Raw genomic sequence first — 131,559 nt, forward strand, 5'->3', positions numbered from 1 at the left:
TTTTTAGGGTGTGCTGCCTATGCTGCATAATCATATCACCTGACTCTGCCCCTCTTGATAGCACCCCATTCCCGCTTCCTAGGGCCATGATGATGATACAATAATTGAATAACAAAAGTAACAATAACAAATATATGTAAACTTTATTTTTCATTAAATTTTTGTCATCAAGCCTTTCTTCTCATTCTCTTATCATTCAAGGTGAGCCTTAGGTCTCATAAATAATTAAGCATGTTGACTGTCTGTACAGTGTCTTGTTCTGAAGAGAGAGGGAAAAAAGGAACTATCGAACTGACCGGATGAACCGAAGGACTGGGTTTAATTAACAACCATTATCATCAATAAAAGTCTGATACAGCAAGCGTAAGGTGATAATTGCTTTTAATCCATACTATTTTCACCTCTTTGTTCGAATACCTTTTTAGAGAGATAAACCTTCAACCAACTGACATTGTTTCACAGGTGACTTTTATAAACTGAACTGGAGAGGAAACGGCTTCCTTTGACAGATTGGCTACTGTGGTAAAAGAGACAGGTAGCCAGAGAAGGATCCTGCTTCAGAGACAGTCACACCAATGGAACCGTTTCCAAATTGACCGATGATCTGATGATATGCCATTCGAAATAACGTAATAACTTGATCGGTCTGTGGTTGATTTCTTTGGTGTGACCTGCGATCAATTTTAAGGAAAAGGCTCTTATTGTTGAATTATGGCACAGAATGAATATACGGCAAATTGTTATTCATCCGTTTTGTATGAAGTGGAGCCAATAAATTTTGGATAGAGTAGGCCATAAAATTACATAAAAATATATAATATAAATGTTCATCCAATCAGGTAGACAGTCAAATACGAATTATTATTTCCATCTTCTGGTATATACCGGAGATCTTGTGTTTACGTGCTATCCTCGGCGTTCAATCGGCTGGTCTGAGTTGATCGCGGGAAACATTCGTCTTATTAGATGATGTTTGATATTTTTTATCCCAATTTATGAGGATCAATCCAAATATTTTCTGACCAAGCTTAACAAATGTACACTTTTTAGTTGATTGCATGGACTTAAGCGAGCTGGCGACCTCGATGTGGTACAAAGATGTGTGTAGGACCCATACGAGAACCCGGCAGAAAAACAAATAAGCACAATTCCGCATCATTTGTGATTCCCAGGCATGCCAGGTGGACGTTTCAATGAGTTCGTCTCATGATTAATTTTAATTATACCGAGGTTTTTTTTACCTGACTGCTAAGAAAGCACGAGTGCCAGTGAGCAAGTAACCAGGGGACCAACGGCTTAAGGTCCTATCCGAGGGACCTGGTAATGAGGATAAATGCCAAAGGGCACTAGCGCACCACTTTGGAATCGAACCCGGGTCACCGGAATCCGAAACCCCCGCTCTACCGACTGAGCTATCGCGCCTCCTGAGAGAGACATCGATTAATTCATCGACGCCTCACGGATATAATCAGTAGACTATACATAGTATTCACGAATATGATTTTCATAAATCTAATCAATGTAATCGTTCCATCTTTCCTTTCAATCACCACCCCCCCCCCCCCCCATTCCCAAGTTCCTCGCCGAAATTCCACTCAGGTTATTGGAATAAAATAGCGTCCTTGACGTTGCAAGTTTGGCGAGAAATAAATCAATGTAAAAATCATAGCTAAATCATAAAGCACTTTATCTACTGCAGTACAAGGTCGTTACCACGTTCATTGTTATTGTTAAGAGAGTCCCATTGTCCATAATCGTGTTAGGTTTATTGTCCATGGGAGCTTTGCAAATAATGCACGTTCTTTTCTTGAAGGTCTTCATGTCTTTGGGTGACGATCTATCCTAGTAATAAAGATACTGAACTCTTAGAATAGACAGAATTCAGTGATTCATTAGAGGTTAAGTTATCAAAATCAGGATCACACCATGCGTGTAACTACATAACTTGGTGGCTCCAATATGTCCATATTAAACATTTCTATTTCATATGCTCATATGGGCAGGACAGAAAGCAGCAATCCATTGTTCATGGTGCTTCGTTTTATCTTGTAAATCTTCAAGCTTATTCGATTCTTCCTCTTTATCACCTTTCCCCTTGCTAGTTCCAACCTGACCACATCTTTATAGTAGGGAGCTTTTGTTACGGGACGAACGATGGATTCAAGAACAAAGTAAAAGTATCAAAAATGCCCATCAAACGACAAAGAACAGCTGGTACGTCTTTGTCGAAAATTGGTGAACCTGAACAGCAGTTTCGTCCTAAGTTTAAGGAAATTACGAAAAATAGCAAAAATGTCGTTTGTCCAGAGTCCAGGACGAAGCTGCAGTTGTGATTTACTAAATGTTCTCCAAAGACTTCTTGGTTCATCGTGGTCGGTCTTTGTTATGAAGGACATTGACCATATATTTTTTATGTTCTTGAATCCGTCGTGCGCTGTGGAGCGAAAATTTCCTAATGGGACCTTATGCTTCTCTGTTTTTCTCTTTTCTTTCAGACAACTTTCCGATTGTCTCGGATTCCCCTTTTAATCTCATCATCGTAGACATGCTTGAAGAAGTCCATTGCAGCAGGTCCGCTTATTTATTGTTTTGTTGGCTTTGAGTTTCTCTTTCTTATTTTGGCTTTGAATTTTTAAGGAATGCTGTTGTTTCGTGTATTTTTTTTTTCATTTTCTTTCAGAGGTATACTCCTCGTTTCGCTAAGTTTAATAGATTTCAGTGCTTGGCAATATATTCGACTTACGGTTGTTTTAATGATTAGGTCAGTGTTAAAACAAAATATACAAAAAGCAATTTAAAGCTAAATTTGAAACGGAAAACCTTTCGATTTTATTGGAATAGAGGTTTAATGAAAGCGATAATTTGCGTACTGGTTTTGGTTCAGGTCTGACGCCCCCCCCCCCCCTTTCCACCCCAAAGAAAAATCACAAATTAATTCATAACTAATTTTCTATAATTTGAAAACATACGGCTACATATTATTTAGGACTTACCAATTTACGACAAAATGATTCACCCAGTATTTATATATATATATTATCTTAAATCGCTCTTTCAATTTAAATTTCTGCACCCTTAAAATATTTGCCTCATGACGTCACTGATAACGATAGTTACGATAACGTTGTGAAAGAAACACTAAAGTTTGCCTTTCAAGATATCGCGATTATACGAGTCAAAGAGCTATCTGCATCTGAATCGAACTTATATCCTCCCCTTCCCACCCTCTTTCCCTCCCCTTTCCTCTTGGTTTCAATCCTTTCCCTTCCTCTCCTCTCCCCTTTCCAATCCTCAGGCAAAGTTCTCAGTCCAAACCTTGTCTTATCTTTAAACCACTTTCATTTTCTAGCTCCCTTATCTGCGCCAATCCTCCCTTTCTCCCGCCCTATTTTTAGCTGAGCCGTGCGCGCAGGGCCCCGGGTGTGATGAATCGGTAGTTTTTTGATACAGCGAAACGATTAGAAGCTAAAGAGGTATTTCCTGATGTATGCAGACCCCATGAGACGGGAAGGTCTCTCAAGTGATGTGTCTCTCAAGACCTCCATCGTGATCTATGATAAAAACATTCAACATGTTCAAAGCTCACCATCGTCTAAAGCTGTGCCTACAGCATTTTGCTCATGATAAAAGTCGATTTAACAGCAATGTATTATCATGGATTTGGTGTGAAATCAGTGAGATAGCTATGAGCATGGACCTATTTATACAAAGTATCATAATTTTGCTACGACATATTCTGTATTATTTCAGTTTTATTCAAATGGGCATTCTTTCCGATTTTTTAGTTTTACATATTTTTTTCAACTGGGTTTCATCCCTTGTTATAACGTCTTATCTAGTTCAACTGCGACACTCATTCCTTGATAATCGTAATAATCAAGGTATTTTTTTCTTACCGTTTAAGTTTTAGTTCAATTTAGGGGTTTTGCTAAAATTTGACCGCGCTTCAACCTTCTTTAACCCTAAAAGGACTGGGCTATTTGAGACGTATTGAGGAATAGGGGGGGGCATGATGCCCCCCCCCCTTCTGATCTCGGCCGCCGTTCGCGGGATCGCGCCGACATTCGGCACGCACATTCTTTACCACATAAACTGCAATTTAGTACCAAAAAAATCTGAAAATAATTATTTTTCATTTATTATGAATAAAATATGCAAATCTATTCATGAAAAACATGTTTTGCGTATTTAAAACCCAATTTCACTTCAAAATTTCTTCCTTTTTTGCAGATTTCATCTTTGTAATCTAATTTGAAGGTTTCCACAAAGAAAAATTGCGAAAGCCATTTCTATTTTTTCTATTTCAAAGCTATTTCTTTGTTTTTAAAATTTCTTATGTATTTCTTTGTTTTTTCATCTTTTGTTTTTCATTGTGTTTTCGATGGAAATTATTACAGACCATTTAACAACTAATTAAACCCTAAATTAATTCAGCAGACCAATTAGAACAAAAAAATAATAGACTTTGTACTAAAAGTATAAAAATTAGCCATTTTCGGCATGACATTGTCTCGTAAAAAGTCACGTGACGTCGCGATGCAATACCCGTATTTCGCGAATTTTGTCTCAAAAGTTGCGCGAGACTTCAAAGAAAAAGTCAAAAAAAATTGTGGCGCTATCTTTTTGCGTTTCGGAAATATCGCGTGAATCGTTGAGGGGGGCATCATGGCCCCCAGTCCTTTAAGGGTTATAGGGGGTAATGCTCTCTTGCGATCAGTAGCACAGTATGAATAAGCAGGCGCATTAGAAGGACTTCTTGATATAATTATACTACGCAGAATTTATGAAGAATTGTTGCCGAACAAAGCAAGCGAGCTACAATTCGCCTTTCCACTTCCATGAGTAAAAGAGGTAATCCAAGTAAAATGACAGTAAAAAAATTGCCAACCAAAGATATGATACCATACTTTCTCATCCATAATTTTGACAAATGAGCTTATTGGTATTATTATTCATCTAATGTATATCCATACAACAAGCAATGGTTTTTAACAGCTGTTTAATATATCTATGACTGTCGTTCTTTTTCTGATGTTATAAAATCTTTGAAAATCAATACAAATTTCGAAAGTAAAAAAAATGTATTGGTAATACAGAATAGAAACTAAGGATATACTTTATGTTTTCCAGCATGAATAGGGATTAGCAATCCGTATTTTGAAGTACTTTTTATCATTACATTTATTCTACTTTGTTTGTATTCCCATTTGGCAAGAAACGTGCATTTTTGACTGATTTGTTTCCTTGTATACAAAGGAAATTGTCTTTCAACGAAGGGGGGGGGGGAATTAAAGAAGGGAAAGCAAAAGAGAAATGAAAAAGTATAATTGTAACATGTTACAATTGATAAGACAGTATGCAAGAATTATACTAAAGTCTGGTTTATATTTATGACAAGTTTCATAACCCATAATCACTCGTATTATCACGTGTGCCAGGGATGTGCGTCAACCTGCAGCATCCCGATAATATACCGCTTCCCGTTACTAGCGTAGCTCCAAGGGGGTAAGGGGTGACCCCCTCCCCTCTCCTCCCCTGCTTCCATGCATGTTTTTCACCTGTACATTGAACACTCTCTCCGCATACTACCCAAGATGAAAAGCAATATCATATTTCGCGTTTTAACCTTGCCCTAATTAAGTCTCATATTAAGCCATGAAATTGGCTGGGTCTATTAATTTCCCGACAACCGCCCCCTCCCCCTCTCCTTCCGAGATGCCAGATTTTACATCTTGCGCTCTTACATATGTATTGTGTGTTGCAGGAAAAGACGTCCACGACTCGACGGGCATTTAAGTTACGATAGTTTCGTCTAATTATGCGATCCAAATTTAAATTGCAGAAGATTACGTCACCCGACTGTGTGAGCTACATCAAATATTATTTCACGAATTTGAATTGATGCCGCTGCGCTATGAGAGATAACCTTGCAACAATTTTTGAGAATTGTCGCATTAAAATGAGTACACTCTAAAACAATTGTGCTGAAAACATCCCCACCCTTCCTAAATTGTTGGAAATCTTGAACTGTGTAGAATGGGCTCAGGTTTGCAAAATATATTATAATGTATTGCCTTATTATGGATTTTTGTTTGTTTTCTAGCTTGCTATGCTCGCTTGTAAAAATGTCATTTCAAGAAGGTTCCAGGAAGCAGTTTATCTTATAATAGCAACGAGATTGTAATTCAAAATTCATCTGTTGTAAAATAATATAGAAATATGAAAGGAGAATGAAACCCTTGAAACCAGCTGAATCCATATCAAAGAGAAAAATCAAAGAAACATATTGTTGAAAGTTTGAGGAAGATTGAATGAATAATAAGAAAGTTAAGAGCATTTGAATATTGAGATCACTAATGCCATGTAGATCTTCCCATTGGCAATGCGACCAAGATCTATGATGTCACACACGTACAACTCCCTCATTACTTTAGTACTTATTTCACTTATATTCTCACTTTTATAGAGTCTATCACAAGGTGAGATGTTCTCTTTATGAGAGGACAAGTACAGAGGTTTCACAACATTATATTATTGATGAATCGTTTGTCATATGATTAGAATGAACAAAAAGAGATGTTTTGGGGTATATTTTCAGTGTCCAAAAGGGGAGAGTTGTTCATCTGTGACATCATAGATCTTGGTCGCATTGCCAATGGGAGGATCTCCATAGCATTAGTGATCTCGACATTCAAATGCTCATAACTCTTCTATTGCTAGTCCTATTTTACTCAAACTTTTGTTGATCTTATTCTTTGATTTTTATGCTATCACAAAAGCTAACTTGCTCCAAGAGTTTCATTCTCCTTTAATAATAAAAATAAAATACTCCTTTGCCCTCTCGTATTATCTCACAAGGTGAACCTGATTACACATACTTTATTTAGGATGGATTATAATTATTTGTGATTATTGGACCATATTACAAACCATTTCATCCAGTTGTAGAAACGAATTACAGTTTACGGGTGTAATTAAGATATATAATAAAGAATATAATGTTGTGATTTCATATCATTCCCGTCTAGAGTGCCATTCCCGATCTTTCGCTGGAGAACGCGAACGCTTATTTATGACGGTAGTTGATTTTTTGTAAGAGACTTTTGGGCCCGTCGTCATGGTCGTAAAACTCTGTCCTGCAATGCTAATTGTGTGACATGAGATTTGTTTTCGTTTCGCATCTGCAACGGAAACATTCAATATGCGTTTCGTGTGCAAAATTCAGACGTATAGGCCTATTGCATATGCTGTGTACATATCAACGCATGCGAAATGGTTTCGGCTGGAGAGGTGATGTGACTCATGGAATCAATTGCCAGTGATCCACCAATAATCCACTTTAAATGCAATATCGATTCGATGGACTGTAATGATCTATATCTAAGCCTTAATCCAGTAAGTTTTTCCTTACTCAATATGTACTCGATTTGTTTGAAAAACCACTTTCTTATCCATGTCATAATCTATTGTGGGCCCTGCATTTCGAATATCTCCTGCCAGCTGTCATAGTAGAATCTCGCCGCCGGCTCAGGGGGCATATACAATGATGACCAGACGCACATGCATGAAAACGGGATTTAATCTCGCAGCACGGTGCTGGTGTCGCGTAAAAGAATTTTGCACACGAAAAGCAGATCTATAGGGCCTGTATCACAAAGCAAATGAATGTAGAACTGTTTTCTATGATTGATTCCATTGATCATAATGTACAATTAATCGTGAAAATCGAATGTACGATTAATCGATAATTTTTGTGTTAGGGGACCCTAATGTTACCGTCCCTGAGGTTTGTGAAAGGTGGCTATTAGCATTTTTGTGGGACGCACTGTATAGAGCGCTTAGAAACTTCTGATGAAATATGTACGTTATACAAGCGGGGAAAATATAATTTTCCCGCAAAAGTGCTTATTTTACCATTCAAACCTGTCAGTAGCATGCATGAAACGAATTAAGCTAACAACAAACGGGATATAACAACGCTACAGCTACTGAAATACGGTAAATTGCCAATCCGTCTACTGCCAACTCGTCCACTCGTCCACTCACCACATGGTCTACTTTCATTTAGTCGTATGCCATTCCGTCCATCTACATTTCGTCTAACAACCATTTGGTCCATTAATCATTTGGTCCAATCATTACTTCGTCCAATAACCATTTCGTCTCATAGCCAGTTGGTCTAATATCTATTTCATTTTCATTCATTTTGCACAATTTAACACTTAGTCCGATTAGACCAAATGGTATATGGACTAAATGTCCATTGGACCAACTGGTTATTAGACGGAATGGCATTCGACTAAATGAAAGTAGACCATGTGGTGAGTGGACGAATTGGTAGACCAAATGATAGTAGACGAGTTGGCAATTGGACGAATTGGCATTGGACTAATTGGAAATAAACCCTGAAATACCACAGCATCTGTAAGCTATAGTTTGTAGATTAAATCTTAATTTTTTTTTTTAGTAATTCATAATCTCACCTCACCGTAATAACCATACAAATTGGCAATTGAAGTAGAACAATACAAATCCGAATGTTAGATCCAGCTCTCAGTTTTGTAGATTATAAATAAATAATAAATATTTAGGAAATTATTCTTCTTTTGTGCCCCTTGCAAAGTTGGCCTTGCCCTTAAAATATCGAAGTTAAGACATGGGATATTGTTATTTTGTTTAACAAATCATGTGTAGAATATGAGAAACCAACATTAAAAAATGTTTAAAAAAGTTAGTAAGTGTTAGTAAATTCTTGAGAACAAACTTAATTTCTACTTGTATGCGCTTTAGAGATAACGACTCCGAATTTCACTGCCAAAGTACATATTCATCTAATCAAAAATAGTTTCATAACGACGGGAAATATGCTCTCATGACGAACTTAAGTTGTTCAATATAATTACGCTCCTGAGTGACTTAAACTTCGAGTTGCCGTGCTGAATTGAATTGCCAGTAGATAAAGAGCAAATATACGAAATCACAGCTTTCAGTTTCGGCAATGTTTGCGTCACAGCTATTCCAGTTTGCTTCATAAAATCTTTTCTTTATCACGTTTATCAATAATGCACACATCTGTTTCATAAGAACACGTGGTTTTCCCTATTTCACATTTTGTTTCGAAGTGATAGATTAAATAGGAGCATTTTTGGTTGATTGATCGATTTAATCGGTCATTTTATCTGTTACTTCTAATTTTAATTTACTTATAGGTACCGTAAATCACCCATATGTGAATATCACTGTTCAAATGTATTACTATATTATGTAAATATGTATGCCTTAAAACAATTATGGTGTAAATGATATGAAATAGATACGTGTAATGTGTTAAGGAGGTAAATATTTCAGATTTTGTCCATTTGATTTTTACAATTTTTACAATTTCATGATTTTAATCTTTCTTCGATCAATTGCAGTCTTTTGTAATTTGCCAGAATGATAATTTGCATAGTATGGCATTATATAACTATATATAGGTTAATAGTTTAGCACTGTCGATTTTGAATATTGTATCGTGTTAAAAACCTAGTTCATAACGATGTAAATGTACATATTTTTACTTTTGTAAATAATGATAATATGATTCTCCGGACCTTTTTTTTCGTGTATCCATTTCTAACATTGAAACCAGAATCGAAGTAAATTGAATTGAATTGAATTAAGTTGAATTGAATTGATTTGATTTGATTTGAATTAAATTGAATTGAATTGAATTTAGTTGAATTGAATTGATTTGATTTGATTTGATTTGAATTAAATTGAATTGAATTGAACTGAAATAGAAACTCATTTTGATCGGATGTCCAATCAAAATGAAATATTGGGGGAGTGGCCGTTTTATGATATTAACCACTTCTCAAGCATGCAATGAGCTGAACGAATTGATGCTGTGATCCTTTTCAGTATCCAATAACTAAAATATTATGTAAGAAATGTGCCTATAGGGCAATTTTGAATAAAAATACTATCATTATGGAGAGAAGCCGCGAGATGACCAAAAGTCGAAAATGTCCACAAAAAATAACAATTGGAAAGAAAGGAACACCTCTGTAGCATACTCTATAGTTAAACTTGGCAAGACCAGGCTTTTGAAATGGAGGGGGTGCTAATAGCATGAATAGCAAAATTGAAAGTAGAGGGGCGCAGATGAAAATTTTCTTAGTGCTAGCTAAGTTGATATGAATTGTTTTCAATGGGCATTGCGTAGACTGAGGGGCTGTGGGGGTGGATCCCCTTGCGCCCGCCTTGTTCCGCCACTGAGAGTATCATAATTGACCCTGTTAGATAGGCAGTGCTAAATTACGATTTGATGCTTCTGTTTATCTATATCCTTTCTAGAGGTCAGTCATAGCCCAATCCCATTAGAATCATTATATTATTACTAAATTAGCCCACCCAACCCCCACGATTGTGAAAACGGGAAGACAACCCCCCACCCCTACCACAAAAATGATAATACTAATTATAAAGAAATAATAAATAAATTTAATTTCATAAATGAAATATAGAAACTAAAATAAAATTTAAAAGTATACGAATGATATAAAATATATAAGAGATTGTACACAAAATGTCTCCTATAACAAACATCTTCTTGGGAAAAAAGGGCACTGTCGATGTTTATTAGTCAGTTAGTTACTCCAAATTCCCTGGTTTAAATGTAAAATAAATGCAAAAACAAGATCATTTTACTTTAATTCAGAATTTGTTATTGATATTTGTAGCCATTTTTTAGCCATTCCCTTCTGTTCAAGTTGATTAATATACCAGCTGTTTCTATGCCACAAAGCTCGAAAAGATAAAAGACAATGGTCGGTAGACAATGGTGGAAGTGACCAATCAGATACTTGGTATGTTCAACAAGTTATGTGCGCATGCTCCCTCTTTGTCTGTTGGTGCTCATGTGGGCGGGGCTTGAACCTTGACAAAGATAATCACACACGTTTTTGTTCTCATTCAAAATCGTCCTTGTTTCACCATCGCCAAAGAGCGCACGTGGGACTGTGTGATGAGCAGATCTGGTTGGGCAGCATAGCATTGCGGGAACAGTTGCGAGACTCGTGTATCAATATTCGAAAAGTAAACAACGATTAGCAGTATAAAAGCGCCAGATGGATACGGATGTAGTCTTATTAGTACGACTTCCTTAACCTAAGGAAACAAGAGTTCAGAAATAGCTTGGGTTACCCGCTAGACACCGCGTCCTTTTCGCTATATCGTCTGCTTTCGGATCAGTCGAGCAATCCGGTCGATTTAGCGCTGGATTTTCACATTTTTTCCTCTCCGTATCTTGCAGAATAACTTTATTTCAGCCATGGAGGGAGTTACTATGGGTAATCTAATGGATATCTTTGTGTGTACCAGTGTCGCGATTAATTTTTCAGTGTTTTGCTACTTTTTCATCTTCGCTCTAGCGGATTTATTCGTGAAAACCTGCCACTCGCCAACATCTCGAATGTACTTGGCCCATAAACATTGCACGGAGTTCATGCGGAATTTGTAAGTTCATGCACAATCTTTAACATAATTTGAGGAGAAAAGAAGAAGATGACTTGTTCCTTTAGTGTTACAAGACGGAAACCCACCTGTTATAACTTCTGCCTAAGTAAATAATGGTTTCCAAATACGAACAGATGTTTAAATTTGATCTTTGTCGCATCAATTCATTATACATGCATCAGGGTGATGTACAGTTCTTACAATAGTTAACACGCTATATTCAAACTGGTCCATATTATTCATGTTATTTCTTCGGTCTTTCATCGGTCTATATTTGGTTGCTATTTCATCAGATTATTTAAATCAGTTGGCTATTTGGATTTGATAGTTTGAGTTTCTTCAGATCTTTCTATCCTCAGAGTAACATTTTTATATAACCCTCTTGAAATATATACGGCCTGCTATAGAGCATGCACCAATCATAATATCGGTCTAGTATAATGATTATCATTAACCTATTCCAAACTAACAAAGAATACACTATATGATATATCTAGAAGTGCTTCAAAAATGAAAGGTTCATTAAGCACGCATTGAAAAAAAAAAGCTTACCGTCAGCTGTCCGGCTCATCGTCTACATGGTCTATGTCATGACTTGTTTATAATATCCAGCTTCATACATGTATATGTTAACATGAAGGCAACACGGAACATATTCAGAGTTAATAACGTCTCAAATCTTTTAATCTGTCTACCAGACAGAGTTGTGAATACAGAAACGGAAGCCGTTCATTGCTCGGTATGTGTCCGCAAAAACCTAGAAGTCTATTTGTTATTGTGAGACAATATGCGGTTGTTGTTTATTTATTTTCTCATCCGGCAATTATTATTGTTTAGTCACACGAGACTGAACTATTAAGAAATGTTTGATATTTCAAATGTGTGTTTTATTATTAAAATGATGACTGATAATCATAACTTAAATATATTACTTTAGTTATCATGAACTCCGAAAATATGGCAATTTTAATTACAAATATACTGTATAATCAGATCATTATACAGTACAATCTATAATTATCTTCTGATGCCATTCATTTGATTCTTTTTTTTTTTTGGGGGGGGGTTATTGTTTATTAACCGATATATTTTGTTTAAGTTATTATGTAGTGATTTTATTCGTTTATCTATAAATTCGTTAACCATAACGTCATTTATTAATGTATTTATTCAATTCCTCCATTTATCTAATATACCTATATTCATAATTCCATTCAAAACTTAATTGATAAAAACATAAGAGAGATACTTTAAAAGTGGATATGACTATAGAAATGTGACTAGGGTGATAACGTAAACAGTAGAATAATAGAAAATGTAGAAAGAATGTTGCTAAAGAGGAACCCAACTCATCTTGCTTGTACAGAATAAAACAAATCTGAGCAGTATAGATTAGTATATTGGTGAATGTTTGAACAAAACCAGACAAAGACGAGTAATTGATTTATTGTTCGAATTTGTAATTATGGGAAATTTGACTGACTGCAAGTAAGTAATAAACACATGTTTTATAGGGACAATTCCTCAATCTTACCCAATTTACAAAATTGCTATTTTTTCAAAAGTTTTACCAAAAACAATTTGTCGTATATGAGGGACTATCAAACTATTCTATATAGTACTGTTATATTGTCTGATATATCATATTCACGTGACAAGTGGGAGAGTTATTCATATCAACCGATTGTTTATTTCTGATCATGGAAATAGCCACGATAACCTCTGAAATCTAATTTTCAATTATCAATATTTTAATTCCATGTCGGATATCCTTATTTTTTTCATATTTTCTACTTTCATGCAAGTCTTTTTAATTGCCAAGTTTGGTGTTCCCTTTAACTTAGTTTGGATCATGATATTATACGAGGTTATAAGCTATACATACACACACACACAATTTGAGGACTGAATTATTATCAGAGATTATTTTTAAGGAAAACAAATTAAGAGTAATCTATTAGTTTATCTGTCGATGAGCAAGCTAGATCTATAGCTTATAAAGTATAGGATCTCGGTCAGGGTGAACGGACATTTTTAGAGAAAGGTGCGTTTTTACAATTTTTCAACCAATAATTGTAGCTCACTTCAAAACTTAATTCGTATGATAAGGACATACCAAAAATAAGGAGGTGTGCAAAACAGAGTTAACCATGTCGATGGGGAATTCCTTGTGCATGTCATATTTCACACCTCTCCATAATGAAAGATGCAAATTCCCATACCCATCACAAACATGACAAAGTTGCTGCTTGTTTTATTCAAGAATATATATTTTTACTTTCAGTAGGGCATGGTAGGGGAAATAGGTTGCAATGCTCAACATGTTTCAATTGTTACTACATGTCCAATTCATAGCCCAAATATTTAAAGACTAATGAAAACTATGTCCAATATGCTCATACATGGGTGCATTAATAAGATCCAATTTCTTAACATGGTCTGGCTTTAACAAAATAATTTTTACCATGAAAAATATTCTGCTCAAAACAAAAAAGGCAATTAATAATTCATTAATAAAAAACCTGGTGCTATGTAAAGAATGTTTAGAGTGTACGATTTAAAAAGATTGCAAACATTTCAACAAAATATTAAGATAACGATTTATTTCACCCACCCATTGGGTATGTGACTGGATGATATTTGAAAAGTCATAGAATGAAGTTGCCAATTTGCAGGATATTAAAGAGCTAATGATCAATTGATCAATCGTCATGTATAATCTGTCATGATTTTATTGAACGGAAAACATCTGTAGCATGTCTCTTTCTTTTCCCCTTGTTTTTGCCGATGTCATCCTACCCGCGGAGGATTTGGTTTTAATTCACCGTAGTTTTGTTTTGCGAAGAGGAAGTTTAACATTAATGTTGCTTTTAAAAATTCAAAGCAGGCAGAAATTATCACCGGGGGAGGGGAGAGATGGGAAAATCACGAAGCTCTACAAATATCTTTATATCTATTTTCAACACATTGGATAGACATCTGTATATATATTTTTCTAATTATTTCAGTTTCATAGTTCTGATGACAGATATTTTTCAACAAATTAAAAATCCAATATACACTGGTCTTTTGCTTTAAAAATCGTGATAAATAATCAGGTTTTTTTTTCTCGTTACGATGCTATAAGAAAAACAGACGTCTACTTTGAACAAAATAGTTTCCTATAGCTATCCATACTTCGAATATAATATATCAACACTTAGCAATAATGATCATTATCTACCTCTCAACACTTAATTTCGTTATTATCAATTCAATAAATTCTACATCCAGTAATCATAGTAATTACCCTGTCTTGTAAGCATATCTCATGACTCGTAAAAGATGCTAATCGTTAATTCAATTTCATAATATTATTTTGCTTAAAGTATACATCCAAAGAATCAAAAGTATTTTATAATGACTTTATGTGGTCATCATTGTAAAGGGGAAGTATTACTAATCAGATATATAACTTCACTTTTCAAAATAGTGATCAGAGATTGCAGAAATCAGCTCTCAAAAATGATTTATTTTCATGCCATATTTCTGCCTTCCACCGGTCCTCTTGCGAGCTCCAGCTGAGTGACGTCACACAATGAGCAGTGAGCAGCTGAGCTGACAGCAGCCCATTGGAGACGATCTTTCCAATCAGCGTTTTTTGCTCTTAGAATTGTTTATTCCTCTTAAGATTGGTCTTGTTATATAGATAAAAGTTTGAATTTACTGAACAGTGAAAAAAAGTGCACATTTAACGTATTTTGGTAACCGATATTTAGCTTAGATTTTTTTTTTTTTCAAGATCTATATGTGAATAAACAAAGCATATTTTCACGTAGAAATCACACTTGCGTCACATTAATGTTATAGTCAATATAAAGCATAGACATTCTTCTTTATGACTGAACAAAAATTATGAAATTTCATTAAGTAGCAAAGTCAGGAACCACAAAAAAAACACGGCAATATCCATCGCGAAATGACTGAAATTGCAGTTGAATTGCCGAAGCATTATTAGGAAACAGCGGCGAGCGGACTTTCTTTCATATATCTTAAAAATGCCTTCCCGTTAGGGCGATGGTCTGTGGCCAAATGCGTTGGCCATTGTTTTGTCATGTGCGAGGACCCTGGTTCGAAACTCGGATTTTTTTTTCTGGGTATTTTTTTTTTATTCCTTCCCCGTCCCTACCCATCTTTTTTTTCTCTTTTTATTTTCTTGTGAAATTCTATTCAGACCTGTATTTATCAAATCTTGCTTCTTAATTGCTGCTTTTGATTTTCAAGTTCTTGATTAGATTATTTCTACTCTTATTTGGGATGGGAGGGGTAGAGTTAAAAGTCAAGTCCACATCAACTAAAAATTATTTGAATAGAGTAATTTCCCTTGTTGTTTTTACTCAAAACAGTCATATACACAAAACAATGATATGCAAATTAGAGTTGTCACTCACATCACATTCGTTTCTATTTTTTGTGGCATTTTGTTTTTTATTCTTTGCAGATTTGACGATAGGAAACTCTTCATCTGATCACAATAGGTTATATTTACGGAACTGTTAAAATAGTAATTATATAAATTTGAATCAAAGTTTTTATGAAATTTCCTGCAATATCTTGTTATTTTTCTTTAAATTCAAATGAATTTTTGATTGCGTGGACTTCTCCTTTACTCTTAATGTAGGGAATGCATAGCAAAATTTATCCAGAAACAAAATTGTCTTAGAATATGCAAATCAGTAATTGGACACATGTTCACTTTTCTTTCATCCAGGCCACTTCCTCACATCCACCAGGCTTTCAGTCTTATAATAAAAATGATGAACCATCACACAACATTCACAGTGCTTAACAATAAACATTTCACTTCTGTTCATACATGCAATAAATATTGTGGAAAACAAATAAAAGGCGTACCCATATTCAAATACCGTTAAAGGACAAATATATTATACCTTTCGAGAAAAATCAGCACGTTAAATATCTGATAACAAAACATAATTATGGGGCACTGCAAGAAACTTATGTTCAATTGCAAATCAAGCGTAAGTCTTAAATTCAAATTCAAGCGTAATAAGGTCGAGTTGCAATCGCAATTCAACTACATGTTTAATCAAAGGACTTACCCTTGATTTGGGACGTGTGATTGAGTATAACATTTCTCGCAAAATGCCCTAGTAACATTAAAATTGTTCTTTCGTTTAAATTGTGTGTTATTATTTTTGACAAGCTGTATTCCTGTCCAAGTCAAATTTCTTAGTTCTCTCCAAAACTGTGCTCAAAATTGTTTCCAAGATTGATAAAGAAAGATTTTCTTTTGTATCATTATCAGTCCACAACTTGCAAACCGTAGGTCCTGGAAAGAGTGAAGAAAAAAATGGCTATACCCAAATCATAGTAAAAGGACATGATGGAATCTCCCAGATTGAGGTAGCAAGCAGAGACCAGAAGTCACCAGAGTCAGCAAGTGTGCAGATCTGTGTGTAGAAGAGAGAAAAAAAGAAATAGTTTAAATAATCAAATCAAAGTATGAATTTAATTATCGTGATGATTGATGACGTGCGGTGGCATGTAATTCCCGGTCAACAACAAATGATAGTAGGTTTAGACACCTGGTGCTCTACCTCAAGTGATGTTTGTGTAGGCCCCACTCCACTTCACTACCGCTACACTACCGTACATGTACGCCACACCTACCCGGGTAGGTGTGTAGCGTAGTGTAGGCTGTAGCAGTACTCCAGTAGTGAAGTGGAGACTACACGAACATCACTTGAGGTACGGTGCTCTCTGAGTCTCTGTGTCATTACAAAGATTGCATTTATCTTCATTGTTGAAGGCATTACGCATACATATATGCAGCAACACTCTAATCAGAAAGAAACACCAGACTCTAATTTTGGCCCACCCAAGGGTTCATTACATGCCGCCGCGCACAGAAAATTCAAGCCATAGAAGTCGTGGACCCAAAAAGTGAGATCCCAGCACGCGCGACCCACTAGTTAGAAATCCACTGCCAAACGCGGTTCGTGGTCAGTATACTAATACTAACCTCGCAATATACTAGTAGTATACTAATAGTAACCTCGCAATACGTGTGAGTGATTTTGGCCAGGAATCAGGGTAATCACTGCTGAAAATTTGTCTGGCTTCATGACATCGGCATCATGGTGATATAATTCTGTGTATAATAAAAACTTAAACATTCCTCTGAAACAGCAGATTTTCAGCCATGGTCCATACCACTCAGTGCTCCTAAATAATTTAATCGCCTGCCTGAGTCCTGACCAGTTTAAGAAATCTGAAGAAAAAATCTGCTGGAATTGTGCCACTCACACGTATTAAGTATACTAACCTCGCACCACGAACCGCGTTTGGCAGTGGATTTCTAACTAGTGTAGTGGGTCGCGCATGCTTAGCCTGGAGGCGTCTGGGATCTCACTTCTTAGGTCCACAACACACGACTTCTATGGCTTGATTTTTCTGTGCGTGGCGGCATGTAATGAACCCTAGGGTGGAATTGTGCAAAAACATTATTTCTAAAATAAAAACTTTTTAATTTTAATAGTAGTTATGCCAAAATGCATGATTCTAAACTTATATCAGATCTGTATCTGTCATCTGACCTGAATGCATCGTCAGAACAAGTACAGTTTCCAAACATGCTTACCTTGACTTTTGACTGGATCAAACAGCGTAGCCTGCAACATGCATCGGGAGCAAGTGAATGGGACCGTGCAGCTTGGAGTTTTTCAATAGTTAGTAGAGCAACACAACGAAGACTGTCGAGTGGACAAAATCGATCTTTCCAGTTCACAATTCAATAAAAAACGGGCAAAATAACACAGTTCTGGTTCCCTTATAGTCTGAAGTTGTCGAAAACAGAATTCGGATGTCACATTACATGAAGAAAACGGTAAATTCGGAAGATATTGAAGAGGTCAGTAAGGTGATTCAGTGTATTATGCACAGAGGGATGATGAGCTCGATGATTGTGTGACGTCATTATTCTCGACTGTTTTCACTGCGTGAACTGTCGGTCTGGGGGCGGCTGGGGGGCTGAGAAGGGTCTCTAATAATTTCATTTCTTGCATTTCCACGACATCAATAAGACTTTTTAGTGACATATTTGTGTATAAAAAGACAAGACCTTTCCATTCATATATAATTTGTCTATAATCATCACTTTCGTGAATTTTCTTTGGATGTATACTTTAACATGTAAATATTTCACCATGCTCATGATGCTTTAACTAATGTAGTCAGAATCTTTTTCATTTTATTTATCAAAGTTTATGTTCGAGACCGGATTGATGTCAGTCTATACTTGAGCAAAGCGAGGTCATTCATGCCGTAACCCACGCGTCTATCCTCTAGTCTACTTTCCTGTTATGTTCTTCGAGTAAAGAACCACTGGCCATGCTGGGGCGGAGAGGGGGGGGGGGCAGTAGGCACATCCCCCTTTTTGCACCAAAATATCACCCCAAGACGTGTAAGAAGTCCCTCTCCCTTTGAAGTGAAAAATGTTTTTAATCTGCACCCCATTCCCCTTTTTCTTTCGTAATTCTTGCTATGTGATTGTTTTCGAGTTTCATATTTTTATAAATCTTGGCTCCTCCCCTGTGAATGCATGACAGAGACTAATCCAAGACTAGACACCCAAACAATATTAGTCTTATAACTTTATGAAAATATATTTAATTTAATACAGAGTCATTTATCTACTTTTTTTTTCCACATGAGAAGCAAGGTAATGAATGATTCGCTAACTACCCCCCCCCCCCCACATATTATATTACAGATTATACACAAATATATTAAAAATAAAGTAAAAAAAAAAAATTATTGCAGACTTACAAATTGAAATTGGTATAAGGCGTATTTTGATTCATACCTGCATGAGCATCAATACATAAAACCTAACAACCGTTCAACGAAGTGTTTTTTAAATGATTTTGTTTTTCCTCTAACCAATGCGCAAAATTTTTACTGACCAACATCATCTCCAATTACCTTTTGAATCTGAGCTATGATTTTGCCAGTGAGATTGTACTGAAATAGCAAAACTATTTCTCATTGAATTTGCTGATACGAATTCTAGATATGATTTAAAATTATTGCCAAAATTGATATGTGCTATTAAGTAGTCTTTATATTCAGATGTATAATTGTTTCTATGGGCATATGGCATGTAGGGAGGGTATGAAAAATGATAACAAATACATTGGAATATATGTTATAAATGAGGGGAAAAACATTATAGGATGAATACAGGAAATGTTTGTTTCTGTTTTGAATACTTCGTATCATAACGGAAATCTGACAATTTTTATGGCCGCCCAAATGCCGTCTCTGGCATGAAAACACATTGAAACATTAAGCTGCACGTATTTCGGAGTAGATTGAACTGTCTTTATCAATTCAATTGACAGTGCTTTGGGAAATCTTGAATGGCATGTCTCTTTCAAAAAAAATTTGAAATAATTCGATTGTCATGATCATTGATGACCAATCGGTTATGTTTATGTAGTGCTGTCATGGATATATTACACTTTGCAGTTATTATAGTTAACAATGTTTCGTATTTAAACATATTAAAGGTCCTGTCCTATTTGAACAAGTACAGAATAATCAGATATCGGAACTAAAATATGGAAGTATGACGACACCTATATAATGTCATAATCTAATTCTCAAAAAATAATCTGTGTTTTTTTTTTTCATTTTTGAACTAAGGAATAATTTTCACCATCGATTCTTGCACAAAAACAAAATCATATTCATTCTAATTCTTAAATCTTTCAAAAATCTGTCTAAAGTACACCAACCGTGCATTTCTTAAACATGAAAATGTAACGCTCAGTATGCTGCTCAAATTAATTTGAATAAAAATTATTGCATTTTTTTATACAAGATCTCTTTATATCAGAAGAAGACTTCTCGAGCAAGGAAAGGGCCTAATTTGCTAGGATATTTGTCTGTATGGCTTTCTGATATGCTATCTCTTCATTAGTTTTCCAATGGTCATTTTTCAATGGAAAAAAAATACTTGAAGAATGTTATGAATATTCTCGAACGGATAATTGTAATGTTCGTAAAAAAATTAACTGATGGGAATAATTGACGGTCACTACACTTTAATTTGTCAGATTCAGTAGCGTACGCAGGGCATTGCAGGTGGTGGTTATAGGTGTTCAACCCCCCCCCTTGAATTTTTTTGATACCCAAAACCCCCCTAAAAAAATGTTAAGACCTTTTTTTCTTCTTTTATTTGCTTTTCATTTTTTCGAGATACGAAACGAGCGTGAAATTTGTGGTGAAGGCCTTTTTTTATTTATTTTTTCTTGGCAATTTTTGTTGGGGTACGGATTGAACTAAAATTGGTGGTTAAGACCTTTTTTTTTGGGGGGGGGGGGTGTCAACATTTCATTCAGCTTGAACCCCCCTTAAAAATTCTTTCGTACGCCACTCGTCAGATTGGAATGCTAGATTATACTCTAATATGATTTAATCTTTACCAAGCCTTACCATGTTTACGCCTCTGATTTAAGACCAGTTCGAAAATGTTCAGGGATTTTTTGTTCTATATGTGTATTCTTTTTTATTACTGTCGTATGCAACAATATGTCTATTATGCTTTCATAGAGGTTAGGGTCCTTTCATAGAGGTTAGGGTCCTTGGAAAAGGGGGTGATGTTTTATAAAATGTCGAATATAAATATGGACGAGAAACGACTAAATATAGACCAGGAACAATCAGTATTTCTAGATCGAGATATCGTGTTATCGTCATACATTGTACGTTGTTTATAAACTGGCGTTGGCGTTCATACATTCATAGATTTTACAGAAAGTGCCTTCCCGAAAAGGTCGTATTTTATTTAGGGTACATGCAGGATCACTCTTTAATCGATTGACGATCTGTTCTAATGCTTTTCAATAGATTTTATGTGGACTTAACAAAATAGTTTATGAACTATTTCTTATGTAACCTGTGTACATTAGAAAGAGATCGCCCAGTTCCAGTTTTGTGGACAGATGAATTAAAAAATACATCGAAATCTTTGAATACCTTCCCGAGACGCCCCAATTGAATTGATGATTTGATAACGGGTGAACAAGCGCATTTTAAAGTAAAGTTCCAACACAAGAGCAATAATAGTGATAACACTCTACTTTGATAAAATAGTTAAATTGAACACGTATCGTATAAAGCTGTGGTAAACACGGTAAAGGTTTAATAATAGATACACAGGTAAATTTTACAGATTTCCTGATTTGAAATCAGAAAGTAAAATATACAGTTTTATTTGACAAACTCTTATACACTAACACATTCAAATCTGTATTGTAAAAGAAGAAAAAAGAATTAATACCAACTGATCGATGGAAATTTTTTTAATAACATGTGAAGTAAAATTACGTATTCATTTGTTCATTATTTCATCTTTTATTGGATAACAGATACACTGTTACTGTTTTCCTACACGGTCCTGTATTGACATTAGAAAAAATACAACAACATATAGGGAAATGCATTAAAAGTAAGAAAAAAACACCGAGTGATATGAGTAAAATAAAATACTGAATTTCACATATTTTAAGTAGAAATCAATAACATGATAAACATTAATAAAGAAAACAAAAACAACAACAAACAACCGAGCCTATACAGCAATAGTGATAATCTGATTTGATGGCACAACAGAAATTGACTGGAGGATTCACTGTCATTTGATAATGTTATAAGTGATGGGGGATTAATAAGTTGCAGAGCGTATCGATTTGGTTTCGAACCCAGGACCTCGGGGTTTGTTTTTACGAGACCACTGCTCCACGCATCAATATACCGAGGGGCTATCAATCATATTCATAACCCAAAATATCAGGACTTCGGAAAGTCGTGTTTCGTTCCCCCAAGCATGTTAAACATCGGATTAACACACAACCTTAAAATACCACATAAAACTCCTGGCTCACAGCTATGAATTTTCATAACGAGGTAAATTAGCAGAGCGGGGATAACTAATCCGGCCCATACACTTGTGGTTTATATGCTGACGTGGGGATTTCCACTTCGGCAGGATGCTAATTTTTATTTCTCCTTCTCTTTCCCCCTCATGACAGATGATATAATTCTTTGAGGTCTCACAGGCTTCCAGGGGTATTGGATCGATATCAATAAGACCCCCCCCCCCCCCCGCCGCTCACCGCCCTTACTCATTTTACTAGCATCACTCTACTGCAAGCGTTGTTGGTGTGAAACTACCTAGTCGAACCCACCCATGCAGAAGAAGTTCATTTTTAATTTGTCCCGTGAGTCTCACTTTTATGGGTGCAATCCTAACCCAATAGGATGCATCTAAAAGATTTAGAGTCAGCAGAGGGGTAATATTGTACCCCATTGATGTATCATCTTTAACCTTTCGAAAGTTCCAAGGTTTCGAAGGTTCAAAGTCAAAAGCTGTGATACCGCGGCACACCTTAAATCGTTACATCTTTCACATCTGCAAAGTTGAACTTCTAGTTTTAATCCATCTTATCATTAATATTATTTTGTCACATGCAGTAAAAACGTTTCTCTACAATTGGTATTTAAATGTCACATTTGTATTCTACATGTTCTAAAATACTAACAGGACAAAGTCTGCATTAATTACCTATGCAACTTATTTCTTTCTGAGCCTGGTTGAAAACATCCATCTTTCTGGGTTTTTTTTTTTTTTTTTTTTTGGGGGGGGTAATATTTTGGGGGTTTGGGGTTTGTTTCAAGTATAGTTTCCTAAGTGTATATGTGCTATTAGCACTTTGTCATCACAACGCATTTTAATTATGCACTTTCATGATCTTATGGCACATGTTTAAAAGGTTCAGTCCAATCTAAGAATATGCTGATTTTTGCAGGAGTCCTTCGTTTCAAAACACTATGGGGGCACTTTTGAATACAAATGAACAGAGAATATACAAATGGCTCAAGATTAACACACAATCGCACATGATTTCGAACAATATATACGAATACGAATATAAAGATGGAACTTATAAAAGGATGCAAATGTTTAAAATGAATATAATAATAGGAGTAAAGATGGACGGTTTACATAAGTAAGAGTACATACTAAAGTATTTAATAATATTATAATTCTGATTTTTGTTGGCCATCTTGTCAGTTCTCGTAATATGTATACACTGCAAAAACTCAGGTGTTGATTTAACACACCAGAGAAGTATCAAACCCTTGCCGTTTTAATACTAATTGGTGTTGTATAAACACCTATCTGGTGTTAGGTCGAAAACAAAGTGGTGTTATCTAAAACCTCTCTGGTGTGGATATAGATTCCGTGCTGGTGTTAAATAAACACCGGTGTTTTTGCAGTGTATATTTTAATATTTTCCATACATCAAAACCTATTCTTGAGTTGAAACGACCCGTTTTATGCAACCATCCTATCTCTTATTCATGTCCGACATCGGAATAGAAACAAATATTGATCATGTTGATGGGTCGTTGTTGCACAGCTAGCCATGCATTTGTAACCAATAATTACTGAAAATTATTCCTTAAAGGTCAAGTCCACCCCAGGAAAATTCTGACTTGAATAAATAGAGAAAAATCAAACTAGCATAGTACTGAAAATATCATCAAAATCGGATGTAAAATAAGAAAGTTATGACATTTTAAAGTTTCCTTATTTTTCACAAAACAGTGATATGCACAACTAGGTGAGTCAGTCGATGATGTCCATCACTCACTTTTTCTTTTGTTTTTTATTGTTTGAATTATACAATATTTCATTTTTTATAGATTTGACGATAAGGACCAACTTGACTGAACCATATAGTATTAAACAATGCTAATTCCACATGTTCAGGGAGGAATTGATCGTTGTATCACTTGACAATGAGGAGAAAATTAGAATATTTCATATTCCATATAATAAAATATAAAAGAAATAGTGATTGGATGACGTCATAGTCTCCTCATTTGCATACCAGCCAGGATGTGCATATAACTGTTTTGTGGAATTAAGCGAAACTTTAAGATGTCATAACTTTCTTATTTTACATCCGATTTTGATGAAATTTTCAGTGTTACGCTTGTTGGATTATTCTCTTTTTATTTAAATCAACTTTTTTGGGGGGTGGACTTGTCCTTTAAAATAACTTTAGCACCAATGCACGTCAATTGGAAATCGGCCAGCGTATATTTCCACCGATGTCCGAGGGAGCATTTCACGATGCATCTTGACTAGATTTTTCTTAGCCAATCAGATACAAGGATTTCAGTAGCTTATAACACTTGACAGTGAAAATCATTGAGTATTTGTTTAATAAAATCCTCATGTAAAATGTTCGTCAGAAGAGTCTGCTGATATAAGAGGCTACTTCGATCATCTTTTGAAAATAAGAATTGAATGAACACATACATAGTAATATTCATTTTTCTGGAAAGACCTCATCCGCTCGTGAATGATATCCCAGAAAAAAATATTGTGAGAGTTTTGAGGCAAATAATTGTATATATTTTTAAAATATTTATTTAAATTATTGTAATTTCTAATTTCAATCACTGGTCTTTATTCTAGAACTTATAATGAGATCACAATTTCAAAACAGTACCACCGTAAACGAAAATCTCCATAATCAAGCTCATTGATCATGGATACATTTCACCTTGCTGTATCTTTGTCAAACATTAGAAAATAAATTTATGGACAAACAAAACCAAGAAGAAAATAATTTTCAACTTTGTCCAGATTTTTATTATGTACAATGTTTCAACAACACCCAACAGTTTCAAACATCGAAACCTATAAGATGTAGGGGTAAATGCCACCCTGTACTGGAAAGAAAAAGATGATTGGTGAAGATAAAGACATGTTTTCCCTCTGATTGCGCCTAAAGGAGCCATGACCGTGACGCTTCATACACTCCCTATTCCTGGCTTTCCCCTTCATCGCATGCAGCAGGCGTCTCCACGGAGGTAAATTCCATTTCATTTCCCGCCAATTACAAGTTGGTCATGTGACATGAGAAAGCGGCTTACCGATGAAAGATCACTTAACTTTCTAGATGAAGTTCATTAAAGATGGAAGAATGCAGGGAGGTATTCGTGTGTTTGAATGTGAATGTTGTATGTTACTTGATAAATAGCATTTTTGGTAAATTCATCAATCATCGCAAACTGATTTATATTTTCCCATGAAGGTAAATGCCGTTCGCTTATCAGTCGCATTCAATTTTGATTTTTATTTATTTATCTATTTATTCCTTAAACAGGATAACAAGATCAGGACACTGTTTAATTAAAAATGTTTTGGAATTAATCCAACGAATGCAGTGTCAAATAAATTTTGAAAGGAAAAAAATATTTTGGAGTTATGGTTATAAAAAGAAATCATAAATTTTAACATGTTAATAAAATTCTCTTAGCACATTTATAAATCTGTTACGTCAGCGATTGACATTGTTTTGAAACATACACATTTTGGAAATTTAAAATGTCACCTCCTTGACATTTTGCGATTCTTTTTAGGATGATTTTTTTTTTCATTCCCAGAACCATCCCTGACATTTTATTGGTGTATTTTCAACCAAAAATAAAACAGGTCGACAAGATGTTCTTGAATTTCAAGATTACACATTGCACATGACTTCGAGTTTGTGTACATCTTGATTGTTTCTGTCTGATATATTTTTGACAATGATGAATTGCAGCGCAACGAGGGCAAAAGATAACATGTCCTTTATTTCAATAACATAAACAAAATATGATAAACCAATGATGAATTGATCGAAAGGTTTGATTAGGTTATCTCGTTGACGCTTTTAGAAATCACACTTTTATGATTTCCCGCCTTGAATTCTATTTTCTGTCCTCCAACATCGTGTATAGGCCTATGGCATTATTATGATAATGACTTTATGACATCAAGGACCTTTACGGGAATTTGGGCGTTTTCCGATCCACCTTTTTACCCCTGAAGTCATTCCCACTTATATTTAGGCATTATTTTCGGTCTGGCTTGGTGTTTATTTTGGGGAGCCCTTGCTTGGTGGGGGAAAGCACATCAAAGCCCCCTTGTCCATACACATGTACACGGACATTCACAAAAAGACACACATGGCCCATGATTCACCGCTCCTGACGTACGTCGCATGTATCATTTATGTTATCATACACCACCTTGCTCAAGAACTCACGATGCCTGTCGTATGATAACAGTGTATGAATTTGCAAACACAATAGTTAAACACCTACGTACGAACTTGAGTCACCCAGAGGTGGCATGAATATACCACTTTTTCAGGAAATATCACTGACTGCATATAAGTAGTGTTCTGTTTACGTACTTGTCATTCGAAATCAATCGAATCATTGATAGGATGGTGTATTTTTATTTACAAAGCAATGGAAGCGGAAACAATTAAAATGATTGTTGTTAGGGTTATTTACATGGTTATGTCCTCGGTTTTTTTTTAATCTTAAACTGATTCACGCCTCTTCCATGACTAATCCAGTGGACTTTAGCGCCTTCATGTCATAAAAACCACGGTAGACTAATACCTCGATATATCCGATAGCGCAACCGATACCGTTATGTTGCAACTTGTCACCTGCCCTCTGAACTAAATTGAAAACGAACTTAATGCGTTAAACATTTTTATTGTGTATACTTTCAATTCACAATTTCAGATTAACACGGAAACTCTTGCGAAACAGGAGCGTGCGAAATAAACAATTTATTTATATTCAAGATCTGTTCGATCTAGCCGATTCCTCTAAAAAAAATCATTCAGTACTTTGAAAATAATGAGTTGTTACGCCTTATTCATATATTAACAGCAAACTTTGGCATTGATTTGCACAAAGAGCAGATAGTATGAAACATGATGAAATTCGAACAAACGTTCTGCACAATTCAAGTGGGACAAATATTTTTGGTGTGTTCTATTTCCTTTAAAACGATACCTGCATTTGATATATATGGCCCCTCTTTTCCGAGTTCAAGGTATTTTCATCTCTTGATACAGATAAATGAAATGAAGAAAAAACTCAGGATTTATTTCATTTGCAATGATGATGCTCGTTATCAGCAAACAGCTGCAATATCCTTATGAGAATTTCAAATTAAAATATAGGGCATTTACCTTGGCCTATGTTGGATGGGGAATGACGAATAAAACAAATAAATATACATTCCATTCAGGTGACAAAAGAGCATTGGACAAGTTGAATCATTAACATCTCATCACCTGATCTTTACTTTGTCTTCCCCATTAAAAGGCAAGATGCCAGGGTACAAATAATGTCAAGGTAGCGCATCTTTGACCTCCATGGCCCGTATTCTGAAATTTGGTTTAACTAAGACCACCATGGTCATGATGGTCTAACTATAAAAAAATGCCAAAATTATAAGAAACTCATGAATATGTCAAGAGTTTTGATTATTTCTTATCTTTTCATTCCTCACTGATGCATAATGTTGGTCAAATGAGCTGTTTAATTAAACTTGTAGTGCCATCGATTTGTTTCACAATATTATTGGTTATCCATAATCATTCCACATCTTTAGACCAGAGTTTGAATTTAATCCGAGTTCAGAATACGAGTCTTTGAGTTAATACCGGTTTCACGATCCTTTTATAATTTTTTTTATCATTCTTCACGCGTGCCTTATGGGTAATAGAGTTTGGCTAGCTGGTAACCATAGTAACCGGGAGAGAGAAGGGATGGGATCAAATCGGTAACACGCCTACATCTACATACATGTAGGTTAAGGAATTTATTAAAGCCCCCCCCCCCCCCCACCCCTTCCCCATAATCTTTCTGTTTGACCCTATATCAGCCGCCCTAACCATCTCTTATCGCCAAACTTCAAATTTTACTATCGCAATCGAAGAGATTTTCTATAAAGGCCTATAAAGTGGAATTTTTAGACATTCACATTCAATTCGAGAATGGAATTAAATTCATATTTTTCGGATACTTGGGGGTTAATTAGGTATGGCACTGAACCATGCATATATTTTTCGCTACTCCAACATTGTCGACTTACATCGAGATTTTCGACATGAAACCATATCAAAATTGATAAAGCACCCTGACTCATAACAACACACAAATAAGGGCAGGGTTCTTAATGAAGTATACCATACGGTCAAGGAAATAGTGGGTGTTTCGAAACAATGGGGCTCCATTCGTAAATACAATATTCTGCTTTTAAAATTTGACCTGTCATAACCCCAAAATCTGATAAAAAATAGATTTCGGCATATTATTAAGAAAATAATATAAAGAGTATTTTACTTTTTCCCTTCTTTTCTTTTCTTTTCTTTTCTTGGGTCTTGGTCGGGGGGATGGGGAATTACCGTCAGCCGCCCCCCCCCCTTGCATCTGAAAGAGCTCCGCGCCTGCAGCCAGCCATATAATCATGACAACCACGACTATCATCATGATCATAATATAGATTTGATACTATACAGCCCTCGCAAGTGTAGACGATGTTTATTGACCAGTTAGCATGATGAGTATATACACACAAATTATCCACTTCCCCTAATGATTAATGATTAATTATATCTGAATGATGAATGAATTTATGTCCTGGTTAATCAAAACAAGGTGAACGGACGTCTGTATCTAGAGTCTTTGAGATCAAATCATTATTAGCAGAGACGGGTCACTATATTCAAAGCATTTTTTTTTCAAGTCAACAACCATTAGGCATAAAAAACAATTACAAGAAACTGTCAAAAGTACAAAGGGTATTTAGTCAAAGTAAAAAAAAATCGGACACTATGTATCAAAATAAACTTACATAAACTGAAAAAGACGATTATAGTAACTCTACAAAATGTCCAAAAGTACAAAAATAGCGATTCGAACCAGATTTGGGGTAATTATGGGCGGTTCGTGTAAAAAACAGTTTGATTATAAAGTCCTCGCTCGAAACTAATTATAACTCGAAATTTACTAACTAATCCGTTGTCTTTGAATGGCTTCCGTAATGAAGGTAATTACAGACAATGTCAGACATCGTTGATTTCCTGTTGATAATAACTTTGTAAAAGTAAAAATGCTAATCAAACTTTCCTATTCATAAAGTATCCACAATGTAGGGCTACAGTTGGACGTACACACATGGCGCATCGTTATTCGACTGCAATATTTTCGTTTTTCTATTAACGGCAACTAGAGATTTCGCAGCGCCATGCGGAACGCTTTCGAGAACATAGAGAATGTATTTTCAAATCATGAAAACAAGCAACCAAGAAGTCCTTGTCGAAAATTGGTGAATCAAACAGCAGTTTCGTCCTGAACAAAAGACTTGCGATTTTTCAATACGCTCCAAAACTTAGGATGAACTGATGTTACGGTTCACCAATCTTCGACAAAGACACTATTTGACGGGCATTTTCAATATATTTACCGTGTTCTAAAATATGTTCTTGGTAGCGATGCGAAAACTCGCAAGTGCATCGAATATGCAAAACGGGCGTTCTAAATGCCAACTCCGCAAAATTTGCCGGTTACCTTGCTTCTCCATCTATACTAGGCGATCTAAGCCCCCCCCCTCCCCTTAAAAAAAGCAATGGTATATAGCAGCATAAGATGATTATTTGATACATCGTTGCGCCATTTTGTTTTAGATTTGGTTCAACCCGGTACGTCACTGACGGAATGTGCCAAATAAAACGATAAGCCGTACGCTTGAATATAATGTTATATGCATTTTATAACCTGATAGGAATGCTTAATAACAACAGGAAGTTTTGCTCAACGACGCACGTCAGATTGAAGAACACAGTAAATGTATTGAAAATCCCCGTCAAATGACAAACAGCTGGGAGGTCTTTGTCTAAGATTGGTGAATTGGAACAGCAATTTTGTCCTTAAGATTCGGAGCTGACGAAAAATGCATATATGTCGTTTTTCCAGAGTCTAGGACGAAACCAATTTTCGACAAAGACTTATTAGTTGTTCAATGTCATGAAGTGCATTTGACAATACATTTTCTATGTTCTTGAATTCGTCATGCGCCGTGGAAGCGAAACGAGTTTGGCCCGATAAGCTTGTTCATTTTGACGTCATCAACCCCTACTATATATGCACATCGACTTTAAACAGATTTAGGCCAACACTGAAACTAGTACCGAAATACTCCCTCGTACACTTTTCCCAATATCAATCAACACACTTCAATTAATTGCGCTCTTCTGATAGAATTCGTGGTTTATTCTTAGCATTTTCATAATTAGTGATTTAGATGCGGACAAGGCGAATATTGAGAAATCCAGGTGCGTCGAAAAAAAAATTGATCGGGAGCAATTAATGTATCACACTGCATGCAAGGATTAGCATTAAGTAAAAGTCAAGCGCTTCATTCGTCGCGTCTCGTGTTTCCATGTATCAATTTAAATCATAAATGCTGGTAGTGGTACCTAACCGTTATCGTATACATTAAAAAACACATTTCATGATGCATTTTACTTAAGTTTGAGCTACCCGTCTTTATGTTTAAGGTACTAGTATGACCTGAGCGAAGTTTATGTTACATTTTAGGCAACCCCCCCCCCCGACATAACATCTGAGAACCGCTCGATTCAGTGCAACACGATTGTAGTCTGCTGTGTAAACCCTTCACTCGAGTTAAGGGTCTGAATGTGCAGCCTACTCATGCCCTGTGTACTGAAGGCACTCTCGCTCAGGAAAAGCAAGTTTTGTCTTCGTGTGGAGACACACTTGCTGATCAAAGTTTCAATCAGGGTCTGTGCCTGCAGACTAACGCGATTGTATCATAAGAATACCGGCAAACAGGTGGATCAAGGAGTTTAAAAGTATATGGTCAAATTACTCTCTATGATTTCTTAACACAAAGTCTCTGAATCTTAAAAGAGTGGAAAGGGCAGCTTTGCTTTGACCAAAATTAGTAGTCCTCTGGCAAGCAGAGGGACGGGCAAGATTCCTGCATATCATTCTTCCTTAAAAAAGGAGGGGGGGGGATGTTATCTTGCCAAACATGGGCACTTAAAGAGGTTAATGCACATATCTGTTTAAGCTTGGGCATGGGTCGAGAAAGTCCCGACTGAAGTCAGCCCCTGCCCCGAAGTCAGATTTACGATGGTTTTAAAAAATTAACTCTTGGTGCCAATATCAACACGGCCTTCAGAGTAAAATCATATCGTGTGAACACGGTTTGTATGAGCTTTATTGAAAGGACTGTCAGTAATAGGCGCGATGTGTTTTAACGTGAATATCCTGAAACCCAGACTAGTCGGCGTCATGACCATGTCCTACGTAATATTCCCCACGTGACATCATTATAAATATAATGATCATGGCAAATATCAGGGAAATTAACAAGACTTGGACGCAAGGAGTAAAGCCTCCTTTGGGAAATGGTTCAATATGGGGAAACCCCCGGACCGCCCCTCCCTCCTTCACCCCCCCCCTCTCTCTCTCTCTCTCTCACTTACCCCCCCCCCCCCTAAGTTCTCTCTCGCTCTCTTATATTCTCTCAAAATATTGCACAGGTGTAATGGTGTACTAAACCATTGGACATTAGGTCAGTTCTGATCCTTTAATCAAACCATCAGAAAAAAAAATGTCCTGAATTTTGGTTTGAAAATTACGATCATTTAATCTCTATTGAAAAAAGAGGGATGTATACTGAATGCATGTTATTTTGTCAAATGTTGTGGTATTAATGTTGCATAGATTAGAAAGAAATCATTCATCATTATAGTGGGTATTATGTCATGTTAGAGTATTAGACTACATAACACCATGTGGCATCTGGCGCTCTTTGATATAATTGTGGCATACCGGCTTCAATAATTGTAAAGACATATAAGTCACACTTTTATGTCTCGCATAAATCTTATTTCAGGTTCAACTACATGCATTAGGGTAACTATGACAACTAATATGTGGCACGTGGATTGCTGATGCGCTCATCTCTATTCAAGTTAGATGCGTAAGAACTAAACAGTAAACGCAAGCGCCCGTCAGTTACACTCTTTGCAGGGATTTGAAAATAAATCCAGGTGGACTGTAGTTATGGATCAATCGAATTCGGGATTAATTTTTAATCTAAAGATTCATTTTTAAATCTCAAAGGATTCAAATTCGAATCCCGTGAGAATTGAAAATAATCTTCTAGGATTGAAAGTAAATCCCAAATTCGATTGATCCCTAACTACAATCCACAGATTCTACATATTCTAAATCCCTGTAATATAGAGTGTGATGGCGTTGTTATGATCGGTCAGTTTTGAGTCGGTTTCGTTAGTGTGACTGAGGTATTCAGTTTGCCTGGCAATATTAAAGGGATGCTCCAGGCTGAAAATAATTTGATTTGAACACATTAAGAAAAATCAGACAGGCAAAACACTGAAAATTTGATCAAAATCGGACGAGGAATAACAAAGTTATGGCATTTTAAAGATTTGCATTATTCCGGTGAAACAGTTCTAAGCATGTCTTTATGAATATTCAATGAGCAAACTGGTGATGTCATATCCCCACTTGTTCATTTGTATTTTACTATTAGGTTTATTCATTTTTTTTCCTTCAAGAACCAAACATATTTGAATAACAACTGATTAAGTGCATTCTGTATTTATTGCTGTATCTTGTTTCATTACAAGGGAAACATATCATTCAGACTTTTTAGTAAAAATAAAAAAAATCATGATTTCATGTAATAACATGAGAAAAGGGAAAGTGGGGATATGGCATCATCAGCCAATCTAATGAATATTCATGAGGACGTGTATATAACTGCTTTTACAATATATTGCTAAATTTGTAATTTTGTGAATTTACTCTATTTATTTAGATATAAATATTTTCAGCCCGTAGCATCCCTTTAATGAACGATTGCTGAGGTTAATCTGTTAATAGTATAGCGGTTGTTTGGTATTACACTAGCATGACTCGGGCGTTTCCTATATTCCCTTTAGTGTTTTGATGGGAAAACCGTGCCTCTCACCGGTTACAGGATAAAGCAATTTTCCAACGCCTCAAGCTTTATTTCTAATATGACAATTGAAATGTTGCAGATTATTATGTTTTCATTGGTTAAATGGCACGTTGTTAGAGACTTTCTTTTGATAATTTTTCCCCGAACAAATCGCAATCGTTAATGGTTCTTTTTTTTTAGAGAGAACGGCGTCTTAACGCATATGTACTCTGACATTCAGAATCTGACTACCAATTTTTATCCACTGTCCGTTAGCCCCCCCCCCCCTCCCTCTCTCCCTTCTCTCTTTCATCCTTCTGCCTTCTCATTTTCTTCTCTTCTCTCTCATCATAAATTTCAAACTTTGTAATAAATTTTATAAATCTAGACTTGTATAATTTTGTAATAATTCGATCTAATCATATTTCGTTTTGTTATGTCTTTATTTTAAAATAATATTATTGCTATTATGTTTGAATGTATGAATATATTATGGTGGCCCCTCTTCATGAGCCTTCATTTACTTCTCCGGAGTCTCCGAGCCATCTGTGTATTTTTTGTGGGAGGGTGTTACTTTGTAAATCTTTTATCTTGTTTTGTTAATGGATGTTAGATTAACTGAATGAATTGAATGTCTGATTATATTAAATACCAAATGAAAATAAAAAACTAAACAATGGGGTCACCCTTCATTTCCGAACAAGAGCCTACAATTAGGACAGTGTCCATTTTTTAATATAGACGAGCCGATTTTTTTTTAATGGGCATACATATAATAATATAAAGCACATCCTCTATGGCAGTTGGTGTCACAACTCACCGATTAGATTAGATTACCCTTTCCGTTAATAGCAATTTCAAACTGCAATCTATTAATTGTCAAGTGAATAATAATGATAATAATAATAATAATTTGAACATGGACATAACTTGACACAAAATATTACAATATGATTATACCAAGGATTCAATTGTGGAAATTATTTTTCCAATGCTAGGAAACTAACTGTAGCTATAATGATTTCAATCAAACCGTCACCAAACATACTGCATTTATGGTCATTTACGCTCTATACGATCATTTTTGTACAATAATCTTCTAGAATTTTTTTTTTAAGAAGATTATTCTTATAAAGTTAAGATTGTTTTAATGTGTTGCTGTTGTTATTACTTTTATTTTGTGATAGTTGTCACAATTTTCTTAATTCCTGATTATTTTTATTGAATAAAACATACAATTAAAATAATAATAAACCCTCAAACATAAAAGGTTTAGTAACATTCACTCTCAATTTTTTTTTTCTTTCAATCTTTACAGTTACCTTGAGAGTGTCTTCTATTCTGCCCAAGGTATTGCAGCCATCATCATAACATTGATCTGTCACGAGAAGGTTCTTTCCTTCGAGACCCAGTTACCTCGTCCCGCCCAATTCCTCCTCGCCGCATCCTTGGGATTCCATGTCGTGGCCTTCTTCAGAGTGACATTTCTCGGAAATAGCTGCATCGTGAAATACACCATCATGTTGATGCAGTTCATGGTGATCCTGACAATTGTGGCAGTTCTTATTACCAAGGAGGATGCTCCGATGGGCATGATCTTGCTGGTGAGCGAGACGGACATGCTGTTTGCTAACGTTGGAAAGCTTCACAAGGTCATTCGTCTCAAGGGCACCAGGAGGTACCGTGTCATCATATACGTTGGAGCCTTTGCGACCGTCCTGTCCCGAGCTCTCATTCCTCTTGGATACCTTGCAATGGCTCTTCTGGAGGGAAGTCCCTTGAAGATGTCAATCTCAGCGACGACGGTGTTCTTCGTCGGGCTTGTCGCATGTGGAGCCATCAATACATGGAGGATCAATTCAGCTATAGCTCGCATTTGCCGGAAGGAAGAGAGGATCATCGAGGTGGTTCCTTACGCCAGCATGTCCGACGAGCGGGGAAACAGCTCAGGACCTAAACCAGACGAAATGGCTTCGTCCATCAGTTCCAACATCGAAATGCCACCATCCTACAACGAGGTCTTTGCTGCTGAAGATGCCACCGCGACTGCTGCTCCGGCTGCCTCAGAAGACCTAACTGCCTCGGGTCTCACATTTACAAATCCAATGGCAGATGGCTTTATAAATGATACCCTAATACATGTTGCTCTAGCTGCAGGAAACAGTGATACCTCAGACATGACGACCTTTTCAACTTACGGTTTAAGTGCTTCAGACTTTGACAGGCAAAGAGATTCGGTCATGACCACAGACACTGAACTAAGCTCTCTAGCATGAACAATGTGTGAAAAAGCCCATTATTTATTTATTGTTGTATCGTGAAAGAGGAGTACGCATTAGAAGGAACTATCTTGCAATATTTGACCAGCATGGGAAATTCGCTTTCTGACTACGAAAGTTATGAATATGTTCATTTCGTACTGCTAGCTGTGGGAGATTTGAAGAGTATCATCATGGATCATGCAAACGCATGAATGTTTAACGGAAATACGGTATTGACTGGATACAGGATCAATCGTTTCAATCTTTTCTTACAAATCTTTCAATATAAACCAGTACTGAAATGTGTAGCTTTTTTATTATTAGACGAATCTTTCCTGACCCAGCTTTAATGCTTTCAGTTTGTCGGTTTCAAATAACCTATAATCAGATTTATAATTTGATTTGATTTCAACAGATTGGATCTTATTTGTCAAACCTGCTCCGGTTTAGACCATGGCTACTGAAGACATGCGCACAAAAGACAAACAAAGTGATAGAATTAGAAATTAAGGCAATGTTATCAAGAGCTAACAGATGAAAGCTACAAAGCTTTATCACACCGAACGAAGCGTTTCAGGGAAAACATGATGGATACTGTGTAAAACATAATAACGTGTCAAGATAGAATTTCTTGGAGAATTTCTTGAGAATTCTTGAATATTCATCAATAAGAAAGGACATCTAAGTGGAGCTAAAAACAGGATAACTGAAATGTTGCTGCCCCCTATGAAGTATGCAAACATAGCAAATGAAACTAGGTATAATATACATGTATATCTCTTTCCCTCTAGAAATCACACAGTGCCTTACATTGTGTTTACATAGTTTAGGATGATTTCACACTGTGCTCCACAATGTGAACACACTGTGTAACATGTGAAACATACCGTGTTCCACACTGAACACACAATTCTCCACACTGTTAACACACGGGAGAACACACTGTGGAACATACTGTGGAATACACTGTGAAGCACACTGTTTGACAAAACTGTGGAACATACTGTGGAATACTCTGTGGAACACTGAAACACACTGTGAACATGCTATGAACATACTGTGCTCCACACTGTGAACATACTGTGCTCCACATTAACATACTGTGGTCCACACTATGAGCACATTGTTCTACACACTGTGAACACACGGGAGAACACACCGTGGAACATACTGTGAAATACACTGTGGAGCACACTGTGTGACAAACTGTGGAATACTCTGTAGAAAATACCGTTAGATACACTGTGGAACACTGAAACACACTGTGAACATATTGGGGAACACGCTGTGTAACATACTATCATCCACTGTGAATATTATGTGCTCCACACTGTGAACATACTGTGCTCAACACTGAACATACTATGCTCCACACTGCGTACACACTGTGTAACATACTGTTCACCACACTGTGTAACATGCTGTGTTCCACAATGTGAACATATTCTGCTCCACACTGTGAACACACTGTGGAATTTACTGAGGGATACTGTATTCTCTCCAGCAGGTATTTGGATTCTAATAATAGAATCAAATTATGTTTTACTAAACATGAAAGGATTGTTATTGTATCATTATTATTAACAAACATAATTATGCAATGTATTATATTAAGCACTTGTATCTCTTCTACTCTGAAAAATTGATACGAGAACTGAGGCTGGCCTTAAAACAAATGTACTATAAGAAGATCACCAAACCTTTCAATTTCTGAATGGCGGAATCTCTATTGTATTGTTTATATATGTTTATTATGTAGCACGATTTCGGTTTTAGTATGCTTTTAGTGTAACTTGCATGGTGATTACAATGCAATTTCTGTTTGATAACCTCATTGTATGAGGAGATCAACCGTCATTATTTGGGAAATATATGTGACTTTTTCAAGAAAAGTAGTGAATTTTAGAAAGAGGAGCAGTCGCCCCTGGCGCCAATATCAGAAGGTGTAATGATGAAAAGCAAAATCTTTTTTTTTTTTGTAATCCAATTGAAATACATAATTATCAGATATATTCAAATTAAAAAGAAACATGGAGTATGTGTGTATCACCGGCTCCCTAGTAACGAGCCTGGGAACCGCTCCATCGAAAATTTTGTCTGATAATTTATCAGGTCTGTCAGCTTTCTTTGGTTTTGATTGGTTAAGAAGCATGGTTCCTATGGTTACTGTCGGATAAAAATGTCTGACAAGAAATTTCATAAGACGCTTTCCCATGACTGCAGGATTGCGTATACTGTTTTGTAAAAAATAAAAAGAATATAGGCGAATCATAAAATATCAATTTGTTTAATGTTATTTGACTTCCGATTTACATGCATATTTTATTGGATTTTTCAGTGTTACACTTGTTGGTTTTTCATTCAAATTATGTCTGTGTTACTGTGTAGGCTTCACCTTTCAGTTTTACATCATAGGAATCGACTAAAAACTTATTGTATTCTTCTTTTCTTAACTTGTTGAAGTTTCTCTTTCAGTTTATTTACCATTTTATCATTCGTTGGTATAACGAATTCATTACCTTTTCCAGATGATATGTTTTAATACGCCATTTATATTTTTCCTGATAATTATTTAAGATGCAGTTTCTTGCTTTTGCTATTTAAGGTCTTCATTCATTTTATTAACAGTTTTCTCAATATTACGTTAGGTATTTAAAACTCAATCTATCTTACTCAGATAGAATATTCCACCGAAAATTTTATCAAATTGTTTTCAATTTTCATATACAGTTTATACTATGAAGGTATTTCCTTTTTTATTTCTTTGTACCATTTTAGAACAGATAAGAGATTCAGTATCATTGGAGCGAGAATCCTTTTGTATGAAAAGTTCCTGTAGAGGATTCTGTATAATTTATTTTAACTGTTCTCTTCATTCTGTCGGAAATGATATACATGCATGCACCAAACATCACTAAAAACAGCAATCAGAAGATATGCCCTTATACTTTCTCTTAATCCCTCCCACATCCTTCCTCCACCCCCATCTCCCCCTCAAGATATGTCCATCTATCTATTTCTCTATCTGTCCCCCTTTCATATATGTGTATATACACGGTCGACAGCCCTCTTTAACAAGCAAGCATCTTACCCTCCCCCTCCACCACCACATATTCAGATCTTTGCCATGTTTGCCTTCAAGTTTATTACACTTATGATGTTTGATAATAAAATTGATTGAAACATATGAGTGCAAGCTGCAAGAAATATTGATTTATTTTAAAAAGAATCTAAGGGCGTGTTGATGATTGATGCTTGTGCAGTAGCGTATGCAGGATCTTTGAAGGGGGGTCAAGCTGAATGAAATGTTGACAAGCAAAAAAAAGTCTTCGCCGCAAATTTTACGTCGTTTCGTGACACAAAAAAATTTGACAAGCAAAAAAAGGTCCTTATTTTTTTAGGGGGTTGAATTATTAGGGGGGTGTTGGGTATCAAACAAATTTAAGGGGGGTTGAACCTCTGTAACCACCCCCCCCCCCCTTTACATACGCTACTGTACTTGTGTTAAAGAAGCATGCATTGGAATAAAGAGAGAGTGAGGGGTACGTAAAACTGAAAAGGGTGGATGATGAGAGGGGGTCAGGTACATAGTGGGAGAGAGAGAGAGAGAGGAGGGGGGGAGAGAAGAAAGAGATAGAAGGGGGGGGGGCAAAGGGGCGACATGCAGAGAAAGTGAAATGGGAGAGTAGAATATAGAAAGCTTTAAGATCGAGAAAGAAGGAAGGAAGAGAACACTCTTAAAGTGATTGAGTAAACATTTACCCATGCATGTTTGCTGGGTAAGATTTTATCCCATAATATGCAGAATGCACATTTATGGGTAATTTCAACGAAACATTGGGTAAAAATTTACACAATATTTGATTTATTTTGCCCCAACAAACATGCATGTTCCTTGTTTATCCAATGTTGGGTAAACTTTTATAGAGTGAAAGAAGGAAGGAAGAAAGAGAAAAGAAGAAAAAACAATGATGTAATATATAGATAGATAGGTAGGTAGGTAGTTAGGTAGGTAGATAGATAGATAGATAGATAGATAGATAGGTAGGTAGGTAGGTAGGTAGATAGGTAGGTAGGTAGATAGATAGATAGATAGATAGATAGATAGATAGATAGATAGATAGATAGATAGATAGATATATAGATAGATAGATAGATAGATAGATAGATAGATAGATAGATAGATATGTAGATAGATAGATAGATAGATAGATAGATAGATAGATAGATAGATAGATAGATAGATAGATAGATAGATAGATAGATAGATAGATAGATAGATAGATAAATAGATAGATAGATAGATAGTTAGATAGATAGATAGATAGATAGATAGATAGATAGATAGATAGATAGATAGATAGATAGATATGTAGATAGATAGATAGATAGATAGATAGTTAGATAGATAGATAGATAGATAGATAGATAGATAGATAGATAGATAGATAGATAGATAGATAGATAGATAGATAGATAGATAGATAGATAGATAGATAGATAGATAGATAGATAGTTAGATAGATATGTAGATAGATACATAGACCTTGAACAACACGAATTTACTGTAGGTAGCTTAACGCAGGGCATCAATCTTATGTTTGTATAAGCACCGGAAGCGCGGGGGCAGCCGCCCCTGCTCCCCCAAGAAAAGAATCAATCAAGTAAGTGGCAAATCGATGTTTATCCGCCCCGCCTTCCCCAAAGGCCCCCTTGGCAAGGGAAAATACAAAACAATACAATATAAACCTGTAACTGAAACTAATAACTTGGTGCTCATAAACGCACACTTTCACCAGGTTCTAAATACCATTTTTTTATTTTGGATTTTTTCTCACTTGGACAGTCCCTTACATAAATATAATGTTAACTAATATTCGGGACGACGTCACAGACCACCCTATTCTTGTTACCGAGTTTTCGAAATTGCGTCGGGAAAAGATTCTACAACATAGCAAATCTATTAAAGATGCCTCTCAAATCACAATAAACAGCTAAGAGGTCTTTGTCAAAAATTGGTGAACCGGGCAGCTGACCTTCGTAAATATCTGAGCTACCAGGTAGCCAATACTTCACAATGTTCACAGTTAGGAGACTTAAAGGAGAATGAAACTCTTGGAGCAAGTTAGCTTTTGTGAAAGCAGAAAAATCAAAGAATAAGATCAACAAAACTTTGAGAAAAATAGGACTAGCAATAAAAGAGTTATGAGCATTTGAATGTCGAGATCACTAATGCTATGGAGATCCTCCCATTGGCAATGCGACCAAGATCTGTGATGTCACACACGTACAACTCTCCCATTTGGACACTGAAAATATACCCCAAAACATCTCTTTTTGTTCATTCTAATCATATGACAAAACGATTCATCAATGATATAATGTTGTGAAACCTCTGTACTTGTCATCTCATAAAGAGAACACCTCACCTTGTGATAGACTCTATAAAAGTGAGAATATAAGTGAAATAAGTACTTAAGTAATGAGGGAGTTGTACGTGTGTGATATCACAGATCTTGGTCGCATTGCCGTTGGGAGGATCTACATGGCACTAGTGATCTCAATATTCGAATGCTCATAACTTTCTTATTATTCATTCAATCTTCCTCAAACTTTCAACAATATGTTTCTTTGATTTTTCTCTTTGATATGGATTCAGTTGGTTTTAAGGGTTTCATTCTCCTTTAAAATTGACATACCCAAATTCAGCCCATTTCAGGTTTGCCTTGGTCATGACACTCACTGTGTGGGGACGGCAGCGGGCGCTATTCATGTTATCGCTCGACTTGAACATGGTGAAGGGAATATTGTTTTTATTCCGGCTTTTCGGCTGTGACGGCGCGGGATCGGCGTCGCGTAGCCAGGGGGAGGGGGGGAGGCGGTGGGGGCGGTCACCCCCCCCCCCCCCAACAAAAAAAAAAGCTCCCAAAAGAGAAAAAAAAGAAGGGGAAGAGGAGAAAAAGAAAAAGCGAAAAGAAGAAAAGGGAAGAAAAGTATAGCTTTGTTGTTTTTTCTTTCTTTCTTTTTGTCAAAAGAATAAAAACCGAAAAGAGAAGTTCGCCTCTTTTCATACAAAATTTTGCTTCCGCGCTCCGCGCGGGAAAAATATCAAAATTGCCATTCCCTTCTATTTCCCCACACCTTTTTTCTACTCCATTTTCCCCTTCCCGGCTGTGGGAATCGTATATTCTTGCCAGAAACTATAAAGTATACATGGATGTAAAGAGTATGAACAGCATTTTTTTTTATTGCATTGACACAAAATTTTGGCTCTTCTGTTCGGAGCGGGTAAACATTACCGTCACTCCCCGAGTCTCCAAATGCTATTTCTTCCGCTTTTCAGCAAGTAATTTTAGTATCTGTTCAAAGGGCGTGGTGTTAAATTTGTGCCATGCTATATGCAAGAGTATGTACGACATATTGAATTTTCTTCTATATCGCTGCACATCCAGCTTCTGTCTTGTTTTGCGCCATTGATTTGAAATTCTGAATATCACTGAAGTTTCTTAATCAAACAAAAGAAAGCGCTTAATAAGAGCGAAATTACACAATTTTTTCCTCCAAAATAGATCAGAGAGGTTTCCGTGCTTCGCAAGCATGCATATCATTTGGGAAAGGAAAGGTCATTCTTCTAGCATGCATCATCCCTTTCACATTTTGAACTCATTTTTCTTCTTAATCGAGGTAGATTTATAATCTAAGAAATATCAAAATTAGAACAGGTTAAAGTTTCAAAGAAATTTCTAGAATTCAGAGCTTCAACGCCATTCGCGGGAAGGAATAGGGCCTATTTCATTCCTGCATAAACCCATCTTCTACTCGTTTTGCGACTTAAGTTCAAGAAATTTAATGTGGATAAAGTTTTAACAATCAGATCTGATGGGACCAAGGTAAGCATAATTGTATCATTTCTGTTCTCTATGTCTATAAAACGTTTAAAGCCTCCGGGCTTAGCGCAGTAAGAGGAATTATTTCAAACTCTTCCCATTTTGGTGGCGCTAATAATTTCTTTCGAAATTTTTTTCTTAATCACAGCAAGTCAATATTCGAGTTGATGAGGGTACTAGAGACGCAGGAGACGCCTTCTTTTGATTTGAACTTGATGAGATTTCAAAACTCCCCCCTCCCTGCACCCTTCCACCTAGGGAGCGCGCTTCGCGCGCTCTGTAAGTGTTGGCACGCTTCGTGTGCACTTACCGCCCCCTCCAAAATTAAATCCTGGCTACGCGGTTGCGGATGCGATTGCAGGTAATGAACTTCATCAGGTTTTCAGAAGATTATACCTAAGATTCAAATGCAAAGTAGTACACAAACAAATAAACGAACGAAATACAAAAAAATGCTTCCGAAACGAAATAAAAATAATGGAAATTACATGTATATTCATTATGAACTTCCAATTATTTCTGAAACAACCAATGGTGCCATTATTTTTATCATAACCAGCTTGACATTTATTGATTTTTGTCATAAGAAGTAAATTGATTAAACATTTATGAATTTTAGCTGGAAACACGGTTGATATTTGAATCGTAAATGTAAATGAAATCATGTATTCGAGCAATTATTGGTCCGACATGTGAGAATGAAGTACGTAACTTTGGAACCGCGTATCCAAACGCAAGGGCGGCGCTATGGGGAGCAAAGGGCGTCCATCCCTTGATTTTTATTTTTCAAGAAGTGAAAACAAGGAAAATGGAAGAAGGAGAGTATTAAAAAGAGCGGTCTGGGTCATGTTACTCCTGTAAATCAATTTATGCGTAGAATTCGTCATTCAAGTCGACGAACAGTCCAGTCGATCAATATTCAGTCATGCCTGAGAAATGCAGCTCTATTGTGTGAATTGTTTGTTAATGCGTCAGTCATTGACGTTATCTTCGGTCTCTAGTAACTCACTATTGCATCAGTAAAATAATTCATCAATACACCAACCCAACACACCAATCCAATTTATTACCAGTATTCATGTCGGGGGGGGGGGGGGGTTGCATCCATATTGTGCGATTCGTTTCTAGTAAGATGCGTCAGACATTTCAGATGAGTCACAACTGCGTCAGTAATGGGTCAGGCCCAATGCGCAGGGGAACAGTTGCCCCCAGAAATGTTGAAGACTTACATTTCTTTACATATTTTTTTTAATCACCCAAGAAGTGCACGAAATGCTTTAATTTTATCTAGAAAACGCAAAAACGCCCCCATGACAAGCTCGGTCGCTTCACTCCCTTTCTTTCAAGTTTCTTCGAAAATATTTACGCGTCTCCCCCCCCCCCTCCCGAGATAATTTATGCGTGAGGCCACGTATCATTCTTCTAAGACCTAGATTGCATTTTAAACATATTTGTAATGTTTTCGAAGTATAGGAACTATGTGACACTATTACTTTAATAATCTTGACGTTTTCTGGGAGATAAGCGACCTAAGATCCGTCAGGGTTTTTTAGGCCATGTATAAGTGTTTAAAATTAAAGCAGTTTTTTGTTCCGATATTGTACTGAACACTGAGAAAAGATGACACAATTTTGAAATGCTAACATGGCTAAGTCATCATGGTCTTTTTACCGAACGGACGAGAAAGACTTTGGAACATAAAGCCTCTTCTAAGCCCACATGCCGTTACCCATAACTCTTGTAAATTAATATTTGTTTGATCATCATGACTCCATAAAAACAGTCCGATTGTTTTAATCACATCTGCAAGCTTAATTATCTAAAATGAAGGCTTGCGTTATCTTGAACAGCCTCAATATTAGCTTTATAGATGATATCGTGCAAAGTCCAGCATATGATCACCTACCACCAGTCTCCTACAGTCTCCTAATTGTGATTTTATCATAAGAAATAGTGGTTATAATCACAAATATCAGAATCATCAAAGCCAAACGGCCATTCCACACAGCGTAGTAAGAAAATAACACTTTTCTATTTTTTTATTATTCGTATTGATGTCGTATATTTCACTTTTTTTGTTTGTTCATATTTATCACGTTTTTTTAATTATCAAAACACACTGCACTCTTTTTTCACAAGTCCTTTAATTGTAATTTTATTTCATTATGTCACATGCCTGCAGTGGAAAACAACCTCTGCGTTCATTATTTCTATTCTGCATACAAATGCGTCGATAAAGGAAGCAATGTATAATGATAGTTTGATTTGAATTGATTGGATTAATTTCGATATTCAACCATAAAGAATATATAGACCTAACATGCCTAATGCTTAGCGGCAAACTATAATTTTGCCTGCGCTAGAAGCTTAGATTTAAATATGTTATGAACACTTTGTTCATTATCTGCTCAGTGTAAGACCACTTATCTAAAAAAATGTTCAGTTTACTATGACCAGTTCGTCTAGTCACAATGTCGTCTATATGTACTTAGCCTAATAATCAGTTTATGAAACACCATTTAGTCACATAATCTTGGAATAAATTTAAACTTTGGCTAGGACGAAAGGATAATTCGACAAATTAACAATGAGATCAAAGGATATATAATTAGCCCAAGTGATCATAAAAAACGATATACAAACTGAAACGTGAATGGTTGAATATCTGACATGCAGTCGGATTGTCGGAAACCGTTCTGAGAACGCTGCATCATCCAACTCGGTCATATTTCGCAATTAGCTGTGTACCTGAACGTGTTTATAAGGAATAGTTATTACAAAATCTTAGAAATTATAAACGTTCCTTATCAAATAATATCGTTTATATTAATCTGATTTGCTATTCTGTACTTGCTATTCTGTATATAGAGGAGTTGTATTACTATTACCTAACATAGTCATCGAATAATTAAGTTTTACAAGTTTGATATATGGTACCCATGTTATGAATATCGTAGATCATAACATCAAATTATTATTTACAGCTTTGTCGTTCCTTTACTTCAAGACAATTTCCTAGAGAATGAGGATCTTGATAACCATTGGCCTGTTCTTATCGGCAATGGGCGTGGTCCATTGTATCGATAGCAGACTAAAGACCATCCCCGACAAGTACATCGTGGTCCTCAATGTAAGTACAGTTGCTATGGTGATAAAGGGGCACTCCCACTTTCGGAACAGGCATGATCGATATAACGTACTTGAATACAACTTATTTCCAATCGATAATCATTATCTATATAGCTATATCGTTGTACCCAATATTGGGTAAAACGGGAACATGCATGTTTGTTGGGTAAAACATTTTACTCAGTGTTGCGTTGGAATTTACCCTTAAAACATGCATTTTGCCCAATATTGGGGGAAAATATACCCAGCTCCCTTTCTACCCAATATTGTGTAATTTTTTACTCTATGTTTTTAGAGTGTAGTGATCCAATTTTTCACCCAATGTCATGGCTAAAATGACGCCAATCAAATAGATTATGCAATTTGAGAAAGTTCGGATACTATGTACGTAAATGCTAGTTGTTGCAACAATCTCAAAATTAGTTCAAACAAAGTCCAATCAAATGACTGCCCAACTCTGCCTATGTAAAGATACAAAATATATGTGCCAAATAAGTCTAGGAGAAAAAATGGTATTACTGAGAAATTAGCAAAATAAGTATGCCATTCCTGCAAGATGTTGGGTCCGCCTAACACACGATAACATTATTGAATGTAATATGGTTCTTTTTTTGTGATTGAGAAACAGTTGCGGAGCTTGAACCTGACTTGTCTAACAATGATAATTGGTAATGTCTTTAGTAATTTTTTTTACTTTTAATATTCTAATTCTAACAGTGAAGTAGAAATGTTTCATCATTTATTTTCTGAACTGGAAAATTAACATTTAAGAAAGTATTATCAACTCATAACAATTTGATAACATGCTTAACATCTTCAAATTCTTGAACATTTATCAAATCATTGTTTTAATGCGAAATGTTAGCGTTTAATCATCTCATTTACTTCTCATTTTCTAGGATGGCGAGGTGATGGACTCGTTACTCAACCGAATAGAGCAAAATATGGTTCCTCTCTCGGGCAAGTTTTCTGTGTTTAGGAAATATCGCAAAGCACTTAATGGATTCGCTGTTGAGATGTCAGAAGATGTTGCTCAAAGGGTAAGCAGGAATAATGAGGAGGATGATGATGATGATGATGATTATGATATTGGTGCTTGTGGTGGTAGTGGTGGTGTTGGTGGTGGTGGCAACAAAGATGAGGAGGAGGACTAAAAGCAGATCATAGAATAATAAAGCAATCAGATCTGTTCCAAATAATTAAGAATCTAACGAGCATGACGAAATGAAAATAATTGCATATATATATTTTTTTGCTTTTGTTTCTCTAGGTACTCGAATTACCTGCTGTGAAGTATATCGAACAGGACTCTATCGCTATCGTTGATGTTGCTTCATCATCGTGGGGACTTGACCGCATCGACCAGCACGACCTCCCCCTCGATAACGATTTCGACATCGAAGGTAATATTTTATGGCTTTATAGAGACTACTCATTGACTACGAACGATTGTTGACTGGTGTTTTCTGTTTTTGGTGGTGATTAAAGGGTTATTGATGGTGATTTGTTGTTGCTTGCGATAATGATGATTTCGGTGGCGGCTACTTGTTGCTTATTTAATTGTGGTGAGGGAGGTGTTCTTGGTGCAGTTCTTGATGATGGTAGTGATGCTGTTGTTGGTGGTGGTGGTTTGTAATTGTTCATGGTCGTAAGGGAAATAGTTGGGGTTGTGTTGATGTTGCGTTCATTTTGCCTTCATCATCTTCAACGTATAATGTTTAAGTTGTGTCTGTTTAGAATGAATTCGAATTAAGCGCTAAAAGTAGCATTATTTTTGTTATTGTTATTATAACGATACTTAGGTGACGGCGAGGGTGTGACGGTGTATGTGTTGGATACTGGGGCTCGAGAAACTCATGAAGAGTTTGGAGGCCGACTGAGGCACGGTGGAGATTACGTCGGAGACGAATGGAACGTAAGATTATACCCATTCTCAAAATTCTCAAGTACAAAACAATACTATGACCCCCCCCCCCCGCCCGGCAAAAACGCAAAGATAAACAAGACGATATAGTTAAAAATATGCCCTTTTTATAGCTTTGCCGACCAGTAATGGTAAAGAAATTATTTTATGAAATCATTTTCGAAGAAATGTGAATTTGCTTTGAGATTACCTCGTCGTGTTTACATCTCTTAAGGAAAATATGAGATGACAAGATTTTGGATTTCGTCATGTCTGCATCTTGTAAAGGAGATGATCAGATGATGTGGTCTTAAATCTCGTCATGTCTACATCCTGTGGAGAGATAATCAGATGACAAGATCTTATCATATCATCGTCTCTTCCACTGGATGTAGACATGATGAGATCTAAGATCACGTTATATCATTTCTACCACATGATGTAGACACGACGATATCCAATATCTTTTTATCTGATCATCTCTCCCATGTGATCTAGATATGACGAGATCGAAGATCACGTCATCTGATCATCCCTTTACAAGATGCAGACATCTAAGATCTCGTCATCTCATCTTTTTCCCTAAGATATGTAGACATGACAAAATGATTATCCGAACATCGGCGTGGCACTTTTAAGCTTCAATAGACAATGATAGATTACAGCCTCTGTCTTTCGGTGTATCTAATACAAAAATAGTGGTTATATTATCATCCCGATCATACGATTCCACTCAAAGTATCTTATTGTCACTGCAGTCAAAGGGTATAAAAATCAAATCAAATCCAGGATTTCATGCCTATGGTTCTTCCCATGTACAGATCATGTACCATAAAAGGGGCCGTGGAACGTTTTTTAAGGGGGTGCCTAGTCTCAATTGACAGACCTTGATTGCAGTATTACCAAAATAATAACAAAACGACATCTTTCTTTCTTTTAATGTTCGAAGAGCATAGATTGTCATGGACACGGGACACACTGTGCAGGTACTGCAGCGGGAGGTATCCATGGCATTGCCAGGAAAGCGGATATCGTATCTATCAGGATGTTCAACTGTGCTGGCAGCAGTACAGCATCCGCCATGATCGGAGGTGAGACGTAGAGGGCGTCTTATGAAATTGTAATTTAGTTATTGTTATTTTAATTTGTTGTCATCCTATGAAACCTTTTCAGGATGAAAACTAACTACCAAAGAATATGAGTAAAATGTTTACACGACGCTTTACTGACGTCAGACCCCGCATTAATTTCCATGGACATCAGTGATTCTTTGATACAGTTTACTGCTTCCTAGATAATACTAGGCATTGTGTTCATCATTGGCGCACAAATTCGGTGGAGTAAAACAATGCGAGGCGCTGTGCATGCCCAAACTCGACTAATACATATACTGACATATACATGACATATACTGTAATTCGTGAGAACGGAATATATTTACCCCAAAAATAGCGACTTTCACCGGGATAGGCGGTGCAGTGCTACTCCAGCGACCTTGTATGTCGTGAACACAGAATAGGTAGCAGGGAGTTTTCGCAAAAGCTACGCAGACGCTTTCTTAAACGCTGATAATTTCCTGTCAAATGCAATTCATGGCAATTAAATCTTTGACGAGGGTTAGTGAATCGAAAGAACAGTTTCGCCCGTAACTCTGGACAAACGACATATTTGCGGGGGGGGGGGGTTCGACAGCTAGTATGAAACGTCGGACGAAACTGCTGTTCCGATTCAACTATCGTCGACAAAGACTTCATGTGATTTGATTTGCATTTTCTATGTATTTGCTGCGTTGAAGGATTCATTCCACGTCGCTGACGAAATTTTCTCATTCTTATGACTCACCAACGTAGCATTATCAAAATGAAAAAATTAGCATTAAAATATGATTTTTACGACAGGTATCGATGAAGTAACTGAAACCGCAGTGCATCCCGCCGTCATGTCAATGTCGTTCCGGTCTTTTCGGAATCAGGCACTTGACGACGCCGTCGCCCGTGCCGTCGACGCCGGGATCGTTGCCGTAGCTGCAGCTGGTAACGAAAACGCTGACGCCTGCTTATATTCTCCTGCTCGGGAACCAAAGGTAAGTGTCCTTGATTATAGAGAGCCTTCTTAGAATGATAATTAGGACCGTATCGTATTGCCACCACGCGTTGGTACGGTTGAAATTTTAGCAGATTAAAGGTTTACTATATATAAAACAAAAATAATGACATGAGAAAACGCTCTAGAAAAAAGACTAAAAAGGGGGCGATGGACAGACAATTTCTACATACGATGGAAATTGAACGAAGGAAAAACCACATGTATTTAGTAATTTAATTCTCATTTAGACAAGTTTAATGCATTTCGTGAGATTGTATTTTAAATGGCCTTCTTGCCTGAAGGTAGAAAATTGGAAAGGGAATGGAAGGTTGGGGCGGAATTTATGAAAAATTTAATTTACTTTGACGTCCATCCATGTTTTTACTATTCTTCATCTTTTTTTTTTATATATAGGCAATCACTGTTGGGGCTACTGATAGGGCTGACCACAGGGCGAGTTTCTCTAATTTTGGTTCTTGTTTAGATATTTACGCCCCCGGTGTTGACATCGTCAGTTCTTCGCCTGCCTCTGATAGTGCTATTGCTATATGGAGTGGTACCAGTATGGCTACACCACATGTTGCCGGTTAGTGTCATTTTGTTGTCAAGTATACATCAACAAGTCAACCACAATACTTATTCATTCATTTGTTGGGTTTCCAAGTTCCATGTTATCTCGTTATATTGAATGTATTCATGTTCGGGGACAACGGATTTGGGTCTTTTCTGCATTGACGGTGTTTAGACGATTTTTAAAAGGCCTAATTTTGTCTCAGATATTCAGCAAAGCATTGTCAGTGTAGACCTGTAAACGTGTAGCTTGGTGGAAAAATATATCTTTTCTGTTCCTTTAAAACGCATTTGAAGTAAATCAAATCAATCAGAAAGTTTACTTTACACGAAATTCGACGTATGTACCATCCACCCAATATTCTGACAACTCTGTTTATTTCTGTATTCTCTGAGGGAGGGCGCTGTGATATTATGACGTCACATGCATAAGAGCTACTGTACAGAAAAATCGCACTTGTGATTTTTTTTTTGCTCTTTCATCAGGTGCTGCTGCCGTTCATCTCGGTAATGGAGTTCCTCCCGCTGAAGTCCTAACCCATCTTCTTCAAGACGCTTCTCAAAATGTCATCTACAACAACGAACTCTCTCCGAACAGACTTCTTTATCTGAACTGAAGGGGATGATATTCAAATTGGAAACAAGAACAGTAATTCATATATCAACAAACGATCACCCGAATTGGACAATCTGTATACATGTATACACTATCAAATTTAATCTTTAAAACTGAATATCAACCATGTCAGCGGAATCGCACAATCTGTCTATATGAAGTATCAAAATTTATCTTTAAAGATTATCTAATGTAGTTGTAGCAAACAATGATTAATTGAAAATGTCTATAAAATCGAGACCAATCGACAGAATACAGTGCGTATAAAAAAACGGGACAGTTTTGAAAAATCTATAAAAAAATTGTTTCAAATTATGATATCCATATTTTGATGTTAATAGATGCTCTGAAATCTTATCTTTGAAATGATATTAAAAAAAAATAATTTTCTTCATGCTTGAACGAACACGGGACATTTTTGTTCGGGGTTCAAAAAGGGGCTTGCGCCAAAATAGCAGAAATGAGAAATTTGATGATCAGACTTCTTGCTAATCAGCAGACTTCCTCTTATCTTTTTCATTATCTTTGCCATGATTTTCGAATTATGCTGTCAAATTTCATTTACAAATTTATTTATTTACTTCAATTATTTTATTTTTTCATTTAAACTTCTTTTACCTTTTAATTTTCCTTCATAAGTAAAAAAAGAAGACTTTTTGTCAACCCAAGCAAGAAGATTGCATTATTAATTGGGAGAACTTGTAAAAAAATAATTCAAATCCTTTTATTATGTTAAACGAATTATCTTAAAAAACATGAATCTTATTTTCAAGGGGTTATTGGTTCCTTGACCAAGTTTAATTATGTGCTTGACAGGAAAAACAGGACAAGATTCATGTCTGTCAATGGTAATGGTGTATCGAGTCAATTTTGAAAATGCTTGATATTGGTATTGGTGGTGATTTTTTACCTGATTGCTAAGAAAGCATGAATGCTTGTAAACAAGCAACCAGAGGACCGACGGCTTAAGGTCCTCTCCGAAGGACCTGGTACTTAGGATTAATGCCTTACCAAAGGGCACTAGCGCACTAAGTGAGAATCGAACCCGGGTCACCGGAATACGAGTCCCCCGCTCTACCGACTGAGCTATCGCGCCTCAGACCGGATATGTCAGACCGGATGAAATGTATTAAAAGTTTTGAGCGAGCGAAGCGATCAAGCAAAGATTTTCACTTTTTATTGAAAAATGTTATGATAGATTTTGACATAATATCGTAAAATAAATCGTATGTCACTTTCTACCTTTCCTTTTATTTCCTTTCCACTTTTTTTAATTGGGGGAGGGTAGCACCCCCGAGCCCCTGCCCATCTGTATGCCACTGTTCAAAGGCACCACAACCTTTGTAGCACACAATGAAAGGATTTGAAAAAAATACACGCTCTCCCATACTTCGGTTGAAAAAAATGTGTTTTTGCTTAAAAGTATACATCCAAAGAAAATTAACGAAAGTGATGATTATAGACAAATTATATATGAATGGAAAGGTCTTGTCTTTTTATACACAAATATGTCACTAAAAAGTCTTATTGATGTCGTGGAAATGCAAGAAATGAAATTATTAGAGACCCTTCTCAGCCCCCCAGCCGCCCCCAGACCGACAGTTCACGCAGTGAAAACAGTCGAGAATAATGACGTCACACAATAATCGAGCTCATTATCCCTCTGTGCATAATACACTGAATCACCTTACTGACCTCTTCAATATCTTCCGAATTTACCGTTTTCTTCATGTAATGTGACATCCGAATTCTGTTTTCAACAACTTCAGACTCTAAGGGAACCAGAACTGTGTTATTTTGCCCGTTTTTTATTGAATTGTGAACTGGAAAGATCGATTTTGTCCACTCGACAGTCTTCGTTGTGTTGCTCTACTAACTATTGAAAAACTCCAAGCTGCACGGTCCCATTCACTTGCTCCCGATGCATGTTGCAGGCTACGCTGTTTGATCCAGTCAAAAGTCAAGGTAAGCATGTTTGGAAACTGTACTTGTTCTGACGATGCATTCAGGTCAGATGACAGATACAGATCTGATATAAGTTTAGAATCATGCATTTTGGCATAGGCCTAACTAGGCCTACTATTAAAATTAAAAAGTTTTTATTTTAGAAATAATGTTTTGCACAATTCCACCCAAGGGTTCATTACATGCCGCCACGCACAGAAAAATCAAGCCATAGAAGTCGTGTGTTGTGGACCCAAGAAGTGAGATCCCAGACGCCTCCAGGCTAAGCACGCGCGACCCACTAGTTAGAAATCCACTGCCAAACGCGGTTCGTGGTGCGAGGTTAGTATACTTAATACGTGTGAGTGGCACAATTCCAGCAGATTTTTTCTTCAGATTTCTAAAACTGGTCGGGACTCAGGCAGGCGATTAAATTATTTAGGAGCACTGAGTGGTATGGACCATGGCTGAAAATCTGCTGTTTCAGAGGAATGTTTAAGTTTTTATTATACACAGAATTATATCACCATGATGCCGATGTCATGAAGCCAGACAAATTTTCAGCAGTGATTACCCTGATTCCTGGCCAAAATCACTCACACGTATTGAGTGGTTAGTATTAGTATACTACTAGTACGTATTGCGAGGTTAGTATTAGTATACTAACCACGAACCGCGTTTGGCAGTGGATTTCTAACTAGTGGGTCGCGCGTGCTGGGATCTCACTTCTTGGGTCCACGACTTCTATGGCTTGAATTTTCTGTGCGCGGCGGCATGTAATGAACCCTTGGGTGGGCCAAAATTAGAGTCTGGTGTTTCTTTCTGATTAGAGTGTTGCTGCATATATGTATGCGTAATGCCTACAACAATGAAGATAAATGCAATCTTTGTAATGACACAGAGACTCAGAGAGCACCGTACCTCAAGTGATGTTCGTGTAGTCTCCACTTCACTACTGGAGTACTGCTACAGCCTACACTACGCTACACACCTACCCGGGTAGGTGTGGCGTACATGTACGGTAGTGTAGCGGTAGTGAAGTGGAGTGGGGCCTACACAAACATCACTTGAGGTAGAGCACCAGTGTTCTGAGTGGAACTTTTCAGGTGTCTAAACCTACTATCATTTGTTGTTGACCGGGAATTACATGCCACCGCACGTCATCAATCATCACGATAATTAAATTCATACTTTGATTTGATTATTTCTTTTTTTCTCTCTTCTACACACAGATCTGCACACTTGCTGACTCTGGTGACTTCTGGTCTCTGCTTGCTACCTCAATCTGGGAGATTCCATCATGTCCTTTTACTATGATTTGGGTATAGCCATTTTTTCTTCACTCTTTCCAGGACCTACGGTTTGCAAGTTGTGGACTGATAATGATACAAAAGAAAAATTTTCTTTATCAATCTTGGAAACAATTTTGAGCACAGTTTTGGAGAGAACTAAGAAATTTGACTTGGACAGGAATACAGCTTGTCAAAAATAATAACACACAATTTAAACGAAAGAACAATTTTAATGTTACTAGGGCATTTTGCGAGAAATGTTATACTCAATCACACGTCCCAAATCAAGGGTAAGTCCTTTGATTAAACATGTAGTTGAATTGCGATTGCAACTCGACCTTATTACGCTTGAATTTGAATTTAAGACTTACGCTTGATTTGCAATTGAACATAAGTTTCTTGCAGTGCCCCATAATTATGTTTTGTTATCAGATATTTAACGTGCTGATTTTTCTGGAAAGGTATAATATATTTGTCCTTTTAAACGGTATTTGAATATGGGTACGCCTTTTATTTGTTTTCCACAATATTTATTGCATGTATGAACAGAAGTGAAATATTTATTGTGAAGCACTGTGAATGTTGTGTGATGGTTCATCATTTTTGTTATAAGACTGAAAGCCTGGTGGATGTGAGGAAGTGGCCTGGATGAAAGAAAAGTGAACATGTGTCCAATTACTGATTTGCATATTCTAAGACAATTTTGTTTCTGGATAAATTTTGCTATGCATTCCCTACATTAAGAGTAAAGGAGAAGTCCACGCAATCAAAAATTCATTTGAATTTAAAGAAAAATAACAAGATATTGCAGGAAATTTCATAAAAACTTTTATTTAAATTTATATAATTACTATTTTAACAGTTCCGTAAATATAACCTATTGTGATCAGATGAAGAGTTTCCTATCGTCAAATCTGCAAAGAATAAAAAACAAAATGCCACAAAAAATAGAAACGAATGTGATGTGAGTGACAACTCTAATTTGCATATCATTGTTTTGTGTATATGACTGTTTTGAGTAAAAACAACAAGGGAAATTACTCTATTCAAATAATTTTTAGTTGATGTGGACTTGACTTTTAACTCTACCCCTCCCATCCCAAATAAGAGTAGAAATAATCTAATCAAGAACTTGAAAATCAAAAGCAGCAATTAAGAAGCAAGATTTGATAAATACAGATCTGAATAGAATTTCACAAGAAAATAAAAAGAGAAAAAAAAGATGGGTAGGGACGGGGAAGGAATAAAAAACAAATACCCAGAAAAAAAAATCCGAGTTTCGAACCAGGGTCCTCGCACATGACAAAACAATGGCCAACGCATTTGGCCACAGACCATCGCCCTAACGGGAAGGCATTTTTAAAATATATGAAAGAAAGTCCGCTCGCCGCTGTTTCCTAATAATGCTTCGGCAATTCAACTGCAATTTCAGTCATTTCGCGATGGATATTGCCGTGTTTTTTTTGTGGTTCCTGACTTTGCTACTTAATGAAATTTCATAATTTTTGTTCAGTCATAAAGAAGAATGTCTATGCTTTATATTGACTATAACATTAATGTGACGCAAGTGTGATTTCTACGTGAAAATATGCTTTGTTTATTCACATATATTTCTTGAAAAAAAAAATTATAAGCTAAATATCGGTTACCAAAATACGTTAAATGTTCACTTTTTTTCACTGTTCATTAAATTCAAACTTTTATCTATATAACAAGACCAATCTTAAGAGGAATAAACAATTCTAAGAGCAAAAAGCGCTGATTGGAAAGATCGTCTCCAATGGGCTGCTGTCAGCTCAGCTGCTCACTGCTCATTGTGTGACGTCACTCAGCTGGAGCTCGCAAGAGGACCGGTGGAAGGCAGAAATATGGCATGAAAATAAATCATTTTTGAGAGCTGATTTCTGCAATCTCTGATCACTATTTTGAAAAGTGAAGTTATATATCTGATTAGTAATACTTCCCCTTTACAATGATGACCACATAAAGTCATTATAAAATACTTTTGATTCTTTGGATGTATACTTTAAAGAAGGAATGTTCAAAGCTAAAAGAGAACATATTAAAAAGAAACAGCAACACAACAATTCAAGCAAATAAACAGATTTGAAAATGAATTTTGACCGCATGATTCGAAAATTATGGCAAAGATAATGAAAAGGTTAAGAGGAAGTCTGCTGATTAGCAAAAAGGCCGATCATCATATTTATCATTTTATGCCATTTTGGCGCAAGCCTCCCTTTTAACCCCAGACAAAAACATTCCGTTTTCGCTCAAGAATGAACGAAACAATTTTTTTTAATGGCATTTGAAAGATAAGACCTCAGAGCACCCATTAACACCAAAATATAGACATCATAATTTGAAACAAAATATTTATAGACTTTTCAAATCTGTCCCGTTTTTTTTGTGTACGCACTGTATAACATCAGCTGAAAAGAGGATCCTCTCCCAGATAATTTGATCCCATATTTATGTGGTATGTCATCACGCTTGGATAATAAGTAGGTATTCTTTGCAGTAACGTAAATTTGGATTTGCGCCAAAGTAAGGCAAGACTGTAATGTACGAATCGAGATGACAATGATTTCATAATCCTACATGATTAAATAACATATTTGCAAATCCCTTTTCGATGAAATTAAAGTGAGAATCGATATTAAAAAGTGTGTTATTAAACAAGTATAATGTAAATTATTGAAAAGGTATTTTGGAATGGATTTAAATGCAACCCTTGCAGGGTTGTGAACTCATTGACTTCTGGATTTAATCATTGTAGTCATGCCTCACTTTGACGCAAATTAAAATTTACAAAGAATACCTCCTGATCATCCAAGCGTTTACACATTGCATCTAAATATGGTATCAAAATATTTGGGAGAACATGCTTTTTCTGGTCATGTATGATAATTATGTATTCACGATATATTTCTTCCTTGAATTTGGGATTTGTGAGCTGTCAGGTTTTTTCCCCCACATATTATTACTTATTATAAAAATGCATCCTAAACGTACTGAAAATCAAAGCGGCATAATATAGCAGTTACGTGTATATTTCCAATTATTTCTGAAACAAGAACTAGTGATGCACTATTTTTGTCATAACTAGTTTGAAATTCATTGATATTAGTCATAAGAGGTAAAATAATTACACATTTATGAATTTTGTCTGGAAACGCAATAAATATTTGAAAAGTGTAAATTTAAATTAAATCACGCATTAGAGCAATCATTGGTCCGAAATGTGAGTATGAATAACGTATCTATATCATAAAGACCTAAAATGTGAAAACAGAGCAAAAAAAGAAGGAAAAAAAAGAAAAAGAAGGTGAAAATATAAAAACCGTGCTTTTGATCGTGTAACTCGTGTAATTTAATTTATGCGTCGAATTCGTCATTCAAGTCGACGAAAAGTCCCGTCGATCAATATTCATTCATATCTGAGAAAATGCAGCCTTATTTTGTGACTTGTCTGTTGATGCGTCAGTCACTGACGTTATATTCCGTCTATAGTACCTCATCCTTGCCTCAAATGTGTCTAATCAAGTAGATGTGTATAATGGATTAATACACTCTTATAATCCCATCCAATAGATGACCAGTATTCATGTTGGGGCAAATGCAACCATATTGTATGACTCGTTTCTATTCAAATGCGTCAGACATATCAGATACGTTACGTCTGCACCAGCCGGACTTTTCGCATTTACTACGGAGACACTCTCTACAACGCACCAATCCCTTTGAAATTGCAAGTCAAATAACAATGGAGAGCTGAGAAGCTTTTGTCGAAAGTTGGTGGACCTGGGGAACATTTTATGAAAGGACTTGTCGGACATTTTATCTGACAAGTCCTATTTTATCCGATGGTTACTTTAGTAACATTGCTTCTCATCCGATCAGAATCAAGGAAAGATGTCAGATCTGACAACTTGTCAGACAAAAATGTTGATGAAACGCTCCCCGGGACAGCATCGGAATCTCTTGACTCTGGACAACGATATCTTTGCAATTGTTCGTCCAGTGTAAATCTTCGGATGATCTGCTGTCCGAGTCCACCAACTTTCCACAAAAGCCTCTCAACTCTCCATTATGATTTTGATTGCATTTTCAAGGGAATCGATGCGTTGTAAGTGTGTCTCTGTTGTAAATACGAAAATTCTCGAGTAATGCGTCAGGCCCAATACACCCTGCCAGGAAAACCAATGTGACTACCATTGGATAAATACCATACATGTGTCGGGTGGGGTCTTTCTTATTTTTTTCCAATATTTGCGCTTTCCTGTTGTTTTTTATTGTTTTTTTTATTCCAAAGCGGCGTATCTATGCTAAAATAAACATCGACGACAATGGACAGCATTTCAAATTCTTGTTCTATCCCATGTGTCAGAAACAGGAAGCTTCATTTACAGCAGGTGTCCTGTCTTTTTGTCTTGACATTAGCCTATTACGACCGTAAGCAGCGGGGTGGGGGCGCAAGGGAGCAGTCGCCTCCAGAAATTAAGACCTTCTTACTGTAATTTTTTTCTAATCACCCAAAAAGTGAACGAAATGCTTCAATTTCATTTTAGAGAATGCAAAAACGCCCATGTGACAAGCTCTTTTACATCGATCCCTTGCTTCCGAATTTCTTCGAAAATGTTGTCGCATCTTGCCCCCCCCCCCCCCCCCCCGCCTTCCATGAAAACATTTCTGCATGCGACCATACCTGTGTGGGGGCGTCGTGGTCTAGTGACAACGCTTCTCAAACGGTGGGCCGCGAGAAGCTCTAGAGGAAGAAGAAAAAATGGGGGAAAACTATGTATGTTTTACAGACCTGGACCTGTCCGACAGCCCGAATATGTTATATTTAATCGGTCTACGTGGGTCAAACAAATAAAAGCTAAAATTAAAGCATGATTTATGCATGTTGCAATATGCATACACATTATGATGGTTTCGGTATAACTTTGATGTGAACCTCATCATGTATGCATATTGTATAGAATTTAGTTAATTGTCGTCCATTTACCGGACCCTTGCGAATGCAGTTAGTTCTTGAACTGTTCGTTTCGAACGTGCTTCAGGGCTTTGTGTTCAAAATTTACGAAAACACATTTTCATCAAAATAGATCTTTTTAAATCGATATAAAAATGGCGAGGGAGGAAACAAATTGAAAGATTTCTGAATGTAACTGTAAGAAAATATGACCATGAATACATTAAATTTGGATTCATCATGCCTGGCAGTGATGCAAAGCCATATTAAAACAATGTGTGTCGAATGTTGAAGGTATTCAGCATTCTTGTTATTAAGTTGTTATGTTGTCATGGTTGGATTATGTTTGGAGGAGGGGCCCAAAGGCCGGGCTACTGAAATTCATACGCACTTATATGCTCATTATAATCATTGTATATCTTTGAGTCGAGACAAGTAGTCATATCGCTTTCTTAAAATTTTGGTAGGTGGGCCTCGAAAAAAATCTGAGAGTCAAAGTGGTCCTCGAGTAAAAAAATGTTAAGAAGCGCTGGTCTAGTGGATATGACTCTCGTCTTTCAATCTGAGGGACGTGGGTTCGATTCCCAGCCATGGCGTGTTTTCCTTCAGCAACAAATTTACATACATTGCAGCACTTAACCCAGGGGAGGTGAATGGGTACCTGATAGGAAGAAATTCCTTGAATGCTTCAGCGCCTACATGTACATGGCAGTACAGCTAAAGCCGGATAATAATAGCAGCGCTTGTATCCTCAGGCAAAAGCGCTTTATGAATCCAGCTATTTTATTATTTTTATCATTATTATTATTAGTAGTAGTAGTAGTAGTAGTAGTAGTAGTAGTAGTAAGTAGTAGTAGTAGTAGTAGAAGTAGTAGTAGTAGTTACGTAGTAGTAGTAGAAGTAGTAGTAGTAGTAGTAGTAGTAGTAGTAGTAGTAGTAGTAGTAGTAGTAGTAGTAGTAGTAGTAGTATCAGCATCATTATTATTTATAGCTTATTTTATCGTTCTTTAGAAACCTATTTGAAAACATTGCATATAAACATATTTGTCATGTCTTTCGAAGTAAAGGATAAATGCGACACTATTACTATCGACAACATCGACGTTTTCTTGGAGATAAGGTAACTAAGATCCGGAAAACAAAAAAAAATCAAAGTTGTGTTTGTTCCCATATTATACTGATCACTGAGAAAAGAGGGCATGATTTTGAATTGCTAACATGGCCAAGGGCCTTTTCACACGTGAATCTTGCATCATCATTGTAATGATGATTGCAATTCGTCTTTTCGGCATTTTCACACACTCACTCGAAAACTGTGATTTGAATTCGAATTCCCGAGCGAAGGCGGTAAGTGTCATTGTTAACTTGTCAATCAGAGCACTGCATCGCAAATACTAACTACGACGAGTGCATGGCAATTGTCTTATCTACGGAAGTGCTTAAAAGGTCACGAAAGCTCCGCCCCCAAAAGATGTTTTGGAGGTCAAGCCTTTCACACGCAATATTCGTACCGTAATTTTGAGTGAAGCTTAACGGGAATTCACCTCAGGAGTAGAATTTGAATTCATGATTCTAATCATGTTCTAGTTTGGTTTCACACGTGCTAAAAATTCGTCATTAGCCTTATTTTTCACTGCAATCATCATTCAAATTACGATTTTTTTTACCGTGTGAAAGGGCGGTAAGTCACGGTCATGTTTTTCACTGAACAGACTCGAAAAGTTCCTAAAACCTCTTCCCAACTAACATGCCATAACTCTGGTAAAATAATATTTGTATGATCATCGTGACTCCATAAAAATAGTTCTATTTTTTGGTCACATCTGCACGCCTAATTATCTTAAATGACGATTTGCCTTATCTACAATAGCCTCAATATTAGCTAATAGATGATATCGTGCAAAGTCCAGCATATGATCACCTACCACCAGTCTCCTACAGTCTCCCAATTGTGATTTTATCATAAGGAAATAGTGGATATAAGCACAAATATCAGAATCACCAAAGCAAAACGGTCAGTCCACATAACGTGGTAAGAAAATAGCATTTTTATTATTTTCTATTTCTTCATTTGTTGTCCACATTCTTAATCTGAAACTTATTGCTGATACTCGTATTTGCACATGTCTTTTAATTGTGATTTTATTGTTCATTTTGCTATGTAACATGACTGCAGTGTAAAATAACCTCTGCTTTGGAAATTTGTATTTTGTTTAAGATTGTTTTTCCTTTGTATGTGTTTGTCTTTGTTTGTCCTATTTTGTATCTCTTCACTGTCCCTTCTACGCATACCACGATACTAATACGATGATCTCTTAATTCTTTGATATCAGTCCACATTCGAAGTCTGTTTTAACAGTATTGTCATTTTCGTTACTTAGAATTTTCTTTCTTCTTTCTAATTAGTAATTTTCCCACAACTTGTATGTATCATTTTTAAGTGAAATAAATTAATTGAGTTAAATTGATAATGCTTAATAGCACGTATGTGGTTAGGTAATTAATGTGGTTCACTTTTGCTTAGTGTATGGCCACTCATCTAAGAACTTTAGTTAACTTTCATAAGTTAGTCTATTCACCATTTCTTCTTTTTTGCACTTAGCCTAATAATCAGGTCGTCAACATCTAGTTTCTGAAACCCCATTTAGTCATAGTTTATTGGACTAATTTTAAACTTTGGCTAGGACGAAAGGATACTTCGAAAAAATCATGAGACCAAATGATATATGATTAGCCCAAGTGATCAGTAAAAACGATATACAAACTGAAACATGAACAAAAAAACGGTTGAAAATAGCATACAAGTATTTGATATGCAGTCGGAAATTGAACGCTGTATCATCCAACTTGTTCATATTTTGCAATTAGCTGGGCACCTGAACGTGATTATAAGGAAAAGTGATTAGAAAATCTGAGAAATTCTAAACGTTCCTTATCAAACTATGCCGTTAATATTAATCTTAGTGGGGGCGTCGTGGTCTAGTGGTCAGTTACGACCCTCGTCTCTTAATCAGAGGTTCGTGGTTTCAAACCCCAGCCATGGCGTGTTTTTCTTCAGCAAGAAATTTACTCACACTGTGCTGCACTCAACCCAGGTGAAGTGAATGAGTACATAGCAGGATTAATTCCTTGAAATTCACTGAGCACTGGAAGGCTTCTTGAGCTAAAGCTGGGGGTAATAATAATAATAACAACGCGCCTCGGAATAGATTATTTCTAGGTAGTTGGCACAATATAAATGCCTAATATTTTTTCTTATTATATACACAACAAAAAAAGTAAGTCCCCCCTTAAACAAACATCAATAATTTCCGAACCAATGCGAGTTTTTAATATATTTTTACATGAGCGTGTAGGTAATTTTATAAGCTACCCTCTGAGTAAACTTTATGGACGTATTTCACTTCATGCTTCAGTGAGCACCGCCAGAAGGCAAAAATGTCACTTTTCAAAAGTCACAAGCCAAATATCATGACTTTGATTCCATTTTATTGGAACTAATTTTACATTCTCATCATAAAAAATAGTCAGAAGGCTTGTAAAAGGTACTCTCTAAAAGACGATACAACTTGTTTGGCTAAATTTCACGGTTGAATAAACACAAGTCCAAATTTGCTCTAATTGGATTTTTTACACATTTATATCAATAAAAATGATAGAATATGTTGACAGTTATTTTTGGAAGAATTTCTTCAACAATATTCATCGTTTCACGGTTCAATGGACATTTATTGAAAACCAAAAAATACGATTTTCAAATATCATAGGCAAGTATTGGTTCATTTTGGGAACTGAAAATGATCTTTTCTCAACTTTTTCGTTATGTTCATGACCAATTAACATGCTTCAGTGATTCAAACGCGTTTAATTAAATATCCACGCTTGAATGAACATGTGGAATGCGATTAGCTCTTTTTTACGTTATTGGAAAAAATGCAATATGTTACTATGGATATCTGTCACAAACCTCCTTGCATAGTTCATTTGATTTGATTTTTATGAAAATCCCGATGTTTAATGCATCAGTGAGCACACAATATTCGAAAATTATGCAAATGAGAAGAAAGTTCAAGGCCTTGGCCCCACTCTGTGTCGTATCGAATGGTTATTTTGGTGTGCGCGCCTTTTGGATAGTGTTACCCTGAAGCCATGTACGAAGTTTCATGAAATAACTATTGGCAGAAGTAACAAAAACCGTCCATGAAACAAACCCTCATTTCATATTTGTTAAAATTTTGACTTCGTCTCTCATAGACTTGTGTACATTATGGGTGCACCTGTCTAAGAATAAGTAACCCCTTATTCAATATAGTGGAACTTTTTTTCACGGCTGTCTTTAGCAATGTCATTTGGCAGTAATGTTTATCAACCTATGGACAGAATTATGTGCAAAAATGAAATCGATTTGTTTATTTATGGATGAGTGAGCACGCATCAAAGTGGGAAAATTTGTATTTTCAATGTCACAGACTCATTTTAAAGGGTAATAAAGTGAATATTGGGGGCAAATTCGGTTTCAAATTGCTAATGTTTTTATCATCCATCATTTCTATCACCACACACTTTCCGAACTTTACACATTTTCATGGTTGAGCGAGCACATTCGAAAACTTAGAAATGAATACTCTTTATACTGCATAAATGTATTCTTTTCCTAACAATTCCTCATGATCAGTTTAATCTATGGACAAATCAGTGGTGGGTCCAGAATTCTAAAATGGGGGAGGGGCCTATAATCGGGGGAGCCACCAACATTTTCAAATTTTAACATGATCTAACAAGTTGTAGAGGATACTACCATAAACCCCTATGATGATACGTCACAATACAGGGGCCGGGGAAGGGTTTTCAAAGTGGGGGGGGGGGGGGGGCTGGCCATGCAAAAAATCACAATCGTATGGTCATTTTTACATTTTAGTACATGCTTTGGGAAAAAAGTGGGGGGGGGACTGAAGCCCCCCCCCCCGCTTCCGCGGCCCCTGCAATACATTGTGCTCACTCAACCATGAACATTATGATATCAAAATTGTGTGTGGAGTGGCTAAATGATGGATAGTAAAACAGCATAACACCATAAAATTCACATAAAGACAACATTTGCCCAACTTTGTATTTGCACAATCTGAAAAACGACTCTTGTGACTTTCAAAAATGGTCATTTTTAATTCAATCTTTAATTACTCATGCATGACTCAACCGATCAATCTTATTTTTCCCCAGGAGTTGCTTAATGAGTGTAGAAAACCACCTACGGAATATCATAACTCAAAATAATTCCGTTCAAAAGTTAGGGGGGACTTCCTTTTTTTGTTGTGTATATATTAAAGGGATACTTGAAAATATCTATATCCTAATAAATAGAGTAGAATTCACAAAGCAAAATGCTGAATATTTCATCAAAATCGGATTATAAATAACAACGTTATTGAATTTTAAAATTTAGCAATATTTTGTGAAAACAGTCGTCATGAATATTCATTAGATGGGCTGATGATGTCACACCCCCACTTTTCTTTTTCTAATGTTATTACATGAAATCGTATTTTTGTCATTATTTCATACATGTGTAAATGATGTGTCTCCATTATGATGAAATAAGTTGCAGCAATGAACATCTAACGCACTAAATCAGTTGTCAATCCAATATTTTTAGTTCTTGGAGGAAAATATTTGAATAAACCTAATTACATGTAATAAAATACCAAAGAACAAGTGGGGATATGACATCATCAATTTGCTCATTGAATATTCATGAAGATATGCTTCACCGGAAAATGAAATCTTTAAGATATCATAACTTTGTTATTCCTTGTCCGATTTTGATGAAATTTCCAGTGTTTTGTTTGTCTGATTATTCTTTGTCTGTTCAAATCATATTAACTTCAGACTGGAGTACCCATTTAAGCTGCTTTGCTTTTCTGTAGGTGCTATCCTGTATATAGAGGACATTATCTAGCATATTCATCGAATCATTAAGTTTTACAAGTATGATAGATTTGATATGGTACCCATATGATGAATATGGTAGATTCTAACATTAAATCATTATTATTACAATGCATTTTATTATCAATTAATTATTTTTCTTTTGCTCTACAGCTTTGTCGTTCTTTAATTTCAAGACAATTTCCTAGAGAATGAGGATCTTAATAACCATTGGCCTGTTCTTATCGGCAATGGGCGCGGTCCATTGTATCGATAGCAGACTACAAACCATCCCCGACAAGTACATCGTGGTCCTTAATGTAAGTACAGTTGCTATGGTGATAAAGGGACACTCCCACTTTAGTAGCAGACACGATATATATCACGAACTTAAATGCAACTTATTTGCAATCGATAAAAAATTATCTACTTACATACTTATATTTTAGTGATCCACATTTTCCCGCCATCTAATGGCTACAGGGACATCAATCAAATACTTTATGCTACTTAAGCAAGTTCGGATATAATATACATAGATGCTAATTTTTTGTTTTGTAATAATATTTATTAATCATTCAGTTCAAAGTAATGGTACATTGTAAAATATTACAAATCAATATTAACAAAACACTGTTCACAAAAGACAAATAATTATCCATAATACAAATAATCGTACATGTCATGGTATTAACATATGATATACAGTGGATAAATTCAGTAACAAAAATTAACAATTAATAACCAATATAAATTCACAAAATCATACAATAGCTATGCAGAAAATTGATTGCTCGACATTGATTAAACTGAATGAAATTTATAATATAAAAAAAACCGGAAAGGGTTCTAATTGTTGCAACGATCACAAAATTATTTCAAACAATTAGTCCAATAAAATGACATTCAAACTCTGCCTATATGTGAAGATACACAAAATATGAGCCAAATAATTCTTGGAGAAAAATTTGCTATTGCTGAGATATGAACAAAATATTCCTGCAAGATGTTGGGTCTGCCAAACACACAACACATACATTGAATGTAGTAGATCGAGAAACAGTTAAGATGCTTCAACCCTAAGAATGTTTTATGACGTGTCTAACCACCTAGCGTACAAATGGGGGTGCTCGGGGGCATGGACCCCCCAAAAAAATCACGACCAAAACGAAAAGGTGCAAAGGAATTAAAAGGGAAGGAAAAGGAGTGAATTTTTTTTCCAAAAATCTATCACAAAATTCGATTTTATATTAAATAGGTTTTTAAAATTACTCTCCCGCTTCGCTCGTTCGCAGCTACCTAGAAACTTTGCCCCATATGCCACGTCTGGCATCCTCACAATGTTTGGGCTCATAACTCCACTGTGTCTAACCATGTAGGTCCATGGTCTAACCATGATAATTATAACTATTGTATTATCTTTTGAAACGTAATTTCTTTTTCAGTATTCTATTAGTAGAATGGAAAGGTTTCATCTTCCCCCCCTTGACTGCAAAATGCAACTTTTTGAAAGTATTATCATACACGTCTTGATGATATGCCCGACATCTTTAAATTCTTATTAGCATTTTATTCTCTCGATAACTTTTAATTTTCTAGGATGGTGAGGAATTGGATTCGTTACTCAACCGAATAGGGCAAGATATGGTTCCTCTTTCGGGCAAGTTTTCTGTGTTTAAGAAATATCGCAAAGCGCTTAATGGATTCGCTGTTGAGATGTCGGAAGATGTCGTTCAAAGGGTAGGCATGAATAATGAGGAGGAGGAGGAGGAGGATGATGATGATGATGATAATGATGATAATGATGATGATGATGGTGATGATGATGATGATGATGACGACGATGATGATGATGATGATGATGATGATGATAAAGGTTGTGATGGTGGTTGTGGTGATTGTGGTGGTAATGATGATGATGGTGATGATAATGATGATGATGATGGTGGTGGTGGTGGTTGTGGTGGTGGTGATGGTGGTTGTGGTGATTGTGGTGGTAATGATGATGATGGTGATGATTATGATGGGGGTGGTGGTGGTGATGATGATGATAACAATGAGGGGAGGAGGAGGAAGAGGAGAAGGACAAACAGATCATTGAATAGTAATTCAATCAGATCTGTCTTTTCCAAATAATTAGATACTTTTTTAAATATACTTTTAGATACTACATGACGGGGGGAAATAATTACATATATATTTTGTTTTTGTCCGTATATATAGGTACTCGAATTACCCGCTGTAAAGTATATCGAACAAGATTCAATCGTAATCGTTGATGTCGCTTCATCGTCGTGGGGACTTGACCGCATCGACCAGCATAATCTTCCTCTCGATAACGATTTCAACATCGAAGGTACATTTGGGATAAATAGATGCCACTGGTCGATTGTATTTGTCGCTGTTGGCAGTGGTCAAAAAGTGTTGTGAAATGATGCTTTATTATTGTTGTTGGTGATGGTTATGGTGTTGCGATGGCAGTTTATTGTAATTATTGTTAATAGTATTGAGGGGGGTGTTGTTTTTTGGCGGTGTTGGTGTTGATGGAAATGGTGAGTATGGTGTTGCTGTTAATGGCATTTTTATTGTTCATGGCCGTAAGGGAGAGGGCTATGGTGTTGGTGTAATTGTATGTGCCCGCATCATCTACAAGGCAAGCTGTACGGTTTTCATTTGTAATTGTGTCTGTTTAGATTGAATTCGAATTAAGTAAACGCTCTTAATGCAACATGTTATTGTCATTTGCATACTGTTATCTATAGGTGATGGTGAGGGTGTGACTGTTTACGTGTTGGATACTGGAGTTCGAGATACTCATGATGAGTTCGGAGGTCGAGTGAGTCACGGTGGAGATTACGTCGGAGACGAATGGAACGTAAGTAGTGTACACCCTTTCTAAAATTAAAATCACAGTTTATAAGATTGTTCTACAGGTTTGGTGCTACACTGGGCAAGGTGCGATCGTCCCGCCATGATTTAAGAAAACATAAAAAAGTGAAGGAAAATGAGGAATAATAAAAAAAGAAGATTGAGAAAAGTATCAAAATGGGAGGTCTGCAACACTATCGCGTCTATCGTAATATATTTCATATTGCCTTTCTACTGCTTTCGACTCTCACTTTTTTTCTTTAAAAAAAATCAATGATTCCTCACCTAAGTATCTTCTCGGCGCTGCATTTGGAGGATAGGGAAATCAAATCAAATCACAAAAAAAAAGGAAATGAAATAAAGAAATCAAATCAACTCCACGATTTCATCTCAATGGTGCTTCTCATTTACATATTCTGCACAGTTATGAGTCGAATGATAGACCTTAATTGAAAGGTATTTCTCTTTTTTTTTTCTATTGAAAAGAGCATAGATTGTCATGGACACGGGACACACTGTGCAGGTACTGCAGCGGGAGGTATCCATGGAATTGCAAGGAAAGCTGATATCGTATCCATCAGGTTGTTCGACTGCGCCGGCAGAGGTTCGACATCCGCCATGATTGCAGGTGAGACGCAGAGGGCGGTTTCTAAGATTTATGAATTATTTCTGACTCGGTGATATTCCATGAAGCCATTTCAGAATAAATACTGATCCTCAAAGTAGTTTAAACAATAACTAAATAAAGATCGTATGAATGGTTATCAAGGCCACAGTCTTTCCATAGATATTAGGTACTTTAGATTAACATCAATATCCATGACAATTAGACTGCTAGATGAGATGGTCAAAATACACACCTTCTGCAGAGTAAACAGTGCATTTTCGCAATCACTATGCAGACGCTTTCTATAACGCAGAGAATATATTGCAAAAAACCTTCAATGACAAAATCTGTGAATCAAAACAGCAGTGCCTTCATGGACTTTAGCCAAACGACCTATATGCAATTTTTAGTCCAGTCCAAATCTTCGGACGATCTGCTGTCCCGGTCCACCAACTTTCTCCAAAAACCTCTCAGGTGTCCATTGTGATTTCACTTGCATTTTCAAATGAATTGGGGTGTTGTAAAAGCTTCTGTGTATAGCGATGGCTAAAATACGCTGATATCCTCCATAAGAGGTTGATCCTCAGTCGGGGTCCTCCCGCCATTTTGGTCTTATCTGTTCCGAATTCATGCCGAGAACTTCGTAGCAGTCTTCAGCAAATCTCTGGGAAGTTACCTAACGATGGTTATTCCCATCCTTGAGAGAAACAAATGGAGAGACTTCGAAGCAACTGAGAACATGCAACATGAGAACGACGTAGATTTTCCCCCAAAGAACGAGCGGTGGTTGCTTAATAATTACGCATGCTTTCTGTATATCGCGGTGCTTTACTCAAACATCTATCTATGCCGTGAACATCAAGACGTACCAACGTTACGTAGCAATATCAAAATAAAGATTAAATGTGATTTATACGTCACAGGCATTGATGAAGTAACTGACACTGCAGTACACCCCGCCGTCATGTCAATGTCATTTGGGTCTCTGAGAAATCAGGCAGTTGACGACGCTGTCGCTCGGGCCGTCGACGTCGGAATCGTTGCCGTAGCTGCAGCTGGTAACGACAACACGGAAGCCTGTTTGTATTCCCCTGCAGGAGAACCAAAGGTGAGTGACGTTGGGACCATAACGTATTGCCATAACGAGTTGTAAATATTCCACAACTTATTCATCTTATTACAGATTGGTTCTTTTCACAACGCGTTTGGAAATGCTAAGTCGTGATTGTTTGTTTTCAAAACGCGTCTTATACGTTATGGCAGGGATTCTCAAATGGTGGCGCGCGCGCCACTTGTGGCGCACCCATAGGGCGCACCGAGCATTGCGGAGTGGCGCTTGGGAGCAGGTATAAAAAAAGAACGTAAAAATGAGGAAAAATTGGTGAGAAAAAATGTATCTACCAGTAACCTGGAAATAAGGATTTGGTGATCATTTTAATACAAAGAGAAAACAAAAACTCTTTACTTGACACTTAATTGCTAATTGATTTCCTCAAATTTTGTCCAATTTAGCACTCGATAACCCCTATTATGGAGGGTCGATGGTGTTCTCCTTTTTGTTTATTCTATGCTGTACAAAGTTAATGTTCCACACAAGTGATTTGAAAACCCCGGTTCGTAGGATTTCTCTTTCAACGGCGAGAAATTTTCCATTTCCAGAGTATACGTTTTGGTTAAGAGTTAAACATCAAATAATATGATATTCAAAGTACATCCTGATCATACAAGATTATGAATTTGGGACATAACAAGCAGAAACTTTGTTTCCGGAGCCGATTAAAATCCGAAGTTGTAAAAGTGAAATACATGTATGGTCAGATGTATTGCCTGCCGTGATTGCCTGCATGCACTCTTGCTTAACACGAGTTGTAGAGAGAGAGAGAGATCTATCGAGAGGGGCAGTTTGGGGCGTTAGTGCAGTGCAACGCCTAATTTTCAGCCCTTGCAAAATCGGGGAACGTAACTTCAGCCACTGGCGTACAGATGGGGGTGGGGATGGGGGCCCCCAAGTGTTTCACGGCCAAGAAAAAAAAAAGGAGAAATGGAAAGGGAAATTGTGGAACATTGTATTATTTTCTTAATATTATGTCAAAATATAGATATTTGTATTCAAAAGTTCAATATTTTTGCTTCAGCTGCCAAATCTTGCCCCCTCATTTTTTAAAACTCATTACGCCACTTTATTCAGCCAATAGCTCTGGTGCAAAACAGTTTGAACTAGTGGTATCATTGGTATGTTGTGAAAAAGTCACTGGTAATTTTTCTTTTAATATTCATATTGTTTGTTGGCATTTGTATTTCTTCTGTTGATATTAATTAGAGCCCCTCTGGGCAATTTAAAAGGCCTCATATTCCAAAACTTCTGGGGGCTCTGCCCCCTCGATCCCCACCAGGGGCCTCTGGACCCCCTCCCCTGATACATTGCTGGTTTGCGTAATGGATAGTGCGGGGGATAGTGGAGCATTACAGATTCTCAACAAGAAATGTGGCGCTTCAAAAAAAGTAATTGAGAATGGCTGCGTTATGGCCATGATTGCTTGCTGTGGGCGTTCACTTGACAATTAAAGGCTCGTGCCCCCTTAACAAAAGAGTTTAAAAGTTCAATATTAGACAATTAATTTTGTTCAATATCATAAATAAAGAAGAATCAATATACAGTAAAGAGCAACTGGAAAATCTGCAGGTACCAGTTTTATGAAATTTTAGCAGATTATATGTTTACTTAATTGTTACACCTTTTTAATTACGTGAGGAAAAACTTGAGATTTTTTTTAAATGAAAACAAACAGTGCGATGGACAGAAATGTCTACATTAAGAAACTTGGAGGAATGAAAAAACACATTTGATGAGTAATTCTATTCTCACTAAGACAAGTCTCTCATTATGTTTACTATTCTTCACCTTTTTGCAGGCAATCACTGTTGGGGCTTCTGATATTGCTGACCATCGGGCGAGTTTCTCTAATTTTGGATCTTGTTTAGATATTTACGCCCCCGGTGTGGACATCATCAGTTCTTCGCCTGCCTCTGATAGTGCTATTGCTATATGGAGTGGTACCAGTATGGCTGCACCTCATGTTGCCGGTTAGTGTCAATTCGTTTCCAAGTATACACCAGCAAGTCAACCACAACTTTTTTTTTTTTTTTTTTTTACTTTTTTTTAAATTTATTTATTTATTTATTTATTTTTTTTTTGGGGGGCGGGGTTAATTATTTTGTTATCTCGTTACATTGAACGTATTCCTGTTCGGAGACAATGGATTCGGGTCTTTCTTGCATTGACAGTGTCGAGACGATTTTTAAATGGCCTAATTTTGTCTCAGATATTTAATAATATATTGACCGTGTAGACCTGTAAACGTGTCGTTTGATTGAAAGGATATATCTTTCTGTTCCTTTAAAGAGCATTTGAAGTAAATTGAAGAAAGTTTACTTCACAAGCAATTCTACGTACGTACCATCCGCCTTGATTCGTCGGCGCGGGTATGAAGCTACCTACATTCCACCTCCCCCTTCGACGTCATGTTGGAGCCAATAATCACTACAAAAAGTGCATTTTATCAGTCTCTCATTTGAAAGAAAAATTCCGATTGTATCAAACATTCTATAATAGAAATTCCAGATTTGGGATGCAGCCCAACAAAAACGTCGATTGTGTCCATTTTATGCTTACACTTGGGGTAATTTATTTCATGTTCAGATAATTTACACTAATTTAAAAAAAAAACAGTCCTGTTGACATTTAAAGAAATCTAGCAACATATAAAAAAGTGCATAATATAGCTTAATTGTTCACTATCAAAGAAGACAAAAAGTATCAAACATCATTAACATCGACCTAACTGAGAGGACAGCATGGAAGGGATCCATCAAGTAATTGAATAGTCTAACCCCACAAAGTCGGAAGACCGACTTGCTGTTGTTGATGTGGATGATGATGATGATGATGATGATGATAATGATGATGATGATCAGTATCATCATGGTCATGATGCGAATAGTTAAACAAAAAACTGAGTGATGTACGTATTCTTGAATATTAACATATTGAATAATTTCACAGATTTTAAGCCTAATCGATAACATGAAAACACTGAGTACATAAACATGATTACGAAGAACATGTTGCGTCCAAGCCTTATGCATGCACGTCATCACGCCGCAATCATAGAGGCTATTTAGCCATTGCCTTGCATACGTGATTTGCAGCTGACGCATCTCTGACAAATCCTTTTACACGTATTCCTGTATTCTCTGAGGGAGGGCGCTGTGATATTATGATGTCACATGCATAATAATTACAGAAAATATGGACTTGTGATTGTTATGCTCTTTCATCAGGTGCTGCCGCCGTTCATCTCGGTAATGGTGTTCCTCCCGCTGAAGTCCTTACCCATCTTCTTCAAGACGCTTCTCAAAATGTCATCTACAACAACGAATTCTCTACGAACAGACTTCTTTATCTGAACTAAAGGGGATGATATTCAAATTAGAAGCAAGAACAGATGATGCACAGAAATTCAAGTATTTGAATTTATCAAGAAAGAATTGGACAATCTGTATACATGTATACATTATCAAATTTAATCGTTAAAACGGAATATCAACCATGTCAACGGAATCGCACAATCTGTCTATAAAGTATCAACATTTCTCTTTAAAGCTTATTTAATGTAGTTGTACCAAACAATGATTCAATGAGAAAGTCTATCAACCAAGATCAGTCGTCAACAGATATCATCATCAATCGAAATCTAGTTCGTTACATTTGCATAAAACCTTACTCTACGACTCATGAAATGTAAACTGAAAATAATCACACTGAAAATCACCAAAAGAGATAAGCACATCAATTATTTGTGTCATAAATCATGATCCAAGTCAGACTTGATATGCATACCTTTTTAAATTAGGCCTTATTATTATTCAATGTAGTCTATTCGACTAAAGTTAGATCAAGGTAGAATTATACCTTTCGTGTTTCGTTTGAGTTAAGAAGCCATAGGCTTACACGGGTATCCGTATGTTACTCTTTCAATCACTGCAATTGTCAAATAAATCAAAGTGTCAAATAAATAAACATGTGAAATTAAAACTTAAAGTGAAACCTATTTTTCACAATCCCTAATTTTGTTGTAACTTCAAGTTTTGTTTGTGTATGATTTATGATCAATGTAATTGACAGCTTGATACTTACTTGAAAAAAAATATGTAAAATCAATCAACAGAATGGATATATGAATTGTCCAGTGGGGAATACATGGAAACACCCCCCCCCCCCTCCCGGGGGAATATGAAGGGAAACAAAATTTGAAGAATTTTTAAAAATAAAAATGTGTGGGGAAAAAACCCCAAAACACTGGGTGTGATTGTAGTGATAACTTATTTTCCCCATTGTCTGTCCAAAAAATAAGAAAACGTGAGCCCCCCTCCCCTCCTCCTCCCCTTACTCTTCAGTCCTGGATGCGTTACTTTTGATGATTTTCAATGGAGTTCTTAAGTAACATGGTACGCAGGGACTTCTTACTTGACTCTTAAAATCCTATATTTTTAATTCAAATATTCCAAGATTTTAGAAAATGTAAGATTTATGTTGGGTTAAGAGAGTGACTATATTGAGCTTTTTTATTCCAGAACCATCGCGAAATCATGAAAACAATGCTATGAATTTTCTATGATAAGCCAATTCAATCTAAGTACCAGATTTATTTATTCCACATCAGGGACAGTGTTAGAGCAGAGAGCAGGCCTGGGGCAACCGCCCCTATGATTTTTTTAACGATAAAAAGAAAGAAATGGTGGGAGAAAGAGAGAAAAGAATGGTGTAGATGAGAGATACCCGAGCTGGCAATCATCATTACGATGATGATTCAAGATTCACGTGTGAAAATGCCCTTAGTCACTTATGCATACTAATCATTGGACCTCAAATTAACCTTTCCAAACAAAATCACCCTTATGATAATCCCTGTGTTATCAATAACATGTTATCTTTTGCAGGAGACTCAAAATTAGTTATTTTATCATAGCGGATCAAAGTACAAGCAAAGCGCTCGGTTTCATTTGCAATTATATTTCGTCACGATTATTAATAAAAATACATTTTGTGGCTAATCGGATCAATTTGAGAGAATTTCAACAATATTGCAGAGGTAAGTTACGTCTAAATCATATTTAAATTCAAAGTCTAAAATATTAAAATTTGTGACATGATTATTTTACATTGATCACAATTAGTATTACAAAACGATAACAGCACATTGAGTAAAACAATATATCGTGATTAAATTGCCTAGTATACTGTATGTTGTTAATAACATTATTTATCATCAAAATGGTAAATAATCATCTGAAATTCTTTATTGAAATATTTATAAACGTTTTCACATAGTTATATTCAGTTTGTTGAGCTATCGTGATAACATTATGATTTCACAACAGCTGACAAATGAAGAGCTCAGTTGCAAAAGGGGTTAGATCCATTTTTTCATCAGATTTGATTTTTGTGATTCAACGTATAGACTTTTTAGCTCTATAAGTTGATTCCAAAGAATTTTCCATTAAAAAGTGGAGGGAAAAAATGGCAAAGAAAAATCACTTTTTATTCAAAAAGGGTTAGGTCCATTTCAATTTGGTTGCAAAAGGGGTTAGGTCCACAAAGAACCTATACATTTTTAGTCGCTCTGATCATGGACCTACATGCTCTGATGATACCAAAGAACATTAAAAACGTGAATAAATGTGGCAAAGAAAAAGCTCTTTATTTCTAAAGATATTTGATTCATTTCAATTTGCTTGCAAAAGGGGATAGGTCCTTAATGATAATTTTTGAATAAATATAGAAAAAAATGAAGACAGGTAATTTTCTTTTACACCCAATTTTATGTTTACATGAAAGGGTAGTACATCATAACAATTTAGTTCTCATAAGAATATTGCAATAAGTGAGAATAAAAAAAGCACGATTTTCTCGAAATGGTCCAAAGTGGACCAAACTCTTCATATCGTCTTCGTAAACATGGTAAATATGTCTATTTCGCATTTTAAAGTTGTATGAGGACTTATTAATTGAATAAAAGTATTGGCAATCACTGTACCATTGATGATTATTAAGAAGAAGTCTTAGTTAAAAATTGGAAACAAAGTAGTAATTTATATCGTGTTTTCGAATTCAATTCTTCAGGTCAGTCAAACAGTACTTCTTGCGAAATGCGAATCTGGATTGCCATGGGTGTGTTGCTATCGGCAGATTAAAGACTATCCCAGATAAATACATCGTAGTCCTCAATGTAAGTAGAGTGTTGCTGTTATTGTTGTTGTTTTGTTTATTATTTTTTATTTGGTTACCCACCCCCTTTCACAGAATATTTTATTTTGAATAATAAAATCCAAGATAATTATACAATGTGATGAATCTTTCATCTGCAGACACACTGTAGATAACAAATGTGACAAATATATTATTGTTAAAAATCATCACAGCCTAGGTCTCAATCACACCGTTTGAGGCAGAAATCTCATGACAAAGATTTTCACACATTAGCCATGTTAGCATGAAATAGACAAACGAACATACATTGGATGTAAATTATTTCATAATTGTGTAGGGGCATTCCCGCACCATCAAAACATTTCTGTAACTAAATGATACCACTTCTTTTCCATTTTATTTTGCCTTAGACTATTACTTATCATTCTTCTATTCCATTGTAACATTTAAAGACTGATAGCATTATGTCAAAGTCAGGCACATTAATTGATTTCTTAGTTTATCTAAAGATATATATTTCTCTTCCTATGACTATGAGAATTCATTAAATTGCAATGTTGTTACTATCACAAAACCCCCCCACAATTCTAGTGCTGCCATTGTGAGCATGATTTTTTCCCCTGTCTAACAAAATGTATATACAAACGAAACATAATAATAACAAAGTTACCACCGGGTAGTTCATACTCCGGCAATATCACTTGTCAGGACAGATTTGTTTTAAGGACGACCCTTTCAAGGTATATATTGAGCTAAATTTATCTCTTTTGCAACTACATGTAGTTCCTTCAAAATAAGACATGTCAGATGGGAAGAATGATGTAAAATCATTGACAGATTGTAAACGCAGATAGATTAATATGATTGACCATGCAGGCAAATTTCATTCAAATCTACCAAATTCAAAAATAATGTTTGAAAACTCATTTCATATATTTGTTAATTATCATTGAAATATTGTAATGTTGTCAATGTTTTAACTTTTAACAATGCCAGAATCATTATGTTAACACATTTTATCATTTTTTAAAACTATTTTTCTCAGGATGACGTGATGCTGGACACTGTAATCAACCGAATAAAGCAGAAGATGGTTTCTCGCTCGGAGAAGTTTTCCGTTTTAAGGAAATATTACAAAGCACTCAATGGTTTTGCTGCAGAGATGTCGGAAGATGTGGCAGAAAGGGTAAGCAATTTGATTTTTATAGCAGCTAAAGGGCGCCGTATTAAAAAAAATACACGTCCTCCCCTCCTCCTCGTTCTTAATTTTATTCTATTTTCAATTTTGTTCTCTCGATCTTCTATATTATATTCTTTTGCTTGTTCCCATCCTTATTTATCTTCTTTCTAGTTTCTTCTCATTTGTATTCCTCGCATTCTTGGATTCTTCCATCCATTGTTCTGGAATGATTCATGTCGAATCAAACTTAAATTCGGCATTGAATATGTTGAAGATTCAGTTTGATCTTTTTAATGCATCAATAATTATTGACTGCTTAGATGGCCTTCAATCTCGGAGTAGATTTGATTTTTTTTATGTTTCTTAATACAACAAAATAGCCGAATTAAGGATTTTGTAACAGACCTTCACATTCAACTTCCAGCACATTTTTTTAAAAGACACTGCTTATATGACGTTTACAAAGACCGAGACGTCTAAGAGCCTGATACTAGTTGAGACATTCCAGGGCCAATCTGTGTTTGTATCACATCGATTATCATGGATTGTCTAACACAAACTGCCTGCCAGTCGACGACTAGTGGCCAGTATATCACGCTCATTCATTCTCAGTCACGGGGAACATCTGTCTGAATAGCTCTTGGTCTCACCATTTGTCTCGACTCTCCATCTCCTGGACTGTCCGTCCAACGTTATAATATCACGTCCATTGATATTCTGTCCCGGAAAGCGTTCAGTTCACCGACGTCCATTCTCAGAGACAAGCCTCTCATGGATGGGCCTGTCTTGGGTATTAGCAGGCTCTCGGACATCCCCATCATTGGAAACATCTTTCTCATCGGATCTCAAACTCAGGTATTTCTGTCCCAGGAACTCTCTCAGATATTACCAGGCTATTGGACATCTCGGTCTTTGGAAACGTCTTTCTCATCGGATCTGAGTCTCAGGGCCAGTCTGTGTCTGTATCACATGTCTCAACTGGTATCAGGCTGTTACACGTATCGGTCCTTGGAAACATCTTTCTCATCGGGTCATAGTCTCAAGGCCAATATGTGTCTGTATCACATGTCTCAACTAGTATCAGGCAAGAGCCTGTACTTGGAACATGGACCGAGACGTCTGAGAGACGTCTCGTTCTCTGTAAACGTCTTTCTCATCGGATCTGAGTCTCAGGGCCAATCTGTGTCTGTATCACATGTCTCAGCTAGTATCAGGCTGTTAGACATCTCGGTCTTTGGAAACGTCTTTCTCATCGGATCTGAGTATCAGGGCCAATATGTGTCTGTATCACATGTCTCAGCTAGTAGGCCTATCAGGCTCTTAGACATCTCGGTCTTTGTTAACATCTTTCTCATCGGATCTGAGTCTCAGGGCCAATCTGTGTCTGTTTCACATGCCTCAACTAGTATCAGGCTCTTAGACATAACGCTCTTTGTAAACATCTTTCTCATCGGATCTGAGTCTCAGGGCCAATCTGTGTCTGTATCACATGTCTCAACTAGTATCAGGCCCTTAGACATGTCGGTCTTTGGAAACGTCTTTCTCATCGGATCTTAGTCTCAGGGCCAATCTGTGTCTGTATCATATTTCTCAACTAGTATCAGGCTCTATGACATCTCGATCTTTGGAAACGTATTTCTTTCTCATTGGATCTGAGTCTCAGGTCCAATCTGTGTCTGTATCACATGTCTCAGCTAGTATCAGGCTCTTACACATATCGGTCATTGGAAACGTCTTTCTAATTGGCTCTCAGTCCCAGGGACCGTCCATCCTTTTGGTTCTCAATCCGAAAGGTTTCAGAGAAAGTCCTTCATCCGGACTGTCCGTTCTCTTTACTCACGCTTTCTACTCCGTCTGTTTACAAGTACTGGTATGAATCAAGTTATCAAGTAATAACATCATCAAGCCCGTTGCATAAAACTTTTGCCATATAAAAACATTTTCAATGGCATAATTTTGTATGTCAGTGTTTTTGTTTATTTGCCAGAGTTTTTTATGGCGTCAGTTTTATGCAACGGGCCTCAGAGAGAAGAATCAATCCTTGTTTATCATGTTTGTTATGCTCTGTTTGAAGAGTCACATATCACTTGGTCATGTACAACAAGAAGACTTACTATTTCAATGATTGTCACATTTTTCTTCAAGATATTGCAGTTGCCTGTCGTAAAATACATGGAACCTGATACGTTTGGTGAAGTTGAAGGTTCTCCTTCATCGTCGTCTTCATCGTCGTTCTCGCCGTCATCGACATTCTCATCGTCGTTATCATGGGGTCTTGATCGCATTGACCAGCGCAACTTGCCACTCGATGGCACTTTCAGCATCGAAGGTATGGTTGGATTAATGTAACTATGATTAACGTATAGGCTTGTGGATAAACATCCTTTCTTCAAAGAAATGTTCCCCAAAAAGTCTTAACAAGTGACAAAGGGTTTCGAATAATCGTCGCGTTTTTTTGTTGCTTTGCTTTGTTTTGTTTTGTTTGTTTGACCTCAAGAAGTAGGCCCAAGAAAATACTTTTTTTCTAGAAATGAAGAGCATACGCTGGATTAAACATATTGGAACATATTCTGAGGTCAGGTCTTACCCTGTGCTAAAATTAATGGAAACCAAAATTGTAAAAATTTCGTTTATTTCATGGTGAAGAAAACTAAATTTTTGATATTTATATTCCTAGACATTCGAAAACTATTTGAATGTCAGTATGCTGATAAATTGAACATTTTTGTTAGAGATTTGTGTCATAATTGGCTATCCATAGTTAAAAACCATAACTTAAGATCAGAGTTTGAATTTAACCCGAGTTCGGACCATTTTGATTTATTATTCATGCATGTCTTCTGTGATCTGTCTTTGCATGGCACAAAGGTGACGGAGAGGGTGTGACGATACATGTATAGATACCGGTATACGGGTCTCCCATCAAGAATTCGAAGGTCGAGCCAGCTATGGTGAAGACTTCTTGGACGATGGTTGGAACGTGAGTCGATCCCCGGGGATGGTTCCTGTCATGATCATCATTGTATTCTATGTACACTGCAAAAACTCCGGTGTTGATGATTTAACACCAGCTCGGATCTATATAAGTCCACACCAGAGAAGTATTGAAACAACACCAGTTTGGAATCAAACCGATGTTGTTTTGATACTAATTGGGGTTGTATAAACACCTATCTGGTGTTAGACCAAAACGAAACTGGTGTTGTTTAACACTTCTCTGGTGTTGACATACCTATATAGATTCCGGGCTGGTGTTAAATCAACACCAGATACTATGGAAGTTTAAAGTGCCATTGATTTGTTCAGTTAGCGTTTTAGCGTTTTAGCGAGAAAAATTTTTTCGTCAAGTTTGAATACAACTTTTCATAAATCGACTTGGCAAACCTGGCATAACCCTCTCGCCGGCAAGACAAGTCGATTTCATGTTAAATCTTCCGTACGTCGTAAGTCGATGTATATTCATTCTCTTCAAAAGAGAACTCGGCTAGATAACTTTAAACGATAAGTAAGTCCTGTCTTTTTCATAATAGTTTTCACTGAATGAAAAATACTTATCAGACTCAAAGTAGGCATTAAGGTGGTATTGCTCACGAAGAAGATGCAGTCATTGATGTAATGCATACATAAATGATGATTTAATGAATTTAGCAATAAAGAAGTAAGTAGATATTATTCAATCAAATATAGACAAACATTGTAAATGATAAGTAAATAGAGGATAAGTGATTGAATTTTTGTGTGAATGAGTGACTGGATTAATGATTGAAGGAATGAATGGATGGATGGAAGAACGAATGAATATATGCATTAAATGAATTATCATGTTAGGCACAATAATTGATATTCTCCATTTCATTGCTCAAATTGATCTTGCCATTAGGGGTTCGACTGTCTTGGTCATGGTACTCACTGTACCGGTACTATTATAATAGCAGGAAGATTCCAAGGAATCGCAAGAAAAGCCAAAATAGTTTCTCATCGAATTTTCGGTTGTAACGGCAGGGGCGAGAAATCAGATGCTATAGCAGGTATGTATATACCACAACCTCTTGGCATCGACCATGTCGGGAATTAGTCCAAAGCTTTTAGTATTTTTGTTGTTTGATTTGATTTAATTCTAACCCTTCATCAGAATGGTTGTTGATGAAAAGAAAACGACTCTCGTACTTCTTTGTGTCTTGGCCCTTTCCTAGTTCTCATATTTATACACCATTTTGTGAATGTTTCCAATGAGAATGATGCCTACATTCTTCTTCCTAATGACTAAATCACACTGCAGAAACTCCGGTGTTGATTTAACACCAGCCTGGAATCTATATATGTCCACCCCAGAGAGATGTGAAACAACACCAGTTTGGTTTTGGTCTAACATCAGATAGGTGTTTATACAACACCAATTAGTATTAAAACAGCATCGGTTTGATTCCAAACTGGTGTGGACATATATAGATTCCGGGCTTGTGTTAAATCAACACCGGAGTTTTTGCAGTGCACTCGGTAAAGTCCTAAGTTTATTCAGCAATAATCCCTTTCCAACATATATATTATGATTTCTTTTCCTAACCAGCCGTAATATCTTTCATAACCACAGCTATTGAATCGGTTATTCAAACTACCACCTACCCTGCCGTCATGTCGATGTCGTGGCGTTTCTTAGCGGATCAGTCCGTCGATGATGCCGTCGCTCATGCGGTTGATGCAGGCATCGTTTCGGTGGTAGCAGCTGGGAACCAAGACGATGACGCCAGCGTCAACACCCCTGCTCGTGAACCAAAGGTTGTGATTGAATATTTACATCCGTGTTAGAGGGGCGTCTACTGCAAACACTCCGGTGTTGATTTAACACCAGCCCGGAATCTATATATGTCCACACGAGAGAAGTGTCAAACAACACCAGTTTCGTTTTGGTCTAACACCAGATAGGTCTTTATACAACACCAATTAGTATTAAAACAGCATTTGTTTGATTCCAAACTGGTGTTGTTTCAATACTTTCCTGGTGTGGACATAATATATATAGATTCAGGGCTGGTGTTAAATCAACACCGGAGTTTTTGCAGTGTCGATACAGATTTTTAGCAGCTGCAACGGGGACGGATTCTATAACCAGTAAATGTATTGAAAAGTGTCCGTCAATGACAAAGAACAGCTGGGAAGTCTTTTGCCGAATATTGGTGACCCAGGACAGCAGTTTTCGTAGTAAGATTAGGAGATGACGAAAAATTGCAAATGGACAAACTTGCCGTTTGTCCAGTGTCCAGGACGACATTGCCGTGGTTTTAATAGTCCAGTTTCGACAAAGATTTCTTGTGTTGTGCTTTGTCATGAAGGGCATTTATAATAAGTTTTCTATGTTCTTGAATCGGTCTTGGATTGTGGAAGCGAGGACTCCCTTATGGTCCGTAGTCTGAATTCTGGTTTATTAAATTGGAACTCTGGTCTGGATAGCCAATTTTGACACAAGTTTATGACAGCAGATAATGTCTATTTATTCAAAATGAGCTCGTTTAATACCAATATCCTACATAACTGTCTGGATATGAGAAATATGACATTTGTCTTGTCTTCACAATTTAAGAAAGAGGGAGGACAACAGTAAATATAAGAAACATACAATGCTAGGACAAAATTACACTTTTGGCGTCACATGATATTAGCATAGAGTCGGGCCGGTGACAAGACGTTTGCACAGGTCTTATTTAGAGTTACGATAGTGTTTTTTTGTTCAGAATAATGTAAAGGTAAGTATGGGGTTTATTTAGGTTTGAAGGTTAGGTTCTATGTTTGGCTTAACGTGCCGATTTTCCATCGGAGCAACTTTCGCCGGAGAAAATGTCATAGAAACCGTTGTACCACCATAGTCTAAGTTAAACTGGATTGCAGAAAACGGCTTAATGTCATTTCTTTGACATAGGATGTGTCAATCATAACTGTCATAGACATGTGCATGAATTCGATAATTCTTATATTGGCGTTACAGCGAGACACAGACCAGTTTCAACGAAGCGACATTTCCTTGACGCATCGCTATCTTGAATATAAATGACTTTCTTGTACAAAAAGACTTAAAGAAAATTATTGGATACACAATATGATTCTTGATTACGTACCTTTGTGCATTATACTCAGAAGAAGGAACATCATTTATCTAAACGCGAACGATGCATAAAGTTATTACTGGTATCATGAAAATTATGACCGTCGAGTTATCAATCCATTAATATAGTCATGCAGTGGCTTAATGATCCAAATATGTTGAGTAAATGCAACTTGGCATATGGGAGCAAAATGTCTGATAAGTCGCTACCGAGCGAAAAGCGAGCTTGCACAAATTTTTACCTCAAGAAACAAAATTTTGTGATAATTGTTTTTGATAAATTTTGACATAATAACTTATCGAAAAATATCATAGTTTCCTATTTTCTTTGCTTTCATTTATTTTTCTCCTTATTTTTCTAGTCTTCGAGTTGGTCGTGTATTTATTTATTCATTTATTTATTTATTTATTTATTAATATATTTATTCCAGCCGCCCTATTTATAAAGTCAGTGGTTATACAAAATAAGCGATATCACGTGCGATTCACATGCAGACGATGCGTGATTTATAAAATGTATCAATGGGATGCTTAAAATATTTATTTGAAAATAATGGTCAATAAGTTATTTATTCCATGATAAAGCCACGATAGTAACATCATTCTTATGTAACAGATGAAAAGCAATTGATTTCTTGATAAAGTCATGACTAATATAACATATAACGGGTGAAAACTGTGTTATTGTTTCCATTTCTCCAATGACAGGCGATCTCCGTTGGGGCTACTGACCGTAACGACTACAGGGCGGATTTTTCTAACTATGGGTCTTACGTAGACCTCTTCGCACCCGGTGTGGCTATCATAAGTGCCCATCCTGCCTCCGATGATGCCTATGCTGTATACGATGGTACCAGTATGTCTGCCCCTCATGTTGCTGGTGAGCGCCATTTTATACTACATTTTAATGTCCTACGTCCAAAATGTCGACCTAAGAGATGCTGAAACAATACCTTTACTCTATTTGAATAAATAGAGTGAAATCGAACAAGCTAAACATGAAAGATTTCATGAAGATAGTATAAAAAAATATTTAAAGGTTTTTCTAAAATTATGCATTATTTCGATATCGTCAAGATAATGATGGATATGCAATCATGGGGCTGATGATGTCAGGTCTCTTATTTTTTTAAATTTAGAATCTGAATCATTTAACTATTCTTGCGCTCGATAGCCAGGTAGGCCTATGAGTTTAAATCGCTAGGGAGAGTTGTGTAGCGGTTCTGACTCTCGCTATATAATCAACGGGTCGTGCGTTCGAATCCCACCACGACCTAGCGTCCTTTGGCAAGGCGTCTATCCACACTTTGTCTCTCTCTCTCTCTCTCCACCCAGGTGTTAAATGGATACCAGGCAGGAAGCGAAAGCTTATGCACTATGCCTTGCAATTGGGTTTTGATGCATTCTTACTGGAATGTTTCCCGGGGAGTTGAGAGAGCGCATACATTGATCCTTGCTTATGGACATATATATCTTTAAAGCGCGTAGAGACGCTGTTCCAATTATGCATTACCCGCTATTCAAGTGGACTGCTATTATTAGTTAGTTTCCTTCTGCTCTCTGCCTTGAATCTGAGATGAATATCTCATATTATATTCATAAACTATGATATGCCTACTTTCGAAGTACATGTAGCTTGGATGCGAGAATATGAGCACGCACAACGAAGGAGTTGGTTCCCCGTCCCAAACGCTGAAGCTCTGATCTTTCATAAATGTTGAGTCCTAATTACTGGAATTAAGTACTCTCTAGCATTATTTGACTTAGAAGATTAAGAATATAATTAGCCCCAATTAGATGATTCGCGCGAGTTAAATATATGATTTATTGTCCTGAAAAGAGTTGGCTTCCTGCACTCGTATTGTAAGTATGATTACGATAATATAATACCAGCTATATTTGATATCAAAATACACTATATTATTTAACTTATCTTTACAACATTATACCACATATAATGGAAGTCATGTTGTTTCTAACGCTCCCCTTAAATGGGCGTTTAGAGCGTACTTCTTATTTCTCGAACTGTTCGACGTTATACCCCCCTCTTTAATCGATAAACCCATTTAAAGGACAAGTCCACCCCAGAAAAATATTGATATGAATAAAAAGAGAAAAATCAAACAAGCATTATGCTGAAAATATCATCAAAATCGGATGTAAAATAAGAAAGTTATGACATATTAAAGTTTCGCTTATTTTTCACAAAACAGTGATATGCACAACTCAGTGGCATGCAAATGAGACAGTCGATGATGTCCCTCACTCACTATTTCTTTTGTTTTTATTGTTTGAATTATACAATATTTCATTTTTTACAGATTTGGCAATAAGGACCAACTTGATTGAACCATATAGAATTAAACAATGCGAAATGCACATGTTCAGGGAGGAGTTAATCTTTGTTTAACACGACAACAGGGAGAAAATTTGTTTTGTGAAATTAAGTGAAACTTTAAAATGTCATAACTTTCTTATCTTACATCCGATTTTGATGAAATTTTCAGTGTTATGCTTGTTGGATTTTTCTCTTTTTATTCGAATCAACTTTTTGTTGGAGTGGACTTGTCCTTTAACTAATTACTCTTTAACGCTGATTAGATATTGCATTCTGATACCCACGCTACCGGTACAACTCCATTGGATAGAACAATAACACACACACACACCCACACTCCCCACACACACACACACACCCTCGCACAACCTCACGCGCACACCCTCTATATTACATATATATATATATATATATATCCACTTGGTATGGGATTGATTGAGGTTTCCAAAAGTGCCCAATGCCGGGGCAGAGCATGAGAGCAATATATATTTTCATACCTTGGTCAGTTCGGTCTTCTACCGTCGGTTTCACGCTTTCGGCGATCTTCAGGCAGACTGATGATTTGACGACTTGGTTGTGCCTGCGTGCTGCGATGGGTCGTCACACCTGATTGGTTTTCTGGGGGGTCTTTGCCGATGTCTGTGGCGGCACTTTGAGATTACTTCTGACCTTTTGTTGAGGCACTCTTTGTTGTTGGTGATAATTATATATTTCTCTTCTAGGCAGAGATTGCAGAGCCCACTCTTTCTTAGGTTAGTGTTAGACTTCTTCTCTATCCGCCACGTTAATTCAAATTTGGTGTTTGCTTCCTTTAGTTTCCATATTATACTTAGAGAGTTGATTTTTGTATTTTTCATGTTTCATTTACTTTTTTTTCGAAACTCTTATCTTTATTTATTGATTTTTCATTAGGTGTTGCCGCCATTCTTCTCGGTAACGGAGTTCCTACCTCTGACGTAATTAAGCATCTTCTCCGAGACGCTACTAAGAACATCATCTATGACAACGAGTTTTATTCACCAAATCTACTTCTTTATCTGAAGTAAACGCGATGAAAGTCATGAAAGTGTGAATAAAAGAAAGGAATAGTCCATTGTATCAAGGGGATTGGTTTGGATTGATAGAAATGAACTTAACTTGTGTGTTACTGGCGATGGTGGTGATAACTATGATGAAAATAGTGATTATGATTATAATTACAATAATTAATATACAAATGACATAATGATATCGATAGTAGTAGTAGTAGTGGTAGTATTAGTAGTAGTAGTAGTAGTAGTACTAGTAGTAGCAGAATGTATATTTTTTTCTCATTTTGACTGGCGATCTTCTTTTTCAATGATAACTACCGACCCTCTTCTCCCATTGTGAATAACGACTCTCTTTAGCCATTATGACTAGTTGTCATTGTATGTCATTATACTCGAGACACCCTGTAATTCGATTGTGACTTGTGATTATAGTGACATTTATATTAATGAACAGTGGCTAACAGATGAGGGGGCTTGGGCGCTTGCCCCCCCCCCCCAAAAAAAAAATTGACTTTTGTAATAAAAATTTCGAAATTTTCGCTCGCTTGCTTCTCAGGATCGCAGCTTTAAAAAATGCCTAAAACGCCATTTCTGGTCGCCTCAAATTTTTTGGCTCATTGCGCTACTGTTAAAGAATATAAATGATAGTTTATATTCTTTAAGACTTGCGAGCCTCTTTGTTGATTATGACTAGTGAACCTTGTAATTAATATGATGTATTATGAATGACCACCCCATCTCTTTAAAAATAATGTTCCTCAAGACTTCGGATCAAAGGGGCCTGCGTTCGTATTTTTATATATGAAAACAACGTCTTTCTTTTTTTTTTATCAATAACTCGACAAATATATTTAAAATACATTTCTTTAGTAAACGAATAAATCATGTCCAAAACTTGTTATGATAGAGCAGGTTTTTGTTGTTGTTGTTGTTGCTTGTTGTTTATTTTGTTCTGAGACGTCATATCATTAACCCCACGTGGATGTTTAATATGTAAACAATCAAAGATATGAAACAATATCTTAATATGAACAAAGTTCGTTTAATGCCTCCTTTATCAAACATGTATTATATATTGTGTTTCCCCTAGCAGCGAAAGATATGCAACTACGTTACTCAATGTCTATACGGATATCACAATGAAAATACTTCAAAATATTTTGCGATGATTATGTATATTATTTAATGTAAAATATGAAAGAAAAAATATATGCACTAACCAACACTATCATGCATTCAAATTTCCTGGTCTTGGTGTATTCAAAGAGTGCTCTCATCTGTACGTAATTATTGGGCGCTCGTTACTCTTAATTGTCTTCATAAACATGATAAAGTTCATAGTGTTTGACATCATGAATATATCAAATTTGATACAAACATATTCAAGATTTTCTTTTTGCTTGGGGGAGGTCGTAGTCTCCAAATTATTCTTTTAATTTGCGATGAAAGTTTAATTAAATGCGGCGCATGAATTAATGCATATTTGTGGCATTTTTCAATGCCATGCTAAATATTGGTCGGTTTAGATTAAAGGGTCTGTTTCCTAATGACGAAACCGATATCTATGATTTATTCACATTATTTTTATCATTCCTATAGTTATTTAAGCTATCTACAATTGATGTAGAGTTATCAAAATGATATTGTTTTTTTTAATCCGAAAATAACCATGCTGCAATGTCCTTTAATAGCACAATTTTAGAGCAGTGTAAGGAAAGGATTTGAACCCCCCCCCCCCCTCGTCGTGAATGTCTTAGCAAGGTTCTTGTCCGCGTTTACCTCTGTCTACCCTGGTGCTATGTGGGCAGCGAATAAGATGCGAGCGTCAATGTGACGATAGACGATAGAATTGTTTCTTGAAAAGGAAACCAGCTGTACACGAAATGGTATATAATATGAGGGTGGCTGGGTAGCAAATAAAAAGATAGAAACCATGAGAATTATATTTTTATCATCTTTCTCTTCTTGAGATGATGTAGAAAAAAAAAGAACATTCTGATGCATTGATAAATCTTGACCCGGCACGTATTCATGTTGCAACCGAGTAGTTTCAAGTTAGGCTAATACTAACATTCACAGACTTGATAAGCCTATCAAAATGCCTACACTTCAGGACTGCTCTCTGTACCCATTCCGTAGACAAAGTGTTCGGCTAACTTTTAGTTTCAAGTACATGAAGTATGGGCCAATGAACCAGCACGATAAGGCATTCATCAGTGAGGCAACCAATCAAAAATGGTTCGACGCGCATGCGTAGATTTTATCATAAACACGATCATCAAACGGTATATGTGTTTATCTGTATATTTGTAATGATATATTCATGTCGTTTGATCGTTTATTTTGTCAATATTGTCCCCGAACAGCGTCACCATGACAACAAACAAACATATTTATTTAGCAAATGATTCAATTGATTTGCTGAACTAGAGCGTATATGACTTCAGTCGTTACTGTATTTATAGTGTACCAATTGCTAGGTCATTATTGTGAGTGTTAGGGTGGGTGTGTATGGGTGTGTGTGGGATGGGAGAGGATGTGAGCGTGGATGGGTGTGTGGAGTATTGGGTATGGGTGTATGTGGGGACTATGTTCTAAAATTGGTGCGTGAAAGTGTAGTGTGGGGTGTATGTGGGAGTGTAGGGTGTAAGCGCGCGTGTGTGCAGTGTGTATTTATGGATACGAGGAATGTGGAGGTGCCGTGGCCGAGTGGCCTAAGGCCCCTGACTACTCACATGAAAGTCTGGAGTTCGATTCCCGCTACAGCGCTTTATTTATTTATTTATTTATTTATTAGAAAATATTTATTCAGGATAAAAAGATCAGCTAAATTGCTGTTTTACATCAATGTCCTGATTTAACAGGGATAAAAAACATATAAAGTTACAATAATATCATGATGCAAAATACATATAAATATTTAAACTTAGCTACTAAAATATGATAAAAAAATACTGTAAATAATTATGTTAAGACATTGAAAAAATGAGATTACATAGCTACTGAAATATGATAACAAAATACTGTAAATAATTATATTATGACATTAAAAATGGAATTCAGTTCGAACTAGTTAAGTAATCGCGGCAAGATAATCTGATAACACCACCCAACCTTTCACAATGATGCTTCATATGATAAGTATTAAAGGAGAATGAAACCCTTAGAACAAAGATAGCCCGTGTGAAATCAGAAAAATCAAAGAAACAGACCAACGAAAGCCCGAGAAAAATCGGACAAACAATGAGAAGGCCACGAGCACCCGAACAATGCGATCACCAACGCTACGGAGACCCCCCACACCGGCGACACAACAAAGATGTGCGATGCCACCTGCGAACAACTCTCCCCTGGGCCGGCATCTCACAGTCCATTAAAGGGAAAGCTGTTAACATGCGACACCACACACCCCCGTCGCACCGCCAATGGGAGGATCCCCACAGCATCAGTGATCGCAACATTCAAACGCCCACAACCCTCCCACCGCCCGTCCGACCCCTCCCAAACCCTCGCCGATCTGCCTCCTCGACCCCTCCGCCTCGACACCAGCCTACCTATTCCAAAGATTTCACTCCCCTTTAACATTGGAAGAGCTTTTTATACATTCTCTTAAAGGAGTTAATTGAAGGTAGATTTTGAAGAAAATGTGGTAAATTATTCCAGATTTTTGATCCTGAAGATAAAAAAGACCTCTTAAAACATTCCAAATTCGGTTTGGGTGGTATAACATTGAGTGTATCACAATTTCTAGTTCTTATGTCATGCCTATCAACTACCAACTCAATATTATTACATAATCTGATAGGAGCCATTCCATGTATACACTTAAACATAGTATTGGCTAAAAAATAATCACGTCTTTGCTCAATAGTAGGCCATTTGAGTTCCTTCATGAGATCTTCACCACGGCTGTTAACATAATCAAAATTACCTGTAACGTAGCGTGCTGCTCTTTTTTGTAATCGTGTTAAGTGATCTAGTTCCCTTTTACCAATATAATTTCCCCAAACAGAAATGGCATAATCTAAAGTTGGCAAAACATTTGTCATATAAAGAGTGTTAAGGAGGGATTTATTCAAAAATTGTCTCAGTTTACCGAGTGAAAATATCTTGTAGGCTAATGTTTTGGATATATGATTAACGTGCGAACTCCAATTCAAATTTTCATCAATTTCAACACCGAGGTATCTAATAGATTTCACCTGTTCCACCAAATTATTATCAATAAAAATATTAATCTTATCGCATGAATAAGACCTATTTCTCAACAGCATTACCTTTGTCTTACTGACGTTTATACTTAAGTGGTTTTTATCATACCATTTTTTAACATTGTCGATATTCTTTTGCATTTTTAAAGTAACTTCATTGACATCGGAACCATAATCATAAATTACCACGTCATCAGCAAAAATATTACATTCACCACTGTTGAGACAAGTAGAAATATCATTAATTATTAAGAGAAAAAGAGCCGGGCCAAGCCCACTCCCTTGCGGAATTCCGATATCTACATCTTTATATGATGACATTTCACCATGGCAACCGACCATTTGCTTTCTGTTACTTAAATAACATTCAAACCATTTCAATGAAGTACGAGTAATGCCGTATTTTTCTAATTTGAATAGTAATAGCTTGTGATCGATTGAATCGAAGCATTTAGAAATGTCAAGGAAGCATGCCCCGACAACTTCACGTTCATTGAATGCCCCATACCAATCGTCAATAACTCTATGTAAGGAGGTGACAGTTGAGTGGTTAGGAATGAAAGCAAACTGATCAATATTGATAAGATCAAACTTTTGTAAATAAGCGAGAAGTTGTTTTGAACAGTTTTTTCAATTAATTTGGAAATAAATATCTTGAATAAAATGAAAAAGCTCTATGCATTTCTGTTAAAAAGGTGCGCATGTGCTAATTTGAAGAATAAATTGATTTAATTGATTGAAGTTTGTATGTGTATGCAATTTAACCCAATGTAAAATTTTAACAAAATATAGGAAAATTATTATAGTACCAATGTGTATTTTGTAGCAGTTGACATGACAATGAATAGCATATTTTAAACTCATATTTTTTTAATCAAGCTATATTTGTTTAAAATACTGGAGATATTTAAGAAATCCATATAAGCAAACAAAGAAATAAATATAAAACTGAAATTTATTATTCACAATCCTATGTTGCATTTCTTTTATTTTAAATTACGTACAGTAATGCAAAGTTGTATTTCAAAAATACAGTACGTGCAAAAAAATGAAATAAAATGTTGTTTGTTTTTTTTCGTCTTACCCGGGAGAGGTATCTCTAACTGTGGTTATGTTCAAACCCGTTCAATGTTTATATCGTGCAATAAAATATACAAAATGGGGCGGAAATTGGAATACATATACCATCAGCGATCGGTGGGGCTATCAGACCTTCGCGTATTATTTTACAGAAATGCTTTTTACATTTAAACTTCAAAAGAAATCAAACGAAATATAGATTTAACGAACTCAAGTTACTTTTGAATTTTGTTTTAAAAAAAACCAAACACTGTACACATAAGTCGATGGGGTTAAGATGGTAGTTGGATTGGCCCTGTCACACAAATGTTCCACAATTAATGACAAAGGCCTGTTAAAATCAGTCTGGTATGTAAATTACTATTTCATACTTTTTCCATTCAATTCAAATAAAGTTTACCCAAATATATACTTTGTTTCATATAAAGTAGTTAGAAAAGAATGTACAATATTAAGTAGAAATAAATATATACAAAGCAATAGGGAATTCGTATTGAAAATCAAAGAAAAAATCAAAAGATGTAGAAGTAATAATAAGCTTGATTATTGTACTTGGAATAACGAATATGAATTTTGAGCGTTCATATCCGTGGTCATCTTATCAAACCTGAGAACAAAACTGACCAGTGACACCTCTTCTGTTTTTATGAGTGAAAAGAGTTTCACTCTTTTAATAATTTATAAAAACATAGCTCCCGAACTGGTGACCATACTATCCCCATGTCCCTCACGAGCCTTAATTCACTCGTCATTTATAGCGCTAGCTATAAGCATGTATAGCAATAAGTTTGTTCCAAGGACTTGGATAGAGTTTGGAAAGGTATGAAATACGCATGTATTCTGAATTTATGTAGGACATCCGAAGGATCCTTCGTACGTTCTTCATGAATTCTGAATACAGACCCAAACCTAAGATAAAGGGGGTAAATCACCTTTAATATATGTTTTAATACAGGTAGAAAAATTAGAGAATTATGTACGTGACAATCTGATGAAAATCCATCAAAGAATAAGATAATTATTACGTTTTAAAGATTTTGATTTGTGACATCATAAATTATACGTGGAGCTCTCCCATTATTGATATGTCCGATGATTTATCTACCTCACAAATAAAATCGCCTTCAATTTCAAATGATATTTTTGGAATTCATATCACAAGACATATGGAAGAGCTGTTTGTCTGTGACGTCACAAAATCTTTAATCATCAACATTACTGTGTCTCAATACACATATTTATAAATAGGCCCACAGCGTGTCCCAAATAAAATGTACGCGTAATAATTTTTTAAAAACCGAAGTTTCATATGAATAAATAGGAAGCTTAATTTATTTTTCAGTTGCTTAAAAATTTCAAAGGTCTCTCTTCACCTGTTTTGAACTGACAAGATGTGCAATAGTCCATTCAAAGTTTAATAATGGGAAATACACATGGATGGAGATAAAATGCCATGCCTGATTCGATGTTTCACTTACATTTCAACAACTGCATGATCTTGTTCTCATTAATGCTTTAACATTATTGTGATACTGTGGTCAAGTTATACTTTTTTTTAAATCCAATATTCCCTTCCACACAGTGTTAAACCATTCATTGCAGTGTAAAACGTTTTCATTGCCCAGCTTATTGTGATGCTGCACCTTACATTTTTCTTTTTTTTCAGGATGGCGCACTGATCCACCTATCAAGGTTTTTTTTGCCCTTATGAACATGATTACGTTTATGATTATGATAAGACTGCTCAGATCAGGGAATTTCCCCTGATCAGAGGTTGACATGCTACACACAATACGCAAATGCAGAGATGGTTCTTCAATAACTTGAAGCTGGCAATGAATGAGGCCGATCAATATTCTCGCCGTAATTGTCTGAAGTTCTATGGTGTGAAGGAGAATGGATCGGAAAATACGGATGAAGTTATTTGTCAAATAGCTGCTGAGCGTCTTGGTGTCCATCTAACCGTGAACGATCTTGATAGATCACACCGTGTTGCTCCAAGGAGTGATAAAGCAACTTCAGACTCTGGATCTGCGGGCACCAATCAGAGGAACAAGAAGCCGCGTGCCATTATTGCCAAGTTTTGTTCATACCGAGTCCGTAACAGCGTCCTGCGTGCACGGAGGAAACTGAAAGGTACTGGTATGGGGATAGATGAGGCATTAACTCCTACAAACCAGGAACTTCTGTGGACTGCGAAGAAACACTCAAAGGTCAACGGAGCTTGGTCCTCTGATGGACGAATCGTAGTTCTACCACGAATGGAAAGTCAATTCGTAAAACCATCCACTGTAAACAAGATTTTGAGAATCTGTAACCTGAGAGAAAATCAATGCTGTTGCATTCCAGTTTAGATTTGTTTATATCAATCGGTTTATTATCGGGTGTCTGGAAAACGAAGACCGAAGACCGAAGACCGGGGACTCATATCACACTCGTGTGAAAGCGTTTGTAGTTCACGCCCGAAGTGTGTACAAAGCAGTGCAAAGTGTGTACAAAACACGTGCGCGGGTTAGAATGGACTTTGGACCTTACCCCGACACATGTTCTCCCATTGACAATGCACGGGTCCCCGGTCTTCGATCTTCGTTTTCCAAACCCGTTGTTGGGTGTCTGGAAAACGAAGACCGAAGACCGGGGATCGCATTCGTTTAGCTAAGATACCACTTATAAATGTCATTATGAAGGCCTCGATTATTCAGCTCAAATTCAAGAATATTCTGATCTAGATCTACATTAATGTCATTAATTAGCTGATAATGAAGTCATGTTAATTGCTAATTGTGTCAATAATTAGTATAGTTAGACCAGTTGAAGCGGGATAGGTCTCCCAGTTTACACACTATTCCACTGAGACAAGTAACAAACTCCAGTAATCAATCAGACCAGTTTCAAATTTCCAGTTAAAGGTTAACTCTAGACCAGTAATTTCAGACCAGTTTAATTCTTAACTGGTCCAGTAAAGTGAACTCGACCAGTTAGACCAGTATGCCGTTTTTCCATTTTCCAGAATTACATTCTTTGAACTGGTTTTTCCTTCTTAATTGGCTGACAATAATTTGCAATTTTACTACCATTGACATAACGCATGTCCCCGGTCTTCGGTCTTCGTTTTCCAAACCTGTTGTTGGGTGTCTGGAAAACGAAGACAGAAGACCGGGGATCGCGTCAATTCGTCTAGCTAAGATAGGCCTATAATATTCAGCACCAGTTCAAGAATATTCTGATCTTGGATACGTCATCAGCTATGATTGGCTGCGGATAAGTTATTGTTATTTGTGTGAATATCGTTATCAGCTAGGGCATGATATTAAGGATAGCGTACATATTTCACCCATGGAATTCAGCCATTGCAATTCTGAAAACTGTCATAAAACTGAAAACTTGCATACAATACACCTCATACTGCGCAATCACGTAAAGCAGACTCAACTCGATCAACTGGCGTTTGCAACTATTTTATACTACCATTGACATTACGCATGTCCCCGGTCTTCGGTCTTCGTTTTCCAAACCTGTTGTTGGGTGTCTGGAAAACGAAGACAGAAGACCGGGGATTGCGTATTCGTCTAGCTAAGATAGGCCTATAATATTCAGCACCAGTTCAAGAATATTCCGATCTTGGATACGTCATCAGCTATATGATTGGCTGTGGATAAGTTATGGTTATTTGTGTGAATATCGTTATCAGCTAGGGCATGATATTAAGGATAACGTACATATTTCACCCACGGAATTCAGCCATTGCAATTCTGAAAACTGTCATAAAACTGAAAACTTGCATACAATACACCCCATACTGCGCAATCACGTACAAGCAGACTCAACTCAACTCGCGTTTGCAATTATTTTACTACCATTGACATTATGCATGTCCCCGGTCTTCGGTCTTCGTTTTCCAAACCTGTTGTTGGGTGTCTGGAAAACGAAGACAGAAGACCGGGGATTGCGTATTCGTCTAGCTAAGATAGGCCTATAATATTCAGCTCCAGTTTAAGAATATTCTGATCTTGGATACGTCATCAGCTATGATTGGCTGTGGATAAGTTATGGTTATTTGTGTGAATATCGTTATCAGCTAGGGCATGATATTAAGGATAGCGTACATATTTCACCCATGGAATTCAGCCATTGCAATTCTGAAAACTGTCATAAAACTGAAAACTTGCATACAATACACCTCATACTGCGCAATCACGTAAAGCAGACTCAACTCAACTGGCGTTTGCAACTATTTTATACTACCATTGACATTACGCATGTCCCCGGTCTTCGGTCTTCGTTTTCCAAACCTGTTGTTGGGTGTCTGGAAAACGAAGACAGAAGACCGGGGATTGCGTATTCGTCTAGCTAAGATAGGCCTATTATATTCAGCACCAGTTCAAGAATATTCCGATCTTTGATACGTCATCAGCTATGATTGGCTGTGGATAAGTTATATGGTTATTTGTGTGAATATCGTTATCAGCTAGGGCATGATATTAAGGATAACGTACATATTTCACCCACGGAATTCAGCCATTGCAATTCTGAAAACTGTCATAAAACTGAAAACTTGCATACAATACACCCCATACTGCGCAATCACGTACAAGCAGACTCAACTCAACTCGCGTTTGCAATTATTTTACTACCATTGACATTATGCATGTCCCCGGTCTTCGGTCTTCGTTTTCCAAACCTGTTGTTGGGTGTCTGGAAAACGAAGACAGAAGACCGGGGATTGCGTATTCGTCTAGCTAAGATAGGCCTATAATATTCAGCTCCAGTTTAAGAATATTCTGATCTTGGATACCTCATCAGCTATGATTGGCTGCGGATAAGTTATGGTTATTTGTGTGAATATCGTTATCAGCTAGGGCATGATATTAAGGATAACGTACATATTTCACCCACGGAATTCAGCCATTGCAATTCTGAAAACTGTCATAAAACTGAAAACCTGCATACAATACACCTCATACTGCGCAATCACGTACAAGCAGACTCAACTCAACTGGCGTTTGCAATTATTTTACTACCATTGACATTATGCATGTCCCCGGTCTTCGGTCTTCGTTTTCCAAACCTGTTGTTGGGTGTCTGGAAAACGAAGACAGAAGACCGGGGATTGCGTATTCGTCTAGCTAAGATAGGCCTATAATATTCAGCACCAGTTCAAGAATATTCCGATCTTGGATACGTCATCAGCTATATGATTGGCTGTGGATAAGTTATGGTTATTTGTGTGAATATCGTTATCAGCTAGGGCATGATATTAAGGATAACGTACATATTTCACCCACGGAATTCAGCCATTGCAATTCTGAAAACTGTCATAAAACTGAAAACTTGCATACAATACACCCCATACTGCGCAATCACGTACAAGCAGACTCAACTCAACTCGCGTTTGCAATTATTTTACTACCATTGACATTATGCATGTCCCCGGTCTTCGGTCTTCGTTTTCCAAACCTGTTGTTGGGTGTCTGGAAAACGAAGACAGAAGACCGGGGATTGCGTATTCGTCTAGCTAAGATAGGCCTATAATATTCAGCTCCAGTTTAAGAATATTCTGATCTTGGATACGTCATCAGCTATGATTGGCTGTGGATAAGTTATGGTTATTTGTGTGAATATCGTTATCAGCTAGGGCATGATATTAAGGATAGCGTACATATTTCACCCATGGAATTCAGCCATTGCAATTCTGAAAACTGTCATAAAACTGAAAACTTGCATACAATACACCTCATACTGCGCAATCACGTAAAGCAGACTCAACTCAACTGGCGTTTGCAACTATTTTATACTACCATTGACATTACGCATGTCCCCGGTCTTCGGTCTTCGTTTTCCAAACCTGTTGTTGGGTGTCTGGAAAACGAAGACAGAAGACCGGGGATTGCGTATTCGTCTAGCTAAGATAGGCCTATTATATTCAGCACCAGTTCAAGAATATTCCGATCTTTGATACGTCATCAGCTATGATTGGCTGTGGATAAGTTATATGGTTATTTGTGTGAATATCGTTATCAGCTAGGGCATGATATTAAGGATAACGTACATATTTCACCCACGGAATTCAGCCATTGCAATTCTGAAAACTGTCATAAAACTGAAAACTTGCATACAATACACCCCATACTGCGCAATCACGTACAAGCAGACTCAACTCAACTCGCGTTTGCAATTATTTTACTACCATTGACATTATGCATGTCCCCGGTCTTCGGTCTTCGTTTTCCAAACCTGTTGTTGGGTGTCTGGAAAACGAAGACAGAAGACCGGGGATTGCGTATTCGTCTAGCTAAGATAGGCCTATAATATTCAGCTCCAGTTTAAGAATATTCTGATCTTGGATACCTCATCAGCTATGATTGGCTGCGGATAAGTTATGGTTATTTGTGTGAATATCGTTATCAGCTAGGGCATGATATTAAGGATAACGTACATATTTCACCCACGGAATTCAGCCATTGCAATTCTGAAAACTGTCATAAAACTGAAAACTTGCATACAATACACCTCATACTGCGCAATCACGTAAAGCAGACTCAACTCAACTGGCGTTTGCAACTATTTTATACTACCATTGACATTACGCATGTCCCCGGTCTTCGGTCTTCGTTTTCCAAACCTGTTGTTGGGTGTCTGGAAAACGAAGACAGAAGACCGGGGATTGCGTATTCGTCTAGCTAAGATAGGCCTATAATATTCAGCTCCAGTTTAAGAATATTCTGATCTTGGATACGTCATCAGCTATGATTGGCTGTGGATAAGTTATGGTTATTTGTGTGAATATCGTTATCAGCTAGGGCATGATATTAAGGATAGCGTACATATTTCACCCATGGAATTCAGCCATTGCAATTCTGAAAACTGTCATAAAACTGAAAACTTGCATACAATACACCTCATACTGCGCAATCACGTAAAGCAGACTCAACTCAACTGGCGTTTGCAACTATTTTATACTACCATTGACATTACGCATGTCCCCGGTCTTCGGTCTTCGTTTTCCAAACCTGTTGTTGGGTGTCTGGAAAACGAAGACAGAAGACCGGGGATTGCGTATTCGTCTAGCTAAGATAGGCCTATTATATTCAGCACCAGTTCAAGAATATTCCGATCTTGGATACGTCATCAGCTATGATTGGCTGTGGATAAGTTATATGGTTATTTGTGTGAATATCGTTATCAGCTAGGGCATGATATTAAGGATAACGTACATATTTCACCCACGGAATTCAGCCATTGCAATTCTGAAAACTGTCATAAAACTGAAAACTTGCATACAATACACCCCATACTGCGCAATCACGTACAAGCAGACTCAACTCAACTCGCGTTTGCAATTATTTTACTACCATTGACATTATGCATGTCCCCGGTCTTCGGTCTTCGTTTTCCAAACCTGTTGTTGGGTGTCTGGAAAACGAAGACAGAAGACCGGGGATTGCGTATTCGTCTAGCTAAGATAGGCCTATAATATTCAGCTCCAGTTTAAGAATATTCTGATCTTGGATACGTCATCAGCTATGATTGGCTGCGGATAAGTTATGGTTATTTGTGTGAATATCGTTATCAGCTAGGGCATGATATTAAGGATAACGTACATATTTCACCCACGGAATTCAGCCATTGCAATTCTGAAAACTGTCATAAAACTGAAAACCTGCATACAATACACCTCATACTGCGCAATCACGTACAAGCAGACTCAACTCAACTGGCGTTTGCAATTATTTTACTACCATTGACATTATGCATGTCCCCGGTCTTCGGTCTTCGTTTTCCAAACCTGTTGTTGGGTGTCTGGAAAACGAAGACAGAAGACCGGGGATTGCGTATTCGTCTAGCTAAGATAGGCCTATAATATTCAGCACCAGTTCAAGAATATTCTGATCTTGGATACGTCATCAGCTATGATTGGCTGCCGAAAAGTTATGGTTATTTGTGTGAATATCGTTCACATCCAAGATGACGAGATACGATATCTCGCCAAGTCGACTTATAAAAGGTCATATATGTCGACATGGCATAATTAAGTTTCTCGCCAAGTCGATGGCAATTAAAACATGTAAAATGGATGGTCCTCGCTGAAAATATTTATATCTTAATACATAGAGTAGAATTCACTGAGCAATGTGCCGAAAATTTCATCAATCGTATAACAAGTAAACAGTTATTGAAGTTTAAAGTTTAGCAATATATTGTTAAAACAGTCGTCGTGAATATTCATTAGGTGGGCTGATGATGTCACATCTCCACTCTCCGTTTCCCTATGTTATTGTATATAATCATAATTTTTACATTATTTCATATTTGTGCTAATAATATGTCTCCCTTATAATGAAATAAGTTGCAGCAAATAAATATTTAATGCACTAAATCAGTTGCCAATCCAATTTTTCTACATTTTTGTTCTTGGATGAAAACATTTGAATAAACCTAATTTCATATAATAAAATACAAAAGAACAAGTGGAGATGTGACATCATCAGCCAACCCAATGAATATTCATGACGACTGTATTCACAAAATATTGCTAAATTTTAAAATTCAATAACTTTGTTATCCGATTTTGATGAAATTTTCGGTATTTTGCTCAGTGAATTTTACTCTATTCATTAAGCTATACATGCTTTCAGCCCGGACCATCCCTTTAAAGGCTCCGTATAAAATAAACCTAATTGTAATAGAAAGCAATGTCATCGACCTAAGACAGGTGGCAAGCGTGCCTTTGTAGAATGCTGTTGCCGGTATGCGATGTTTTCTATACGGTCGGCGCACATGAAACACAAGTGCGTCGCTTGTATACTACTTTGCGGTTAAACCCGAGACGTTCCCACGCGTACATTTCGAGAGCAACAATTCAGTACGCGTTTGGAAGAAAATTACCCTGTTTACACGTGCATCGGCTTTTGGTTCAGAACCAAAACCCGATGAAGAATTGGCTTTTGGTCTATCTTGCACCGCAGAATCGGCTTACGTACCTCTTTGGGAATCGACGGGCGGACGACATTTGGATCTCTTAGTCTCGCCTTCACCTCTTGCGGGCGAGACAAACAATGAAAGAGAAGGAAGAAAGGAGAAAGGAAAAGGGCCAATAATTGGAATGATCAAACAAATCTAATCATCCTGAAATTGGGCCTACTAATAAACAAGTGAGAAAGGGGTTAGAAATAAAGAGATGGCAAAGTGGAACGGAAATTTTAGGCGGGAAAGGGAAGGAAGAGAGGCCAAAATAAACGGGATGCGAAAATGCTAACATGAAATCGGAATAGAAAACAGAAAAAACAAGAGGGGAAAAGAAAGAAATTAAGAACACAACAGCTAGTGGCGTAGCTACGGGGGGGGGGGCTGGGATTTGGTGTGCCCCCATCAGGTGCCCCGCCTGGAAAAAAATTGGTAGAGCAGAAAAAAAAGGGAGAAAGAAGAAAAGAAAAAGAAGAAGAAAGACAGAAGAAAAAAGAAGAAGAAAATAAGAGGAGGGAGACGAATGAATGAAATAATGTGAGGGGAAGACTTGCCAAAAAAGAAACAATTCTTTCATGTTACTATAAAAAATCTTTGCTTGCGCTTCGCGCCAGAATTGACTGTTTGATGAGATTCATATCTTGCTCAATAGGCTGATATGGAGCAAGTTTTGAAGTCATTATACAAAACATAATTAGCTCGGACATCGAGCTTTCAATATTTTTTTCATTTACAAATTTAAGTGCTCTGTAAAATGTCCGTTTTATTGTCCACATATCAGCATTTTTTTTTAAAGCTCACGCTGCGTGGTCACATTGTTTGATTTGCCAAGTTCCTATTGTCTACATGTATTCCATAATGTTCCATTAAAGAAATATATTCAGAATGCCCAGATTCTAGGTCTAAATCTAAAACATGCGCGATAGCATGCATGTTCTTTATTTAAAATCTACTTGAATTATCCAGTTTCACATCAGAATATAAATAATTGTCTGCTCGCGCTTTACGATAGCATAATTAATGATACCCAATTAACTATATCCTATTTATGATTTACAAAATATGAATAGTGTCCCGCTTTTAGGTCTAAAACCTCAATTTTTTTCCTCTCGCGCTTCGCGCTCGCATCCATTGTTTCGTTACATACCTATCCCATTTATTGATACAAAAAGTGCTTAGAATTACCATTATTTTAGGTCGGAATGTCAAAAAAATTGCATTATTGAAATATTTACCATCTTCGTGGGTACCTATATAAGTGCACTTAACAGGTCCCTTTTCGATAATGCTAGAACAGTTAATAAAAATTTCTGCTCGCGCTTGGCGTTCGCAGTAACCATCTAGTTACTTACGAATCTTGATCGGGATCACACATAACATTGCCCAGAATATTACATGAAAGTAACAAATAAAAAAAATCGCTCGCGCTTCGCGCTCGCACTTTTTATAATGCTTATGAGATTATTTCATGTTTATGCTGTTTTATAAGAATATAACGAAGAAGTGACTGATCGGGAAAAATATAGGTGAAGATAATTTCGGGCCCTTGTGACAAGTACACACCGGATAAAAATGGTGCCCCCCTGACTCAAAGCAAGGACCCCCAGTGCCCCCCAGGAAAAAAATCCTAGCTACGCCACTGGAACACAACCGGGATACCGAGGTTGAAAATAAAGAACGGTAAGAAAGACTCGGCTGGTGTGTGGGTATGACGTGTATATAATAGCCTATTTTGATTTCACGCAACTAGCCGCAATCATAAGGGGACACAAATTAGTGAACTTCAAGATATCGCCCAACCACTGCCGATGTTCCTATCCAGGGGACAGACCGCTCTTCACACCATGATATGCAGCGGCGTAACAGGGGTCGGTGGCCATGGGCGGGGGGGGGGGGGGCAAGAGCCAAATATTTCCTGGTCACATTATATGGTATAAACAGGCGTAATGAGCCGACACTATTTTGAGAAGGCCAGATATTGTGCATCGGACAGAATTTATCTTTAAAAAAATGCGAGCGAGCAAAATTTTTGACCTTTTTAATACAAAAATACAATTTTGTGATAGATTTTGACATGATGTCCAGAGAATGATATTTCACTCTTCTCTCTTTGGATTCCTTTTTTGTCGTCTGTACGCGCACTGTGAACAGGATTCTTTGCGGCTGTAACGTGAAGAGTAAAAAAAAAAAAAAAAACAGGGGTTGAGTATACCACATTTATATAAGTCCCGAGCGAAGCGAGCGAGAAAAAAATCACCTTTTCATGAGAATCTAACTTTGAGCTATTTTTTGACATTATATTCAGTAAATAAAATCATATCCTACACTTTTCCTCTGCTTTTTTTTGTGTTTTTGTTTGTACAACTTTTTGGGCCCATGGCCCAACACTTCCATACGCAGTGCTGTGCGGTTGGGGTCCGGGGCGGAGCCCCCTGAACTTCTTGATATCAAAGCCATTTAAACCTCGCAGATTGCCGCTATTTTAATCAAATCGCATTCTACATAGACTATAGCTTTTACACAACACATTTATTCAACCCAGTTGCGCAATGAACCAAATATTTATAGGGCAAAGCATACCAACGTGGGAAAAAAATTGTAAAAAGTCGCTAGCGTGCAAAGTGAGCTGGAAAAAAATTGCCTATTGAAATTAAATTCTAATTATGTGATATATTTTCCATTATATTCAGCAAATAACACATTTCATTGTCCATTCATTTCATTATACTTTGTCTCCTATAATTTCTTTTTTTCCCTCTTGGGTGTGGAACACCCCCCCCCCCTAGCAAAATCTAGCAAGCTTATAACACAATGTTGTATGCAGACCATCTTTCTTCCCGCTCTTTTCAATCATCGGCAGCCCGGTCGTGTTATTATTTTTTTCTTGTCCTTTTTCCCTTGTATTTTTTTCCAATTTAGCTTTTGATTAATTACGTTCTACCTTCGTTTCCCGCTCTTCATACCATTTTGTTATCTTTTAAATTATTTCCCACCGTGCTATTGCATTACATAGGCCTATTTCGGAATGATGTGTTCTTTCTCAAATGTTCTTCTTTCGTATATTTTCCCGCTTTCCTTTCTTTTCCATTCAAAAAAAAGTTTTTTTCTTCGTTTTCTTTTTAATTTTCCCTTTCCTTTTCCTCCTTTCCTTTTCCCATTTCCTTCCCCATTTCCCTTTCTTTCTTTCTCCCTCCCTTTTTTCTTTTTCCCGTTTTTCTTAATTACGCCACTGGTGATAATGACCGGGAATTTTCTGGCTCTCGTCCCCCCCCCCCCCCCCCCCCCACCTCCCCTGGCCACCGAACGCTGCTACGTCCCTGATTCTATGTAAGCATCTATTAATTGCATGCATTTTTTTCAGTTTGAAAATTTGTTTTCTTTAAAAACGATATGACAATTTCATGAAATATTGTATCCACGTATATCGGTTGTTTTAAGGTCTGTTTATCAGCCAGCATGAAGAAAACGAAGTACAATTGCACGGAAACGTGTCCATAGCACGCTATATGTGGTAATTAGCTTGACGAATGAAATCCCCGGTCTTCTGTCTTCGTTTTCCAGACACCCAACAACAGGTTTGGAAAACGAAGACCGAAGACCGGGGACATGCGTAATGTCAATGGTAGTAAAATAGTTGCAAACGCCAGTTGAGTTGAGTCTGCTTGTACGTGATTGCGCAGTATGAGGTGTATTGTATGCAAGTTTTCAGTTTTATGACAGTTTTCAGAATTGCAATGGCTGAATTCCGTGGGTGAAATATGTACGTTATCCTTAATATCATGCCCTAGCTGATAACGATATTCACACAAATAACAATAACTTATCCGCAGCCAATCATAGCTGATGACGTATCCAAGATCAGAATATTCTTAAACTGGAGCTGAATATTATAGGCCTATCTTAGCTAGACGAATACGCAATCCCCGGTCTTCTGTCTTCGTTTTCCAGACACCCAACAACAGGTTTGGAAAACGAAGACCGAAGACCGGGGACATGCGTAATGTCAATGGTAGTAAAATAGTTGCAAACGCGAGTTGAGTTGAGTCTGCTAGTACGTGATTGCGCAGTATGAGGTGTATTGTATGCAAGTTTTCAGTTTTATGACAGTTTTCAGAATTGCAATGGCTGAATTCCGTGGGTGAAATATGTACGTTATCCTTAATATCATGCCCTAGCTGATAACGATATTCACACAAATAACCATAACTTATCCGCAGCCAATCATAGCTGATGACGTATCCAAGATCAGAGTATTCTTAAACTGGAGTTGAATATTATAGGCCTATCTTAGCTAGACGAATACACAATCCCCGGTCTTCTGTCTTCGTTTTCCAGACACCCAACAACAGGTTTGGAAAACGAAGACCGAAGACCGGGGACATGCATAATGTCAAAGGTAGTATAGTTGCAAACGCCAGTTGAGTTGAGTCTGCCTGTACGTGAATTGCGCAGTATGAGGTGTATTGTATGCAAGTTTTCAGTTTTATGACAGTTTTCGGAATTGCAATGGCTGAATTCCTTGGGTGAAATATGTACGTTATCCTTAATATCATGCCCTAGCTGATAACGATATTCACACAAATAACAATAACTTATCCGCAGCCAATCATAGCTGATGACGTATCCAAGATCAGAATATTCTTGAACTGGTGCTGAATATTATAGGCCTATCTTAGCTAGACGAATTGACGCGATCCCCGGTCTTCTGTCTTCGTTTTCCAGACACCCAACAACAGGTTTGGAAAACGAAGACCGAAGACCGGGGACATGCGTTATGTCAATGGTAGTAAAATTGCAAATTAATGTCAGCCAATTAAGAAGGAAAAACCAGTTCACAGAATGTAATTCTGGAAAATGGAAAAACGGCATACTGGTCTAACTGGTCGAGTTCACTTTACTGGACCAGTTAAGAATTAAACTGGTCTGAAATTACTGGTCTAGAGTTAACCTTTAACTGGAAATTTGAAACTGGTCTGATTGATTACTGGAGTTTGTTACCGTGTCTCAGTGGAATAGTGGTGTAAACTGGGAGACCTATCCCGCTTCAACTGGTCTAACTATACTAATTATTAACACAAGCAATTAACATGACTTCATTATCAGCCAATTAATGACATTAATGTATTCTAGATCAGAATATTCTTGAATTTGAGCTGAATAATAGAGGCCTTCATAATGACATTTATAAGTGGTATCTTAGCTAAACGAATGCGATCCCCGGTCTTCGGTCTTCGTTTTCCAGACACCCAACAACGGGTTTGGAAAACGAAGATCGAAGACCGGGGACCCGTGCATTGTCAATGGGAGAACATGTGTCGGGGTAAGGTCCAAAGTCCATTCTAACCCGCGCACGTGTTTTGTACACACTTTGCACTGCTTTGTACACACTTCGGGCGTGAACTACAAACGCTTTCACACGAGTGTGATATGAGTCCCCGGTCTTCGGTCTTCGGTCTTCGGTCTTCGTTTTCCAGACACCCGTTTATTATCTGACTCTTATAGATAAATAAAAGTTAGTGACTGAAATAGTATTTTACCTTTTGTCAATTATTTCTCACGTGTTTGTGTTTTGTGTAGATTTTATGTTGTCCTGTTACGTCTTGTTAACGATGTCGAATGATGTAATAATAGAATCAAGTTTGAATAAAGATGAAACCATCAACAACTCATCTGCAAATTTAAAAGATACTTACCTTCTCCCATTTGCAGAAATTGAAGACTCGGAATTTGAATCATTATTCCGTTTAACAAGAGAATCCGTCGATACAGATAATATAGACGGACAATTTGTGGAAAATGGTCAGGACGAATATACCGACTCCATCAATGCGAAGTATTACTTGACCTCTGAATTTAATGAAATTATCAAAAACTCTGTAACAAGAAACTTTAGCATGATCCATTTCAATGCAAGAAGTTTATTTCAAAATTTTGATTACATACACAGTTTTCTCTCAAATATCAGATTTAGATTGTCAGTGATTGGGATAACGGAAACGTGGATCAACTCAAACTCTCATGTCCCCTTTTCAATTGAAGGTTATAAGTTCCTACATGTGGACCGATTAAATGGCCGCGGTGGTGGAGTTGGTCTATTTATTCGAGAGGATATGAATTACAAATTGTGTGATTTTTCTGAGCACCGTGAAGGTGTCGATGTTTTAAGTATTGAAATAGAGTGCAAATCAGAGAAGAATATTGTGATTGGGATCATTTATCGTCAACCGAAATCGAGCATTTCTGCATTTACTTCATATTTTGATAGACTGATGAATCATAGTTATATAAATAACAAACGTGTCTTCTTTATGGGCGACTTTAACATCGATTTGTTAAAAAAATCTGGAAGCCCTCTTATTCTCCATTTTTTTAACCAAGTGATTTCATCGGGGTTTTATCCCATTATAAACAGAAATACACGAGCCAATAGTAGATCATCTACTATTATTGACAATATATTCACAAATGTTTTTAGTTGTTCCCCTCTGTCGGGTGCCTTTTTAACAGATATTTCCGACCACTTTCCCATCTTCCATTTAACACATTTCTCAGATATTGTAAAATATGAGCAACGAAAAGTACACACCTACAGGAAGATATCCCCTGACAGCATTAATCATTTATGTGCTGATCTTTCAACCGTGGACTGGTCAGATGTATACCTACAAAGCCTGCCGGAGAGGGCGTATGACTCATTTTATAATAACTTTATTACCTTGTATAACAAACATCTGCCAATCAGTACAAAGTATATTGGTAAACGTCATCGGAATAGAAAACCATGGATTACCCTTGATATGATGAAGCTTATAAGGAAGAAAAACAAATGTTATAAATTGTATATTAACTCTCCTACCAAAGTTAATCACGATAGATATAAAAAGATTCGTAATATTGTTACCCTGAATCTCCGCCGGTTGAAAAGAAAATATTATTTTGACAAGTTTGAATCCATGAAAACAAATTCTAATAAAACTTATCAATAACATTTTGGGAAAACAGAAAAATAATTTTGATAAACAAAAGTCTTTTTTACATAATGATTGTAACATTAGTGATAGTAGTGAAATTGCAGAAAATTTTAACGAACATTTTGTCAATATCGGATCGAGTATAAACAATGATCCTAATGAAGATAATTCTAATTCTAATTCGTTTGATATTTATATGAATGACCCACTCTCTCATACTATGTTTTTTAAACCGATTACAAAAAAAGAAACATTAGATATCGGTAAATCGCTTAAACCTAATAAGAGTAGCGGATTTGATGACATTGATCCATCTGTTGTGAAGAATGTTTTACCTTTCATTATAGACCCACTTTTACATATCTTTAATTCCTCTCTTGCAACTGGAATTGTGCCTTCGAAACTATAAATATCAAAAGTTGTTCCCGTTTTAAAGAAGGAGCTATCCTAATATATTTGTCAACTACCGTCCAATATCAATTTTGCCGTGTTTCTCAAAAATCTTGGAGAAATTAGTTTTTAACAGACTATACAATTTTTTATTACGTCACAATGTATTATATGATAGTCAATACGGCTTCCGTCAAAATTACTCCACTGAAATGGCAGTTATTGAAATTCATGATAGAATAATTAGTGAGCTCCAAGTACAATAATCAAGCTTATTATTACGGTATAAGAGGGTGTCTTTTAATTGGTTCAAGTCATATTTATTACATAGGAAACAATTTATTGTCTATAATAATACCCATTCGTCTTTCATGGAAATAAAAACAGGTGAGCCTCAAGGTTCTATTCTTGGGCCTTTATTATTTTTAATATATGTTAATGACATTGTTAACTCTTGCCATGAACCACATTTTATATTGTATGCCGATGATACGTCTCTTCTTGCCGCCCATGATAATATCACTACTTTAGTTGAAATTTTAACTAGAAATCTTGCCCAAATTTCTGCCTGGTTTAAGTGCAATAGACTTTCCTTAAATACAAATAAAACTCATTGTGTTTTATTTAATAAAAAGAGGGGTGTGCAATATAATCAAACTGACATATTTCTCCATATGGACTACAACTCAATTGCAATTTTATAATTCAGTTAAGTTTATAGGGGTGATTTTAAGCAATAACTTATGTTGGAATGATCATAAGTTCTATCCCTGTCAAAATAGCACGTTTTATTGGAATCTTAAATCGTTTAAAATGTAATGTACCTAGTTATATATTATTTACTCTTTACAATGCTTATATTCTGTCTCGTCTTTCATATTGCAATTTAATTTGGGGTAACACTTATTCTATCCATATACACAAATTAATTATTCTACAAAAAAAAGCAATACGTATATGTAAGAAGACAGACTATAATGCCCCGACTTCTTTGCTATTTAAATCATTACGTACAGCTAAACTTCCAGATATTACCAAGAATCAAATTGCTTCAATTATGCAACGATACCACACAAAAAGTCTTTCACCCTATTTAATGAATATGTTCTCAGTTAATGCAAACATTCACAATTACTTTACACTTTACATTTAACAAATTCCACAGATGGACCTTTTCAAATGATAGATCTAAATATTCAATACGACATACTGGCCCCACACTATGGAATAGTTTAGACCTGGACACATATAATATACAATTTAATAATACTTTTAAAAGACAATATAAAAAGAAATTACTGAGCAATTATTGATTTCTCTTAACGTGGTTTTGTACTATTTGCTTATTTGATTATTTATCCGTTTGTTTATATTTTTTGTTTTGTTTTGTTTTTATCTTTTGTCCTGTTTTGTTTTACCTTGAAGTTTGTTTCAAGTTTGTTTAATTTAGTTTTTTTTTTTTGGTTTTAAATAAAATGATTATTCTTATCTCTATTTATTCTTTGGTACTTGTCGTATCCATACCATATACTGAATTTTATTTGTAACGATTGATATTTCTTGGGTATGTGCGTTTTAACAAGCCTTTTTATGGCTTTTTTGTGCATGCCCAATTTCCATTCATTATTTTGTTCACCTATATTTTTATAATTATGTGCCAACCAAAATTTTATCATCACCAATATTTTTTTGTATCAGTTATGTTCTGTTGATACCTTTGCTTTGTTTTATGTTATTTATTTTTTCTTTGTGTATATATACTTTTGTTCTCATTTTGTTCTTTTTAATGAATTTGGAAATAAATGCTGAATTGAATTGAATTGAATAGTTAATCATTATCTGGGGAAGTGAGTTTGGCTGTATCGTTAGATATGCTTTCTATCTCAACATGTTCAATGTCCTTGTTCGCATTGTTCTCAGGAGTCACCTTAGAGGAAGATTTGCAACGGATCACTGCGTATCCAATGCCACTTGCTATGGCGGCAGTTCCCGCCAAAGACACAATTAAAATTCCTGCTTTTGCACCAGGCGATAGTTCCTCAGGGGGACTTGTGAAATCTCCACCTTTAGATGTCGTCTCTTTGGGTTCTATGGTTGTCTTGTTAGCGCTTGGTTCGGGAGTTCCCGATAATGCTGTTGATGCATTTGAATGACTGGTTAGGGTGTCGGTTGTAGGGCCAAAAGGATCCTTGGTTGGAGCATCGGTTGTAGAGCCAGAAAGATCCTTGGTTGGAGCATCGGTTGTAGAGCCAGAAGGATCCTTGGTTGAAGCATCGGTTGAAGAGCCAGAAGGATCCTTGGTTGAAGCATCGGTTGTAGAGCCAGAAGGATCCTTGGTTGAAGCATCGGTTGTAGAGCCAGAAGGATCCTGGGTTGAAGCATCGGTTGTAGAGCCAGAAGGATCCTTGGTTGAAGCATCGGTTGAAGAGCCAGAAGGATCCTTGGTTGAAGCATCGGTTGAAGAGCCAGAAGGATCCTTGTTTGGAGCATCGGTTGTAGAGCCAGTAGGATCCTGGGTTGGAGCATCGGTTGTAGAGCCAGAATATCCCGTTTGGATGTGGGTTGATGAGGAATCTGTTGATTGACTTCTCGTCGTCTTTTTAATGTAAGCTGCTGATATTATCAGCATCGTGGCCAATCTGTATGTCAGACGGAACGGCATTCTAGATTTTGGGAAATAAAACACAGAGACATTAATAAGGACATCACTATTTCATGACAGGGAGTCTGTAGGTGATACTGCTCGAAAAAAGTAGCCTGCCCAATTGAATATTGTTTATTTTCTCATATCCATAATACGAAATTCCATTTGACTGTCCTTAGAAATGATAAATGCCTCTAAAGAAATCTCAATTTCCATATGCCATATAAATTACCAATTTGAATCGTCTTTGATGCAATTAGGTAATTGAAAAGTCTTATCTATGTTTGTAAAACTTTAATAGAAAACTGATTCAATTTTCCTGTCCAAGTTGATCGTGATCATAATATATTTGTAAAGTGATGACAACACACTAAAGAACAATTGGAATTAATCGCTTGAAAATGACGGCCGAGAGATCGGGCTTTTTAAACAATATTTGATAATATTCTTCTTTTTTTTCCAAAACTTGTTTCAATCGCATTGTTTTGATGTAAATTGACTATTCTCTTATTAATGTTATGAAGCCATCTTCTCAAATTGCTTTCTTCAATCTCACAGTCTGTTATGCAACAGCCATGCCAAACGATGGTCTGTCATTATAGTATTAGGATGTTCGCTTCGTGAAGCACGACGGATTCAAAAACACATTAAATGTAATGATAATGCCCGTCGAACGACAAGGGACAGCTGGGAGGTCTTTGTCTTTATTTCGGCATGACGAAAAATTGCAAATACTTTGTTTGACCAGACTCCAGGACGAAACTGCCGTTTTGATACACCAATTTCCGACAAGACTTCTTGGTTGTTAATGTTATGAATCGCATTTAACAACAATATATCGTGGATCGATAACCCCCCTTATCATCTTGAGCTCCTTTCACAATTGGTGGTGCGACTGCTTACAAACGTTGTGATTGTGTGTAACATATATTGTGATCAAATTAATGATCGCCAACGATCGGAAGAGCGATTGTGAAAGCCCCCTAGACATTAAAACGTATTATCTTATAGGATCGATCAATAAAAAAGCTATGATGACTTTTACATACAGTTTTGTAATATCGGAATTATAGAATTGTAGAATTTCAATTCATGTTTTTTTTTTTTTTTAAAGCTGCAATCAATTAGATGGTATGTCGTTGGTATTTTTTTTTGTCGGTCTGGAATCGGATTTAATCGGTTTTAGGCTTGCGCCAACATTGCTGAAATGAAAAATAGAGACACAATGGAAACCGAAGTCTGAATTGAGCTCTAAATGATTTCTCTTTGCATACCAGTAAGAATATATTAGACATGTATGATTTATATGTAAATTCCGTATGAAAATGTCAATTATCAATCTGTGTTATGGGACGTTGGTACTGAGTACAATAACTTTATTTTAAAGTATAAGATCTTGAAAATAATCATCTTTTACTTAGAACGCGGATAATGAAGTATATATTATATACGCACTATAAGAAATAGGGGTTCAAATTTGAACATTGGGGGTTGGCACAATAGCAGCACCCAAGGGGTGCTAATGAGTGCATTTATGCTCATTTTTGCACCTTTAAAGGTGTAGTATAGCTATATTAAAGGGATACTCCATCCTGAAAATATTTATCTCAATGAATAGAGTGAAATTCACAGAGCAAAATTCTGAAAAAATTGATCGAAATCGGATAACAAATAACGAAGTTATTGAATTTTAAAGATTTGCATTATTCCGGTGAAACAATTATAAGCATGTCTTTATGAATATTCATTAGGTGAGCTGATGATTTCATACCCCACTTGTTCTTTTGTATTTTATTATATGAAATAAGGTTTATTAAAAAAATTATGCTAAGAAATAAAATAATTGGATTGACAACTGATTAAGTGCATTAGTTATTTATTGCTGCAACTTATTTCATCATACAGGAGACACATAATATACACATGTATGAAAAAATTAAAAGTATGATTTCATGTAATAACATAAGAAAAGGGAAAGTGGGGATGTGACATCATCGGCCCACCTAATGAATATTCATGACGACGTGCATATAACTGTTTTAACGAAATATTGCTAAACTTTAAAATTCAATAACTTCGTTATTTGATATCCGAATTTGATGAAATTTGCAGCATTTTGCTCTGTGAATTTTACTCTATTTATTTAGATATGAATATTTTCAGCCCGGAGCATCCCTTTAAGCAACCTATTGGTTGCAGTGTTGAACCATGCAATAAATGTTCGAATTTGAACCTTTTTTAATGTTCGGTATTATGCACCTTAAGAGGCGAATAGTTGTTCCTTTTTACGAACGAATTAAACGAGCATTTCTGGGTGCAAAATAAAAGATTCAATTGTGCACCTTTTTCCACTAAGGGTGCAAGATTACACCCAAAAGATTGGTACAGGTGTTTTAGTTAGGGTTCAAAAAGAATTTTAGTGCGTAGTCATCCACATTTAGGCAGCATGCTAATCATTCAATCATGGGAAATTTACATAGTTATTAATTTTTCATGTTAATATATGCGCTGTCATTTCCTAGCTATTAAATGTATAGTTTTTCTATCTACTTTGCCCCTTTTCAGTCATTCTCAATTTTAGATTTACATTAAGAAGGCTCACAATTTTCTCCAATCTCAAATCGTATGTATTTATTTTCATATATGCACGCCGTCCAAGACCTTGAGAGTAATTACACACCCATAATACTCAGGTATACGCATATAGCAAATATAACTACTAACGATCATTATTTATGAATTAACATATTATTATCGACATGATGATAAATGAATGCAGAGAGATTATCATTTAACTGGGGAGCACTGAATTCTGACTGCTCCATATACATATTGTGAAAGCCATTTGTGATACTTTCGACAGAATATAGTGTTTGCTCAAGCATGGATCAAGGCTTTCAATAAAAGAAAACCAGCGGGGCAAAATACTGCTCCAAAAAAAATGTGTTAATTGGTACTTTAAGTCAAGTTTTCTTTTTCTTTTTAATGATGTATTTCGCTGTACTAGTCTAAAGCGTACCATTTACAAATGAATCTTCTATTCATTACATGTATTATCTTTTTATTGTCAGCTTTCCTTTTTTCCTAAAAAAAAATGAATTCGTTACTTATGACATTCGGTTTTGGGACAAGGACCAGTGAGAACATTTTCTTAAAATCAAGAATGGGTGGGGTAAAAAGTGTCTGATCTCAAACGGGTGGGGCAAGACCCCGCTGTTAATCTGCATTGGTGAGAACCCTGGTGTGAATACAAATTTATCTATTGTTATAGGCGTTGTCTCACAACTTGTCTGTTAGAAGTGACTTTTGAAAATCCATCCAGCAGAACCAAACCTAATTTTGAAATATCATTTGGACAAATTTATTTCCTATAAAGAAACCTTATTTTGAAGTCTTTATGTGTAGATGTAATTGTATATTATGAGTATAAAGTTGATGATGGGAGGTGGAAAAATAAATGAATTTATTATATTCTAATAGAAGGTTTTGAATTTTAAAAATACAAAAACAAAAGCATGAATGTTGAAAATTCTAAGAAAAATAAATAATTTCATGAATTTAGTTATGGCCTAATTTCAGTGATATAGGGAAAATTAATAGACTTGTAGAAAAAAGAAGAGAGAGAAACCGGAAAGGGAGAGAGAATGTTTGCATAGATAATTGTTTTAATTTTAAAATCATAAAATGCAATGCTTAAAACATGTCCAGCATCGGAACTCACCTTTTAATGATGTGTTATCTCCAAAATCTAAGAAGAAGCACTGCCTTGCAGGTGAGACGCATCCAGCAGAAAGTCAACCTCATCGATTAACTGCTGAAATCTTGAGTATTCAATGAAAATTATTCAACTTCTCCGATATCTAAGAGAAACGTTGATCAATCAAATTCATCCATTTAATCAGCTTTATTAACTATCAATGCTTGTCGACTGTTGACTTATGAAACACACAAATGAAATCATGTTCAGTTAATAATTATCTATGTTTGTCCTATCAGTATTTTCAAATACAGTATCAAGAGGTTTCAGAAGTGTACTGTAGTTTATGCTTATCTCAAACTATTGTTTGAGGAAAATCATTAACATGTGATAATGCTATTTTGATGACACTGACTAGAAATTCAAATTCACTTATAAGAAGATAATGTCTACGTCCCCAATAATCATCTGCTGATAAATCTGATGTATATGACAATAATTATAGCTAAATAATGAGGTTTTCATGTCTTGCCTTTGCCTTCGGTTGAAACCCCAATCATGTTAATAGTCTTGGCCTTGGTCTAATTTTTTGTACATTCTCTACGTTGACTACAGCACTGAGTGGTGGTAGTAGTAGTAATGGTGGTGGTGTTGATGGTGCTAGTGGTAGTAGTAGTAGTAGTAGTAGTAGTAGTATAAGTAGAAGTAGTAGTAGTAGTAGTAGTAGTAGTAGTAGTAGTAGTAGTAGTAGTAGTAGTAGTAGTAGAAGTAGTAGTAGTAGTAGCAGCAGCAGCAGCAGTAGTAGTAGTAGTAGTAGTAGTAGTAGTAGTAGTAGTAGAAATTGTAGTAGCAGAATGCCTGCGGTGGATTTTATTGCGATAAAACTATTAAAATACAATCTTGAATTCTTGAACCTTGAAGAAGTACTCTCCTAAAAAGCGTACACGATGTTTCTGGAGAGGGTTGTGCTGTGTCAGGTGCTGCCAGTCCGGGGGGGGGGGGCATATAATGCATAGTGGATATATGTGCCGCGGAGGGGACCCCCATTTTTACACTAAAATTTCCGTTCCAAGGCATAACATTTTTGTCCTATTGAGAAAAAGAACAAAGAAAGCCGCTCCAAAGCATAGCATTTTCTTCTTACCGTGAAAAAAAAGAAAGAAATCCGCTCCAAAGCTTCGCATATTTTCCGTTATGCCGTTCCGGCCGCATTAATCTGCTACAATGAGACGCAATTTTGGTGAATAGCGGCCGCAGAGCGCTGTTTGACTATCGCCTCTGCGCTAGCGCACCCGGCGCCCGTGCCGCCGGGCTAGCTGCATGCACGTATGCCCGTTCCATAGGGATGAATACGCACTCACGCGCAGGCGACCCGTTCAAATTAAGGACCTCCGTTTTCACAAACATTTGTAGTTCTGAAGCCCGTTCCGAGGACCCTCCTTTTTACAATAAGCCCGCTCCAAGGCCCCCGGTTTTTGTTTGTCTCGCCCGCGGCACATACCTACTATTTTTTTGGTCGAGTACCCCCCCCCCCCACCCCCCGGGCTGCAGTGCTTTAGGTGATGTGGTGATCCTGTGGTGGTATTCTTGGTGCACTATATACAGTGTGTTAGGTGCAGTGTGCGGATGGTGCGTATGTGTCCCTCTTACAGCATCTTAAGGGGAGGAGGAGGCAACATTTGTTGAGTGAGGCGGTAACTTGGGTAAAAACTTATCTACACTGTAATAAGGCCCCGAAGTTGCATCATGGAAATATTGGGAACCTGAGGAAGTAGTCAAGAGGTATGGGGCACGTTTCATTAAGCGAAACAACAAATCGTTAATATTGTTACTTTACCATTATGGCAACTATCATCAGTGGTGTAATGGGCAAAAAATGTTGAGAGGGATAGCTATGGCGCATCGCGTAAGATTGATTCGAAAAAAGAAAAAAACAGTTGCAAGCGAGCGAAGCGAGCTAGCATTTTTATTTCAATTTTTTTTTTTTTTTTTTAGATTTTGAAAATAAAATATCTTTTTCACCCTTCTTTCTTTTTTTTTTTTTCTTGGTCGTGAAAATTTGTCTGGGGGTCGGGAGCCTATCTGTACGCCAGTGACTACCATGAAAACTTGATTTTGATTGGCTGTTGAGCCATGTTACCATGGTAGTTGTCATAATGAAATAGTTACAATAGTTTTTATGACACGGTCGCCCCCCTGGTCTTGCCATGGTGTTTGTCTTCGATCTGGGAACGCTTACCGGTTGCAAAAATTCCGTTCTCAATCGTGGGCCAGTCATGAGAGATTTTTCATTATCTGTGGTCGCTTCGGATCACAATCGAAATAATCTTTTTATCTGTGGAGATGGAAAGCTACCTTCATGCTTTCAAGTTCTCACGTAGACTGACCTTGCTTCCATTTACAGTAAAATCGTTGTTTAAAATTGTACCCAACGCTGTTTCGTTGTTTAACAGTTTAAACAACCATTTTTAACTTATTGAGCAAAAATACAAATCAAACTTTGTTATTCAAGATTTTAAACACTTGTTTAAACTACTCTTACAACTGTTGTAAGGTCTATGGTAAACAACATTGTTTGAAACTTTTAAACAGCATTTTTAGTGTGCTGAGCGTTAGAATTGTCCGGTAAAAGTTGATCGGAGCACTTGAGGTAGTATAATACATGTAAGAGCGTGGATGATATGACACAATGCAATTATCGAGAAGAGATGAGGATAAATAATATTGTTCATCGCAAAAAAAAACGATTCGTTTTCCATTTTTAAATAACAACTCATTTTTCGATGTTAAAAATAATAGTGCTTTTCAGTGAGGAAACCATGTTTTTTAGGTGAAAAACTGACTTTATCGTGTAGATTTCGAACGTTTTACTTTGCTTTTCGAGCTTCCTGCAGGCGAGCGGCGAGAGGCCAAAATTTGGGACTTTAAGGACGTTCCACAGTTAAAATGAAGTCCATGTCATTTTCACCAAATTTTGCAGAGAGTTACTCTGGTATCTATGCATTATGAAAATGCAAAAAAAATAATATAGGTTCATGTGCTTATTTTTTTTCTACGGGTCTTCAAAGTCGCCGTATTTGAATGATATGCAATTTTGCGCAATCAAGAGAATTATGCCACTCTTAGACCTCACGAATTCACCAAATGAGTTTAAATCATCTTTACTCAGTGGATACCGCATCAAACTTTATCAAATTTCCAGAATATATAACAAAGTGTATACCAAAGTAAGAGAAAGTCTTTTAATTGGTAAAAATATATCTATTTGGAGTCAGCAGCGCCCTCATTTGGCAAGAACGGTGCAAAAACTCGGAAAAAACAAATCTTCAAAGCCGTGAATCTACTCAAAAATTAAAAAAGTATTTTGTAAGCTGCACATTTTTCAAAATCCATGTCATTTTCATCAAATTCGGCTAAATTGTAGAGGAATGCATATCAAAGGTGTAGGGAAGCTAAAAATATGGGGTTCATGTGCTCGTTTTTTAACTATGAGCGTCCAAAGTGATGCGAGTTGGCATGAAAATGGCCCAAAATGCGCCCAAAACGTGCAAAATTAATATACAGCCGCCTAAAATACGAATGATTCCTTAGTTCTGCTCCCAAACACTCAAAATCCATGTCATTTTGATCATACTCTTTAGATTTGCAAAGGAATATATTCTGATAACGTTAAATTATTAAAAATATGGGGTCCATATGCTCGTTTTTAAACTATCAGTGTCCAAACTATTGCGAGTTGGCTTGAAACAGCCCAAAATGCGCCGAAAACAAGTAAAAGTCTGAATACCGTCCAAAATGTCAAATATACGAATGGTTCCGTAGTTCTGCTCCCAAACATTTAAAATCCATGTCATTTTCATCATACTCTCTACATTTGTAGAGGAATATATTCTGAAGACGTTAAAATTAAAATATGGGTTCCATGTGCTTGTTTTTTAACTATCAGTGTCCAAAGTGTTGCGAGTTGGCTTGAAACAATCTATAATATGCCTAAAACGGGCAAAAGTCTATTACCGTCCAAAATGTCTAAAATACGAATGGTTCCTTAGTCCTGCTCCCAAACATTCAAAATCCATGTCATTTTCATCATACTCTCTAGATTTGTAAAGGAATATGTTCTGAAGAATTTAAGATATTAAAACTATGGGGTCCAGGTGCTCGTTTTCAAATTATCAGTGTCCAAAATATTGCGAGTTGGCTTGAAACAGCCCAAAATGCGCCGTAAACAAGCAAAAGTCTGTTACCCTCTAAAATGCGAATGGTTCCGTAGTCTTGCTCCCAAACATTAGAAATCCATGTCATTTTCACTTTTACTTTGCACATAGATACTTTAGCACCTGAATATTCCAAATATGCAAAGATTAACATGGGTCCATGTGCTTGATTTTTTGCTATAGAGCTTCAAGTTAACCCAAAATGGATGATGTTCTTAAGAATTGCGCATACAAAAGAATTTGACATTTTTAGACCTCACGAGATCACAACAATGAGTTTAAAGCATTATTACTCGGTAAAAATCCATGAAAATTTCATTAAATTTTGCAATATGATTAATAGTTGTATCCGTAAATTGATAATCTATCTGTATTGCTGTCATTTGTTTGCTCATTTAAGTCTAACAACACTCTCAGTTCTTAGAAATTGCGGGAAAGATACTCAACCTCAAAAATTTCAAATTTCAATAACAAACTTGAGAAGTAAAGAAATGCTGCACTTTATTCAAAACCCATGTCATTTTCACCAAACATTGCAAAGTTGTAGAGGAAGGTATACCTAAGAGTTGCAAACATTAAAAAATATGGGTTCATGTGCTTGTTTTCAAACTATCAGCACTCTTATTAGAGCAAATTTGCTTCTTAAAACACCCGAAAACGCGCCAAAAGCAGTATCTATGTGAAGAAAAATTCCGAACCACTTTTCCATTTATTCAAACTTAGGTTCATATTCATCATACTTTGCAGCACTACAGAGGCTATTTTGAAGTTGTAGAGGAATAAAAAAAATGGTCCATGGAATAATTCCAATTTATTAGCTTCATAAAATAACACATCGCATCTGCAGTTAGTGCAGAAAAGGAGAAAAATCAGCTCATATTACCTCCAGCTGATTAAATCACCAGTTCATCTATTGTGACGTCAGCGCGCAGAGTGTAAAATATGCGCAGATCATGATGCGCACAAACATAACTGTGGAACGTCCTTAATCCCCCGACTGGATCAAAGCAAAAACATGCATCATTTTGAAGGAAATTTTCTGAATTTTTCAGAACTGTGTTGGAGAGTGTAGCTTCACCATGGAAACCAGCCTTGAATAGGCCACGCCCATTTTGTGATAAATGCAAAGCAGTAACTTATTATTTATATTTGTTAATCAATTACACTAATTTATATATAAATATAGACTTAACAATGATAAAATCATGGGTGTAATTTCATTGGTGTAACTTATTTGGTTTAATTTAACCGAGTGAAAAAATTAAAAGTTAGGTTTGAAATGGAAAAATAAGTGGTTTACTTAAGGAGCTAAATGGTTGCTAAGGAAAGTTATGTTGCTAGGCAACAATTTCTGAGAAAATCTTCATAAAATTGATACTTAAATGTTTTTCAGTAATTCTTCTTACAATATATAGTGGATATATCCTTTGAAAATAAGAAACAATACCTGATAATTTAAATTAATGAGTAAAAAATCAGAATTCACGAAAAATATTCAATAAGCATTTAAAATGGGTGTGGCTTATTCAAGGCTGGTTTTCATGGTAATGCTACACATTTCGTCATTTTTTATGCCCAATTCCGAAAAATTCAGAAAATTTCCTTTAATTTGATGTATTAGTTTGCTATGATCCAGCCGGGGGGATTAAAGTCAATAAATAAGGCACTTTTTGGTTGTTGTTGTTTGTTGGATATTAATGGCGACCAGTCATGTCTGATGACTATTACCGCCAACTCGTTAGGCCTACTATTATTTTCTTTCTTTTCTTCGACGTGTCCTTTAAAATCGTTTCTCTCCTTCTTTCTTTCTTTTTCTTCTTAAATTTTAATTTTATTTTATTTGTATTTTGTTTTTTATAATAATAATTATTATTATTATAAAGACTATCGTATCTTACAGGTTACCGTATGATCCCGTCCCTTCTTACGACACCGTCCACACATCGTCCTGTCTCTCCGGTGTAGACAGGGGGCTCCCTTTGGGATACTCTATAGTCTTGAAACTCGGAAAAGAAATAGAGAAATAAACTGTTAAAGAATCTTTTCCCGTGAAAAAAGATCTCGCATATACCAATCAAATACATGTACGTCCGTTTCGTTTTATAAAGAAAAAAAAAATTGATATGGGGAGATTCGGATGATTCTGGCCGCTCACCTATATGGGCCAATGAACCAGCACGATAAGGCATGCATCCGTGAGGCAACCAATCAAAAATGGTTCGACGCGCATGCGTAGATTTTATCATAAACACTGTCATCAAACGGTATATGTGTATACTAGTATTTGTAATGATATATTCATGTCGTTTGATCGTTTATTTTGTCAATATTGTCCCCGAACAGCGTCACCATGACAACAAATAAACTTTTTTAAGCAAATGATTTAATTGATTTGCTGAACTAGAGCGTATGACTTCAGTCGTTAATGTATAGTGTACATTATTATTATTGTGAGTGTTTGTAAGGGTGTGTACGGACCGGTGTGTGTGGGGTGGGAGAGGATGTGAGCGTGGATAGGTGTGTGAGTGTGGGGTATAGGTGTATGTGGGGACTATGTTCTGGGATTGGTGCGTAAAAGTGTAGTGTGGGGTGTATGTGGGAATGTACGGTGTAAGCGCGCGCGCGTGTGTGTATTGGGTGTAGTTGTGGGTATAAGGAATGCAGAGGTGCCGTGGCCGAGTGCAGTCAGTCGGCAAGCCCCTGTGTTAATGAGCAAATGAGCAAGATTTATCCAAGTCCTCTCGTGGCTGAATTCATGTCCCTACAAAATCTCGTGAATTGTGAGACTTTCTTTCTCAAAGAATTTAACCACTTTCTCCTTGAGTAATATTGATTACTTTTGTACCATGGGCAAGAGTAAAATTAATGTTACTCTTTTACATTGGTCATTTCTTTTGAATGAAATATTTTGATAAATAAGTGAATTTTTTACCTGAAAAGATGCATCAAACAGAATTTTCTTCCTTTGTTTTCACTTGCAAATTGTGCCACATTTTTTTTAGGCACCAACATTATTTATATCATCAGAAAGCTCAAACTCTATTCTTTCTTACAATGTCACTCTTGATATGTGGCATCTTTTAGATGGGTCAGAAGCCAGCTTTTTCCATGAAGATGCAAGACGAGATTTCTGAAATTTCTGAGTAACATGAAATCCAGAGTTCTGATTGGCTGAATAATGTTTTCAACACAACAGGCGCGGGTAATTTGAAGAGATTAGCACATGGTGAGTGTGACCTTGCAGAGGCCCAGTGTGGGGAACATTGGAATTTGCGTGGTTGCGTGGTCTCTATGACCAATCAGAGCGCAGTATTCTTGTTTTTGAGCTGCTAAATGTACTTGGCCTATGAAAAGCTGGCTGCTGACCCATCTAAAATACATCTTCTTATAACAATTATATCATATTAAAGCTTAGATCTTCAGCTTTATCATGATTCAAAAATCGTTTGTGCTCAAACAGAAATTAAGTGTGAAAACAACAACTTTTGTTGCATGAAAAAAATTATTTTGTTTTATGTTTTAGATCAAAAGTTTTCCCTATATTACAACATCCTTTTAAAAATTCAAACACATGACCTGAAAGAATGATTCTTCTTGTTTACAAAGATACCAAAAACATGAAATTTTGTCAATATTTAGAGCAGCAATGGCCGAATAAAAAGATGTGTTTTGGTTCGCACCAAGCTCATTAACTATGCAAAAACCCTCTAGTCATGAATATCACTTGGATAAAAGAAGCTACTTCTTTAGGGTTTGCCGACTGACTGAGTGGCATAAGGCCCCTGACTACTCACATGAAAGAGTTTGGAGTTTGATTCCCGCTACAGCACTTTACTCTTGAATAAAAATAAAAAAGCTCTATGCATTTCTGTAAAAACAGGTGCGCATATGCTAATTTAAAGAATAAATTGATTTGATTGATTGAAGTCTGTATGTGTATGCAATTTTACCCTATGTAAACTTTTTTTTTAAATATAGGAAAATACTCCAAGCATTCTTACATAGTACCAGTGTGTATTTTGTAATAGTTGACATGGCAATGAATAACCACAATGTATAGCATATTTTAACCTCAGATTTCTTTAATAAAGCTATTCACAGCTGTCTGAAGCAAAATTTGTTACTGGAGATACAGGAATACTGGAGATATTTAATAAATCCATATATACAAACAAACACATATATACAACTGAAATTATTTACAATCTTATGTTGTATTTATTTTATTTCAAATTACGAACAGTAATGCAAAATTGCATTTAAAAAATACAGTACGTACAGTGATGCAAAAAAAGAAAATACGCACACAAAAATGAAATAAAATGTTTTTGTTATTTTCGTCTCACCAGGAAGAGGTATGTCTAACAGTGGTTATGTCCAATCCCATTCAATATTTATCGTGTAATAAAATATATTGAAATGCATATACCATCAGCGATCGGTGGGGCTATCGGACCTTGATGCATTATTTTACATAAATGCTTTTTAAATTTAATCATCAAAAGAAATCAAACGAAATATAGATTTAACGAACTCAAGTTACTTTTAAATTTTGTTTTGAACAAAACTAAACACTGAAAAACTTGAACACTGTCAGACTGTAAACATATGCCGATGGGGTTCAGATGGTAGTTGGATTGGCCCTGTCACACACATGTTCCGCAATTAATGACAAAGGCCTGTTAAAATCAGTCTGGTATGTAAATTATTATTTTATACTTTTTCCATTCAATACAAATGAACATTGTATTCTAATTTTACTCAAATATATACTTTTTTCATATAAAATAGTTAGAAAAGAATATACAATATTAAGTATATATAAATATATACAAAGCAATTCGGGAATTCGTATTCAAAATCAAAGAAAAAAAAAGATGTAGAAGTAATATTAAGCTTAATTATTGTGCTTTAAATAACGACTATGAATTTTGAGCGTTCATATCCGTGATCATCTTATGAAACCTGAGAGCAAAACTGACCAGTGACCCCTCTCCTATTTCTTATGAGTGAAAACAGGTTCATTCTTTTAATAATTTACAAGAACGTAGCTCCCGAACTGGCGACCATACTGTTCCTCACGAGCCTTTTCACTCGTCATTTATAGCGCTAGCCTAACTACCCAAAACATGATCAACTTCAATGGTTTACACTATGGAAACTCTGGTGTAATGGTAGATTGTAAACAAACATTACAAAAGTATATTTTAATTTAAGACTGCTTGAAGAATAGAAATGAATTTGCTCAAAAGATTCGATAGCAATAAGTTTGTTCCAAAGACTTGGATAAAGAGTTTGAAAAGGTATGAAATTCTGAATTTATGTAGGACATCTGAAGGCTCCTTCGTAAGTTCTTCATGAATTCTGAATACAGACCCAAATCTAAGATAAAGGGGGAATCACCTTCAATATACATGTATGTTGTTTTAATACAGGTAGAACAAATAGAGAAATATGTACGTGACGATTTGATGAAAAGCCATCAAAGAATAAGATAGTTATTACATTTCAAAGATTTTGATTTGTGACATCATAAATTATACGAGAAGCTCCCCCATTATTGATGTGTCCGATAATTTATCTACCTCACAAATAAAATCGCCTTCAATTTCAAATGATATTTTTGGAATTCATATCACAAGACATGTGGACGAGCTGATTGTCCGTGACGTCACAAAATCTTTAATCATCAACTGTGTCTCAATACACATATTTATTAATAGGCCCACAGCTTGTCCCAAATACAATGTACGCGTAATAATTTAAAACCGAAGTTTCATGTGAATAAATAAAAAGCTAAATTTATTTTTCAGTTGCTTAAAAATTTCAAAGGTCTCGCTTCACCAGTTTTGAACTGACAAGCAGTGCAATAGTCCATTCAAAGTTTAATAATGGGAAGTACACACGGATGGATGTAAAATGCCATGCCTGATTTGATGTTTCATACGTTTCAACAACTGCATGATCTTGTTCTCTTAATGCTTTTACATTATTGTACTATTGTCATCAAGTTATTTTTTTTTTAATCCAATACCACTGACAATATTCCCTTTCACACAGTGTTAAACCATTCATTGCAGTGTAAAACGTTTTCATTGCCCAGCTTATGGTGATTCTGCACCTTACATTTCTTCTTTTTTTCAGGATGGGGCACTGATCCACCTATCAAAGTATCAATCGTGAAACAAAGATCATATTGGAAGTTTCTTGCCCTTATGAACATGTTTACGTTTATGATTATGATAAGACTGGTAAGATCAGGGAATTTCCCCTGATCAGGGGCTGACATGCTACACACAATGTACAAATGCAAAACTAGTTCTTGCAATAGTTAATCATTATCTGGGGAAGTGAGTTTGGCTGTATCGTTAGACATGCTTTCTATCTCAATGTCCTTGTCCGCATCGTTCTCAGGCATGTCAGGAGTCACCTTAGAGGAAGATTTGCAATGTATCACTGCGTATCTAATGCCACCTACTATGGCGGCAGTACCCGCCAAAGACACAATTACAATTCCTGCTATTGCACCAGACGATAGGGGTTCCTCAGGGGGACTTGTAAGATCTCCATCTTTAGATGTCGTCTCTTTGGGTTCTCTGGTTGTCTTTCTTTCTGTATTGTTAGCGCTTGGCTCGGGAGTTCCCGATAATGCTGTTGATGCATTTGAATTACTGGTTAGGGTGTCGGTTGTAGAGCCAGAAGGATCCTGGGTTGGGGCATCGGTTGTAGAGCCAGAAAGATCCTTGGTTGGAGCATCGGTTGTAGAGCCAGAATGATCCTGGGTTGGGGCATCGGTTGAAGAGCCAGAAGGATCCTGGGTTGGGGCATCGGTTGTAGAGCCAGAATGACCCTGGGTTGGGGCATCGGTTGTAGAGCCAGAATGACCCTGGGTTGGGGCATCGGTTGTAGAGCCAGAATGACCCTGGGTTGGGGCATCGGTTGTAGAGCCAGAAGGATCCTGGGTTGGGGCATCGGTTGTAGAGCCAGAAGGATCCTTGGTTGAAGCATCAGTTGAAGAGCCAGAAGGATCCTTGGTTGAAGCATCGGTTGTAGAGCCAGAAGGATCCTTGGTTGAAGCATCGGTCGTAGAGCCAGAAGGATCCTTGGTTGAAGCATCGGTTGTAGAGCCAGAAGGATCCTGGGTTGAAGCATCGGTTGTAGAGCCAGAAGGATCCTGGGTTGAAGCATCGGTTGTAGAGCCAGAAGGATCCTGGGTTGAAGCATCGGTTGTAGAGCCAGAAGGGGCATCGGTTGTAGAGCCAGAAGGATCCTGGGTTGAAGCATCGGTTGTAGAGCCAGAAGGATCCTTGGTTGAAGCATCGGTTGTAGAGCCAGAAGGATCCTGGGTTGAAGCATCGGTTGTAGAGCCAGAAGGATCCTTGGTTGAAGCATCGGTTGTAGAGCCAGAAGGATCCTGGGTTGAAGCATCGGTTGTAGAGCCAGAAGGATCCTGGGTTGAAGCATCGGTTGTAGAGCCAGAAGGATCCTGGGTTGGGGCATCGGTTGTAGAGCCAGAAGGATCCTGGGTTGGGGCATCGGTTGTAGAGCCAGAAGGATCCTGGGTTGAAGCATCGGTTGTAGAGCCAGAAGGATCCTTGGTTGAAGCATCGGTTGTAGAGCCAGAAGGATCCTGGGTTGGGGCATCGGTTGTAGAGCCAGAATGATCCTGAGTTGGAGTGTCAACTGTAGAGTTTGATGGATCACTGGTTTCTTTTACGGTTGTATGTGTATGCTGGTCAGGAGTTGCAGAGTTCTCCGTTGATGTGATTCCATCTGAAGTTGCAGAAACGCCAGATTGGATGGTTACATCAGAAGTTACATAGACGCTTGTGGAGCTAGTATCATCAATAGTTGTAGAAATTCCCGTAGAACTAGTTCCGTCAGAAGTTGATGATAACCCCTGCGATTGACTGGTTGTATCATAAATTGTTGAACTTCCCGGTGAGCTTACATCTGAGGTTGTAGCAACTCCTGGTGTACTAGTTTCAACAGAAGATATCGGACTCGTCGTAGTAATATTAGTAACATATATTGTAGTAATATCAGTAACATATGTTGCTGAAGATGCTTCCAACTTTGGAATGTAAGCTGTTGATATTATCAGCATCATTGCCAATCTGTATGTCACACGGAACGGCATCCTGCATTGAAGGAAATAACACACAGAGACATTAATGACATCACAGTTTTGGAAAAGGGAATCTGTAGATGATAATTCAGCCTGTCCGATTGGATATTGTATATTTCTCATATCCATAATACGAAAATTTCATTTCAATTGCATGTACCTTAGAAATTGCATTTGCTGTTAACGATATCGCATCTCAATTTCTGATGTGTACCATATAAATTACCATTTCAAATCGTCTCTGATGCCATTGAAATGTGATATCTATGTTTGTATAACTTTAGTAGACAAGACTGATTTATTTTTCTTTTCAATGTTGATCATGATCATATCTTATTTGTAAGATGATGTAAACAAGAACAATTGGAATTAATCGCTTGAAAATGACGGCCGAGAGATCGGGCTTTCAAATAATATATGATAATATTCTTTTTTTTTTAACTTGTTTTAATCGCATTATTTTGATGTAAATTGACTATTCTCTTATTAATGTTATGAAGCCATCTTCTCACATTGCTTTCTTTAATCTCACAGTCTGTTATGCAACAGCCACGCCAAACGATGGTCTGTCATTATAGTATTGGGATGTTCGCTTCGTGAAGCACGACGGATTAAAAAACGCATTAAATATAATGAAAATGCCCGTCGAACGACAAGGGACAGCTGGGAGGTTGTTTCGGAGATGACGAAAAATTCCAAATACTTTGTTTTACCAGACTCCAGGACGAAACTGCTGTTTTGATTCACAAATTTCCGACAAGATTTCTTGGTTGTTAATGTTATGAATCGCATTTAACAACAATATCTTTTCTGGGGCATGAATCCGTCGTGCATCGTAGATCAATAATCCCTTATCATCTTGAGCCCCTTTCACAATTGGTGGTGCGACTGCTTACAACCGTTGTGATTGTGTGCAACATATATTGTGACCAAGTGATCGCAAACGATCGCAAGAGCGATTGTGAAAGCCCCCTAGACATTAAAACTTATTATCTTATAAGATCGATCAATAAAAAGAATATGATGGTCATTACATAAAGTTCTGTAATATCGGAAATGTAGAATTGTAGAATATCAATGCATGTTATAGACTTTTGTCAAAGCTACAATCAATCTGATGGTAAGACGTCGGTATTTTTGTTGTTGGTCTGGAATCGGATTTAATCGGTTTTAGGCTTGCGCCAACATTACCAAAATGAAAAATAGTAATCTGTGTTATGGGACGTTGGTACTGAGTACAATAACTTTATTTTAAAGTATGAGATCTTGAAAATAATCATCTTTTACTTAGAACGCGGATAATGAAGTATATATATACGCACTATAAGAAATAGGGGTTCAAATTTGAACATTGGGGGTTGGCACAATAGCAGCACCCAAGGGGTGCTAATGAGTGCATTTATGCTCATTTTTGCACCTTTAAAGGTGTAGTATAGCTATATTAAAGGGATCCTCCATCCTGAAAATATTTATCTCAATGAATAGAGTAAAATTCACAGAGCAAAATTCTGAAAAATTTATCGAAATCGGATAACAAATAACGAAGTTATTGAATTTTGAAGATTTGCATTATTCCGGTGAAACAATTATAAGCATGTCTTTATGAATATTCATTAGGTGGGCTGATGATGTCATATCCCCCACTTGTTCTTTTGTATTTTGTTATATAAAATTAGGTGTATTAAAAAAATTCTGCCAAGAAATAAAATAATTGGATTGACAACTGATTAAGTGCATTAGTTATTTTTTGCTGCAACTTAATTCATCATACTGGAGACACATAATTTACACATGTATGAAAAAAGTAAAATATGAGTTCAATGTAATAACATAAGAAAAAGGAAAGTGGGGATGTGACATCATCGGCCCACCTAATGAATATTCATGACGACGTGCATATAACTGTTTTCACGAAATATTGCTAAACTTTAAAATTCAATAACTTCGTTATTTGTTATCCGAATTTGATGAAATTTGCAGCATTTTGCTCTGTGAATTTTACTCTATTTATTTAAATATGAATATTTTCAGCCCGGAGCATCCCTTTAAGCGACATATTGGTTGCAGTGTTGAACCACGCAATAAAGGTTCGAATTTGAACCTTTTTTTAATGTTCGGTATTATGCACCTTAAGAGGCGAATAGTTGCTCCTTTTTACGAACGAATCAAACGAGCATTTCTGGGTGCAAAATAAAAGATTCAATTGTGCACCTTTTTCCACTAAGGGTGCAAGATTACACCCAAAAGATTGGTACAGGTGTTTCAGTTAGGGTTCAAAAAGAATTTTAGTGCGTAGTCACCCACATTTAGGCAGCATGCTAATCATTCAATCAAGGGAAATTCACATAATTAATAATTATTCATTTTAATATATGCGCTGTCATTTCCTAGCTATTAAATGTATAGTTTTTCTGTCTACTTAATTACCCCTTTTCAGTCATTCTCAATTTTAGATATACATTAAGAAGGCTCACAACTTTCTCCAATCTCAAATCGTATGTATTTATTTTCATATATGCGCACCGTCCAAGACCTTGAGAGTAATTACACATCCATAATGCTCAGGTATTCGCATATAGCAATATCGACATGATGATAAATGAATGCAAAGAGAATGTCATTTAACTGGGGAGCACCAAATTCAGACTGCTTCCATATACATATTTTGAAAAGCCATTTGTGATATTTTCGACAGAATATAGTGTTTGCTCAAGCATGGATCAAGGCTTACAATAAAAGAAAACCAGCGGAGCAAAAATAATGATTTAAAAAATGTGTTAAAATAATGGTACTTGGAGTCAAGTTTTCTTTTTCTTTTTAATAATGTCTTTCGCTAGTCTAAAGCGTACCATTTACAAATAAATCTTCTATTCATTACATGTATTATCTTTTTATTGCCAGCTTTCTTTTTTTCATTTAAAAAAAAATGAATTCGTTACTTATGACATTCGGTTTTGGGACAAGGACCAGTGAGAACATTTTCTTAAAATCAAGAATGGGTGGGGCAAAAAGTGTCTGATCTCAAACGGGTGGGGCAAGACCCCGCTGTTAATCTACATTGGTGAGAACCCTGGTGTGAATACAAATTTATCTATTGTTATAGGCGTTGTCTCACAACTTGTCTGTTAGAAGTGACTTTTGAAAATCCATCCAGCAGAACCAAACCTAATTTTGAAATATCATTTGGACAAATTTATTTCCTATAAAGAAATCTTATTTTGTTGTCTTTATGTGTAGATGTAATTGTGTATTATGAGTATAACGTTGATGATGGGAGGTGGAAAAATAAATGAATTCATTATATTCTAATAGAAGGTTTTGAATTTTACAAATACAAAGTCAAAAGTATGAATGTTGAAAATTTAAAGAAAAATAAATGATTTCATGAATTTAGTTATGGCCTAATTTTAGTGATATAGGGAAAATTAATAGACTTGTAGAAAGAAGAAGAGAGAGAAACCGGAGAGGAAGAGAGAATGTTTGCATACATAATTGTTTTAATTTTAAAATCATAAAATGCAATGCTTAAAACATGTCCATCGGAACTCACCTTTTAATGATGTTTTATCTCCAAAATAATCCAAAATCTAAGAAGAAGCACTGCCTTGCAGGTGAGACGCATCCAGCAGAAAGTCAACCTGATCGATTAACTGCTGAAATCTTGAGTATTCAATGAAAATTATTCAACTTCTCCGATATCTAAGAGAAACGTTGACCAATCAAATTCATCCATTTAATCAGCTTTATTAATTAGCAATGCTTGTTGACTGTTGACTTATGAAACACACAAATGAAACCATGTTCAGTTAATAATTATCTATGTTTGTCCTATCAGTATTTTCCAATACAGTATCAAGAGGTTTCAGAAGTGTACTGTAGTGTATGCTTATCTCCAAACTATTGTTTGAGGAAAATCATTAACATGTTATAAAGCTATTTTGATGACACTGACTAGAAATTCAAATTCACTTTAAAGATAATGTCTTCGTCCCCAATAATCTTCTGCTGATAAATCCGATGTATATGACAATAATTATGGCTAAATAATGAGGTTTTCATGTCTTGCCCTTGCCTTCGGTTGAAACCTTAATCATGTTAATAGTCTTGGCCTTTGTCTTATTTTGGTGGTGGTGGTGTTGGTAGTGGTAGTAGTGGTAGTAGAAGTAGTAGTAGTAGTAGTAGTAGTAGTAGTAGTAGTAGTAGTAGTAGTAGTAGTATAGTAGTAGTAGTAGCAGCAGCAGAAGTAGTAGTAGTAGAAGTAGTAGTAGTAGTAGTAGTAGTAGTAGTAGTAGTAGTAGTAGTAGTAGTAGTAGTAGTAGTAGTAGTATAGTAGAAGTTGTAGTAGCAGAATGAGGAGCAGTGATAGTCAATTAATTATATATTGGATTTTATTGCGATAAAACTATTAAAATACCATCTTGAACCCTTGAACCTTGAAGAAGTACTCTCCCAAAAGCGTACACGCTGTTTCTGGAGAGGGTTGTGCTGTGTCAGGTGCTGCCAGTCCCGGGGGGGGGGGGGCACTCAGTATATAATGCATAGTGGGTATGTGCCGCGGAGGGGACCCCCATTTTTACACTAAAATTTCCGTTCCAAGGCATAACATTTTGTCTTATTGAGAAAAGGAACAAAGAAAGCCGCTCCAAAGCATAGCATTTTCTTCTTATCGTGAAAAAAAAAGAAGAAAGAAATCCGCTCCAAAGCTTCGCATATTTTCCGTTACGCCTTTCCGGCCGCATTGATCTGCTACTAATACAATGAGCCGCAATTTTGGTGAAAAAGCGGCCGCAGAGCGCTGTTTCACTATCGCCTCTGTGCTAGCGCACCCGGCGCCCGTGCC

The 131,559-nt window shown here is 36.5% G+C and overlaps 5 protein-coding genes and 1 pseudogene across 7 annotated transcripts; 4 read left to right on the plus strand and 2 right to left on the minus strand.

Annotated features, from left to right (window-relative positions):
• The first annotated feature begins 10,936 nt into the window (after positions 1-10,936).
• LOC135157712 (uncharacterized) lies at positions 10,937-38,887 on the plus strand. The gene is made up of 2 exons (XM_064114384.1): positions 10,937-11,499; positions 34,758-38,887. Exons 1-2 carry the CDS (start codon positions 11,315-11,317, stop codon positions 35,713-35,715), a joined length of 1,143 nt encoding a protein of 380 aa, XP_063970454.1. The 5' UTR covers positions 10,937-11,314; the 3' UTR covers positions 35,716-38,887.
• Positions 38,888-44,453: 5,566 nt separating this feature from the next.
• LOC129259979 (aqualysin-1-like) lies at positions 44,454-51,369 on the plus strand. 2 transcript variants are annotated; one of them, XM_064114239.1, is made up of 9 exons: positions 44,454-44,599; positions 45,595-45,717; positions 46,616-46,756; positions 46,987-47,119; positions 47,519-47,631; positions 48,569-48,710; positions 49,518-49,702; positions 50,119-50,290; positions 50,761-51,369. In XM_064114239.1, exons 2-9 carry the CDS (start codon positions 45,610-45,612, stop codon positions 50,889-50,891), a joined length of 1,125 nt encoding a protein of 374 aa, XP_063970309.1. In that variant the 5' UTR covers positions 44,454-44,599; positions 45,595-45,609; the 3' UTR covers positions 50,892-51,369. The 2 variants fall into 2 exon arrangements, with proteins under 2 accessions (XP_063970309.1, XP_054754061.1); XM_054898086.2 differs by having other exon boundaries at positions 44,480-44,599; positions 45,572-45,717.
• A 9,035-nt stretch (positions 51,370-60,404) lies between these two features.
• LOC129259977 (aqualysin-1-like) lies at positions 60,405-73,632 on the plus strand. Of its 2 annotated transcripts, none has more exons than XM_054898085.2 (9): positions 60,405-61,136; positions 65,204-65,349; positions 66,629-66,769; positions 67,253-67,385; positions 67,792-67,904; positions 68,384-68,525; positions 69,428-69,612; positions 71,417-71,588; positions 72,846-73,632. In XM_054898085.2, the coding sequence occupies exons 2-9, from the start codon at positions 65,242-65,244 to the stop codon at positions 72,974-72,976; spliced, it is 1,125 nt and encodes a 374-aa protein (XP_054754060.2). In that variant the 5' UTR covers positions 60,405-61,136; positions 65,204-65,241; the 3' UTR covers positions 72,977-73,632. The 2 variants fall into 2 exon arrangements, with proteins under 2 accessions (XP_054754060.2, XP_063970310.1); XM_064114240.1 differs by having other exon boundaries at positions 61,058-61,118.
• A 2,061-nt stretch (positions 73,633-75,693) lies between these two features.
• Positions 75,694-87,330, plus strand: LOC129259976 (extracellular serine proteinase-like; annotated as a pseudogene).
• Positions 87,331-109,452: 22,122 nt separating this feature from the next.
• LOC135157708 (uncharacterized) lies at positions 109,453-115,608 on the minus strand. Its single transcript, XM_064114377.1, has 3 exons — positions 115,522-115,608; positions 114,402-114,540; positions 109,453-110,699 (listed from the first exon to the last, which is right to left on the minus strand). The coding sequence occupies exon 3, from the start codon at positions 110,696-110,698 to the stop codon at positions 109,865-109,867; it is 834 nt and encodes a 277-aa protein (XP_063970447.1). The 5' UTR covers position 110,699; positions 114,402-114,540; positions 115,522-115,608; the 3' UTR covers positions 109,453-109,864.
• A 7,916-nt stretch (positions 115,609-123,524) lies between these two features.
• Positions 123,525-130,386, minus strand: LOC129260681 (uncharacterized). Its single transcript, XM_054898634.2, has 2 exons — positions 130,270-130,386; positions 123,525-126,732 (listed from the first exon to the last, which is right to left on the minus strand). Exon 2 carries the CDS (start codon positions 126,729-126,731, stop codon positions 124,923-124,925), a length of 1,809 nt encoding a protein of 602 aa, XP_054754609.2. The 5' UTR covers position 126,732; positions 130,270-130,386; the 3' UTR covers positions 123,525-124,922.
• Positions 130,387-131,559: the final 1,173 nt, after the last annotated feature.

This window comes from Lytechinus pictus, unplaced genomic scaffold (genome assembly GCF_037042905.1).
Source record: "Lytechinus pictus isolate F3 Inbred unplaced genomic scaffold, Lp3.0 scaffold_19, whole genome shotgun sequence".
Lineage (NCBI taxonomy): Eukaryota > Metazoa > Echinodermata > Echinoidea > Temnopleuroida > Toxopneustidae > Lytechinus > Lytechinus pictus.

Bases quoted from the DNA above. Each gene is read 5' to 3' on its own strand.
- LOC129259979 (XM_064114239.1), top strand. From the start codon at position 45,610: ATGAGGATCTTGATAACCATTGGCCTGTTCTTATCGGCAATGGGCGTG. The intron at 47,120-47,518 runs GTAATATTTTAT...AACGATACTTAG, and splicing joins TAACGATTTCGACATCGAAG to GTGACGGCGAGGGTGTGACG. The intron at 47,632-48,568 runs GTAAGATTATAC...TAATGTTCGAAG, and splicing joins ACGTCGGAGACGAATGGAAC to AGCATAGATTGTCATGGACA.
- LOC135157708 (XM_064114377.1), bottom strand. From the start codon at position 110,698: ATGCCGTTCCGTCTGACATACAGATTGGCCACGATGCTGATAATATCA.
- LOC135157712 (XM_064114384.1), top strand. From the start codon at position 11,315: ATGGAGGGAGTTACTATGGGTAATCTAATGGATATCTTTGTGTGTACC. The intron at 11,500-34,757 runs GTAAGTTCATGC...CAATCTTTACAG, and splicing joins ACGGAGTTCATGCGGAATTT to TTACCTTGAGAGTGTCTTCT.
- LOC129259977 (XM_054898085.2), top strand. From the start codon at position 65,242: ATGAGGATCTTAATAACCATTGGCCTGTTCTTATCGGCAATGGGCGCG. The intron at 67,905-68,383 runs GTAAGTAGTGTA...TCTATTGAAAAG, and splicing joins ACGTCGGAGACGAATGGAAC to AGCATAGATTGTCATGGACA. The intron at 68,526-69,427 runs GTGAGACGCAGA...TATACGTCACAG, and splicing joins GACATCCGCCATGATTGCAG to GCATTGATGAAGTAACTGAC.
- LOC129260681 (XM_054898634.2), bottom strand. From the start codon at position 126,731: ATGCCGTTCCGTGTGACATACAGATTGGCAATGATGCTGATAATATCA.